We start from the raw sequence: 101889 nt of genomic DNA on the forward strand, positions 1-101889 counted from the left end.
ATTTTCTCTATAATATTGGTATTTTCAAAACCTCATATTTCTGTTGAATACAGGAGAACTGGCATGATAACTGAATCAAATATTTTCAATTGCAAATCAACTGGTAATGAAATATTTCTTAATTTTTTATAGACAGCAAAAAGTGATTTCTGTGCCTGTTCAACAAATTTTTCCTTGCTTTAAAAAAAACTACCATTAAAGAAAATACTAAGGTAGGTATACCCTTCATGTATTTCCAATTCTACGTTACATAGTTGTTCGGGGGTTGATTAGTTAACTTCCAAGTATTACAATATTGTTCAAATTCATTTAAAGCAAACTGTAAACCATCTGGTGATTCTGATAACAGGACGGTATCATCTGCATATAAGATAATGAAGAGTTTGAGATATAATCCAACATTGTCAATACAAAGTTTGTCAACTGTTTCGAGACAATGCACATTTCTCTCAGCAAGATAAGATTCTAGATCATTTAAATAGATTGAAAACAAAAGTGTTGTTGTTTATGTAAAAAAACAACTCAATGAGAGTTTTTCTAACCAACTATAATAGCATAAATCCATCGAAAGAGAAATAAATCTGGTAACCTTCGTAGTCTGTAAATTGTACGTGTATAATTGACTGTCCCAATTAAATACAGTTATAAACCAGATAACGCTCACACTATATATATATCACCGTTCGGTTTTGAATTGAGCTTCTGTTTATTGCTTCCGATTTAAACGTGTAAACTGTGTAGACAGAAGCTCAAACTGTTTTTGTGATATGTAGATTAAGATGCAAAAACTATGATTTACACTGGCGTGGTTGAGTAGATTTGTGTTTATGAAAGTGATTAGGCTAGTGAATCAAAACAGAATATCAGCTAGAGATTTATGTAGATTCTGGTATCGATAGGATTAATTCATACCTTCGAATCATAAACTTAAATACCTACAGAGGCAGTTATAAAGAACAAATAATAATAATGATAACAAATGAAATCGTATTTCCTAGTTTAGAGTAACAATGATCCCCATCCTCCTGGGAAAATGCTATTTTTGTCCTGCTCACATGACTTCCTATATAGAACGTTTTAAAAAATCTGCAGATATACTCATTTGAAATTTAAACTTAAAACTAAGCTAAAACTAATATAAAGTAATATATGGAAAGAGTAGAGGATATTACAAAATATCTTTCAAGACCAACACATAATAGAGATGTTGCACATAAACTTCCATACGGTGTTTTCTTTGTGATGATATAAAGCATAGAAAGTTGACAAAGCTTTAAGTAACGCGTAGACAGTCACAAGACAGAGCCAACTGGGTTGTGTGTATTCGGGTATAGTCACACGACTAGACACTGCAGGTGCACGTCACAAGGAAAAAGTACATTTGTCCCCGTCAAGCCAGACATCGCTTTTATTGGTAAGTGTTTGACTAAAACAAAGAGGAAAAGTATAACATAACTGAATTACCTTTTTATGAAAATTAATGTAGGAATTGTTATTATATCACTAATGTTATCTCAAGACGCCGAACAAACCTATTCGGGAAGTGACATATTTGTTTGACTTACCTGTCTCGGTTCTGAATCCCAACAGTGTTCATCACCAGCTTTGATAATACCAACCAAGTTAAGTTAATCACATAATCATCCATACGAGTAAGACCTCGTACTTATTTTCACTTTCCAGATACGATGTTGCTCTTTCTATGTTGTTTGTTGCCGATTGCCTCAGCCTTTCCAAACGTTCAGGGATGGTATCAATCATCACAGATCCTACAGGACGTACCTACTGATCTTTCACCGTATAGCGTCAGTTTTGTGGAGTTCCAGGGAAAATACGGTAATGAACTGAATGTATATGTTCTTTAGCAAGATAGTTTTAAATTCAGATAGTTTTATTGTATTTTATCACAAGTCAACCCCACTTACCTCGCTACGTAAGAATAGAGTAGACTGGAATTGGTTTGCATGTCCGTTTGTCCGTCCGAGTACTACACGTGTTCTAAAGATTAAACACGGAATCAGACTGCAGGTTGCTGTAAGCTTCACTCGGGAGTTCCAACCCTGTTCAGACGTTTCCCCCCTAAAGACTACCTGACGAGCTAAGACTCTATTTGGTGTTTTCTTTATTGTTTTGTTTACATGTTACTTCAAATGTTCGTCAAAATTTGGTTTGATGCATCATTCTCCTATATGAAAAAAATCTGAAGGATATCGTTAGATTTGTATTTATTGTAGTTTAAACATATTTTATTGCCGTTAAGCGAAAGGATTGGGCACAAGTTACAATAACATTATTAATGCCATTTCCTTTAGAAGAAAAGAAATATGCATACACATTTCAAGATGGCACAAAATAATTATATACATATTATCTTTAATTGAGAGAGAGAGAGAGAGAGAGAGAGAGAGAGAGAGAGAGAGAGAGAGATTTACTCAAATTTCATGGTTAGATAAATACATTCTTACAAAATACATCTTAAATATATCTTACGCTATATATTACATTTAACCGCACCAACCGAATCATGTTATCACACAACATAAGCATGCTCGCAAGCCATGGAAATTCGGAAACCAAATTAAACTAATTTGAAAGAAATAATTATGCGATTTTATAGAATGACACAAGAGCATGGAACATGACCTATCTAAACCGGCGCGTACTCAATATGTACTTGTTATCATCACTTGAGTAGTCTTCATTACCAAATAATAATTCATCTAAACTTAACGGTAAATATTTATGAAGGTTTCTGAACATGGCCAGACGTTGGTAATTAAATCTACTACATGCAAATAAGAAACGATGAACATATATGGCGGAGTTTGGTTAATAAAATATTTAGCTTACGATCTCCAACTAGCTAGACATTAGGAACATTAAATGTTTTATCTTGTTGAGAGAGACGGTTTTTGAAGATCTTTAAAGTGGTCGCAGTTTTAATATTAATGACTAGATCATTCCACAACCTTAACGTAAAAGGTATAGAAGAACTGAGTGTAGATTGTAAACGAAAATTAGGAATAGATAATTTTCAGAGTTTGTCAAATGATACTGAGTTAATGAAGATACTAATGGGGGAGAAGGTCTGTAAGGTATGAGGGGGAACATATTGTTGTGAATTTTATTGAAAAGTTGAAGTTTGCGGCGAATGTGTCGTTTAGATAAGACTTCCCAACCAGTTTCAAAATAAAGAGATACTCTGCTAGCAAATGATAGCAGACCAGTGACAATACGCGCCGCTTCAAGCTGTATTTTTCCTAGTTTATCAGCATCCGCAATCGTACATCCGTTCCAAACTTCACAACAATAGTCAAGTAGAGGCAGTATGAAAGTAAGGTAAATTCTATCTAAAGTCTTACGATTCAAAGTATATTCTAACTTTCGAAGTAACCCAATATGCAACGTGACATTTTTACAAATGTTATCAATATGATGAGTCCATTTACAACCAGCATCTAGGAAAATACCTAAATATTTATAACGCTCAATAAAATCGATATCTATTAAAAACTTATTTTTGTCAAGTTCCGGATTGGTATTTCAAATAAGAAGTGCTTCCGTTTTATTGGCATTAAACTTTACAAGCCAATTTTTCTGCCCAGTATTGAATTGTTTCAATATCTCTGTTAGTGGTGGTTTCCATTTCGATTGGGGAGTGGGAAGAGACAGAAAGGGAAGTATCATCAGCAAATAGGCGGGAAAGACTGTCAACATGATCCGTTATATCATTCATATACAAAAGAAAACGAAGTGGACCTAAGACAAACCCCTGTGGTACATCAGCATTTGTTGTTTTGATACTAGAAGTAACATTATGAATAAAGACTTGTTGGGAACGATTATCAGCGTAATCGGATAGCCAGTTTGAGAGAGTTCCAGTGATTCCACAGGAGAGTTTACGGTTTTCTAAATTTTTACATACATTATGATAAATTTTAATTAGTTGATGAACTGTGGAATGACCTGGCTGGAATCCAGATTGGTATTTATATATTAAAGAATTGTCTATTAAATAATTGTGTAGAGATTTAGTGACTTTTTTTTATTAAGGCTATAGGTCTATAATTATAACTGGGACGCTGTTTATCGCCATTCTTGAAAATGGGCACGACCAGTGCTTTTTTCCAGGAATTATGATGTATTCCTTGACCAAAAGACTTTCTGAAAATAAGAAATAGCGGAAATGACACACACAGAAAGAACAGTATTTTTTAACATTTGGTGACTGTTTTTATCATATCCCATGGATTTACCTACATTTAAGGACTTAAGGATATCAACAATGTCAGATTTGATGAAAAATGTATTATCAAATTGAAATTCTAAATCAAAATGGCGTTAGGCAGAAAGAATATGAGAAATATAGACTACAACACCTCCACAACACAACGTAAAAAATAAACCGGTAACTCGAGGTCTTAATTGAGATAAGATTGAGTACAAATAGATATCCCACTTCACGAGAAATAAAATGCAGATTAATTTTAACATTTGAGAAGCTTCTCAAGTGGTTACAATGTGTACGTATGAAGAAGTTACCGATCGCTACCCGGTGGGTTACAATATCACTACCCAATATCAAATTCGGTCACAGTTGGGAAGGTTTCAGCAAACACTGCATCTGTCCAACAGTGCAGACAGTCTCAAGGTAAAGGTCACAAGGAAGTAAACAATAATGCGAGAAGGGAAGTGAGGATTTGTGTTTATGTAAGTCAATAGGCAGGTGAATCATAACAGAATATCAGCTAGAGATTTATGTAGATTCTGGTATCGATAGGATTAATTCATACCTTCGAATCATAAAATTAAATACCTACAGAGGCAGTTATAAAGAACAAATGATAATAATGATAACAAATGAAATCGTATTTCCTAGTTTAGAATAACAATGATCCCCATCCTCCTGGGAAAATGCCATTTTTGTCCTGCTCACATGACGTCCTATATAGAACTTTTTAAAAAATCTGCAGATATACTCAGTTGAATTTTAAACTAATATAAATTAATATATGGAAAGAGTAGAGGATATTACAAAATATCTAACAAAACCAACACTTAATAGAGATGTTGCACATAAACTTCCATACGGTGGTTTCTTTGTGATGATGTAAAGCATAGAAAGTTGACAAAGCTTTAAGTAACGCGTCGACAGTCACAAGACCGAACCAACTGTATCGGCTGACATCCGATTTCCCCCGATTTCGTGAATCAGTGTTATCATTATTAAGAGCATAGATATACATGATTTTACATTATGACATGGCTGAAACAATTGGCAATACCCTAAGATATGCGTGTTGATGATTCATTAACTGCTGTTAATACTCGATTTCTCGGTAAAGAAGACGGAAGAAGAAGTTAATGTTTTACAATAAACACAAAAGGGATTTGGGGATTTATGTGGAAGCTAATTTTCATTTTAGAATCAGCAGCTTTTTGTACGATTATCCATCGACAAAATGCTGAGGATTTATTCAAGATATATGTGAAATATTAACAAAACTTAGAAAACGATATCTATTCCGAAACCAATTGTTAGCACAGTACAGATACTGAAACATACATGTATTTAAAGTGTGTAAAATCTCTTGTGTTAGGTATTAAGAATGTCTATTGGTTTGAGTAAAGGAATGTAGTAAAATCTCATATTTCAGACAAGATATACCCAACCGTCCTAGAAGAGTTGAGGAGGTTCGAGATATTCAGGACAAACATTCAGATTATAGAAGAACATAACAAGCTGTATGTATCTGGACAGAAGAACTTCTTTCTTGGAGTCAACCAATTTACTGACATGGTTTGTTTTATTTGAAGCAAAGAAGTAATTTTGATATGGCCTAAGTAATCCATATACAGTAATATATAGGACCATATGACGTAGGTAAGTATAGAAGATTTAAGAAAGCAAATTTCTTTTCAGTAAATCATATTGACCAAGCTAATATAGCCAACCGCATGCTTTTTTGCATTATAGAGAGAAAGGATTGTTCAGAAGATGGGCATATATTACGTTTTCTCAGTATCAAAAATAAAGGCATATTTGTCCGTCGTCTGTTAACTTTTTCAGATTTTGATCTTCTTAAGATCAAAAGTTTTCATCAGAATTGCAAAATAACTAAAACGATAATATTATTAAATTGTTCTCTCTTGGGAGAAATGAAATGAAGTAAGTACTAGATTTGGTCGTAATTTCAATGTGTAGCTCTTGCAAAATTGCAAACTTCGTTTTCTCTGGACTTACCGTTTGACATCCAGTACTGGGGCAATTTTCGGTTATAGTTTAAGAACAGAAATATCAAAAGAATGCCAAATCGTTTGAAAATCGTCAATTTTATATAGAGGTATTTGCATTTAAAGTTTAAGGAAATGATTCAATGATTTTGTTTCCCAAGATTCAAGGTCACTGAGTCAAAGGTCATCGATACTTGGAAAAAGTATTTTTTTTTTTTTACAAAATCATATTTTGTTGTCTAAGCATATATAAAGTAGTAATTTGTTTCTGATGTGCACACCTTTATTTTCATCTCACTGAATTACAAGGACTCTGCAGAATATTCAAAATGGCTCAGCACGAGTATGATGCGGAAAAGCAACCAAAGTATGACTTCAACATTCCTAAGGCCGAACAACGTCATGGCTCCAGAAGAAGTCGACTGGAGAACGCTTGGTTACGTTACGGAAGTAAAAAACCAGGTGAGAGACTTGAATCAAGAAAATGCATCTTGGTTTTTCAGGAATCGGATTTTGATAAGACTAGATCATGATTAGGGAAACAACTACTTACGAAAAAAAGCTGAAAAATAACTGAGGAAAACCTCGTGTTTAAGGTATTTGTAAAAACGGAAATTAAAAAAAAAAAAAAAAAGCAAAAAAAAACACTTAGTTTCCTATATATCAATAGATTTGAATAAGTATTGTGTTGGACCTAACATACAGCAAAAGGTCAAAAGTCTTTCCCAAAAATGGCCGCCGTTATCTGTAAATTTTCCATTAGTCAACGATTAAGTATTATTTTTCAGGTTACATAGCCCCTTCAAAGTTTAATAGGTAAGAGTTTTGCCCTGCACCGTTTCTTATGTAACCTTGATTTGTTATGTGTCGTCTGTAAAATGGAGACGCCGAGACGAACAGAGATGAAACTAGTATCAAAAATGCGATTTTAGAATTAAGTGACGATGGTGACAGTGCCCACACCAGAGACATTCTTTACATGGATCTATCTTTAATTTCATAGTTTTTTAAAAACGTAATCGTGGATCGATTGAATCTGCCGTCGGACAGGGAGACCGAAAAAAATTATCGGAAATTAGTAGGTATTTCAAAGTTAAATAGACGGATGATTCTGAGAGATGTAACGAATAAGATTTATAATGAAACACAGGTAAAGTTGTCAGAGAGTACTGTGAAACGCCGCTTGAGACAGTATGATTATAAAAGTAGAGTTGTCAGAGGAAAAAATCATATCAGTCGTGAACAGGGCTTGGTGCAAATCTCGTCTTACATGGACAGTTGACTGGAGGAATTCATATTTTCAAATGAAACAAAAATTGTTTTAGGAACTGATTAAAAAAAAAAAAAAAAAAATAGGATTCGGAGGAAAGACGGTGGGCAGTGGCTGCCGAGGTGCCCTGGAGAGCATTCCAATCCAAAATGTCCTGTAAGACTTTTGTCACGTTATGGGGATGTACATGCTGTGATGCTGTGGGAACATTAGTACCAGTTAATTGATATATGAACTCAGAGAAGTATGTCAGAGAAGTTTGTCAGCATATAACAGGAAAATATATGGCCTGTAGTACTATAGCTTTAGTAACAACAATTTTCACTACATTACACCAGTATTCCATTATATTGCACTAATAATTAGTAGACCACCATGGTGTATCGAATGGAACACTTGACTATTTTCATTTATAATACTGTGATAGGAAGACGCAGATCTACATACCTGTATATATGTTTACTCTTATATCACATGATTTAATGTTTTGCTCTTTGGCCACCTTGCCTTGCGGTGTAGATTATGGTGATAGTCATCGATATACATGGCAAGTGTCGTCGGTGAAGCAAAAGACGCTTGCTATTCCGAAATACCTGGTCTTATTCTACCTGAACCTTTTCAGGAGTCTACGTTTTGGTGTTTTAGATATCACTTAAGCTGTATATAGATCAATGTTTGTAATTTTTATTTACAAATTTTTCTTGCTATTTAGGGTGTGTGCGGAGATTGCTGGGCATTTAGTGCAGTAAGTATTAACTGCCTACATAGTTAACAAGACGTGCATTCCAACATCATATAGTGTCAAAAAAGGAAACAAATTTCACCAGTGCTTAATTGAATATTGTATTCAACTTACACCAATTTTTATATGGATGATATTGTTTAATTTTGAATTCAGTTAGACGAGCATTCTATATAAGTAATGAAAAAAGCTGAAAATAGTGATGTTGAAACATATATGCAGAAATACGTGATATATCAGATTATGAAATATTTGGATTAAACCTGAAACTTTTGTAGGCTTGATGTGTTATATTGTTACGTTGTTTTTCAGACCGGTTCTCTCGAGGGACAGCATTTCAAGAAGACGGGGATTTTAGTATCTCTAAGTGAACAGCAGTTGAATGACTGTTCTACCAGTTTTGGTAACAACGGCTGTAATGGCGGTCTTATGGACAACGCCTTCAAGTACGTAGAGACCTACGGCATAGAATCGGAATTCGACTACCCCTACACCGCCCAGGTATAATCTACATTTACTAATGAAAAGAATAAAATAAAAAAAACTGGCTGTTCATTCAATAGTTGACATGTTGTTTTGTTGTATGCAATTACATTACACGATATTACATGAATAGGTTATCAAACAATTGATATCTCAGAATTCCTTCCTGCGATATACACATACATACATAGATATATTGCTATTCAATTTAAATAATGAGTGTTTTAAATCACTAATATTTAATACGCGAGGAAAAATCAATCACAAATTAAATCTCTCATGATTATTTGTACGAAAATAACTCTTGATGATAGTCGTGCTGATTCCGTAACCAATATCGGTGTCCATATATCTCATAAACCATCATTCGCAAATTTAAATTCATTTACAGTATTTCCTTTTTACTTTATTTGATATAGATTTGAAAATATTAATATATAATTTCGCACTAAATTATGTTTACAAAGAAATAGCTATAAATTAGAATTAAGTGATTTACTTAAATATTATTTCATTGACATGTTAAGAAGTTACTGTTATTGTCATGGTAACCTATAGAGGAATGTGTATCCATTATAACTTAAAACATACAGGACGGGGATTGTATGTACGACTCGTCTAAGACGGTAGCGACCTGCTCAGGTATCGTCGGAATACCAGCCGGATTTGAACTAGGATTGCTAGCGGCCGTGGCCACCGTTGGACCTATATCCGTTGCCATAGACGCAAGTCATACCTCATTTCAGCTATACGCGGGCGGTAAGTGGTGTGCCATACGTATTTCAATTGTTTTCCTAGATTGACTGTGAAACTATTTTTTGTACACAGGGAGTTGGCATGAATGCCTAAGCCTCGGTCAATATGTGTGTATTATAGATACAAGTGTTGTAACTCGTTAGAAGGGTAAACTGAAGATGTTATTTTAGATAATGTTCTCTTTGTCGCCATTGGCATGTGTACGTGGTACCCGGCTTCTCTCAGCAACGGTCCCGACACCTAGTTCATAATTATAATAAATAATTGATATATCAAGAACGCAAAATCAAATATTTTTTATTTCCTTTTGAAGAATCTAATTAAAATGATCAAAAGTCTGATACATTGAATAAATTCATAACATTGAGTGCTAAGGGTCTGGAATTATATCTATAAGGTTAGGAGAATATATCATATACTATATCTATTACTGTCAAAATTGTTCAAACATCAACCAAGGGAGGGATTCTTATCCACGGGACTGTTGAGGTAACCAATTTTTATCTTATTAGGAGTTTATGACGAGCCTCAGTGTAGTCCAACCAATCTTGACCATGGCGTACTGGTTGTAGGATACGGCACTCTCAACGGCAATGACATGTGGATAGTCAAAAATAGGTAAGGATTGATATCTTCAGTCATTTTAATTATTTTCTGTAAATTTTTCACCATATGATTATAATTGATGCAGACAAAGTTAAACGGGAAAATAATGCATTTTATTTTTAGTTGTATGTCCGGCATGTCTATGGAATATGGAAGCATTCCTTCTTTTCTGTATAAGATTGCAAAATGCATTGTCTTTATTAGATTCTATAAAAGGTCCTATTAAGTTCATCTGACAGACATGTAAAAGCCATAGAGCGTTTGAAAAGTTTAATGATTTGTTGCAAAAGCAAAAGAAAAAACAGTCACAGAAATAAATTAATATGAAGTTAACGAAATGTTTGTTTCGATATTGTAGTTGGGGGACGCAGTGGGGAGACGGTGGTTATGTGATGATGTCTCGGAACAAAAATAATCAGTGTGGAATTGCTACAATGGCCAGCTACCCACTTATGTGATCCGTTACTTATGTGTATCAATTAACCTCTGTTGTATTCATCTTTCATAGACAGCTCATCGATGATTAAGTTCCATTAATATACAAGTGCTAAATAAGAATTAATATACTATTCACCACATGTCAAAGAGACAATAAATAACATAGAAATTCGCTTGGAATTGATACTTTTATTATTTATATTTCAGATGATATTTTTTTCTTTTTCAACAAGGCTAAAACAAATTTAGCGAGGTTTAATGTTTTGAATTTTTATGAATACCTACTCAAATTGTCACGTCTCAGCTAAACCCCACCCGGAACAGATTCACAACACGAACTCGTGTTGACAATAAGGAAATCCTACTTCCAGTTCAGCCCGATTTTTGTAGGTAGACACAAATTCGAGACTGAACAAATGTTAATCTACAACACAGTTCCAAACCCAATTCCGAAAAAAATAACGAGACATCAAGTTGTCTACCTCATCAAGGTTATACCTTCTCAAAGATATAAACTAATACACTAAAACAACACCAATGACCACATAAAAAAAAACTGTATACTGCCAACATCATCAAAACTGGTCTTTAAATATACCACCAATAAGAATATAGTAACATTCCTATACGACATAAGCGTAATTATCGCTTTTCTCTGTTGTGAATTTATTTTGCTATTCTCGATGGTAACATTCATATTTTCTCGACCTACGGTCATTCTCACAGAAACGTTGACGAATTTTCTTTTCCAGTATCACAATTTCCATGAGAGGTGTCTACTTCTGACAATAAGATAAACATCACGGAGATATACGAGATGCATAATAATGAGGACTATAAACGGTTTTATGGTCGGGGCCCCGAAGACTCCTCAATTTGAAAACGATTAAAACAACATCAGGTAAAAACAAAATAATAATAAAATGATATGAAATCAATCTCACAATTCCATTGATCCTGCAATAGAGAAATTGATGCATCGATGAATTTCCATAAATAATTGATATTTCCTTTTTATAGTATTACAAGATTTTTGGTTGCAATATTGTAATAGAGAAGTTGATGCTTTCATCAATTTCTATAACTGTTTGTTTGCTTTGTCAATTTCCATGAAATCTTTAGGCTATTTCTGCGATATTTACCCTGGTTTAAAGTGACTAATCCTTGTGGTTTAAATACAGATGTGAATGGGTAGTTCAGTAACAGAATTATCACTGATGAAGGGTAATATTTAGTTGATATGGTTGATAACTAATGCTTAAGATTGTTTCCTAATGCATATGGAACATGGTGTTATCAGGAAATATCTTCTAAACTAATTTACCATGTTATAAACGTGTATTATTGCAAATTGTTATTGTTGTTACAGGACCAATGATCTAGTTACGATAAAAGTTGTTTTAAATATTTATTTATGAAACAAGATATATTTAGGTATAGCAATACGGAAATACTGTCTCGACTGTCTTTTCATTGTAGGTTTATCATTTTACGCCACCAATCAGATAAATAGATAAAGAATTAAATATATATATGCTGGTAAACATCTCTGTGTCTGTGTATTGAAAGTATTATAATGATAAGAATCGACATGACATGTATTGAACTTGAACTGCGGCGTTGGGTTTTTCTTTCACCCAATCGGCTAATAAGACGATCTGGGATTCCAAATAGTGTCATTTGCAAAAATACTGAGAGGTTCTGGCGAGGTTCGAACTCGCGGCCTTCTGCGTGTAAAGCAGACGTGATAACCACTACACCACAGAACCGCACATACTCTTTCGATCGATCCAAATAGTTGATAGTCAAGTTGATTTAATTCGCTATATTTACTGAAAAGTTAGGTCGATTATTCCTAGTTGACTTTAATGTTTGCGATGAAGTTGAATGGTGATCTAGGATAATGCAAGATATGTCGGTAATAAGAATAAAAAAGTAATATTTAGGTTTCGGCGAGGTTCGAACACACGACCTTCTGCGTGTGAAGCAGACGTGATAACCACTACACCACGAAACTCTTATGGAAATGATTTTCCGAAATTGCGTTGATGCAAACATACAATGTTTACTAATACTGATGAACATATAACTTGACATAGTCATATAGATAAGACGTAGGAAGCTAAATTTACATTACTAAGAGAAAAGTCGACTTCCTTTAATAATTTATTGTCAGCAACAATATATTTCTTGAACAAACTGCATTGTTTTTTCATCTGGTAGTAATGTTTGATATAATCGAAATACTTTCTGAAAGTATACTTAAAAAAGCCATTCAGATTTAATTTAGACATCCCATTAACAACCAGATTACGCCTTCTAAGAATGCTAAAGCTTACTGTACCTAAAAGGAAGTTGATGAAAAAATGATTTGTTTGTTTAACCTTGCTAGTGTAAACCAGAAGTATAAGTTTACCAAGAGAAACATCTGAAAGATAGGTCTGATCAGCATCGGAGAAAAGCTTCTTACTTAATTTGTCAATGTAGGCCAAAAATTCTGCAAGGTCTGAACACTCAACAAACAGATGCTGTAGGGTTTCCTTCTCGGAATTGCACAATAGACAAGTGTCACTGTCAACTTTCCCTATTTTCTTTAACTTTTCCATTGTAAAAATAGTATTATGCACAATACGAAAATGAACATCAATGATGTCACAAGGTAGAAATTGCAAATACATAATGGAAAAAAACGCGAGGAAGACAAACATTCTGAAAAATTTCTGACCAGTACCCCGAAGATTTGGGACATTTGAAGAAATAACGGATAAACAAGCATAAATATCACGAGTAGTTTTGGGGCGTAGCTGAATAGTAGTCCCATTTCCATCTTTGTAAGTAACACACAGCCCTGGCTCTGTTCTTCTATTTGTATGTACATTAGTTAAAATCACATCTTTATATTTGACTGGAATAGATTTCATAATGGGATAACAAGATATCATTAGAAATATCGGGGTTAGCTTCTTTACTACCTTAGGTAATGTGCTTGAGGAGAGGAACTTTGACACAACTTCAAGCGTTAGATGCTTAACCTTTACAATACCCGCCTTAGCAAAACACTCAATAAAAACAGGTTTCTCATTGTCCATAATGTTAGAGTTAAAAAACAAAGGCTGTTCATAAATGAAAAAGCTATCCATATTAAAACAAACCTTATTTACTGCCTGAAAGGCATACCATGCTTTCAACATTTCGCGGTAAACAATAGGCACTGTTCTTAAATATTTATCAGGAAATTTACAATAAATTACTTCAGCATCAAGATTTAAACCAAGTATTTTGTTGAAAAAATAGCTGCACATATTCTTCCAGACAGCAGTACAAGACGTGTCCAACCATCTAAATAAAAATTTTAATCTGAAAGATCTCAATTTTAATTCAATGTCAGGTACATTTAAACCACCTTCTTTTCTTTTACCAATTATAGTGTCATAGGCTACTAAATGTGATCTACCATGCCATAAAAAATCAATACATAATTTCTTGATATTACTAATAACTGACAGAGGAATAGTCTGTGAAGTTAGACAATACCAACACCTGGACATCAATAAGGAACTGATTACAGTAGCTCTTCCTTGTATAGTCAATTGCCTCTGCGACCACATTCTAAGAATATTTTTAATAGACACAACTTTACTATCCCAGTTCTTTTCGTTACACATGTGTATATCTATACCGACAAATACACCCAACACACATATAACCTTATCACATAATTTGATACGTAGTTTTTCAAGTTCATCCATTGTGATATTACCTTTACCAATACATAACATTTCGGACTTATCTTTATTTATCTTGGCACCAGAGCCCTTACTGTAGACTTCTAACAGGTTAAAAACATGTTTAAAAGTTTCCTTATTTCCAAGTGTCAACGTCGTGTCGTCTGCGTGTTGATACACCTTAGACTCAAATTCATTATGAGGAACTTTGATACCAGAAATATCTGGAGACTTTAAAAACATATTCCCCAGAGGTTCCGCGGCCAAAACGTAAAGCATCGCCGAAATGGGACACCCTTGTCTCACTGAATTTCCAATAGAGATAAAATTTGTCAAATTACCATTATATTTGACAGAACTGGAGATTTTAGTGTAAAAAATCTTGATCCAATCAACGAAATTCTCACCAAAACCAAATTTTTTTAAAAGTTTAAATAAATACGGATGACTAACACGATCAAAAGCCTTTTCTTGATCAATTTTGAGGATGTACCCTTCAAGATCCTCTTGATTTGTTAAATCAATGATATCACGAACGCTAAAAATGGTGTCCGAAATATCCCGCCCTATAACACAGCACGACTGAAATTCTGAAATGATTGAGGGTAAAACAGACTTAAGGCGATCTGACATTACCCGAGCAAGGATCTTGTAGTCTACATTAAGGAGACTAATTGGTCTCCAATTTTTCAGAAGAGATTTATCCCCCCTTTTCTTGTATACAAGGTTAATAACACCTCGTCTCATAGTTCTTGTCAATTCTTTTTCAGCCCAGATACTTTCTACTACCCGTGGAAAAACATATTTCAATTCATCAAAAAAGTTACAATAAAACTCAACAGTCAGGCCGTCCAAGCCAGGACTCTTACATTTGGACGTAGTAGACAAAGCTTTTTGTATCTCATCAACAGTAATAGCAGAGTCACACTTATCTCTATCCTCCACAGAGATAGTTTTGTCAATAAAAGATAAAAGAGCATCAATATCATCATCATTTGTCTCAATACAATTATATAAATCATTATAAAAAATGAATATTTCATTAGATATTTCATCACCAGTTGTCAATATATTCCCATCAACATCACGTGAACATTTTATAGAATTGCAGTTCTGTCTATATTTCTCCAGCTTTAAAAAATAACTGGTATTTTTATCACCATCAACGGCCCTTTTACACTTAGACCTTAACACAGCACCATTACATCTCTCTTTTTCAAACTTTTCCAAACTTTGTCGGAGCTCTTCATATTTAGTACAATCAAAACGTTTACCATTGGCTATATCACAGGAAAATTCCTGTAGCTTATTTTGAATTTTATAATGTTCAGACATCCGTTTTTTACTTCGATCCTTTCCATATATCTGAGAAAATCTCTTTATTTTAAATTTCAGATTATCCCACCACACTGAAGGTTCATCGATAAACAATGAACATTTCCGTTCCTCAGAAATTAAATTTCTTATTTTAACATTATAATCATATTCAAGTAAAAACCAATTGTTCAAAATCCATATACAAGGGCCTCTTTCCTCAATACAAGTATCCAATTTCATTGTAACTAATGAATGATCACTAAACGTTGTATCATTATAATAGATATTCTGCACATAGGTACTTAAATGTCTGGAAACCAAGAAGTAGTCGATTCTACTCTGTGACAAATTTCCATTACGTACCTGTTTACGGGAAAAGACCGAACAATTTCTATTTCTACTGCGCCACAAATCAGAAACATTGTAAGTAAACATAAGGCTTTTTAATGAAGCCAGACTTGGGGTTGTATGATGTGCAATAAATCCAGTCCTATCAAAACTGGAGAATGTGGAGTTAAAATCCCCACCAAAAATAATTTTATCTGCATCATCCGACAACCACTTTTTCAAATTATCAAAAAATATTTTTCTCTCACCATCAACATTTGGTGCATAAACATTAACTAAATCCCACTCTAAATTCTCAATGGATATTTTCAAACGTAAAACTCTCCCGTCATAACCCTCATACTGGATAACATTATTTTTCCATTTATTAGAAATAAGGAACGCAACTCCCTTTCTGTGGTCAGTACTGTTATCATAAATAATTTTACCATTCCAAAAATGTTTTATTTGATTTACAAAATCATCATCCCAAAAGGTCTCTTGCAGGAAAGCAATATCACAAAAATTACTATTTACCAGTGCAAAAACACTTTTAACTTTATCCACATCTCTGAGGCCATTCACATTAAATGATACAAAACTAAGCATAATAATAGCAAAAAACATTCAAGTGCTTTTAAGTTTTTTAGTTTTCTTTTTTCCTTTGAGGTTTGTGGACCTTTCCAGAATCAACACGTGACTTTAAAAATTCCCGCGAACGCAAAATGGAATCAGTCACTAGAGCACCCTCTACCTCGTCCTCCTCACTTACATCAGAACCCTTGCTATCTGGCCACATCGACCCAGAAATAGGTACAGGAGTACATGAGCCATCAAAATCTATGATGTCACCAAAGCAAACATCCCCACTAGCGGCGAGATTACCATCTGCCTTATCTGTGTCCTTCTCTAACTTTTCAGGTACAGTAATGTTGGGATTAACCTGCGAGACCGTGACAACCTCTGAAACCGTGTTATTACTTTCAATATGCTCAACCGGAACATTCACCTGTATACACTCTGCATTAACTTCCTCATCTCCATCCAAATCCTGTAATTCCTCACTGACGACATTTATCTGTGTGTTATCGCTACCTGTGTTATCACCGCAGTCAAACATGTCACACTTGCACGAATCCAACGTTTCCTTGCATTTGTTACATTATTCACGGCTACCAAAACAAATACAGTCATACCGATTACACCCCGTGCACAATCGTATGGCATTGTCCCGCCTCGGCGCGCGCGAACAATCACACTCAAACCTCACCTGACCACATCGGGTACATGGCTCAGTCGTACATGCACGTTTGAAATGCCCCTGGGCATTGCATCGGAAGCACTTAAACTGTGGACACTGACGAAACAGGTGTTGGTCACTATAACACAGAGTGCAAACTTTCACCTGGTTGTCGTGTATGACACGAAAGTAATCATTCCCAAATTTCATACTGTAGGGTAACGATTTCAGAGATGGTGGAAGCTTTACCCTAACATATCGTGTACCATCCGCTATCTGAATTCCTTGGTAAAATCGTCGCTTAATAGGCGAAACAATTTCAATGTCCAAACTTTCAAGCTTTTCAAGGATATCGTCATCAGATATATATGCTGGTAGATATAAAAAGCTCACCATCAGAAACTTCTGTGTTAAATCATAACACTCATATGTCCTACCTTCAATATCAATTCCCTGCAACAACATGTTCGTCATTGCACGGCAATCGAGAGTGACCTCGTATAGGTTCCAAGATTTAGGAACACACGCCAAAACGGTTCCATCTCCACACAACTGAGTAATGGTATCAATAACCTTGCCAGCCTTCACAACTTTATTATCCAAAATGTCAACACAAACAGTATTTTCTTTTAAATAGTGTCTTTTTTCAATTTGTTTATTACGACAGGCGTCCTGGGACGCCATCTCGCCCCGGTAAACACCAGTAACAAAAATGTCAAAAAAACTGACGAAATACAATCAATTGTCACATCATCAATATTTTGTTGTAAACACGAATATCCAATGAGTATATAAGTCAGAAAAGTAGGGTTAAAAACCCCGTCTTACCACCGATGTTTGACGATTATACAACAGGTAAACAAACGACGTCCATTGACCTTGAAATCATCACCGGAACCCCTGTAAAGCAGACGTGATAACCACTACACCACAGAACCGCACATACTCTTACGATCGATCCAAATAGTTGATAGTCAAGTTGATTTAATTCGCTATATTTACTGAAAAAGTTAGGTTGATTATTCCTAGTTGACTTTAATGTTTGCGATGAAGTTGAATGGTGATCTAGGATAATGCAAGATATGTCGGTAATAAGAATAAAAATGTAATTTTTAGGTTTCGGCGAGGTTCGAACTCGCGACCTTCTGCGTGTGAAGCAGACGTGATAACCACTACACCACGAAACCCTTATGAAAATGATTTTCCGAAATGTACAATTTGCACAAGTGTCAATCGAAATCATTCAATAAAAGATAACAATAGAAGAAAAATAAGGATCAGGTTCCGACGAGTTTCGAACTCGTGACCTTCTGCGTGTAAAGCAGACGTGATTTTTTTTTTTTTTTTTGTTTTTAAATTAATTTTAATGTACCAGCAAATAGGGCCTACGGGGTTGGTGCCCCGGAGGTTCCTCACAGTGCATATATAGATCGATGACAATATCATAGCTTACATAATATGATAATCAAATAATCATTAAAAAACAATACATGTCGGTCTCTTCGAATGTGAAATAGTGAGTATTTTATCATTCCATCAGATTGAATAAAAATAGAATGTGTCTTTAATCTAATAAAGGCTTTATAATACACACCCTCAAATATTGCGTTAACATAATTCACAATGACAGTACTAAATTCCTTTCTGAAGAATTATTCTTCTCTAACAAGTGATTATTCTGTACCATGTATTTGGCAAAAAGAAACGGTTTATTGTTCACCTTGTAGTAAATTTGTACGTAGTCAAAATATTTACGAAGAGTATACATAAAAAAATTCCTCAAATCAACCTTTGACATTTTATTCACTACAAGATTTCTTCTTTTAAAAATACAAAAACGGACTACACCTAACAAGAAGTTGAGGAAAAAATGATTTGTTCCTTTGATTTTTCTAGTGTAACCAAAAAGAACCAGCTTCCTAAGAGACACATCAACAATATAAGTGGGGTTAGCATCCTTAAGCAACTTCCTTGTTAACATATCAATATAATCTAAGAAGTCTGACAGTTCCGAACATTCAAAGTACATATGTTGTAATGTTTCCTTTTTTATATTACACACAAGACAAACATCACTATCTACTTTACCAATTTTCATCAACTTGTCCATAGTAAAAATAGAATTGTGGACAGTGCGAAAATGAACATCAATGATATCTGAGGGCAAAAAGGGCATATACATTATAGAAAAAACGGGCTTCAAATCAGCATTTTCAAAAATGTCTGACCAGTAATCTACCGCCTTTGGCTTTTTAAAACAACGTCTGATAAAACACGCATAAATCTCCCGAGTAGACCTGGGAAAAATCTTTACCGTGGTGCCATTGTCATCCTTGTACACGACATAAGGTCGACACTCCGTACTAGTATTTGTGTGAACACTGGTTAAAACTGTTTTCTTGTATTCAGCTGGTATACAACTCATAATCAAGTTAAAATCGGATAAAATAATATCCACTGAAATGTCAGCATTATATTCTCTGACAATGTCTGCTACTGCATGAGCAGAAAGGAACTTAGGTACAAGTTCAAGTGTCAAATGTTTCACTTTTGTAATACCCGCCTTGGCAAAGGCATCAATAAATACAGGATTGTCATTCTTTAATATAGTAGAATTAAAAAACAATGGTTGTTCGTATACAAAGAAACTGTTTCTGTTTTCATAAAATACATCATTAACAGCCTGAAAGGCATACCATGCCTTTATCATCTCCCGATAAACGATCGGTAATACTCTAAGGTACTTATCAGAGAATTTACAATAAATTACTTCTGTACCCAACTGTAAATTCAGAATTTTGTTAAAGAAATATCGACACATACATTTCCAAGCAGCACTACAGGAATTATCCAACCACCTGAACAAAAATTTCAACCTAAACGATCTTAGTTTTAATTCCATGTCCGGAATATTTAGACCCCCGACTTCCCTTTTACCAATTATAGTATCATAGGCAACCAGGTGAGCACCATTATTCCATAAGAAATCTATACATGCTTTCTTAATATTATTTATAAAAACCAAAGGTATTGTCTGAGAGGTAATACAATACCAACACCTTGACATAAGTAAGGCACTAATTACAGTAGCTCTTCCATGTAGAGTCAGCTGTCTTTGAGACCATGACCTTAAAATAGATTTAATAGAATTAACTTTATTCTCCCAATTCTTCATATTACAATCATTAGTATCTGTACCAACATAAACACCAAGTACACATATACTCTTTTTACATACAGTAATGCTTAACTGATCCACTTCATCATTGGAAATACTTCCTTTACCTACACACAAGATCTCCGATTTATCTTTATTTATCTTGGCTCCTGAACCTTTACTATATACTTCTAATAAGTTAAAAACTTTACTAATAGACTGTTTGTCACTTAGTGTCAAGGTAGTATCATCAGCGTGTTGATATACCTTTGACTCGAAATTTGCACAAGGCACTTTGATACCAGAAATATCAGGAGATTTTGAAAACATACAGCCCAAAGGTTCAGCAGTCAAAACGTACAGCATAGCCGAAATCGGACAACCCTGTCTAACTGAATTGTGCACAGGAAAAAACTTTGTAAGATTCCCATTATACTTAACACAGCTAGAGATTTTAGAATAAAAAATCTTAACCCAATTAATAAAATTTTCCCCAAAACCAAATTTCTGTAAAACTTTGAACAAATATGAATGTGAAACACGATCAAAAGCTTTCTGTTGGTCTATTTTAAGTATGTAACCCTCAGAATTCTCCTGATCAATAACATCAATAATATCCCGGACACTAAAAATAGTGTCAGAGATGTCTCTACCAGGTACACAGCATGACTGAAATCTTGAAACAATAGAGGGTAAGACTGATTTAAGTCTATTGGACATAACTCTGGCTAGTATTTTATAGTCTACATTTAGGAGACTAATTGGGCGCCAATGTTTTAACAAAGATTTATCACCCTTCTTTTTATAGACAAGATTTATAACACCTTGTTTCATAGTTCTGGAAAGTTCTTTATCTTCCCAGATACTATGAACAACACGAGGAAATACAAAACGCAAATCCTCAAAAAAATGACAATAAAACTCAACAGTAAGTCCGTCTAAACCAGGACTTTTGTTTTTAGACATACCAAACAATGCTTCTTTAATTTCATCAACAGTGATAGATGCGTCACACTTATCACGATCTTCATCGGTCACTGTTGTATCAATATAGGACAAAAGATGATCAATATCATCATCAGATGTGTTGATACAATTATACAACTCACTATGGAAATTAAATATTTCATGAGATAACTCATCTTCACTACTTACAACTTTACCATTTATACTTTGTAGTTTTTTAATCGCATTACAGCCTTGTCTATATTTCTCTAACCTTAAAAAGTAACCAGTACATTTGTCTCCATCTACAGCCCATTTAGCCTTTGACCTTAAAACTGCCCCATTACATTTTTCGCCTTCAAACTTTTCTAAACTATGCCGTAACGCTTCATACTTATCACAATCAAACTTTTTTCCATTAGCAATATCACAAGAAAACGCTTGTAACTTATTTTGAATTCTATAAAATTCAGCATTACGTCGTTTACTCCGGTCTTTACCATAGACCTGAGAAAACTTTTTAATTTTGTATTTCAAATTGTCCCACCAGACTTTGGGTTCACTGATATACAAATCACAAGTTCTGGCCTCTGTAATAATATATCTGATTTTGTTATTAAAATCATCCTCTAATAGATATGAATTATTAAAAATCCAAATACCAGGACCTTTACTTCCTAAAGCACAGTCTACTTTCATGACTACAAAACAATGATCACTGAAAGATGTATCATTGTAGTAAATGTTCTGTACATAAGGACCTAGTCCTTTTGAAATTAAGAAGTAGTCTATACGGCTTTGTGATAATTTACCATTACTAATCATCTTACGAGAAAAAATAGCGCAATTTCTGTTTCTTTTTCGCCAAATATCGTAAACGTCACATGTAAACATTATACTGTTCAATGCAGTCACACTGGGATTTACCTGGTGTGTCGTAGCACCAGTACGGTCAAGTGTAGATAAGGTTGTATTGAAATCACCCCCTGTAATCAGGTTCTCTGTAAAAGGCACTAGCCAATCTTTTAACTGATCAAAAAATACTTTTCTGTCACTCACAATATTAGGCGCATAAATATTAACAATATTCCATTTCATATCTTCTATTTCAATTTTTATTCGCAAGACTCTCCCACCATAACCGTCAAATTCAATTAAACTATCTTTCAGATTGTTTGATATCAAAATAGCAACACCTTTTCTGTGGTCATTGCTATTGTTAAAAATAATCTTACCTGCCCACAAATGGTTAATTTGATTAACAAAATTATCATCCCAGAATGTTTCTTGTAGCAATATTACATCAAAATGGTTATATTTGCAATATTCAAAAACATTCCTTATCTTGACTACATCTCTCAAACCATTTATATTTAAAGACAAACACGTAAACATAAGAAAAACCAAGAAAACAAAATTCATTCTAAATTTTTCTTAACTTTTTTGTGTTTCTGCTTTTTCTTTTTCTTCACACCACAGTCTCCCACCCTTTGTTTTAGACAATCGCGCCCCTTTCCACCACTCTGCCTACCCGAATCAAGTCTCTCATCCCCCATCTTTTCACTCTCCATTTTTGGCTGGACTGTCATACCTTGGAGAGGAAAAACATCGCCGTATACAGGAGAACCACAAACGTTCGACCTCTCATCACTCAAAATGACGTCTGTCTGACTCCAAATACCTTCCGCGTAGTTTCCTTCTTCACTATCATCATCATCGCTAACATCATCCTCATCATCATCATCAGTTAATGACTCAGCAGTCAAACTAACTTCGAGATTCTCACAGGTGTGTTCCTCATCAACAGCGCTGCTAATCTCCACCACAGGAGCCATACCACCGTCTTCACTTCTGGAATCCATCACCATATCAGCATCTTCATTATCAGCCTCAGCAGCAACACTGACACAGTCATCAGAGGGTCCCTTCCCTTCCGTCTCAACCCAGTCGTCTGCCGACTCCTCCTCACCGACCAATTCACTGTCGTCACGATTGGCCTCCGTGTCAAAACACCTGCAGTTATACACACCGCATCGGTCACACAGTGTATCGATACACCTGGCTGCACGCACACAATCACATGCATACCTCACCTCGCCACAGCGAGTACACGGCTGCGTTTTACAGGTTTTTCGGAAGTGTCCTTGACCACCACATGTAAAACAAACAAACTGGGGACAGTCTTTGAAAAGGTGTTGATCAGAATAGCACAGTGAGCACACTTTTAACTGATTGTCATGTATTACACGATGATATTCCTTGCCAAACTTCATAGTGTATGGCAATGATTTCAAACTAGGGGGTAGCTTTACACGTACATATCTTGTTCCATCCGCTACACTTGTTCCTTTGTAGAAACGTCGTTTTATTGGGGATACTAAATCAACACCAAGAATTTCAAGTTTTTCTTTTATTTCATCATCACTGATATATGCTGGAAGATGTAGAAAACTAACCAGCGTGAACTTCTTAGTGATATCATGACATTCGTACCTTTTTCCGTCAATCAAAACACCGTCCAGTAATATGTTGATCCCCGCTCTACCCTCTAGGGTGACCTCGAACAAATTCCCGGACTTCGGGACGCATGCAAATACCGAACCTTCGCCGCACAGTTCAGTTATCACATCAATAACTTTGTAGGCTTTCAACGATTTGTTGTCTACAACATCAATTATTACAGTATTGTCTTTCGTATAGCGCCTATGTCCACTAGGTACGGCCTGAGAGAGCCCAGAGGACCCCATCCCCCCCCGGCACGTACCTGCCAAAAGAGATATGGCAAATACGGCGAAAATCGGGGAAATATCACATCACAATTATTTATGGGAATGAAAAATGTCAATATTCCACAAAAATCAAATCGACAGGGCCAGAGACCCTAGCTTACCACCGATGAATGTAGATTTCAACACTGCTAATAGACAAGCGTCCATTCGCTACGAAATCAAAACCGGAAGTCCAGAAGCAGACGTGATAACCACTACACCACGAAACCCTTATGAAAATGATTTTCCGAAATGTACAATTTGCACAAGTGTCAATCGAAATCATTCAATAAAAGATAACAATAGAAGAAAAATAAGGATCAGGTTCCGACGAGTTTCGAACTCGTGACCTTCTGCGTGTTAAGCAGACGTGTTTTTTTTTTTTTTTTTTTTTTGTTTTTAAATTAATTTTAACCACTACACCACAGTGCATATATAGACGATGACAATATCATAGCTTACATAATATGATAATCAAATAAATAAAAAACAATACATGTGCGAATGTGAAATAGTGAGTATTTTATCATTCCATCAGATTGAATAAAAATAGAATGTGTCTTTAATCTAATAAAGGCTTTATAAGCAGACGTGATAACCACTACACCACGGAACCTTCATACAGAATTCGTGCTAAAACATTCTCCACACAGCACGAATCAGCATTGTAACGATTATCAAGAAAATGCTTCTGCTATTTTTTTTATTTTCAATATTCGACAAACCCCGTGTATTTTCACATAATATATCTACCCACAACCCAAATACCAAAACTCTACATACATGTATATGAAACATACGATAACATTTAATATAATAAAATCGGACCTTCAATTGGAGACATAATACAAATATAGTATTGAGATATTACATATGCCAAATCAATGATTTAACTGCACTTCTCTCTTGTTTCGTCCCTTCTCTGGAACACTCACCATTGATGCTAGGGACCTTACGCGTGGGAATCTAGAAGTCAATGATTCGGGAGAATCCGAATTGATCGAAACAAAAGTTAAGTCTAGATAAACGGAATGGTACACTAAATTCATGATTTGTTTTTTATTATTATTTTGGATGGTTTTTTTCTTTTTCAACAAGGCTAAAATCGGTTGAGCGAAATTTCATGTTAATCCCAACCCGGAACAGGTTTACAAAACGAACACGTGTTGGCAGTAAGGAAATCCTACTACAAGTTCAGCCCGACTTTTGTTGGTAGACACAAATTCGAGACTGAACAAATGTTAATCTTCAACACTGTTCAAAACCCAATTCCGAAAAAAATAACGAGACATCAAGTTGTCTACCTCATCAAGGTTATACCTTCTCAAAGATATAAACTAATACACTAAAACAACACCAATGACCACATAAAAAAACTGTATACTGCCACCCATCAACAAAACTGGTCTTTAAATATACCATCAATAAGAATATAGTAACATTCCTATACGACATAAGCGTAATTATCGCTTTTCTCTGTTGTGAATTTATTTTGCGATTCTCGATGGTAACATTCATGTTTTATTGACCTACGGTCATTCTCACAGAAACGTTGACGAACTTTCTTTTCCAGTATCACAATTTCCATGAGAGATGTCTACTTCTGACAATAAGATAAACATCACGGAGATATACGAGATGCATAATAATGAGGACTATAAACGGTTTTATGGTCGGGGCCCCGAAGACTCCTCAATTTGAAAACGATTAAAACAACATCAGGTAAAAACAAAATAATAATAAAATGATATGAAATCAATCTCACAATTCCATTGATCCTGCAATAGAGAAATTGATGCATCGAGGAATTCCCATAAATAATTGATATTTCCTTTTTTTAGTATTACAAGATTTTTGGTTGTAATATTGTAATAGAGAAGTTGATGCTTTCATCAATTTCTATAACTGTTTGTTTGCTTTGTCAATTTCCATGAAATCTTTAGACTATTTCTGCGATATTTACCCAGGTTTAAAGTGACTAATCCTTGTGGTTTAAATACAGATGTGAATGGGTAGTTCAGTAACAGAATTATCACTGATGAAGGGTAATATTTAGTTGATATGGTTGATAACTAATGCTTAAGATTGTTTCCTAATGCATATGGAACATGGTGTTATCAGGAAATATCTTCTAAACTAATTGACCATGTCATAAACGTGTATTATTGCAAATTGTTATTGTTGTTACAGGACCAATGATCTATTTACGATAAAAGTGGTTTTAAATATTTATTTATGAAACAAGATATATTTAGGTATAGCAATACGGAAATACTGTCTCGACTGTCATTTCATTGTAGGTTTATCATTTTACGCTACCAATCAGATAAATAGATAAAGAACTAAATATATATATATCCTGGTAAACATCTTAAAATAATGCTAGACGCAGAGAGTGTCTGTGTATTGAAAGTATTCTAATGATACGCATCGACATGACATGTATTGAACTTGAACTGCGGTGTTGGGTTTTTTCTTTCACCCAATCGGCTAATAAGAGGATCTGGGATTCCAAATAGTGCCATTTGCAAAAAAATGCTGAGAGGTTCTGGCGAGGTTCGAACTCGCGGCCTTCTGCGTGTAAAGCAGACGTGATAACCACTACACCACAGAACCGCACATACTCTTACGATCGATCGAAATATTTGATAGTCGAGTTGATTTAATTCGCTATATTTACTGAAAAGTTAGGTTGATTATTCCTAGTTGACTTTAATGTTTGCGATGAAGTTGAATGGTGATCTAGGATAATGCAAGATATGTCGGTAATAAGAATAAAAATGTAATTTTTAGGTTTCGGCGAGGTTCGAACTCGCGACCTTCTGCGTGTGAAGCAGACGTGATAACCACTACACCACGAAACCCTTATGAAAATGATTTTCCGAAATGTACAATTTGCACAAGTGTCAATCGAAATCATTCAATAAAAGATAACAATAGAAGAAAAATAAGGATCAGGTTCCGACGAGTTTCGAACTCGTGACCTTCTGCGTGTTAAGCAGACGTGATAACCACTACACCACGGAACCTTCATACTGAATTCGTGCTAAAACATTCTCCACACAGCACGAATCAGCATTGTAACGATTATCAAGAAAATGCTTCTGCTATTTTTTTATTTTCAATATTCGACAAACCCCGTGTATTTTCACATAATATATCTACCCACAACCCAAATACCAAAACTCTACATACATGTATATGAAACATACGATAACATTTAATATAATAAAATCGGACCTTCAATTGGAGACATAATACAAATATAGTATTGAGATATTACATATGCCAAATCAATGATTTAACTGCACTTCTCTCTTGTTTCGTCCCTTCTCTGGAACACTCACCATTGATGCTAGGGACCTTACGCGTGGGAATCTAGAAGTCAATGATTCGGGAGAATCCGAATTGATCGAAACAAAAGTTAAGTCTAGATAAACGGAATGGTACACTAAATTCATGATTTGTTTTTTATTATTATTTTGGATGGTTTTTTTCTTTTTCAACAAGGCTAAAATCGGTTGAGCGAAATTTCATGTTAATCCCAACCCGGAACAGGTTTACAAAACGAACACGTGTTGGCAGTAAGGAAATCCTACTACAAGTTCAGCCCGACTTTTGTTGGTAGACACAAATTCGAGACTGAACAAATGTTAATCTTCAACACTGTTCAAAACCCAATTCCGAAAAAAATAACGAGACATCAAGTTGTCTACCTCATCAAGGTTATACCTTCTCAAAGATATAAACTAATACACTAAAACAACACCAATGACCACATAAAAAAACTGTATACTGCCACCCATCAACAAAACTGGTCTTTAAATATACCATCAATAAGAATATAGTAACATTCCTATACGACATAAGCGTAATTATCGCTTTTCTCTGTTGTGAATTTATTTTGCGATTCTCGATGGTAACATTCATGTTTTATTGACCTACGGTCATTCTCACAGAAACGTTGACGAACTTTCTTTTCCAGTATCACAATTTCCATGAGAGATGTCTACTTCTGACAATAAGATAAACATCACGGAGATATACGAGATGCATAATAATGAGGACTATAAACGGTTTTATGGTCGGGGCCCCGAAGACTCCTCAATTTGAAAACGATTAAAACAACATCAGGTAAAAACAAAATAATAATAAAATGATATGAAATCAATCTCACAATTCCATTGATCCTGCAATAGAGAAATTGATGCATCGAGGAATTCCCATAAATAATTGATATTTCCTTTTTTTAGTATTACAAGATTTTTGGTTGTAATATTGTAATAGAGAAGTTGATGCTTTCATCAATTTCTATAACTGTTTGTTTGCTTTGTCAATTTCCATGAAATCTTTAGACTATTTCTGCGATATTTACCCAGGTTTAAAGTGACTAATCCTTGTGGTTTAAATACAGATGTGAATGGGTAGTTCAGTAACAGAATTATCACTGATGAAGGGTAATATTTAGTTGATATGGTTGATAACTAATGCTTAAGATTGTTTCCTAATGCATATGGAACATGGTGTTATAAGGAAATATCTTCTAAACTAATTGACCATGTCATAAACGTGTATTATTGCAAATTGTTATTGTTGTTACAGGACCAATGATCTATTTACGATAAAAGTGGTTTTAAATATTCATTTATGAAACAAGATATATTTAGGTATAGCAATACGGAAATACTGTCTCGACTGTCATTTCATTGTAGGTTTATCATTTTACGCTACCAATCAGATAAATAGATAAAGAACTAAATATATATATATCCTGGTAAACATCTTAAAATAATGCTAGACGCAGAGAGTGTCTGTGTATTGAAAGTATTCTAATGATACGCATCGACATGACATGTATTGAACTTGAACTGCGGTGTTGGGTTTTTTCTTTCACCCAATCGGCTAATAAGAGGATCTGGGATTCCAAATAGTGCCATTTGCAAAAAAATGCTGAGAGGTTCTGGCGAGGTTCGAACTCGCGGCCTTCTGCGTGTAAAGCAGACGTGATAACCACTACACCACAGAACCGCACATACTCTTACGATCGATCGAAATATTTGATAGTCGAGTTGATTTAATTCGCTATATTTACTGAAAAGTTAGGTTGATTATTCCTAGTTGACTTTAATGTTTGCGATGAAGTTGAATGGTGATCTAGGATAATGCAAGATATGTCGGTAATAAGAATAAAAATGTAATTTTTAGGTTTCGGCGAGGTTCGAACTCGCGACCTTCTGCGTGTGAAGCAGACGTTTTTTTTTTCTTGAATAAATAGATTGGTGCCTCACAGTTCATATGCAATACATTAACATAACGGTTAAAACTAATACAAAAGTTAAAATATTACTTGTAATGTAAAACTGTTATCACATCTTTCCAAAATACTTCGCTGCCCATACACAACCAACATTGCAATGAAAGACATACATTTTATATAGATAATTCATAAAAAGTCATGTTCTCTGTAGAAAGAGAAACATCTTGAGTTTTTAAGAGGTAGTTGTCGGCAACAATGTACTTCTTAAAGAGAGCATACTTCTTTTTTATCTGGTAGTAGACTTTAACATAATCAAAATATTTCCTAAACGTATAAACGAACAGAGCTTTAATATTTACCTTGGGCATTTGATTTATCACTATATTTCGTCTTCGAAGAATACAAAAACGCACTACTCCCAGAAAAAAGTTGATAAAGTACTGATTGGTATTTTCAAGTTTCTTTGTAAAACCCATGAAGATTAGTTTTCCTAAAGAAATATCTACCAACTTGCTCTGATCAGCTTCTGAGAAAAGTTTCTGTAATAATGACTGAACATATGATAAAAATTCACCTAATTCTGAACAATCGATAAAAACATGTTGTAACGTTTCCGGCTCAGAATTACAAACAAGACAAGTGTCACTGTTTACTTTGCCAATTTTCGCTAGCTTCACCATTGTAAATATGGAATTATGAACTACTCGAAAATGAGAATCGATAATATCACAGGGAAAAAAAGGCACGTACATTATGGAAAAAACACGAGGAATGTCAACATTTGGAAATAGCGCTGACCAATATTCAGTCGACTTTGGCATTTTGAAACACTTGCGAATGAAACAGGCATAGATATCGCGGGTGGTTCTGAGAAATACCTGAATGGTAGTATCATTTCCATCTTTATAAGTAACATATGGCATAGAATCGGTTCTACGACCAGTATACACCTTAGACAAAACAATTTTCTTGTAACTGGCTGGAATACAACTCATGATAGTATTGAAGTCAGAAACAACAGTATCCAGAGAAATATCAGGTACAGTTTCCTTAACAATATCAACTATCGCACTAGGAGAAAGGAATTTAGAAACTACTTCAAGTGTCAAATGCTTAACTTTGGTTATTCCAGCCTTAGCAAAATAATGAATAAAAATAGGTTTTTCATTCTTCATAAAACTGGGGTTGCAAAAGAGGGGTTGCTCATACACAAAAGACGTGTCTATATTACTATGGCTAACCTCATTAACAGTTTGAAAAGCATACCAAGCTTTTAACATTTCACGATAAACAATAGGCAACACATTTAAATACTTGTCTGGAATTTTGCAATAAATGATCTCAGTATTAAGATTCAAATTGAGTATTTTGTTGAAAAAGTAAACACACATGTTTTTCCAGACTGCAGTACAAGACTTATCTAGCCACTTAACTAGAAACTTTATTCGAAACGACCTAAGCTTTAATTCAATGTCAGGTATATTTAGGCCTCCAGAATTTCTTTTACCGATGATGGTGTCATACGCAACCAGATGGGCCCCACTTTGCCATAAAAAGTCAATACATAAAGTTTTTAATTCATTGATAACAACTAGAGGTATAGTCTGAGAGGTAATACAATACCAACATCTTGACATAATCAGAGAACTAAGTACAGCAGCCCTTCCGTGAAGAGTTAACTTTCTCTGAGACCACAATCTTAAAATATTTCGTATAGAAGTAACTTTACTTTCCCAGTTCTTTTCATTACATAATTTTTGATCGACACCAATCCAAACACCTAGAACACAAATAACCCTATCACATAATTGTATACCTAACCGTTCCGCTTCTTCATTTGTAATCATGGCTTTTCCAACACATAAAATTTCAGATTTATCTTTATTAACTTTGGCACCAGAGCCCTTACTATAAACATCCAACAAATTAAAAACATTTACAACTGATTCTTTATCAGAAAGAGTCAACGTTGTGTCATCAGCATGTTGATACACTTTAGACTCGAAGCTTGAATTAGGAACAACAATACCTTTTATGACTGGAGACTTGGAAATCATTCGACCAAGAGGTTCTGCTGCTAAAACATAGAGCATCGCCGATATCGGACAACCTTGTCTGACTGAATTTTGTATGGGAAAAAACGGGGTCAAGTTACCGTTAAATTTAACAGAACTAGAAATTCCAGTATAAAATATTTTGATCCAGTCAATAAAATTTTGGCCGAAACCAAATTTCTCTAATACTCTAAATAAGTACTTATGACTAACACGATCAAATGCTTTTTCCTGGTCTATTTTAAGAATATAGGTTTCAAAATCCTCCTGAAATGAAATGTCAATAATGTCTCGAACACTAAAAATAGTGTCAGAAATATCTCTACCAATTACACAGCAAGACTGGAATTCAGAAATAATTGAAGGTAACACAGCTTTTAATCGATTGGACATTATTCTAGCTAATACCTTGTAGTCCACATTAAGAAGACTAATAGGTCTCCAGTTCTTTAATAAAGACTTTTCACCCCTTTTCTTATAAACAAGGTTGATGACACCAAGTCTCATAGATCTGGTCAATTCCCTGTCGTCCCAGATACTTTGTACAACACGGGTAAAACAACATTTTAATTCTTCATAAAAATGACAATAAAATTCAACAGTAAGCCCGTCCAGTCCGGGACTTTTACCTTTAGACATACCATTCAAAGCATCTCTAATTTCATCATTAGTAACAACCGTATCACATTTCAATCTGTCTTCATCATTAACAGTTTTGTCAACAAAAGATGATAAGTTATCAATATCACCATCATCTGTATCAATACAATTATACAAGTCGTTATAAAAATTATAAATTTCATTAGACATTTCATCAGAATCATTTAGTAGGTCACCATTCGAAGAACGCAAACATTTTATAGTGTTACAATTTTGTCTAAATTTCTCAAGCCTTCAAAAATAAGCCGTATTCTTATCCCCGTCTACAGCCCATTTAGCTTTTGACCTCAATACAGCACCTTTACATTTTTCTTTTTCTAAATTTTCCAAACTTGTCTTCAGTTCCTCATATTTGTTACAGTTGAAAGACTTTCCGTTGGCTATATCAGATGAAAAACTCTTTAATTTATTTTGGATCTTAAAATACTCAGCATTACGTTTCTTACTACGGTCTTTACCATAGACCTGTGAAAACTTTTTGATTTTATATTTTAAGTTATCCCACCATACCTTAGGCTCATCTTCATATAAAGGGCATTTCTTCGCATCATTGATAATAGCCCTGATTTTTGTATTGAAATCTTCCTCCAATAAAAAACAATTATTTAACACCCATATACCAGGACCTTTACTTCCCCGATCTAAATCAACTTTCATAACAACAAAACAATGATCACTAAAATATGTATCCCTATAATAAACATTCTGCACACAAGGAGACAGTTCTTTTGAAACTAAAAAATAATCAATGCGACTTTGAGATAGATTACCATCACTAACCATTTTACGAGAAAAAATAGCACAATTTTTATTCCTACTCCTCCAAATATCAAAAATATCACAAGTAAACATCAAGCTTTTTAACGCAGACACACTAGAATTTACCTGGTGTGTAGAGATACCTGTACGATCGAGTGTTGACAAGGTTGTATTATAATCACCCCCTGTAATCAGTTTGTCAGAAAATGGTACAAGCCATGTTTTTAAGCGATCAAAAAATAACTTTCTATCATTCACAATATTTGGTGCATAAATGTTAACAAAATTCCATACAGTATCTTCGATTTCTATTTTAACACGTAAAACTCTCCCATCATAACCATCATAATCTAGTACACCATCTTTTAAAGTATTAGATATCAGTATAGCAACACCTTTTCTATGCTCATTACTATTGTTAAATATAATTTTACCCTGCCACATATGGCTAATTTGATTAACAAAAACGTCATCCCAAAAGGTCTCTTGTAAAAATACGATCTGATAATAATTAGACTGACAATATTCAAATAGATTTCTTATTTTAACGACGTCCCTCAAGCCGTTTACATTTAATGACACACATGTAAACATTAAAGAAAACAATAACAACACCGGAAAGTTCATTATGAAACGTCTTTAACTTTTTTCGTTTTTCTTTTTCTTGTTTTCTTAATACCTCCATCTCCTACTTTAGACTTTAGGAAAGCCTTATGGTTTCCTGTTTCTTATCGGCAGCGTCCTCCTCACTCACCTCAGTCTCATCCTCATCATTCCAGAACCTCTTGCATGAGGCTTGGGTAACGGCATTCTCCAATGGAAATACATCTCCATAGACCAGAGGCACATCAAGCTGAAGGGGCGCTGAAACGTCATTACAGTCTGCCCGATCCACGCACTTATCATCAGCAGTATCACCATTCACGCAACTTATATCTCCATCCTCAGAAGCCTCAACCTTTGAGTTATTATCACCACCATCATTAGAATTTCCAATACGATCCTCTCGGACACGATTGGACGACTGGTCCTCTCGGACACGATCAGACGACAGGAATTCCTCCTCAGTCATGACGTCATCATCAGCCTCTGAGCCACCCTGGGAGTCAGCGATATCAACCGAGTTACCACGCGTGTCCTGTAAAACTCCGTCAACAGAATCGCTGTCATCAAGGTTTGTCCCCGTGTCAAAACATTCACAGCTATACAGTCCACATCGGTCACACAGAGTGTCAATACGCCTGACCGCGCGCGCACAATCACACGCGTACCTGATCTCACCGCAACGAGTGCATGGCTGTGTTTTACATGTTTTTCTGAAATGACCCTGGCCACCACAGGTGAAACAAACAAACTTTGGACAGTCTCTGAATAAGTGTTCATCAGAATAACATAAGGAACACACTTTCAACTGATTATCATGTATCACACGGTGATAGTCATTGCCGAATTTCATGGTATACGGTAGTGATTTCAGGTGCGGGGGTAACTTCACACGTACATAACGAGTGCCGTCAGCTACATTAGTTCCCTTTAAAAGCGACGTTTAATGGGGGAAACTAACTCAACACCAATGTTCGCAAGTTTATCTTTTATTTCGTCGTCATCTACATAGGCAGGGAGGTGCAAAAAGCTGACAAGTGTGAATTTCTTGGTGATATCATGGCAATCATATGTCCTACCATCAATAAAAACACCATCCAATAGCAGATTGATCCCCGCTCGGCCCTCTAGTGTGACCTCATATAAATTCCCGGACTTTGGGACACATGCAAAAACAGAACCTTCACCACACATTTCCGAAATTACCTCAATTATCCTGTCTGCTTTTAATGATTTGTTATCCAACACATCAATCACAACAGTATTATCTTTACTATAGCGTCTCTTACCGCTACGTGCAGCCTGGGGGTCGCCCGAAGCGGCCATATCCCCCGGAACAAATCGGAAATGGGATATTACAAATTACACCAATATCTTTAAAAATATCACATAATAAATGTTTCAGTGTAATGAACAATATAAATGTTTTAGTCAAATCACAAATATAGGGTCATAGACCCGAGATTACCTCCGATGTAGAACGATTTTTAACCAGCTCAAAGACATACGTCCATCCGCCTCTAAATCATAACCGGAAGTCTGGTGTTGGGTTTTTTCTTTCACCCAATCGGCTAATAAGACGATCTGGGATTCCAAATAGTGCCATTTGCAAAAAATGCTGAGAGGTTCTGGCGAGGTTCGAACTCGCGGCCTTCTGCGTGTAAAGCAGACGTGACAACCACTACACCACAGAACCGCACATACTCTTACGATCGATCGAAATATTTGATAGTCGAGTTGATTTAATTCGCTATATTTACTGAAAAGTTAGGTTGATTATTCCTAGTTGACTTTAATGTTTGCGATGAAGTTGAATGGTGATCTAGGATAATGCAAGATATGTCGGTAATAAGAATAAAAATGTAATTTTTAGGTTTCGGCGAGGTTCGAACTCGCGACCTTCTGCGTGTGAAGCAGACGTGATAACCACTACACCACGAAACCCTTATGAAAATGATTTTCCGAAATGTACAATTTGCACAAGTGTCAATCGAAATCATTCAATAAAAGATAACAATAGAAGAAAAATAAGGATCAGGTTCCGACGAGTTTCGAACTCGTGACCTTCTGCGTGTTAAGCAGACGTGATAACCACTACACCACGGAACCTTCATACTGAATTCGTGCTAAAACATTCTCCACACAGCACGAATCAGCATTGTAACGATTATCAAGAAAATGCTTCTGCTATTTTTTTATTTTCAATATTCGACAAACCCCGTGTATTTTCACATAATATATCTACCCACAACCCAAATACCAAAACTCTACATACATGTATATGAAACATACGATAACATTTAATATGATAAAATCGGACCTTCAATTGGAGACATAATACAAATATAGTATTGAGATATTATATATGCCAAATCAATGATTTAACTGCACTTCTCTCTTGTTTCGTCCCTTCCCTGGAACACTCACCATTGATGCTAGGGACCTTACGCGTGGGAATCTAGAAGTCAATGATTCGGGAGAATCCGAATTGATCGAAACAAAAGTTAAGTCTAGATAAACGGAATGGTACACTAAATTCATGATTTGTTTTTTATTATTATTTTGGATGGTTTTTTTCTTTTTCAACAAGGCTAAAATCGGTTGAGCGAAATTTCATGTTAATCCCAACCCGGAACAGATTTACAAAACGAACACGTGTTGGCAGTAAGGAAATCCTACTACAAGTTCAGCCCGACTTTTGTTGGTAGACACAAATTCGAGACTGAACAAATGTTAATCTTCAACACAGTTCAAAACCCAATTCCGAAAAAAATAACGAGACATCAAGTTGTCTACCTCATCAAGGTTATACCTTCTCAAAGATATAAACTAATACACTAAAACAACACCAATGACCACATAAAAAAACTGTATACTGCCACCCATCAACAAAACTGGTCTTTAAATATACCATCAATAAGAATATAGTAACATTCCTATACGACATAAGCGTAATTATCGCTTTTCTCTGTTGTGAATTTATTTTGAGATTCTCGATGGTAACATTCATGTTTTATTGACCTACGGTCATTCTCACAGAAACGTTGACGAACTTTCTTTTCCAGTATCACAATTTCCATGAGAGATGTCTACTTCTGACAATAAGATAAACATCACGGAGATATACGAGATGCATAATAATGAGGACTATAAACGGTTTTATGGTCGGGGCCCCGAAGACTCCTCAATTTGAAAACGATTAAAACAACATCAGGTAAAAACAAAATAATAATAAAATGATATGAAATCAATCTCACAATTCCATTGATCCTGCAATAGAGAAATTGATGCATCGAGGAGGAATTCCCATAAATAATTGATATTTCCTTTTTTTTAGTATTACAAGATTTTTGGTTGTAATATTGTAATAGAGAAGTTGATGCTTTCATCAATTTCTATAACTGTTTGTTTGCTTTGTCAATTTCCATGAAATCTTTAGGCTATTTCTGCGATATTTACCCAGGTTTAAAGTGACTAATCCTTGTGGTTTAAATACAGATGTGAATGGGTAGTTCAGTAACAGAATTATCACTGATGAAGGGTAATATTTAGTTGATATGGTTGATAACTAATGCTTAAGATTGTTTCCTAATGCATATGGAACATGGTGTTATCAGGAAATATCTTCTAAACTAATTGACCATGTCATAAACGTGTATTATTGCAAATTGTTATTGTTGTTACAGGACCAATGATCTATTTACGATAAAAGTGGTTTTAAATATTTATTTATGAAACAAGATATATTTAGGTATAGCAATACGGAAATACTGTCTCGACTGTCATTTCATTGTAGGTTTATCATTTTACGCTACCAATCAGATAAATAGATAAAGAACTAAATATATATATATCCTGGTAAACATCTTAAAATAATGCTAGACGCAGAGAGTGTCTGTGTATTGAAAGTATTCTAATGATACGCATCGACATGACATGTATTGAACTTGAACTGCGGTGTTGGGTTTTTTCTTTCACCCAATCGGCTAATAAGAGGATCTGGGATTCCAAATAGTGCCATTTGCAAAAAATGCTGAGAGGTTCTGGCGAGGTTCGAACTCGCGGCCTTCTGCGTGTAAAGCAGACGTGATAACCACTACACCACAGAACCGCACATACTCTTACGATCGATCGAAATATTTGATAGTCGAGTTGATTTAATTCGCTATATTTACTGAAAAGTTAGGTTGATTATTCCTAGTTGACTTTAATGTTTGCGATGAAGTTGAATGGTGATCTAGGATAATGCAAGATATGTCGGTAATAAGAATAAAAATGTAATTTTTAGGTTTCGGCGAGGTTCGAACTCGCGACCTTCTGCGTGTGAAGCAGACGTGATAACCACTACACCACGAAACCCTTATGAAAATGATTTTCCGAAATGTACAATTTGCACAAGTGTCAATCGAAATCATTCAATAAAAGATAACAATAGAAGAAAAATAAGGATCAGGTTCCGACGAGTTTCGAACTCGTGACCTTCTGCGTGTTAAGCAGACGTGATAACCACTACACCACGGAACCTTCATACTGAATTCGTGCTAAAACATTCTCCACACAGCACGAATCAGCATTGTAACGATTATCAAGAAAATGCTTCTGCTATTTTTTTATTTTCAATATTCGACAAACCCCGTGTATTTTCACATAATATATCTACCCACAACCCAAATACCAAAACTCTACATACATGTATATGAAACATACGATAACATTTAATATGATAAAATCGGACCTTCAATTGGAGACATAATACAAATATAGTATTGAGATATTACATATGCCAAATCAATGATTTAACTGCACTTCTCTCTTGTTTCGTCCCTTCCCTGGAACACTCACCATTGATGCTAGGGACCTTACGCGTGGGAATCTAGAAGTCAATGATTCGGGAGAATCCGAATTGATCGAAACAAAAGTTAAGTCTAGATAAACGGAATGGTACACTAAATTCATGATTTGTTTTTTATTATTATTTTGGATGGTTTTTTTCTTTTTCAACAAGGCTAAAATCGGTTGAGCGAAATTTCATGTTAATCCCAACCCGGAACAGATTTACAAAACGAACACGTGTTGGCAGTAAGGAAATCCTACTACAAGTTCAGCCCGACTTTTGTTGGTAGACACAAATTCGAGACTGAACAAATGTTAATCTTCAACACAGTTCAAAACCCAATTCCGAAAAAAATAACGAGACATCAAGTTGTCTACCTCATCAAGGTTATACCTTCTCAAAGATATAAACTAATACACTAAAACAACACCAATGACCACATAAAAAAACTGTATACTGCCACCCATCAACAAAACTGGTCTTTAAATATACCATCAATAAGAATATAGTAACATTCCTATACGACATAAGCGTAATTATCGCTTTTCTCTGTTGTGAATTTATTTTGAGATTCTCGATGGTAACATTCATGTTTTATTGACCTACGGTCATTCTCACAGAAACGTTGACGAACTTTCTTTTCCAGTATCACAATTTCCATGAGAGATGTCTACTTCTGACAATAAGATAAACATCACGGAGATATACGAGATGCATAATAATGAGGACTATAAACGGTTTTATGGTCGGGGCCCCGAAGACTCCTCAATTTGAAAACGATTAAAACAACATCAGGTAAAAACAAAATAATAATAAAATGATATGAAATCAATCTCACAATTCCATTGATCCTGCAATAGAGAAATTGATGCATCGAGGAATTCCCATAAATAATTGATATTTCCTTTTTTTTAGTATTACAAGATTTTTGGTTGTAATATTGTAATAGAGAAGTTGATGCTTTCATCAATTTCTATAACTGTTTGTTTGCTTTGTCAATTTCCATGAAATCTTTAGGCTATTTCTGCGATATTTACCCAGGTTTAAAGTGACTAATCCTTGTGGTTTAAATACAGATGTGAATGGGTAGTTCAGTAACAGAATTATCACTGATGAAGGGTAATATTTAGTTGATATGGTTGATAACTAATGCTTAAGATTGTTTCCTAATGCATATGGAACATGGTGTTATCAGGAAATATCTTCTTAACTAATTGACCATGTCATAAACGTGTATTATTGCAAACTGTTATTGTTGTTACAGGACCAATGATCTATTTACGATAAAAGTGGTTTTAAATATTCATTTATGAAACAAGATATATTTAGGTATAGCAATACGGAAATACTGTCTCGACTGTCATTTCATTGTAGGTTTATCATTTTACGCTACCAATCAGATAAATAGATAAAGAACTAAATATATATATATCCTGGTAAACATCTTAAAATAATGCTAGACGCAGAGAGTGTCTGTGTATTGAAAGTATTCTAATGATACGCATCGACATGACATGTATTGAACTTGAACTGCGGTGTTGGGTTTTTTCTTTCACCCAATCGGCTAATAAGAGGATCTGGGATTCCAAATAGTGCCATTTGCAAAAAATGCTGAGAGGTTCTGGCGAGGTTCGAACTCGCGGCCTTCTGCGTGTAAAGCAGACGTGATAACCACTACACCACAGAACCGCACATACTCTTACGATCGATCGAAATATTTGATAGTCGAGTTGATTTAATTCGCTATATTTACTGAAAAGTTAGGTTGATTATTCCTAGTTGACTTTAATGTTTGCGATGAAGTTGAATGGTGATCTAGGATAATGCAAGATATGTCGGTAATAAGAATAAAAATGTAATTTTTAGGTTTCGGCGAGGTTCGAACTCGCGACCTTCTGCGTGTGAAGCAGACTGATAACCACTACACCACGAAACCCTTATGAAAATGATTTTCCGAAATGTACAATTTGCACAAGTGTCAATCGAAATCATTCAATAAAAGATAACAATAGAAGAAAAATAAGGATCAGGTTCCGACGAGTTTCGAACTCGTGACCTTCTGCGTGTTAAGCAGACGTGATTTTTTTTTTTTTTTTTTTAAATTAATTTTAATGTACCAGCAAATAGGGCCTACGGGGTTGGTGCCCCGGAGGTTCCTCACAGTGCATATATAGATCGATGACAATATCATAGCTTACATAATATGATAATCAAATAATCATTAAAAAACAATACATGTCGGTCTCTTCGAATGTGAAATAGTGAGTATTTTATCATTCCATCAGATTGAATAAAAATAGAATGTGTCTTTAATCTAATAAAGGCTTTATAATACACACCCTCAAATATTGCGTTAACATAATTCACAATGACAGTACTAAATTTCTTTCTGAAGAATTATTCTTCTCTAACAAGTGATTATTCTGTACCATGTATTTGGCAAAAAGAAACGGTTTATTGTTCACCTTGTAGTAAATTTGTACGTAGTCAAAATATTTACGAAGAGTATACATAAAAAAATTCCTCAAATCAACCTTTGACATTTTATTCACTACAAGATTTCTTCTTTTAAAAATACAAAAACGGACTACACCTAACAAGAAGTTGAGGAAAAAATGATTTGTTCCTTTAATTTTTCTAGTGTAACCAAAAAGAACCAGCTTCCTAAGAGACACATCAACAATATAAGTGGGGTTAGCATCCTTAAGCAACTTCCTTGTTAACATATCAATATAATCTAAGAAGTCTGACAGTTCCGAACATTCAAAGTACATATGTTGTAATGTTTCCTTTTTTATATTACACACAAGACAAACATCACTATCTACTTTACCAATTTTCATCAACTTGTCCATAGTAAAAATAGAATTGTGGACAGTGCGAAAATGGACATCAATGATATCTGAGGGCAAAAAGGGCATATACATTATAGAAAAAACGGGCTTCAAATCAGCATTTTCAAAAATGTCTGACCAGTAATCTACCGCCTTTGGCTTTTTAAAACAACGTCTGATAAAACACGCATAAATCTCCCGAGTAGACCTGGGAAAAATCTTTACCGTGGTGCCATTGTCATCCTTGTACACGACATAAGGTTGACACTCCGTACTAGTATTTGTGTGAACACTGGTTAAAACTGTTTTCTTGTATTCAGCTGGTATACAACTCATAATCAAGTTAAAATCGGATAAAATAATATCCACTGAAATGTCAGCATTATATTCTCTGACAATGTCTGCTACTGCATGAGCAGAAAGGAACTTAGGTACAAGTTCAAGTGTCAAATGTTTCACTTTTGTAATACCCGCCTTGGCAAAGGCATCAATAAATACAGGATTGTCATTCTTTAATATAGTAGAATTAAAAAACAATGGTTGTTCGTATACAAAGAAACTGTTTCTGTTTTCATAAAATACATCATTAACAGCCTGAAAGGCATACCATGCCTTTATCATCTCCCGATAAACGATCGGTAATACTCTAAGGTACTTATCAGAGAATTTACAATAAATTACTTCTGTACCCAACTGTAAATTCAGAATTTTGTTAAAGAAATATCGACACATACATTTCCAAGCAGCACTACAGGAATTATCCAACCACCTGAACAAAAATTTCAACCTAAACGATCTTAGTTTTAATTCCATGTCCGGAATATTTAGACCCCCGACTTCCCTTTTACCAATTATAGTATCATAGGCAACCAGGTGAGCACCATTATTCCATAAGAAATCTATACATGCTTTCTTAATATTATTTATAAAAACCAAAGGTATTGTCTGAGAGGTAATACAATACCAACACCTTGACATAAGTAAGGCACTAATTACAGTAGCTCTTCCATGTAGAGTCAGCTGTCTTTGAGACCATGACCTTAAAATAGATTTAATAGAATTAACTTTATTCTCCCAATTCTTCATATTACAATCATTAGTATCTGTACCAACATAAACACCAAGTACACATATACTCTTTTTACATACAGTAATGCTTAACTGATCCACTTCATCATTGGAAATACTTCCTTTACCTACACACAAGATCTCCGATTTATCTTTATTTATCTTGGCTCCTGAACCTTTACTATATACTTCTAATAAGTTAAAAACTTTACTAATAGACTGTTTGTCACTTAGTGTCAAGGTAGTATCATCAGCGTGTTGATATACCTTTGACTCGAAATTTGCACAAGGCACTTTGATACCAGAAATATCAGGAGATTTTGAAAACATACAGCCCAAAGGTTCAGCAGTCAAAACGTACAGCATAGCCGAAATCGGACAACCCTGTCTAACTGAATTGTGCACAGGAAAAAACTTTGTAAGATTCCCATTATACTTAACACAGCTAGAGATTTTAGAATAAAAAATCTTAACCCAATTAATAAAATTTTCCCCAAAACCAAATTTCTGTAAAACTTTGAACAAATATGAATGTGAAACACGATCAAAAGCTTTCTGTTGGTCTATTTTAAGTATGTAACCCTCAGAATTCTCCTGATCAATAACATCAATAATATCTCGGACACTAAAAATAGTGTCAGAGATGTCTCTACCAGGTACACAGCATGACTGAAATCTTGAAACAATAGAGGGTAAGACTGATTTAAGTCTATTGGACATAACTCTGGCTAGTATTTTATAGTCTACATTTAGGAGACTAATTGGGCGCCAATGTTTTAACAAAGATTTATCACCCTTCTTTTTATAGACAAGATTTATAACACCTTGTTTCATAGTTCTGGAAAGTTCTTTATCTTCCCAGATACTATGAACAAAACGAGGAAATACAAAACGCAAATCCTCAAAAAAATGACAATAAAACTCAACAGTAAGTCCGTCTAAACCAGGACTTTTGTTTTTAGACATACCAAACAATGCTTCTTTAATTTCATCAACAGTGATATATGTAACCACTACACCACGAAACCCTTATGCAAATGATTTTCCGAAATGTACAATTTGCACAAGTGTCAATTGAAATCATTCAAAAAAAGATAACAATAGAAGAAAAATAAGGATCAGGTTCCGACGAGTTTCGAACTCGTGACCTTCTGCGTGTTAAGCAGACGTGATAACCACTACACCACGGAACCTTCATACTGAATTCGTGCTAAAACATTCTCCACACAGCACGAATCAGCATTGTAACGATTATCAAGAAAATGCTTCTGCTATTTTTTTTATTTTCAATATTCGACAAACCCCGTGTATTTTCACATAATATATCTACCCACAACCCAAATACCAAAACTCTACATACATGTATATGAAACATACGATAACATTTAATATGATAAAATCGGACCTTCAATTGGAGACATAATACAAATATAGTATTGAGATATTATATATGCCAAATCAATGATTTAACTGCACTTCTCTCTTGTTTCGTCCCTTCCCTGGAACACTCACCATTGATGCTAGGGACCTTACGCGTGGGAATCTAGAAGTCAATGATTCGGGAGAATCCGAATTGATCGAAACAAAAGTTAAGTCTAGATAAACGGAATGGTACACTAAATTCATGATTTGTTTTTTATTATTATTTTGGATGGTTTTTTTCTTTTTCAACAAGGCTAAAATCGGTTGAGCGAAATTTCATGTTAATCCCAACCCGGAACAGATTTACAAAACGAACACGTGTTGGCAGTAAGGAAATCCTACTACAAGTTCAGCCCGACTTTTGTTGGTAGACACAAATTCGAGACTGAACAAATGTTAATCTTCAACACAGTTCAAAACCCAATGCCGAAAAAAATAACGAGACATCAAGTTGTCTACCTCATCAAGGTTATACCTTCTCAAAGATATAAACTAACACACTAAAACAACACCAATGACCACATAAAAAAACTGTATACTGCCACCCAGGAACAAAACTGGTCTTTAAATATACCATCAATAAGAATATAGTAACATTCCTATACGACATAAGCGTAATTATCGCTTTTCTCTGTTGTGGATTTATTTTGAGATTCTCGATGGTAACATTCATGTTTTATTGACCTACGGTCATTCTCACAGAAACGTTGACGAACTTTCTTTTCCAGTATCACAATTTCCATGAGAGATGTCTACTTCTGACAATAAGATAAACATCACGGAGATATACGAGATGCATAATAATGAGGACTATAAACGGTTTTATGGTCGGGGCCCCGAAGACTCCTCAATTTGAAAACGATTAAAACAACATCAGGTAAAAACAAAATAATAATAAAATGATATGAAATCAATCTCACAATTCCATTGATCCTGCAATAGAGAAATTGATGCATCGAGGAATTCCCATAAATAATTGATATTTCCTTTTTTTTAGTATTACAAGATTTTTGGTTGTAATATTGTAATAGAGAAGTTGATGCTTTCATCAATTTCTATAACTGTTTGTTTGCTTTGTCAATTTCCATGAAATCTTTAGGCTATTTCTGCGATATTTACCCAGGTTTAAAGTGACTAATTCTTGTGGTTTAAATACAGATGTGAATGGGTAGTTCAGTAACAGAATTATCACTGATGAAGGGTAATATTTAGTTGATATGGTTGATAACTAATGCTTAAGATTGTTTCCTAATGCATATGGAACATGGTGTTATCAGGAAATATCTTCTAAACTAATTGACCATGTCATAAACGTGTATTATTGCAAACTGTTATTGTTGTTACAGGACCAATGATCTATTTACGATAAAAGTGGTTTTAAATATTCATTTATGAAACAAGATATATTTAGGTATAGCAATACGGAAATACTGTCTCGACTGTCATTTCATTGTAGGTTTATCATTTTACGCTACCAATCAGATAAATAGATAAAGAACTAAATATATATATATCCTGGTAAACATCTTAAAATAATGCTAGACGCAGAGAGTGTCTGTGTATTGAAAGTATTCTAATGATACGCATCGACATGACATGTATTGAACTTGAACTGCGGTGTTGGGTTTTTTCTTTCACCCAATCGGCTAATAAGAGGATCTGGGATTCCAAATAGTGCCATTTGCAAAAAATGCTGAGAGGTTCTGGCGAGGTTCGAACTCGCGGCCTTCTGCGTGTAAAGCAGACGTGATAACCACTACACCACAGAACCGCACATACTCTTACGATCGATCGAAATATTTGATAGTCGAGTTGATTTAATTCGCTATATTTACTGAAAAGTTAGGTTGATTATTCCTAGTTGACTTTAATGTTTGCGATGAAGTTGAATGGTGATCTAGGATAATGCAAGATATGTCGGTAATAAGAATAAAAATGTAATTTTTAGGTTTCGGCGAGGTTCGAACTCGCGACCTTCTGCGTGTGAAGCAGACGTGATAACCACTACACCACGAAACCCTTATGAAAATGATTTTCCGAAATGTACAATTTGCACAAGTGTCAATCGAAATCATTCAATAAAAGATAACAATAGAAGAAAAATAAGGATCAGGTTCCGACGAGTTTCGAACTCGTGACCTTCTGCGTGTTAAGCAGACGTGATTTTTTTTTTTTTTTTTTTTTAAATTAATTTTAATGTACCAGCAAATAGGGCCTACGGGGTTGGTGCCCCGGAGGTTCCTCACAGTGCATATATAGATCGATGACAATATCATAGCTTACATAATATGATAATCAAATAATCATTAAAAAACAATACATGTCGGTCTCTTCGAATGTGAAATAGTGAGTATTTTATCATTCCATCAGATTGAATAAAAATAGAATGTGTCTTTAATCTAATAAAGGCTTTATAATACACACCCTCAAATATTGCGTTAACATAATTCACAATGACAGTACTAAATTTCTTTCTGAAGAATTATTCTTCTCTAACAAGTGATTATTCTGTACCATGTATTTGGCAAAAAGAAACGGTTTATTGTTCACCTTGTAGTAAATTTGTACGTAGTCAAAATATTTACGAAGAGTATACATAAAAAAATTCCTCAAATCAACCTTTGACATTTTATTCACTACAAGATTTCTTCTTTTAAAAATACAAAAACGGACTACACCTAACAAGAAGTTGAGGAAAAAATGATTTGTTCCTTTAATTTTTCTAGTGTAACCAAAAAGAACCAGCTTCCTAAGAGACACATCAACAATATAAGTGGGGTTAGCATCCTTAAGCAACTTCCTTGTTAACATATCAATATAATCTAAGAAGTCTGACAGTTCCGAACATTCAAAGTACATATGTTGTAATGTTTCCTTTTTTATATTACACACAAGACAAACATCACTATCTACTTTACCAATTTTCATCAACTTGTCCATAGTAAAAATAGAATTGTGGACAGTGCGAAAATGGACATCAATGATATCTGAGGGCAAAAAGGGCATATACATTATAGAAAAAACGGGCTTCAAATCAGCATTTTCAAAAATGTCTGACCAGTAATCTACCGCCTTTGGCTTTTTAAAACAACGTCTGATAAAACACGCATAAATCTCCCGAGTAGACCTGGGAAAAATCTTTACCGTGGTGCCATTGTCATCCTTGTACACGACATAAGGTTGACACTCCGTACTAGTATTTGTGTGAACACTGGTTAAAACTGTTTTCTTGTATTCAGCTGGTATACAACTCATAATCAAGTTAAAATCGGATAAAATAATATCCACTGAAATGTCAGCATTATATTCTCTGACAATGTCTGCTACTGCATGAGCAGAAAGGAACTTAGGTACAAGTTCAAGTGTCAAATGTTTCACTTTTGTAATACCCGCCTTGGCAAAGGCATCAATAAATACAGGATTGTCATTCTTTAATATAGTAGAATTAAAAAACAATGGTTGTTCGTATACAAAGAAACTGTTTCTGTTTTCATAAAATACATCATTAACAGCCTGAAAGGCATACCATGCCTTTATCATCTCCCGATAAACGATCGGTAATACTCTAAGGTACTTATCAGAGAATTTACAATAAATTACTTCTGTACCCAACTGTAAATTCAGAATTTTGTTAAAGAAATATCGACACATACATTTCCAAGCAGCACTACAGGAATTATCCAACCACCTGAACAAAAATTTCAACCTAAACGATCTTAGTTTTAATTCCATGTCCGGAATATTTAGACCCCCGACTTCCCTTTTACCAATTATAGTATCATAGGCAACCAGGTGAGCACCATTATTCCATAAGAAATCTATACATGCTTTCTTAATATTATTTATAAAAACCAAAGGTATTGTCTGAGAGGTAATACAATACCAACACCTTGACATAAGTAAGGCACTAATTACAGTAGCTCTTCCATGTAGAGTCAGCTGTCTTTGAGACCATGACCTTAAAATAGATTTAATAGAATTAACTTTATTCTCCCAATTCTTCATATTACAATCATTAGTATCTGTACCAACATAAACACCAAGTACACATATACTCTTTTTACATACAGTAATGCTTAACTGATCCACTTCATCATTGGAAATACTTCCTTTACCTACACACAAGATCTCCGATTTATCTTTATTTATCTTGGCTCCTGAACCTTTACTATATACTTCTAATAAGTTAAAAACTTTACTAATAGACTGTTTGTCACTTAGTGTCAAGGTAGTATCATCAGCGTGTTGATATACCTTTGACTCGAAATTTGCACAAGGCACTTTGATACCAGAAATATCAGGAGATTTTGAAAACATACAGCCCAAAGGTTCAGCAGTCAAAACGTACAGCATAGCCGAAATCGGACAACCCTGTCTAACTGAATTGTGCACAGGAAAAAACTTTGTAAGATTCCCATTATACTTAACACAGCTAGAGATTTTAGAATAAAAAATCTTAACCCAATTAATAAAATTTTCCCCAAAACCAAATTTCTGTAAAACTTTGAACAAATATGAATGTGAAACACGATCAAAAGCTTTCTGTTGGTCTATTTTAAGTATGTAACCCTCAGAATTCTCCTGATCAATAACATCAATAATATCTCGGACACTAAAAATAGTGTCAGAGATGTCTCTACCAGGTACACAGCATGACTGAAATCTTGAAACAATAGAGGGTAAGACTGATTTAAGTCTATTGGACATAACTCTGGCTAGTATTTTATAGTCTACATTTAGGAGACTAATTGGGCGCCAATGTTTTAACAAAGATTTATCACCCTTCTTTTTATAGACAAGATTTATAACACCTTGTTTCATAGTTCTGGAAAGTTCTTTATCTTCCCAGATACTATGAACAACACGAGGAAATACAAAACGCAAATCCTCAAAAAAATGACAATAAAACTCAACAGTAAGTCCGTCTAAACCAGGACTTTTGTTTTTAGACATACCAAACAATGCTTCTTTAATTTCATCAACAGTGATAGATGCGTCACACTTATCACGATCTTCATCGGTCACTGTTGTATCAATATAGGACAAAAGATGATCAATATCATCATCAGATGTGTTGGTACAATTATACAACTCACTATGGAAATTAAATATTTCATGAGATAACTCATCTTCACTACTTACAACTTTACCATTTATACTTTGTAGTTTTTTAATCGCATTACAGCCTTGTCTATATTTCTCTAACCTTAAAAAGTAACCAGTACATTTGTCTCCATCTACAGCCCATTTAGCCTTTGACCTTAAAACTGCCCCATTACATTTTTCGCCTTCAAACTTTTCTAAACTATGCCGTAACGCTTCATACTTATCACAATCAAACTTTTTTCCATTAGCAATATCACAAGAAAACGCTTGTAACTTATTTTGAATTCTATAAAATTCAGCATTACGTCGTTTACCGGTCTTTACCATAGACCTGAGAAAACTTTTTAATTTTGTATTTCAAATTGTCCCACCAGACTTTGGGTTCACTGATATACAAATCACAAGTTCTGGCCTCTGTAATAATATATCTGATTTTGTTATTAAAATCATCCTCTAATAGATATGAATTATTAAAAATCCAAATACCAGGACCTTTACTTCCTAAAGCACAGTCTACTTTCATGACTACAAAACAATGATCACTGAAAGATGTATCATTGTAGTAAATGTTCTGTACATAAGGACCTAGTCCTTTTGAAATTAAGAAGTAGTCTATACGGCTTTGTGATAATTTACCATTACTAATCATCTTACGAGAAAAAATAGCGCAATTTCTGTTTCTTTTTCGCCAAATATCGTAAACGTCACATGTAAACATTATACTGTTCAATGCAGTCACACTGGGATTTACCTGGTGTGTCGTAGCACCAGTACGGTCAAGTGTAGATAAGGTTGTATTGAAATCACCCCCTGTAATCAGGTTCTCTGTAAAAGGCACTAGCCAATCTTTTAACTGATCAAAAAATACTTTTCTGTCACTCACAATATTAGGCGCATAAATATTAACAATATTCCATTTCATATCTTCTATTTCAATTTTTATTCGCAAGACTCTCCCACCATAACCGTCAAATTCAATTAAACTATCTTTCAGATTGTTTGATATCAAAATAGCAACACCTTTTCTGTGGTCATTGCTATTGTTAAAAATAATCTTACCTGCCCACAAATGGTTAATTTGATTAACAAAATTATCATCCCAGAATGTTTCTTGTAGCAATATTACATCAAAATGGTTATATTTGCAATATTCAAAAACATTCCTTATCTTGACTACATCTCTCAAACCATTTATATTTAAAGACAAACACGTAAACATAAGAAAAACCAAGAAAACAAAATTCATTCTAAATTTTTCTTAACTTTTTTGTGTTTCTGCTTTTTCTTTTTCTTCACACCACAGTCTCCCACCCTTTGTTTTAGACAATCGCGCCCCTTTCCACCACTCTGCCTACCCGAATCAAGTCTCTCATCCCCCATCTTTTCACTCTCCATTTTTGGCTGGACTGTCATACCTTGGAGAGGAAAAACATCGCCGTATACAGGAGAACCACAAACGTTCGGCCTCTCATCACTCAAAATGACGTCTGTCTGACTCCAAATACCTTCCGCGTAGTTTCCTTCTTCACTATCATCATCATCGCTAACATCATCCTCATCATCATCATCAGTTAATGACTCAGCAGTCAAACTAACTTCGAGATTCTCACAGGTGTGTTCCTCATCAACAGCGCTGCTAATCTCCACCACAGGAGCCATACCACCGTCTTCACTTCTGGAATCCATCACCATATCAGCATCTTCATTATCAGCCTCAGCAGCAACACTGACACAGTCATCAGAGGGTCCCTTCCCTTCCGTCTCAACCCAGTCGTCTGCCGACTCCTCCTCACCGACCAATTCACTGTCGTCACGATTGGCCTCCGTGTCAAAACACCTGCAGTTATACACACCGCATCGGTCACACAGTGTATCGATACACCTGGCTGCACGCACACAATCACATGCATACCTCACCTCGCCACAGCGAGTACACGGCTGCGTTTTACAGGTTTTTCGGAAGTGTCCTTGACCACCACATGTAAAACAAACAAACTGGGGACAGTCTTTGAAAAGGTGTTGATCAGAATAGCACAGTGAGCACACTTTTAACTGATTGTCATGTATTACACGATGATATTCCTTGCCAAACTTCATAGTGTATGGCAATGATTTCAAACTAGGGGGTAGCTTTACACGTACATATCTTGTTCCATCCGCTACACTTGTTCCTTTGTAGAAACGTCGTTTTATTGGGGATACTAAATCAACACCAAGAATTTCAAGTTTTTCTTTTATTTCATCATCACTGATATATGCTGGAAGATGTAGAAAACTAACCAGCGTGAACTTCTTAGTGATATCATACATTCGTACCTTTTTCCGTCAATCAAAACACCGTCCAGTAATATGTTGATCCCCGCTCTACCCTCTAGGGTGACCTCGAACAAATTCCCGGACTTCGGGACGCATGCAAATACCGAACCTTCGCCGCACAGTTCAGTTATCACATCAATTACTTTGTAGGCTTTCAACGATTTGTTGTCTACAACATCAATTATTACAGTATTGTCTTTCGTATAGCGCCTATGTCCACTAGGTACGACCCCATCCCCCCGGCACGTACCTGCCAAAAGAGATATGGCAAATACGGCGAAAATCGGGGAAATATCACATCACAATTATTTATGGGAATGAAAAATGTCAATATTCCACAAAAATCAAATCGACAGGGCCAGAGACCCTAGCTTACCACCGATGAATGTAGATTTCAACACTGCTAATAGACAAGCGTCCATTCGCTACGAAATCAAAACCGGAAGTCTTTAAGCAGACGTGATAACCACTACACCACGGAACCTTCATACTGAATTCGTGCTAAAACATTCTCCACACAGCACGAATCAGCATTGTAACGATTATCAAGAAAATGCTTCTGCTATTTTTTTATTTTCAATATTCGACAAACCCCGTGTATTTTCACATAATATATCTACCCACAACCCAAATACCAAAAAAACATACGATAACATTTAATATAATAAAATCGGACCTTCAATTGGAGACATAATACAAATATAGTATTGAGATATTACATATGCCAAATCAATGATTTAACTGCACTTCTCTCTTGTTTCGTCCCTTCCCTGGAACACTCACCATTGATGCTAGGGACCTTACGCGTGGGAATCTAGAAGTCAATGATTCGGGAGAATCCGAATTGATCGAAACAAAAGTTAAGTCTAGATAAACGGAATGGTACACTAAATTCATGATTTGTTTTTTATTATTATTTTGGATGGTTTTTTTCTTTTTCAACAAGGCTAAAATCGGTTGAGCGAAATTTCATGTTAATCCCAACCCGGAACAGGTTTACAAAACGAACACGTGTTGGCAGTAAGGAAATCCTACTACAAGTTCAGCCCGACTTTTGTTGGTAGACACAAATTCGAGACTGAACAAATGTTAATCTTCAACACTGTTCAAAACCCAATTCCGAAAAAAATAACGAGACATCAAGTTGTCTACCTCATCAAGGTTATACCTTCTCAAAGATATAAACTAATACACTAAAACAACACCAATGACCACATAAAAAAACTGTATACTGCCACCCATCAACAAAACTGGTCTTTAAATAACCATCAATAAGAATATAGTAACATTCCTATACGACATAAGCGTAATTATCGCTTTTCTCTGTTGTGAATTTATTTTGCGATTCTCGATGGTAACATTCATGTTTTATTGACCTACGGTCATTCTCACAGAAACGTTGACGAACTTTCTTTTCCAGTATCACAATTTCCATGAGAGATGTCTACTTCTGACAATAAGATAAACATCACGGAGATATACGAGATGCATAATAATGAGGACTATAAACGGTTTTATGGTCGGGGCCCCGAAGACTCCTCAATTTGAAAACGATTAAAACAACATCAGGTAAAAACAAAATAATAATAAAATGATATGAAATCAATCTCACAATTCCACTGATCCTGCAATAGAGAAATTGATGCATCGAGGAATTCCCATAAATAATTGATATTTCCTTTTTTTAGTATTACAAGATTTTTGGTTGTAATATTGTAATAGAGAAGTTGATGCTTTCATCAATTTCTATAACTGTTTGTTTGCTTTGTCAATTTCCATGAAATCTTTAGACTATTTCTGCGATATTTACCCAGGTTTAAAGTGACTAATCCTTGTGGTTTAAATACAGATGTGAATGGGTAGTTCAGTAACAGAATTATCACTGATGAAGGGTAATATTTAGTTGATATGGTTGATAACTAATGCTTAAGATTGTTTCCTATTGCATATGGAACATGGTGTTATAAGGAAATATCTTCTAAACTAATTGACCATGTCATAAACGTGTATTATTGCAAATTGTTATTGTTGTTACAGGACCAATGATCTATTTACGATAAAAGTGGTTTTAAATATTTATTTATGAAACAAGATATATTTAGGTATAGCAATACGGAAATACTGTCTCGACTGTCATTTCATTGTAGGTTTATCATTTTACGCTACCAATCAGATAAATAGATAAAGAACTAAATATATATATATCCTGGTAAACATCTTAAAATAATGCTAGACGCAGAGAGTGTCTGTGTATTGAAAGTATTCTAATGATACGCATCGACATGACATGTATTGAACTTGAACTGCGGTGTTGGGTTTTTTCTTTCACCCAATCGGCTAATAAGAGGATCTGGGATTCCAAATAGTGCCATTTGCAAAAAAATGCTGAGAGGTTCTGGCGAGGTTCGAACTCGCGGCCTTCTGCGTGTAAAGCAGACGTGATAACCACTACACCACAGAACCGCACATACTCTTACGATCGATCGAAATATTTGATAGTCGAGTTGATTTAATTCGCTATATTTACTGAAAAGTTAGGTTGATTATTCCTAGTTGACTTTAATGTTTGCGATGAAGTTGAATGGTGATCTAGGATAATGCAAGATATGTCGGTAATAAGAATAAAAATGTAATTTTTAGGTTTCGGCGAGGTTCGAACTCGCGACCTTCTGCGTGTGAAGCAGACGTGATTTTTTTTTTCTTGTAAAAATAAAAATTTTATTATCCCAGCAATAGGGTCTCAAGGGTTGGGGCCCTTGAGATTCCTCACAGTGTAATCATTTCATAATCATGTATTAAAAATAGATAAAAGGTAAAAAGAAAAATCACATGTTTCATAACAAAGTAACCATAACTATCACAGACGAAAGTTTTACAAATTAACTGAGACACGATCGTCAATCACAGATACAATATTGTTATCACAAATAAAGTATTTTCGGAAAAGTGAAACATTGTTTTTCTTTCGATAGTGATTAAAAGCATAGTTGATAAATTTTTTGACTGTAAACTTAAAGAATCGCAATATTGGAACACTACCTTCATTGAACATGACCATATTTCTTCTTTTGTAAATACAAAATCGTGCCACACTCAAAACAAAGTTTATGAAGTACGAGTTAACATTTTTTGAATTTCTGCCACAGCCTAAAAGAACTAGCCAATCATAATTGAGTACATTCACAATTTCCGAAGGCACTCTAATAAACAAACTATCCAACATATCGGTTAAAAAGACGTTAAGGGTAGATAACTCTGGACATCCAATAAATAAATGAAAAAGATCCTCCGTCTGAGACTGGCATACCGGACATGTATCTGAATCTGACATACCACACTTCATCAATTTCTTTTTCGTAAAAATAGCGTTATGTGCAACTTTAAAATGGAGCTCGACACACTCAGCCGGATAATAAGGCACGTGTACTATTCTATAAATACTGTCGACCTCACAGGTAGGAAAACTATTGGACCAGAACGACCGCGCCGCCGGTTCAACGAAGTGCATTCGCACGAGAGCACGGTAAATGTCCCGTGTATGTCGTGGAACAGTGTACGATCCCGAGTCATTCAGAGTCAGATACATAACGGGTTGTGTCAGATCAGTGGATGTGTAACAATTGTTTATAACGGTGCCTAAAAATTCCAATGGTAACTTTCTGAGAAGACTTAAGTACTTTTTGGATATGACTTGACTTGTGATTTCTGGATTATTTTCCTGGACCAGTTCCACAATGGAATGGATTGGAAGGAATCCTTCAACAACCTCGTAAGTGAAATCTTTTAAGTATATCAGACCAGCATCTACAAAAACGTTTTCGTACACCGTTTTACCATTTTCGTCTAGAATCAAAGGATTACAAAACATTGGTTGACAAAATGTATGACTGACACTGTTTTGAAATGAAATACGTGAATAAATACTGGACCATGCCAACAACATTTCTTTGTAAAAAGGGGTAAGACAATGTAATTGGTTTACTTTAAAAGTACAATTAAAAATAGATAACCCAAGATTCATATTGGCTACCTTAGAGAGGAAATATTTACAACTTTCTTTCCAAATTGTCGTTACATCATTGAACAATCTAAAAACGAATTTAATTCTGAAGGACTTCATTTTCAGGTCTATATCAGGATACTGTAAACCTCCTTCAGACTCCAATCCTATAAGGGTTTTGTAGCCTACTAAATGGGCACCTCCGTCCCAGAGAAAGTTTAAACATAAATTTTTAAGTTGTATTTTGTAACAATCAGGGATGGAGGTCACAGCCAATGTATACCAGCATTTAGATAACATTAGCGAAGATATAACAGTGGCTCGCCCCAGAATGGTTAGTTTTCTCTGAGACCACAATCTTAAAGTATTTCTAATGGAAACAATCTTAGGGTCCCAATTTAGGGAATCACAACACTGGTGATTTGGACCTAAATACACACCTAAAACTAAAATTGCGTCCCGTAGTAATTTAACTTGTACCGCGTCAGATTCAGCAGCTGACATTTGTCCACAACCAATACACAATAACTCGGACTTATCTTTGTTTATTTTAGCCCCGGAAGCCCGACTATAATTTTCAAAAACAGTAAAAGCTTCGTCTATCGAAGATTTGTCTGACAAGGTCAATGTGGAATCATCGGCATGTTGAAAAATTTTTGTAGACATGTTACTCATAGGGATAGAAATTCCAACAATTTTATCATTTTTTAAAATTGCCTGACCAAGTGGTTCTGCCACGAGGACGTAAAGTAATGCTGACAGAGGGCAACCCTGCCTAACTGAATTTTTAATAGGGAAATATTTTGTTAGATGACCATTACATTTGACACTGCTATAAATACTATTGTAAAAGATTTTTATCCAGTCAATAAAAAAACCACAGAAGCCAAACTTTTCCAAGACTTTGAAAAGATAGGAATGACTGACGCGATCAAAGGCTTTTTCTTGGTCGATTTTCATAATATAACACTCTAAGTTTTCCATCATAGCCAGGTCAATAACATCTCGAATATTACTAATGTTATCCGCAATATCTCGCCCCATAATACAACAGCTTTGGTAAGGGGAGATAACAGAGGGTAATACCACTTTCAATCTATCAGCCATTACTCTAGCTAAAATTTTATAGTCGACATTAAGGAGACTTATCGGCCTCCAATTTTTCAAATTTGACTTCTCACCTCTTTTTTTGTAAATAAGACTGATAACACCAAGTTTCATAGATCGCGAAAGTTCACCCCTTTCTTGTATTTCAGAAATTACACGCATAAAACAATCTTTTAATTCTGGAAAGAATTTTCGATAAAATTCCACACTTAAACCATCCTGCCCGGGACTCTTGTTACTAGACATACCTTTTAAAGCAGACAGCACATCTTCGTCAGTAATTTCGGCCCCCAAATTCTTGTTATCACCTGGAGATATCTTGGTATCAATATCGCTCAAAAAGTTTTCAATATAGTTATCGTCAACAGATACACAAGAATACAACTTGTGGTAAAATTGATAAATTTCATCCAGTAAATCACTGGTTTGGTGCAACAAATCACCGTTGGCATTTGCAAGTAATTTAACATTATTAAAATTTTGTCTATATTTTTCTAAACGTAGAAAGTAAGCTGTATTACGATCACCATCTATTGCCCACTTGGCTTTTGATCGTAGAATAGACCCTTTACACTTCTCCTCTTCCAACACCTCTAATTCAGCCTTAATTTCTTGCATTTTTTGCACAAGTGCAGGGTTATTGGAGCCGGCTAACTTAGCGGATAGGTCAGTCAGCTTATTTTGGATTTTATAAAAATTTTCATTATCAACTTTTTTACGATTTTTACCGTATATTTGAGATATTCTCTTGAAACGGTATTTCAAGTTGTCCCACCACACCAATACATCCTGCTCCATTAACTCTTCTTGCTTTGCACTGGATATAACATTTCTTATTTTTAAAACATAATCATCTTCAGACAAAAATGAATTATTTATTATCCAAATACCCGGACCTCTCTCAACATTTTCCAAATCTAAAAACATAGTCACAAAACTGTGGTCACTAAAGGACGTGTCATTATATAAAATGTTCTGGACAAATCCTGTCAGCGCTTTAGATACTAAAAAATAATCAATCCGGCTTTGCGATAATTTACCATTTCGTATTTGTTTTCGCGAGAAAATAGAACAATTTTTATTTCTTTTTCTCCACAAGTCAGTAATATCATTATTTTCCATTATTTTAATCAAACTTCTAAACCCGGCGTCATTACAATGTTGCGTAGCACCAGACCTGTCTATATTTGCTAAGGTGGTGTTAAAATCACCGGCCATTATAATGTTTTCATACCTATCTTGCTCAAGATAATCACATACAGAGTGAAAAAAGTTGGTTTTGTCATTTAGAATATTAGGGGAATATATATTTATTAGATTAATTACTTTATCATCAACTTGCAGCTGCACATGCAAAAAACGACCATTTCGACCGGTACTAAAAGAAACGCAATCTTTTAGACTATTCCTTAGCAGAATAGCTACACCTTGGCGACCATTGACACCATTGGAGTATAGAACAACACCATTCCACTTGTCCTTTACCTGGCCAATGAAATTATCAGACCAGAAAGTTTTTCCTGTAGGAAAATGAAATCAATATTCTTTTCTTGGAAATCGGAAAAAACCTTCTGTAATTTACTAATATCACTCAACCCATTACAATTAAACGACAAGAATCTAAACATCCCAAAAACAATACTCAAAAATACAAATAGCGCTATTGTTGTTGTTTAGGCTTCTTGGAGGAATCGGTCTGACGTCTAAATTTAACAAAATCCTTCACCGTTTTTCTCTTTCTATTCCCAACGGAAATGAATGAGTCATCGACGTCAGAACCGTCCTCTTCCATAGAACCCTCAGACTTCTCCCAAAACACCCCGTGTAGCGGCGTCTCAGTGACTATCTGTGGGGAAGAGAGGCTTGCCACGTCCGGCAACCCCCCCTTCCCTGTTTCAAAAGAATTAATAGCAGAGCTATCATGGACTAAGATTGACCCTTCTACCAGATCTGAATGTCCGGAGACTTTCTTAACGCAACCGTCATCACCCGTCACAACATCATCCGTCATTTCCTGTGTACCAAAATCAGACTCCTGGGTGTCGCGAACCTCCACCTCCCCGTCCTCATCGTTTTCCACAACATCACCCTCCATCCCGACGTCCTCCTCTTGGTCACCGTCATCATCGTTATCATCATCTCGTCTAATCAGCTTACCGTCACAAACACAAATGAACTGTCCGCATTCACAGGTGAACTCATTACATTCACAGCTGAATTGCCCACAGGCGTCGCATAACTGATCAGTTGTACTAGCGTCCATACCGTTCTCACTATCGACCTCAATCTTAGACACCGTCGCTCTACACAAACAGTTTGCTCGTACAGCACCACACTTACCACAGGGAGGGGTAGTGCAGTTTCTTGCATAGTGTCCCTGCTCATTGCACTTAAAACATGTGAACTGGGGACAGTCTTTGAATACATGGTCTACTGAGTGACACATCGTACACATTCGTCTCTGATCATTGTGAACAACGCGATAATATGAGTTGTCAATGCGTACTGTGTAAGGTAGAGACGGCAAACCGGGGGGTAGTTTGACCTTGACAATACGAGTCCCGTCAGCTATGTCCGTACCCGGATAACACCTACGTTTAATAGGGGAATGGATAGTAACACCTAATTGTCTCAGTTTTCCCTCAATCTCCTCATCTGATATATAGGCAGGGATATGTAGAAATGATACAACCAAATAAGTCTTTACCACTTCTGACACCGTACACACTCGGCCCCTCACCTCGACACCATTGAGTAGGTGTTGCCCAGAGGTCAAGCCACTCATGGTCACTTCATAAGAGTCACCGCCCTTTGGAACACAAGCATATAGAGAGCCAACATCACAAATGTCTTCAATGGCTCGAATAAGCTCCATTGGAAGTACAGACTTGTTGTCCTGCACATTGACCAAATACGTACAGTCCTTTTTATAGGACTTTGTACGGCCATTACGGCCGTCGCCTACCGAGTCCATTATAAAAATGGCTCGAATTCAGTGTTCAGAAATTTCAGTTTACATAATTATTGTTGTAAACAGATCCTGACAAATGTTCAAAAAAGTTGATAAGCAAAATGGCATTCAATAATCTCACGGAAAAGGGATGACTTACGATAGAAAACCACGGAGTTGATTTACCCGTCCATCCATCTAACCATCCAAACCGGAAGTCTAACCACTACACCACGAAACCCTTATGAAAATGATTTTCCGAAATGTACAATTTGCACAAGTGTCAATCGAAATCATTCAATAAAAGATAACAATAGAAGAAAAATAAGGATCAGGTTCCGACGAGTTTCGAACTCGTGACCTTCTGCGTGTTAAGCAGACGTGATAACCACTACACCACGGAACCTTCATACTGAATTCGTGCTAAAACATTCTCCACACAGCACGAATCAGCATTGTAACGATTATCAAGAAAATGCTTCTGCTATTTTTTTATTTTCAATATTCGACAAACCCCGTGTATTTTCACATAATATATCTACCCACAACCCAAATACCAAAACTCTACATACATGTATATGAAACATACGATAACATTTAATATAATAAAATCGGACCTTCAATTGGAGACATAATACAAATATAGTATTGAGATATTACATATGCCAAATCAATGATTTAACTGCACTTCTCTCTTGTTTCGTCCCTTCCCTGGAACACTCACCATTGATGCTAGGGACCTTACGCGTGGGAATCTAGAAGTCAATGATTCGGGAGAATCCGAATTGATCGAAACAAAAGTTAAGTCTAGATAAACGGAATGGTACACTAAATTCATGATTTGTTTTTTATTATTATTTTGGATGGTTTTTTTCTTTTTCAACAAGGCTAAAATCGGTTGAGCGAAATTTCATGTTAATCCCAACCCGGAACAGATTTACAAAACGAACACGTGTTGGCAGTAAGGAAATCCTACTACAAGTTCAGCCCGACTTTTGTTGGTAGACACAAATTCGAGACTGAACAAATGTTAATCTTCAACACTGTTCAAAACCCAATTCCGAAAAAAATAACGAGACATCAAGTTGTCTACCTCATCAAGGTTATACCTTCTCAAAGATATAAACTAATACACTAAAACAACACCAATAACCACATAAAAAAACCGTATACTGCCACCCATCAACAAAACTGGTCTTTAAATATACCATCAATAAGAATATAGTAACATTCCTATACGACATAAGCGTAATTATCGCTTTTCTCTGTTGTGAATTTATTTTGCGATTCTCGATGGTAACATTCATGTTTTATTGACCTACGGTCATTCTCACAGAAACGTTGACGAACTTTCTTTTCCAGTATCACAATTTCCATGAGAGATGTCTACTTCTGACAATAAGATAAACATCACGGAGATATACGAGATGCATAATAATGAGGACTATAAACGGTTTTATGGTCGGGGCCCCGAAGACTCCTCAATTTGAAAACGATTAAAACAACATCAGGTAAAAACAAAATAATAATAAAATGATATGAAATCAATCTCACAATTCCACTGATCCTGCAATAGAGAAATTGATGCATCGAGGAATTCCCATAAATAATTGATATTTCCTTTTTTTAGTATTACAAGATTTTTGGTTGTAATATTGTAATAGAGAAGTTGATGCTTTCATCAATTTCTATAACTGTTTGTTTGCTTTGTCAATTTCCATGAAATCTTTAGACTATTTCTGCGATATTTACCCAGGTTTAAAGTGACTAATCCTTGTGGTTTAAATACAGATGTGAATGGGTAGTTCAGTAACAGAATTATCACTGATGAAGGGTAATATTTAGTTGATATGGTTGATAACTAATGCTTAAGATTGTTTCCTATTGCATATGGAACATGGTGTTATAAGGAAATATCTTCTAAACTAATTGACCATGTCATAAACGTGTATTATTGCAAATTGTTATTGTTGTTACAGGACCAATGATCTATTTACGATAAAAGTGGTTTTAAATATTTATTTATGAAACAAGATATATTTAGGTATAGCAATACGGAAATACTGTCTCGACTGTCATTTCATTGTAGGTTTATCATTTTACGCTACCAATCAGATAAATAGATAAAGAACTAAATATATATATATCCTGGTAAACATCTTAAAATAATGCTAGACGCAGAGAGTGACTGTGTATTGAAAGTATTCTAATGATACGCATCGACATGACATGTATTGAACTTGAACTGCGGTGTTGGGTTTTTTCTTTCACCCAATCGGCTAATAAGAGGATCTGGGATTCCAAATAGTGCCATTTGCAAAAAAATGCTGAGAGGTTCTGGCGAGGTTCGAACTCGCGGCCTTCTGCGTGTAAAGCAGACGTGATAACCACTACACCACAGAACCGCACATACTCTTACGATCGATCGAAATATTTGATAGTCGAGTTGATTTAATTCGCTATATTTACTGAAAAGTTAGGTTGATTATTCCTAGTTGACTTTAATGTTTGCGATGAAGTTGAATGGTGATCTAGGATAATGCAAGATATGTCGGTAATAAGAATAAAAATGTAATTTTTAGGTTTCGGCGAGGTTCGAACTCGCGACCTTCTGCGTGTGAAGCAGACGTTTTTTTTTCTTGAATAAATAGATTGGTGCCTCACAGTTCATATGCAATACATTAACATAACGGTTAAAACTAATACAAAAGTTAAAATATTACTTGTAATGTAAAACTGTTATCACATCTTTCCAAAATACTTCGCTGCCCATACACAACCAACATTGCAATGAAAGACATACATTTTATATAGATAATTCATAAAAAGTCATGTTCTCTGTAGAAAGAGAAACATCTTGAGTTTTTAAGAGGTAGTTGTCGGCAACAATGTACTTCTTAAAGAGAGCATACTTCTTTTTTATCTGGTAGTAGACTTTAACATAATCAAAATATTTCCTAAACGTATAAACGAACAGAGCTTTAATATTTACCTTGGGCATTTGATTTATCACTATATTTCGTCTTCGAAGAATACAAAAACGCACTACTCCCAGAAAAAAGTTGATAAAGTACTGATTGGTATTTTCAAGTTTCTTTGTAAAACCCATGAAGATTAGTTTTCCTAAAGAAATATCTACCAACTTGCTCTGATCAGCTTCTGAGAAAAGTTTCTGTAATAATGACTGAACATATGATAAAAATTCACCTAATTCTGAACAATCGATAAAAACATGTTGTAACGTTTCCGGCTCAGAATTACAAACAAGACAAGTGTCACTGTTTACTTTGCCAATTTTCGCTAGCTTCACCATTGTAAATATGGAATTATGAACTACTCGAAAATGAGAATCGATAATATCACAGGGAAAAAAAGGCACGTACATTATGGAAAAAACACGAGGAATGTCAACATTTGGAAATAGCGCTGACCAATATTCAGTCGACTTTGGCATTTTGAAACACTTGCGAATGAAACAGGCATAGATATCGCGGGTGGTTTTGAGAAATACCTGAATGGTAGTATCATTTCCATCTTTATAAGTAACATATGGCATAGAATCGGTTCTACGACCAGTATACACCTTAGACGAAACAATTTTCTTGTAACTGGCTGGAATACAACTCATGATAGTATTGAAGTCAGAAACAACAGTATCCAGAGAAATATCAGGTACAGTTTCCTTAACAATATCAACTATCGCACTAGGAGAAAGGAATTTAGAAACTACTTCAAGTGTCAAATGCTTAACTTTGGTTATTCCAGCCTTAGCAAAATAATGAATAAAAATAGGTTTTTCATTCTTCATAAAACTGGGGTTGCAAAAGAGGGGTTGCTCATACACAAAAGACGTGTCTATATTACTATGGCTAACCTCATTAACAGTTTGAAAAGCATACCAAGCTTTTAACATTTCACGATAAACAATAGGCAACACATTTAAATACTTGTCTGGAATTTTGCAATAAATGATCTCAGTATTAAGATTCAAATTGAGTATTTTGTTGAAAAAGTAAACACACATGTTTTTCCAGACTGCAGTACAAGACTTATCTAGCCACTTAACTAGAAACTTTATTCGAAACGACCTAAGCTTTAATTCAATGTCAGGTATATTTAGGCCTCCAGAATTTCTTTTACCGATGATGGTGTCATACGCAACCAGATGGGCCCCACTTTGCCATAAAAAGTCAATACATAAAGTTTTTAATTCATTGATAACAACTAGAGGTATAGTCTGAGAGGTAATACAATACCAACATCTTGACATAATCAGAGAACTAAGTACAGCAGCCCTTCCGTGAAGAGTTAACTTTCTCTGAGACCACAATCTTAAAATATTTCGTATAGAAGTAACTTTACTTTCCCAGTTCTTTTCATTACATAATTTTTGATCGACACCAATCCAAACACCTAGAACACAAATAACCCTATCACATAATTGTATACCTAACCGTTCCGCTTCTTCATTTGTAATCATGGCTTTTCCAACACATAAAATTTCAGATTTATCTTTATTAACTTTGGCACCAGAGCCCTTACTATAAACATCCAACAAATTAAAAACATTTACAACTGATTCTTTATCAGAAAGAGTCAACGTTGTGTCATCAGCATGTTGATACACTTTAGACTCGAAGCTTGAATTAGGAACAACAATACCTTTTATGACTGGAGACTTGGAAATCATTCGACCAAGAGGTTCTGCTGCTAAAACATAGAGCATCGCCGATATCGGACAACCTTGTCTGACTGAATTTTGTATGGGAAAAAACGGGGTCAAGTTACCGTTAAATTTAACAGAACTAGAAATTCCAGTATAAAATATTTTGATCCAGTCAATAAAATTTTGGCCGAAACCAAATTTCTCTAATACTCTAAATAAGTACTTATGACTAACACGATCAAATGCTTTTTCCTGGTCTATTTTAAGAATATAGGTTTCAAAATCCTCCTGAAATGAAATGTCAATAATGTCTCGAACACTAAAAATAGTGTCAGAAATATCTCTACCAATTACACAGCAAGACTGGAATTCAGAAATAATTGAAGGTAACACAGCTTTTAATCGATTGGACATTATTCTAGCTAATACCTTGTAGTCCACATTAAGAAGACTAATAGGTCTCCAGTTCTTTAATAAAGACTTTTCACCCCTTTTCTTATAAACAAGGTTGATGACACCAAGTCTCATAGATCTGGTCAATTCCCTGTCGTCCCAGATACTTTGTACAACACGGGTAAAACAACATTTTAATTCTTCATAAAAATGACAATAAAATTCAACAGTAAGCCCGTCCAGTCCGGGACTTTTACCTTTAGACATACCATTCAAAGCATCTCTAATTTCATCATTAGTAACAACCGTATCACATTTCAATCTGTCTTCATCATTAACAGTTTTGTCAACAAAAGATGATAAGTTATCAATATCACCATCATCTGTATCAATACAATTATACAAGTCGTTATAAAAATTATAAATTTCATTAGACATTTCATCAGAATCATTTAGTAGGTCACCATTCGAAGAACGCAAACATTTTATAGTGTTACAATTTTGTCTAAATTTCTCAAGCCTTCAAAAATAAGCCGTATTCTTATCCCCGTCTACAGCCCATTTAGCTTTTGACCTCAATACAGCACCTTTACATTTTTCTTTTTCTAAATTTTCCAAACTTGTCTTCAGTTCCTCATATTTGTTACAGTTGAAAGACTTTCCGTTGGCTATATCAGATGAAAAACTCTTTAATTTATTTTGGATCTTAAAATACTCAGCATTACGTTTCTTACTACGGTCTTTACCATAGACTTGTGAAAACTTTTTGATTTTATATTTCAAGTTATCCCACCATACCTTAGGCTCATCTTCATATAAAGGGCATTTCTTCGCATCATTGATAATAGCCCTGATTTTTGTATTGAAATCTTCCTCCAATAAAAAACAATTATTTAACACCCATATACCAGGACCTTTACTTCCCCGATCTAAATCAACTTTCATAACAACAAAACAATGATCACTAAAATATGTATCCCTATAATAAACATTCTGCACACAAGGAGACAGTTCTTTTGAAACTAAAAAATAATCAATGCGACTTTGAGATAGATTACCATCACTAACCATTTTACGAGAAAAAATAGCACAATTTTTATTCCTACTCCTCCAAATATCAAAAATATCACAAGTAAACATCAAGCTTTTTAACGCAGACACACTAGAATTTACCTGGTGTGTAGAGATACCTGTACGATCGAGTATTGACAAGGTTGTATTATAATCACCCCCTGTAATCAGTTTTCACCTTTCAGTGTAATCACCTTTTCTATGCTCATTACTATTGTTAAATATAATTTTACCCTGCCACATATGGCTAATTTGATTAACAAAAACGTCATCCCAAAAGGTCTCTTGTAAAAATACGATCTGATAATAATTAGACTGACAATATTCAAATAGATTTCTTATTTTAACGACGTCCCTCAAGCCGTTTACATTTAATGACACACATGTAAACATTAAAGAAAACAATAACAACACCGGAAAGTTCATTATGAAACGTCTTTAACTTTTTTCGTTTTTCTTTTTCTTGTTTTCTTAATACCTCCATCTCCTACTTTAGACTTTAGGAAAGCCTTATGGTTTCCTGTTTCTTATCGGCAGCGTCCTCCTCACTCACCTCAGTCTCATCCTCATCATTCCAGAACCTCTTGCATGAGGCTTGGGTAACGGCATTCTCCAATGGAAATACATCTCCATAGACCAGAGGCACATCAAGCTGAAGGGGCGCTGAAACGTCATTACAGTCTGCCCGATCCACGCACTTATCATCAGCAGTATCACCATTCACGCAACTTATATCTCCATCCTCAGAAGCCTCAACCTTTGAGTTATTATCACCACCATCATTAGAATTTCCAATACGATCCTCTCGGACACGATTGGACGACTGGTCCTCTCGGACACGATCAGACGACAGGAATTCCTCCTCAGTCATGACGTCATCATCAGCCTCTGAGCCACCCTGGGAGTCAGCGATATCAACCGAGTTACCACGCGTGTCCTGTAAAACTCCGTCAACAGAATCGCTGTCATCAAGGTTTGTCCCCGTGTCAAAACATTCACAGCTATACAGTCCACATCGGTCACACAGAGTGTCAATACGCCTGACCGCGCGCGCACAATCACACGCGTACCTGATCTCACCGCAACGAGTGCATGGCTGTGTTTTACATGTTTTTCTGAAATGACCCTGGCCACCACAGGTGAAACAAACAAACTTTGGACAGTCTCTGAATAAGTGTTCATCAGAATAACATAAGGAACACACTTTCAACTGATTATCATGTATCACACGGTGATAGTCATTGCCGAATTTCATGGTATACGGTAGTGATTTCAGGTGCGGGGGTAACTTCACACGTACATAACGAGTGCCGTCAGCTGCATTAGTTCCCTTATAAAAGCGACGTTTAATGGGGGAAACTAACTCAACACCAATGTTCGCAAGTTTATCTTATTTCGTCGTCATCTACATAGGCAGGGAGGTGCAAAAAGCTGACAAGTGTGAATTTCTTGGTGATATCATGGCAATCATATGTCCTACCATCAATAAAAACACCATCCAATAGCAGATTGATCCCCGCTCGGCCCTCTAGTGTGACCTCATATAAATTCCCGGACTTTGGGACACAAGCAAAAACAGAACCTTCACCACACATTTCCGAAATTACCTCAATTATCCTGTCTGCTTTTAATGATTTGTTATCCAACACATCAATCACAACAGTATTATCTTTACTATAGCGTCTCTTACCGCTACGTGCAGCCTGGGGTCGCCCGAAGCGGCCATATCCCCCGGAACAAACCGGAAATGGGATATTACAAATTACACCAATATCTTTAAAAATATCACATAATAAATGTTTCAGTGTAATGAACAATATAAATGTTTTAGTCAAATCACAAATATAGGGTCATAGACCCGAGATTACCTCCGATGTAGAACGATTTTTAACCAGCTCAAAGACATACGTCCATCCGCCTCTAAATCATAACCGGAAGTCTGGTGTTGGGTTTTTTCTTTCACCCAATCGGCTAATAAGACGATCTGGGATTCCAAATAGTGCCATTTGCAAAAAATGCTGAGATGTTCTGGCGAGGTTCGAACTCGCGGCCTTCTGCGTGTAAAGCAGACGTGACAACCACTACACCACAGAACCGCACATACTCTTACGATCGATCGAAATATTTGATAGTCGAGTTGATTTAATTCGCTATATTTACTGAAAAGTTAGGTTGATTATTCCTAGTTGACTTTAATGTTTGCGATGAAGTTGAATGGTGATCTAGGATAATGCAAGATATGTCGGTAATAAGAATAAAAATGTAATTTTTAGGTTTCGGCGAGGTTCGAACTCGCGACCTTCTGCGTGTGAAGCAGACGTGATAACCACTACACCACGGAACCTTCATACTGAATTCGTGCTAAAACATTCTCCACACAGCACGAATCAGCATTGTAACGATTATCAAGAAAATGCTTCTGCTATTTTTTTATTTTCAATATTCGACAAACCCCGTGTATTTTCACATAATATATCTACCCACAACCCAAATACCAAAACTCTACATACATGTATATGAAACATACGATAACATTTAATATGATAAAATCGGACCTTCAATTGGAGACATAATACAAATATAGTATTGAGATATTACATATGCCAAATCAATGATTTAACTGCACTTCTCTCTTGTTTCGTCCCTTCCCTGGAACACTCACCATTGATGCTAGGGACCTTACGCGTGGGAATCTAGAAGTCAATGATTCGGGAGAATCCGAATTGATCGAAACAAAAGTTAAGTCTAGATAAACGGAATGGTACACTAAATTCATGATTTGTTTTTTATTATTATTTTGGATGGTTTTTTTCTTTTTCAACAAGGCTAAAATCGGTTGAGCGAAATTTCATGTTAATCCCAACCCGGAACAGATTTACAAAACGAACACGTGTTGGCAGTAAGGAAATCCTACTACAAGTTCAGCCCGACTTTTGTTGGTAGACACAAATTCGAGACTGAACAAATGTTAATCTTCAACACAGTTCAAAACCCAATTCCGAAAAAAATAACGAGACATCAAGTTGTCTACCTCATCAAGGTTATACCTTCTCAAAGATATAAACTAATACACTAAAACAACACCAATGACCACATAAAAAAACTGTATACTGCCACCCATCAACAAAACTGGTCTTTAAATATACCATCAATAAGAATATAGTAACATTCCTATACGACATAAGCGTAATTATCGCTTTTCTCTGTTGTGAATTTATTTTGCGATTCTCGATGGTAACATTCATGTTTTATTGACCTACGGTCATTCTCACAGAAACGTTGACGAACTTTCTTTTCCAGTATCACAATTTCCATGAGAGATGTCTACTTCTGACAATAAGATAAACATCACGGAGATATACGAGATGCATAATAATGAGGACTATAAACGGTTTTATGGTCGGGGCCCCGAAGACTCCTCAATTTGAAAACGATTAAAACAACATCAGGTAAAAACAAAATAATAATAAAATGATATGAAATCAATCTCACAATTCCATTGATCCTGCAATAGAGAAATTGATGCATCGAGGAATTCCCATAAATAATTGATATTTCCTTTTTTTTAGTATTACAAGATTTTTGGTTGTAATATTGTAATAGAGAAGTTGATGCTTTCATCAATTTCTATAACTGTTTGTTTGCTTTGTCAATTTCCATGAAATCTTTAGGCTATTTCTGCGATATTTACCCAGGTTTAAAGTGACTAATCCTTGTGGTTTAAATACAGATGTGAATGGGTAGTTCAGTAACAGAATTATCACTGATGAAGGGTAATATTTAGTTGATATGGTTGATAACTAATGCTTAAGATTGTTTCCTAATGCATATGGAACATGGTGTTATAAGGAAATATCTTCTAAACTAATTGACCATGTCATAAACGTGTATTATTGCAAACTGTTATTGTTGTTACAGGACCAATGATCTATTTACGATAAAAGTGGTTTTAAATATTCATTTATGAAACAAGATATATTTAGGTATAGCAATACGGAAATACTGTCTCGACTGTCATTTCATTGTAGGTTTATCATTTTACGCTACCAATCAGATAAATAGATAAAGAACTAAATATATATATATCCTGGTAAACATCTTAAAATAATGCTAGACGCAGAGAGTGTCTGTGTATTGAAAGTATTCTAATGATACGCATCGACATGACATGTATTGAACTTGAACTGCGGTGTTGGGTTTTTTCTTTCACCCAATCGGCTAATAAGAGGATCTGGGATTCCAAATAGTGCCATTTGCAAAAAATGCTGAGAGGTTCTGGCGAGGTTCGAACTCGCGGCCTTCTGCGTGTAAAGCAGACGTGATAACCACTACACCACAGAACCGCACATACTCTTACGATCGATCGAAATATTTGATAGTCGAGTTGATTTAATTCGCTATATTTACTGAAAAGTTAGGTTGATTATTCCTAGTTGACTTTAATGTTTGCGATGAAGTTGAATGGTGATCTAGGATAATGCAAGATATGTCGGTAATAAGAATAAAAATGTAATTTTTAGGTTTCGGCGAGGTTCGAACTCGCGACCTTCTGCGTGTGAAGCAGACGTGATAACCACTACACCACGAAACCCTTATGCAAATGATTTTCCGAAATGTACAATTTGCACAAGTGTCAATTGAAATCATTCAAAAAAAGATAACAATAGAAGAAAAATAAGGATCAGGTTCCGACGAGTTTCGAACTCGTGACCTTCTGCGTGTTAAGCAGACGTGATAACCACTACTATATATCCTGGTCATTTCATTGTAGGTTTATTCTTTTACCTGTCACGATAAAAGATAATAGATGATAGTCACCAATAATAGAATGGTAGGTGTCATAAGAGGATCAATTGTTTATTTGGACGAAAATATGTCCAGGAATTCGTTTAAAGCTCTAGTACGACAGCACCTAGAGTACGCGGCAAGTGTTTGATCCCCACACAGAATTACGGACATCGAACGGATAGAAAACATCCAGAGGAGATCGACAAAACTACTACCAGGATTTAAAACTTTAAGCTACAATGAGAGGTTACGCCGTTTGAATCTCCCAACCTTGATATACAGGCGTCTACATGGAAATATGATAAACGTGTTTAAGTTCATGAATGGGATATTTGATCCAAAGCTGGTGGAGGGAATGTTCGACCCTGCAGCGCAAGGAAAAACTCGTGCACATAGTAAAAAATTATTTTAAAAATATTGTCATTTGAATGTCAGAAAACATTATTTTACTCAAAGAATAATTGATACTTGGAATAGTCTCCCGCAATGGGTAATTTCATCACTTATCGTTCATGATTTTGAAAAACACCTAGACGATTTCTGGAAAGATCTTGAACTGAAGTACGATCATACAGCGTCTTATATCTAGTCTAATATTATGTTTATATTAATAATACATTGTATTGGTGTGAATACAGAGGCAGAAATGCCTGCGTTCACTATTATCCTATTAAATCATATTAAATAAAAAGTGAACCGTTGTCTTTAACCGGATTTGATAATAGCAATGTGAACTACAAAAAGAAATAGGTATAATCTTGATGTATCATTATATACACGTGTCCCGATTTTTTTTTTATTTGGAATTGAAAGGAAGGGTATTCCAAATAGCGACATCTTCAAAAAAAGATATCTGAGAGGTTCTGGCGAGGTTCGAACTCGCGACCTTCTGCGTGTAAAGCAGACGTGATAACCACTACACCACAGAACCAGCTCATATTCGTCCGCTGGTAAAAATCGTTCTGTTAGTTCAATCAAAAATTCTCTTAACTGTATTAATTTACGCGCTTACTACTAACACCTTAAAATTCTGTTATTACGATCACGACAATATTAAGCGGTCCAAGATACACATAAACTGATGACGTTCTTCTCAAAAACACCTAGCTACAATGTCAACAACATGGCCGACGGACGGCAATGATTTCTGAATGATACCAACACAATGGGAGCAGGTTGCAGTTCGGATGCAGATAATCCATTCACCTATTCAGGTGATTCTATAACACATTTATCCCTGAAATGTTTAGTTCTCGCGCTAGATTGATACAATGTCGTTGACGAAAAAAAATGCTCACTTTGTGTTACACTGAAACTTTCAAGTGCATTGATATGTATTACTTACTTAGCATTACTTAGCGAGGTTTTCAGGTACAGGCCATAGTGGTCCTCTACACCAGACTCGTTGTCAATCCCCATAATTGTTGTGATCCTGTCACTTACAATTGAGGCTTTAAAGTAATAGAATATGCTCTGGTTTCCCCAATGTTTATCCCTGCTTTTGAAGGTATCTTTCGTTGGTACACTAACAATATTTTCTGGTAGGCTGTTCAATATATTGAGAGTTCTAATGGAAAAGTAGTTTTTCCGGAGTTCTGATCTGCTTAGCTGAGGGTAGATTTTTAGAGAGTTTCCCCAGGTTCCTTGTCTAATTGCTGAGTTCCTCCATAGTGCCTCAATACTGCTTGCCTCTGGATCATAATGCTTGTGTAATATTTGCTACAACTCAATCATATCCCCTCTTATTTGTCTGTAAGATAGTTTAGGTAACTTTAATCTCTTCAAATTCTCAGTGTAGCTCAACTCTTTAAACCCAGGTATCTGCTTTGTTGCCTGTCTTTGAAAACCTTGTAGCTTCTCAATATGCTTCATTTTGTATGGTGACGTCACAGGTTTAGCAAAATCAAGATGTGCTCTAACAAAACTCTTGTACACGGGGACATACAAATCTGCATTTAGGTATTGGAAAGTTCTACGTATAATTGCAAACATCGAGTTTGTCTTGTTGACGTTCTCACAAATATGTTTCTCAAAATTTAAGTCATTATCTATGATTACTCCAATGTCTTTTTCTGTCTCTTCTATCTGTAAGGATTTTCCCTTTAGTGAGTATATCCATTCTCAGGGTTTTCCATAAAAGCCGGTCGCCGGCCAATTTGACCGGCTACTTTGATCATTTGGCCTCCTACACCAATCCAGTTCTGTAATAATGTTCCGTACACGACTACACATACACAGCAGGCCAGCCTCCTACTTTCACTACACAGCCTACTACTAACAAAATTATGGAAAACCCTGCATTCTGTAGTTTTTGGTTTTTAGTTTCCTGCTAATTTGCGATGTGTATTACTAGGTTCTATAAAAATATGAGGTAATTAAAACCCTTAACACAGATAAGCCTAACCAATGCTGCCAAAGAACAAATATGTGTTATAGGGTGATCAGATGTTTTTTTTTATTTATTGATTTGTATATGGGTGACTACCTGTACATTTTTTTTACATTCTATATACAAAAAGGTTTGAGGGTTTGAGATTTTCATTCATGCATACAGCGTAGTCAAAATTTGATAAAATGAATGATTTGTAAAAACAAATTTAGGTCACCTGCTCTCATGATGACCATTTGTGGTCGTATATTGACCAGTGCCATCCATCATCCTTCCCTTGAACCAATTTCAAAGAAATTCCTCTGAAATCTTCCATGATCGAAAAAAAAAAAGTGAACCAGAATTGTAAATTACATGGTCACCACCATCAAGGGACCTGATTGACAGAGTCCAAAAATGGTCAAATTGACCCAAATTTTGAATTTCATGACCAAAGGATCTCAAATTTTACGTTGGGGAAGGGGCAAAATCTACTTTACACTGTAGTTTATTAGTTATTCCAAATTTTTTAGCATAATTTGTTTAAATTCCATCATTAGTATATAATGACAGTTTGATGGTATGCACATATTGATACTAGCTAATGGTAAGGAACCCCCAGGGGCTGATGGAAAGGGCCAAAAGGAATCACATTATACCAAATCTTAAAAATCTTTTTCTCATCACCTAGGTATTGTAAAATCAAATGCTCGTCATATACTGCCCACTAGGGTAGAATCTATATAGGAGATTGAGATGCTTCCTTGGAGCTTATGAAGCTGGGTTTTAGACCTTGTTAAGGAGGGAATAATACAAAAAATTAGAGTACAGGTCACCTTACAAGCCTCATCTAGTGGAATTTTCCCATTAGTCAAGCGATAGAGTGTCTGGCTAGACACCGAAGGGTCACTAGTTCAAACCCAAGTTAAGACAGGGAATCAAGGAATTTTTCATTACCTACTCCTTCCTATTACACCAGTAAGATTATGTAGAAGTTGAGAGTACAGGTCACCGTCATTTTTTTCAGAACTTTTATAAGTTTGGGCCCATGGTCTTGAATTTGGACGAAAAGGTGTGACAAAATTTTAAATTGTGAAAACAGCATAACAAAGAGAAGCAAATACACAAGCATCCGGCCAGGACTGACTCAACAAATTGTACAATGGACGGCACCATTAATTTTTTTTTGACAATTCTGTAAAACAACACTGATTTTATGTGTACATGTACAAATGCATGTCCTCTTGTCATAGTTGGTGTATAAAGCTCAAAATTTGTTATGTGACATTTTGGTCATGTTGATAATTATTTTTAAAAAGTACTGATGGTATTACCTTTCAGCATTAGGTATGGGAGGGTTGGAATATCCACCTTTTTTTAGCACTCCCTGTATGGTAATTCTTATACATGAAGTATTACTCCAGTTGATAATTGATTATTATAAGTTACACCCTAACTGTATAACCTGTTTATAAAGAGGTTTTGTATATCACATTGCTTCTGTTTTCATTTAGGCACAGGACACCGTGTTCCTCCACTGAAGATTGCTTTAGTAGGTAAGATACAGGCTTTAATATGGGTAAACACTATCATACCAATTATCCAAAGTTGAATACCATTTTTGTATAAATTCAGTCCATATCTAACAAGACATTTCTCCAATAATTGGGCAACTGCCTTTAAATAAATAAATAGATAGATAGAAAAACCTGTGCTTGTGTTTCAATTTGAAGATTTTGTGAAAAATATTAATGGTAACTATTTTAGTTTCACCAAACAATAAACACCATCAGAGAGTACATGTATTAGACATCAGTGATTGAGATAGGTTTCTTGTTTTTCCAGGTGACCCTGAAGTAGGTAAAACATGTGTAGCACTGAGATTCCTCAAGAATCAGTTCAGTCCCATGTATATTCCCACCAAGAAAGCAGTCATTGGTAAGTATATCGTAACAAATGAAACACTAGTATGTGATATGGCAAACAAGAATACTTTACAGAAATAATTTTCCATATAGCAGTAACTAAAATATTTTTTGTAAAAATATTTCTTATGAACAATGCAATGCATTGGTAAGAAGGCAAGGTGAGCTCATGTTGTAATATAGCATTTCTCCATATATCTGATGTCAACTTTCCATTTAAACAACTTCCTCTCAACAATCAAAGGCCCCTCGATCATGACGTTGGGAGTACATCATTTATTGGTATGAAGGGCTAGTTAGTTTGTTCAAACATGAAAGCTACCAGAATAACCTTATAACAAACTGATAAGGGATGCACACCTTTTTTGAGATAAGATCTAACATTTTACGAAGACTTCATCTCAATAGCTAAGTTTTAGAACTAATTAATCACTTTAGAAAACAGCTATTTTTCATAAATAAATCTGGTTTCAGAGAGCACAGTGCGGAAGTTGAATGTTCCAGGTCACACTGTTGTATCCCTGACTTTGTGGGATATTCCTGGACGAGAGGACATTGACCTCCATAAAGCTTACTTCAGGAATCTGGATGCTGCTATTGGTGAGTCAAGAGTATTAGTGTGATTGGGCTGTCAGTAGTGGTGTAGTTGGGCAGTCAGTTGTGATGTGGTTTGTTAGTCAGTAGTGGTGTGATTGGTCAGTCAGTAGGATTGTGATTGGTCAGTTAGTAAGGGTATGATTGGTCAGTCATTAGGGGTTTGATTGGTTAGTTAGTAGGGGTGTGATTAGAAAGTCAGTAGGCGTAGTGTTATCGTCAACAACTATATATATGATTTAATCAACTTAAAAGATGGAGCATAAAAAGAAAGAATTCATGTTGTGTTTAAAATTTTCATGAACACCATGTTGAAATTGAAGAAGAGAAAAACACTGATTCTACCAATTAACTTTTTTTTTTTGCCTTGTTGAACTGATGAGCTAAGACATATGTGTTAAAACCTTTAAATGACTTCTTCCAAAATACTGGAAGGCCTGGAATCATTATATATGGCAGGAAGGTTCCTTTGATGAAGCTTAACAAAGTTTGCAAAAAAAAAATAATCTTGACCCATATTCAAGGTCACAGAGGTCAAATTTGTTAAAACCTTTAAACAAAGAAACCTGCTGGCATATATACAGTATGTATCAACATTAGAGTTAAAACAGGCACATATGATATACACTTTACATATTGGTCAATAAAACGTACTGCAACAGCATAGGGAAAATGTTAAGAGTGCACCTGTAGGATGGCTTAAAACTTGAGATATATGAGGCAAGCTTAATGAAGATACACATTTTTATACAGCTATAATGATGTATTTATTTACCTGGCACTAGGGAACTAAGAAAAATGTGTGCGTAAATACCTTCAAAGTTTGATTCTAAATGAATACATGAATTAAAAAGCACGCTCTACAGAGAAATATCAGAGTTCAGTGATAGAACTGTAGAAGTAGTTGGCCATTGCTTATATTTGGAATAAAAACAGGAATGATGTGAATCACTTTTAGTTTCAACTCTGCAAAATAAAAGCAAACTGTCTGAAATAAGGGACATTAGTTGTATGGATAACATAAAAGTAAGTTTATAGTACACATAAAATGAAAGATTTTAAATTAACATACAGTGTACTTTTGTACAGTAATAAAACAACTTTGTTAAATCGACTGGTAGATTTATGTCTAGCTGTGTTACAGTGGTGGTGGACATGACAGAACAGACAAGTATTGAAATGGCACCAGTATGGCGTCAGACAGTCCTCAACAATACATTTCTGACCCATCCAGTTGAGGACAAGGCAGGACAGGTCCACACAACCACAATGGAAGAAACTCCGGTAGACAAGGAGACGTTTCCAATACTTTTGCTTGGCAACAAGTTTGATGTGGTGAGATTTTCTTCGTGAGAGTTCTGTTGTATGATATCAACTAAACTCGCTGTAATACTGTGTGTCAAAAAAAAAAAAAAAAAATGAAAACCTGTAAAGTCTGTATACCTGAAGTGTTCCTGTTTTGTAATCTAGGTCATATTTGTCACGTTTCAGAATGTCTATATGAGTTATACCTTATAAGTCTGTATACCTGAAGTGTTCCTGTTTTGTAATCTAGGTCATATTTGTCACGTTTCAGAATGTCTATATGAGTTATACCTTATAAGTCTGTATACCTGAAGTGTTCCTGTTTTGTAATCTAGGTTATATTTGTCACGTTTCAGAATGTCTATATGAGTTATACCTTATAAGTCTGTATACCTGAAGTGTTCCTGTTTTGTAATCTAGGTCATATTTGTCACGTTTCAGAATGTCTATATGAGTTATACCTTATAAGTCTGTATACCTGAAGTGTTCCTGTTTTGTAATCTAGGTTATATTTGTCACATTTCAGAATGTCTATATGAGTTATACCTTATAAGTCTGTATACCTGAAGTGTTCCTGTTTTGTAATCTAGGTCATATTTGTCACGTTTCAGAATGTCTATTTGAGTTATACCTGTAAAGAATGATATATATATAGGTACATACACAATATATTTGTCACGTTTCAGAATGTCTATATGAGTTATACCTTATAAGTCTGTATACCTGAAGTGTTCCTGTTTTGTAATCTAGGTCATATTTGTCACGTTTCAGAAATGTGCTATATAAAGTTATACCTTATAGAGATTGTATTGAGTGTTCCTGTTTTTATCTAGGTCATAATTTTCGTTTCACAATGTTTTATAAGTTATTTTTATAAGTCTGTATACCTGAAGTGTTCCTGTTTTGTAATCTAGGTCATATTTGTCACGTTTCAGAATGTCTATTTGAGTTATACCTGTAAAGAATGATATATATATAGGTACATACACAATATATCATAGAAGCATTACTTTTCAGATCGAACAGAGGATACAAGCTGAGCGTCTCAAGAAAATGATGGCAGAACGTGCAAAGTCAGAGAAGAAAAGTCCTGAGGATGAAGGTAGAGAAATGTGCTAGTGGATAAACTTAATCAGCCCAGAGATTGTTATGTTTGAGAAAATACTTGGTACTTTACTTCTAATTTTCGTTTCAACAATGTTTTATCAATATTTTAATAAATTAGTTAAACGATGAAATGTCAGTAAACCTGTCAATATTTTCTCCCTAACACAATTTTCTGGATTGTGAGTTTTATAAATGATATTGAAGTCTCTCATATACATGTATATCATTTATCATTGATCACAACCTGTTCTAATGAACCCTTAACTACAACTAAGGTAGATCATTATACAGGACTATTGTATTTTGTAGATAAGGAAAATCAAGAAATAGAAGAGAACTCTCGTAAGATATGGTCTATCAATGGTCCACTTACTGATGAGGAAAAACCTGAGTGTGTTAAGTTTTTGGAGAAGACTGCGGTAGACCACAACTTCCATGGAAGGTAAGAAATTTGAGTCACTTTTCACCTCAGTTTGATGAAAAATTGTATTTCTGTAAATGGAATGCTAGCTTTTGATCTCCAGCCAGGAAGGGTTAGGTTGATGATTTTGTTCAAGATAAAATTTTTATGTGCAGAAATGTGCACTGGTGTTAGGCAGATAGACAGAGGTATATAGAAACACAGATTCTAGTACCTCCACCATAGATGTTTTTTATATTAAATAGGATTTATTTTAAAATTAGATATGTGATATTCATGTTAACCAACAATATATATTTTCAATGTTCATCAGTTCAGTGATATTATATGGTTGATGAGTAATTAAAAGATGTGTATTTAGAGTTGGCTGGCAATTCAGAGATGTGTGTAGAGGGTTGATGAGTAATTCAGAGATGTGTGTATGGAGTTTGTGGGTATGTGTGTAGAGATTTAGTTAAAAATTCAGAGATATGTGTATGGAGTTTGTGGGTATTTTAAAAGATGTGTGTATAGAGTTGTTTGGCAATTCAGAGATGTGTGTATAGAGTTGGTTAAAAATTCAGAGATGTGTGTATAGGGTTGGTTAAAAATTCAGAGATGTGTGTATAGGGTTGGTTGGTAATTAAGAGATGTGTGTATAGATTTGGTGGGTAATTCAGAGATGTGTGTAAAGGATTGGTGGGTAATAAATAGATGTGTGTATAGAGTTGGTTGGTAATTCAGAGATGTGTGTATAGAGTTGGTGAGTAATTCAGAGATGTGTGTATAGAGTTGGTTGGTAATTCAGAGATGTGTGTATAGAGTTGGTTGGTAATTCAGAGATGTGTGTATAGGGTTGGTTGGTAATTCAGAGATGTGTGTAAAGGGTTGGTGAGTAATTCAGAGATGTGTGTGTAGAGTTGGTGGGTAATTCAGAGATGTGTGTATAGTGTTGGTTGGTAATTCAGAGATATGTGTAAAGGATTGGTGGGTAATAAATAGATGTGTGTGTAGGGTTGATGAGTAATTCAGAGATGTGTGTGTGTAGAGTTGGTGTGTATTCAGAGATGTGTGTTTAGGGTATGTTGGTAATTCAGAGATGTGTGTATAGAGTTGGTGAGTAATTCAGAGATGTGTGTATAGAGTTGGTGAGTAATTCAGAGATGTGTGTATAGAGTTGGTGAGTAATTCAGAGATGTGTGTATAGTGTTGGTTGGTAATTCAGAGATGTGTATATAGAGTTGGTTGGTAATTCAGAGATGTGTGTGTAGAGTTGGTTGGTAATTAAAAGATGTGTGTATAGGGTTGTTTGGCAATTCAGAGATGTATGTAAAGGGTTGGTGAGTAATTCAGAGATGTGTGTAAAGGGTTGGTGAGTAATTCAGAGATGTGTATAAAGGGTTGGTGAGTAATTCAGAGATGTGTATATAGAGTTGGTGAGTAATTCAGAGATGTGTGTGTAGAGTTGGTGAGTAATTCAGAGATGTGTGTATAGTGTTGGTTGGTAATTCAGAGATGTGTATATAGAGTTGGTTGGTAATTCAGAGATGTGTGTGTAGAGTTGGTGGGTAATTCAGAGATGTGTGTATAGAGTTGGTTGGTAATTTAGAGATTGGTGTATGAAGTTTGTGGGTAATTCAGAGATGTGTGAATGGGTTGGTTGGTAATTAAGAGATGTGTGAATAGGGTTGGTTGGTAATTCAGAGATATGTGTAAAGGGTTGGTTGGTAATTCAGAGATGTATGTGTAGAGTTGGTGGATAAATAAGAAATGTATGGACACATACCATCCATAAAGAAAGAGTCATGTGAAAAAAATAACATGTCCATATTTGAAGTTTGCCTCTTTCTATATTTCTGCTGTATAGATGTTTTGATTTATACACCTGTGTAATATTTAAATGCAAACTGATTTACTGTGTAGTCTGATGGCGTCCGCTCGTGATGGTGATGGGTCAGTTAGGGAGGCAATACAATACCTGGTACGTCACGTACTGGAAGCAAAGTTTGCTGTGAACAAGTGGAAACGCAAGGACAAGCCTACAGAGCAGAAAAAAGCAAAAGAACTGGAGTATGAAGGACTTCAGTTAACACATGTCAAGGAGGTGAGTACCTGATGGAAGAGAAACTTTTCAAACATGTTTCATCTTTATAGCAGTGCTGCGGGGAAGGTCAGTCATGACATTTGTATTGTATAACCATTTGAAGGTACTTTGATGACTTTGCTGGCAGGGTCAATTGGAAAGTTCATCTAGTGCTCTATGATTTTTTTTATTTTTTTTTTTTGTATAATTTGGTAGAAAAGGCAACATCTCAGCTTCTGTTGAATTCTTGTCTATGTAAATAATGTAATATCAGTTGGTATATGTATGTCAACAACCTGATGTCAGTTGGTATGTAAACAATATGATGTCAGTTGTTATGGTAACAATATGATGTCAGTTGTTATGGTAACAATATGATGTCAGCTGGTATGGTAACAATATGATATCAGTTATTACGGTAACAATATGATGTCAGTTGGTATGGTAACAATATGGTGTCAGTTGTTATGGTTAAAATATGATGTCAGTTGGTATAGTAACGGTATGATGTCAGTTGTTATGGTAACAATATGATGTCAGTTGGTATGGTAACAATATGATGTCAGTTGGTATGGTAACAATATGATGTCAGTTGGTATGGTAACAATATGATGTCAGTTGGTATGGTAACAATGTGATGTTAATCTGTATGGTAACAATATGATGTAGTAATTGATTTGATAAATCTCCATGTTTCGTTTGTTTAGTATATGATGTTTCTAACCATAATGATATTTTTGTTGGAAGTTGACAATAAATTCTTTTGTTTGCTGACGGTGTACTTACTACACTATTTCTGTTGTAGTTTGACCAGGTGTTTGAGATGGCAGATGTTGCTGTGAAGAAGGTAGCTATGTTACGTGACTATCATCATAAGTCTTTCACCAAGCTCAAGGAGATGTGCATGCAAGCTCAAATATTGGAATCAGGGGAGACAAGTCTGGAGGACTGTATCATTGCACTCAAACGCAACATAGGGGACGGGGCTGAACTTAAGGTAAATACTGTCACCCTCTAACACAACATAGGGGACAGGGCTGAACTGAAAGTAAATATGTCACCCTCTAACACAACATAGGGGACGTGGCTGAACTTAAGGTAAATACTGTCACCCTCTAACACAACATAGGGGACAGGGCTGAACTTAAAGTAAATATGTCACCCTCTAACACAACATAGGGGACAGGGCTGAACTTAAGGTAAATAGTGTCACCCTCTAACACAACATAGGGGACAGGGCTGAACATAAGGTAAATAGTGTCACCCTCTAACACAACATAGGGGACAGGGCTGAACATAAGGTAAATAGTGTCACCCTCTAACACAACATAGGGGACGGGGCTGAACATAAGGTAAATATGTCACCCTCTAACACAACATAGGGGACAGGGCTGAACATGAGGTAAATACTGTCACCCTCTAACACAACATAGGGGACAGGGCTGAACATGAGGTAAATATGTCACCCTCTAACGCAACATAGGGGACAGGGCTGAACATAAGGTAAATACTGTCACCCTCTAACATAACATAGGGGACGGGGCTGAACTTAAGGTAAATAGTGTCACCCTCTAACACAACATAGGGGACAGGGCTGAACTTAAAGTAAATATGTCACCCTCTAACACAACATAGGGGACGGGGCTGAACATAAGGTAAATAGTGTCACCCTCTAATGCAACATAGGGGACAGGGCTGAACATAAGGTAAATAGTGTCTTCCTCTAACACAACATAGGGGACGGGGCTGAACATAAGGTAAATATGTCACCCTCTAACACAACATAGGGGACAGGGCTGAACATAAGGTAAATAGTGTCTTCCTCTAACACAACATAGGGGACAGGGCTGAACATAAGGTAAATACTGTCACCCTCTAACATAACATAGGGGACGGGGCTGAACTTAAGGTAAATAGTGTCACCCTCTAACACAACATAGGGGACAGGGCTGAACATAAGGTAAATATGTCACCCTCTGACATAACATAGGGGACAGGGCTGAACATAAGGTAAATAGTTTCACCCTCTAATGCAACATAGGGGACAGGGCTGAACTTAAAGTAAATATGTCACCCTCTAACATAACTTAGGGGACAGGGCTGAACATAAGGTAAATAGTTTCACCCTCTAACACAACATAGGGGACAGGGGACATAAGGGTGTCACCCTCTAACACAACATAGGGGACGGGGCTGAACATAAGGTAAATATGTCACCCTCTAACACAACATAGGGAACAGGGCTGAACATAAGGTAAATAGTGTCTTCCTCTAACACAACATAGGGGACAGGGCTGAACTTAAAGTAAAAAGTGTCACCCTCTAACACAACATAGGGGACAGGGCTGAACATAAGGTAAATATGTCACCCTCTGACATAACATAGGGGACAGGGCTGAACATAAGGTAAATAGTTTCACCCTCTAATGCAACATAGGGGACAGGGCTGAACTTAAGGTAAATAGTGTCACCCTCTAACATAACTTAGGGGACAGGGCTGAACTTAAAAGTAAAAATTGTCACCCTCTAACACAACATAGAGGACAGGGCTGAACTTAAAGTAAATATGTCACCCTCTAACATAACATAGAGGACAGGGCTGAACATAAGGTAAATAGTGTCACCCTCTAACACAACATAGGGGACAGGGCTGAACATAAGGTAAATAGTGTCACCCTCTAACACAACATAGGGGACAGGGCTGAACATAAGGTAAATAGTGTCACCCTCTAATGCAACATAGGGGACGGGGCTGAACTTGAAGTAAATACTGTCACCCTCTAACACAACATAGGGGACAGGGCTGAACATAAGGTAAATAGTGTCACACTCTAACACATCATAGGGGACAGGGCTGAACATAAGGTAAATAGTGTCACCCTCTAACACAACATAGGGGACAGGGCTGAACATAAGGTAAATAGTGTCACCCTCTAACACAACATAGGGGACAGGGCTGAACATAAGGTAAATAGTGTCACCCTCTAACACAACATAGGGGACAGGGCTGAACATAAGGTAAATAGTTTCACCCTCTAACACAACATAGGGGACAGGGCTGAACTTAAAGTAAATATGTCACCCTCTAACATAACATAGGGGACGGGGCTGAACTTGAAGTAAATACTGTCACCCTCTAACACAACATAGGGGACAGGGCTGAACTTAAAGTAAATATGTCACCCTCTGACATAACATAAGGGAAAGGGCTGAACTTAAAGGAAAATATGTCACCCTCTAACATAACATAGAGGACAGGGCTGAACATAAGGTAAATAGTGTCACCCTCTAACACAACATAGGGGACGGGGCTGAACATAAGGTAAATAGTGTCACCCTCTAATGCAACATAGGGGACGGGGCTGAACATAAGGTAAATAGTGTCACCCTCTAATGCAACATAGGGGACGGGGCTGAACATAAGGTAAATAGTGTCACCCTCTAATGCAACATAGGAGACAGGGCTGAACTTAAAAAAAATATGTCACCCTTTATTACAGTAAAAGGGAAGGGATTGGAATGCAGACAGGATATGTATTTGTTCACATCTAAACTAGAGGGATGAAATCAATGTTAAAACACAACAGAGTTCAGTCAAGGGAAAGTAGAGAATATAGTATATTACCAATTTGACAGGAAGTGAAAACAAAACAATCTTTATGTATTTCATGAGAGGAGTATTCTTTCATTGAATTCATGAAAGATCAGAAGGATGAAGTTTGACTGTTAAATTTTTCTGTATCTTTATTGATCTTTAATTTCATTTTCTTGGTATGATTAAAATTTGGTGTTTCAGGTGAAAAAAGACGAAGATTTTTGTAAGCTAGAAATCATCTCAAAAGATGATGATTTTAAACCAGTGAAGAAAATGAGAGTTCTTATGAAACTCTTCCATAATGAGGTATGTTATCAGTTGACTAGTTAGCACTGTAATGTTAGGCATCTATCTACATCATGTTATTGTGATGCTGTAATCAGACACACAATACCTGTCATCAGTTGTCACTTTTCCTAAAATACTATGATCTACTTTTTACTGTAAAATCCAAAGAAATAAGATCTTAACCTCTTAGAGAGAGGATTACTGATGCATTGGGTTGGAGAGTTTTGTTAGTACATTACAACTGGTAAACTGACTGATCCATTTATAATTTGATGTCAATAACTCACTGATTATTTTGTATAATATCTGGTCAGTTATATAGCTATTTGTAATTTGATGTGGATGACATACTTTTAGAAATGTGTTGAGACTTAATATGGTTCTTTCCTCATACAGTTTGCTAATGTGTGTAAGGCCATACTGAAGGAATGTCCTGTGATAGATTCCAACCTGCAGACAATGGATGCTCGCCTCAATACCATGTGTGATGAATGCTGGGATGCTGTTGCCATGGTAGACAATGTTCCACGAGGTCGAGCAGACATCAAAGAAATATCAGCAATCATTGAACAAAATCGTGCAAAAATGCAGCACGCATGTTTGGAATCACGATCAGCTATTCAAATCGTTGAGGATTCCAAGAAGAAAATAAAAGCCGCATTTCTGTGGTAATGCTGTCTGTGGTTAGCCATGTTTATGAGACTTGCTGATCATAGTCTCTGCCATCATGGAGAGATAGTTTTGAAACTTGTTTCTCCATACTTATTCTATGCAAATTAACTACTGTTAAATTTCACTATATAAGTCAATATCCTAATGAGAAAGAGTTGGGCTCATTATATGTCAAATTTCCTTATGTTGTATCTGGTAATTTTGTTTTAATTAGAATATTCGGTTAAAATTGCTGAAGGGGTCAATTTGTAATACACAACAAGAGTATGATGATGCTCCTTAAGATAACAATGAAAATATCAACACTTGTATTGACTATAATTACAACTTCATGGCCCTGCTTACTTCTGAATGTATTCTAATGCTGAAAAAAAATTTATATAGTACATATTTATATATACCTCATGGTTAGATTTGAAATCAACTTGAGAAAATGTTGTGTTTTATTTACACTTACCATCTATTTTTAGACATTACAGAATTTCAAATTTGTCTATATCTTATGCATCTGAAACCCATCACAAACTTTTCATTAAAGTGTGATTACAAAATGTTATAAGCTGCGTAAACTTGACTTGAAAATGAAACAGATGTGATATCTTCTTTGTCATTTTGATTAAATGTCAGAATTTTATTTACACTGTACATGTTTATATGTAGGTAAGGAATGTCATTGTGATTAAATGTCAGAATTTTATTTACACTGTACATGTTTATATGTAGGTAAGGAATGTCATTGTGATTAAATGTCAGAATTTTATTTACACTGTACATGTTTATATGTAGGTAAGGAATGTCATTGTGATTAAATGTCAGAATTTTATTTACACTGTTCATGTTTATATGTAGGTAAGGAATGTCATTGTGATTAAATGTCAGAATTTTATTTACACTGTACATGTTTATAAGGAATGGATGTAATATTAGTTTTCTGTTTTTTGATACTTGTTGCGGATATATACAAATGTTAACCATATTGATTGCTATTTTCACTTTAACCTAAATAACACACAGGTTACTTAATATTACATGTAAAACAAATCCTTCATTTTGTCAGTATTGTTACTATGGTAACAGTATTATATCATGATAGAGACCTTTTTTGTTTTATATTTAGAAGCTGGCCTTCTCTCTCAAGGTTTGTGCAATAGAAAACTGTTTTAAAGGTCAGCTAGGAGAAATAAAGAAGAATTTAGATAAAAACATGCTGTTCCACGATACAAGGGGTCTTACATGTAGCTTTCTTTTGATATGTAATCTATTATATGAATCTTAAGAGATTGTAGTTTCATAAATCACATATCAAATCAAAGATTTTTTAATCACAACATGATTGATTATTTTGGTAAATATTGTAGAAAATGGACATTTCAATGTCAAATGGAAGTAATTATGGCTGTTTGATTTACACTGTTACATTTCCTTGCAGTCTATTATCTATAAATCTAAAGTCACAAAAGGATATATTACATAAAATATAGTATGTGAAAACATCACATTGTTCACTGAATAACAAATAGCTAATCAGTCATGTGATACCACACTTTGAGTTTAGCTATCTAGGCCTCCATTTCTACCATACAGGAGAAACCTTGATCACTTCAGTCAGTTGTTGTCTGGGGATGATGGTTTTAGCACCAGCTGCTAGATTAAGTCTGATATTCCCAGTGATTATTGATACATGTAACTTCTGTCTAAATTAAAATGCCAGATGTGATATTAGCTTAATGTGAAAGCTATTGATGAACAGAAAAAGTTATAGAATTAACTGGACTTTAGGGTTTAATCTGAAAATATTCCGCCATAGATTTTGCTTAATCTGACAATAAATGAAAATCTATCATGATTCTATTAATTTGAATTTAAAAAAATATGTTTTGATGTTTTTTCCACGTGTAAAAGCTGTATAGTACAATATATAATTTCACATATTATAAGATTGTTTAGGCAGAGAGCATCGTTTGGACAAAAGGTTTATTTTTATATTGAAGACTTGTAGGTTCAGAGTATATGATATCCTATCATTGATAACTAAAGACATGATATGAATATATATTCTCTATAACATCACCTGGCTGTACTTATCATAAATACTTACCTTGTTTGGTATTGTCTAAAATTACTTAGCGTGATACTCCTAGATAATCATCAGATCAAATACAGACACCAGTGGTGAAATGAGATAGATATTCCTATATTACTTTCACTTTACGTGTAGAAAATGGCAAAATTCTACTTTCACTTTTTGAAATATGGAAGACAGTATATGGATGGATTTTTAATACTTCTACACATTTCATTACTGGTATATTCAGTTTAGTTGAAGTTCAGGTAATCAAATTGTAATGAACACTGAGAACTAAATATTTTGATATACATATTTATATACCACTCTTTTCAACCTGCTATGTCTTCTTACCATTTCGTATGTTTTCTAACATTTCAAATATTTTTGTTGTTTCACATATTTTCGATAATTTCGTAGATTCATTAAATAATTTGTTTTTGTTTGTTTTCTATCATTTCGGTACTGTATCCTATTATCTAGTTTAATTTGTCTGTAAGTATAACAGCTTACACCATACACAGTTATTAACAAATGATATATCTAAGTTTAAGACACGTCCAAATAAACGAAGCTGGTCTTCATGGATTCACATCACTCTTAATTATTTGTTCTCTTGTATTCATAGGTCTTACACATATATCTGATATATTGATATACTTGTCTTTTGCTGGCATTGTTTAATGTGAAGATTCATCATTTCTCATTTAAAATGCTGGAATTGGTCTTCAGATACAAATATATTAGTCATGTTTTAACAAAAATACCTTTAAGGAAATAATTATTTAAAACTTTCCTAAATCGTGACATTTGGTTCTAGGTATGCAAAGATTTTGATCAGTATATAAATATACACCCAATTTGAAAAACACCATTCAGATAAGTATGGTCATGGACTCAGATGTGACTTTATGCCTGTGGTATGTTTTTTTTTCTACCATAAGATTCGTGTAAATTCTAAACATTCCAGAGTTCTTCCATTCCATTAGTTAAAATGTAATCATGGATAGTTTTATTATGGATGTCTTTATTTATAACCAGCAGTCACATGAACATCACATTTCAAGTTTAAACTTTTTGAGTTTGGATCAGAAAAAAACCCAGCCGACATGCGGCCATCTCGGACATTGACAAGAAAATGTTTCTTGAAAAGAACTGTAGGAATCTTTCTCAGATATAATATGAAGTTTTCCTATGGTCCCTAGTTGGATTCTTATGATGTAAATTTGTAATCACTATTTCTTAAGAATCACTGGGTACATCTTTCCCAATTTCATATTTATGTTTTGCTTGGTCCTTTGTGCCCATTTGATTTTAAGACTGAGCCTAAAAACAAATTGGTTGTCAAGCGACCATCTTGGATTTTTGTTGTTGAAGGTTTATTATCGCTTTTACCAAAAATGTAATGGATGGATCTTTCTCAAATTTCACATGTTGATTTCCTTTGGTCTTAGATGTACCCATTTGATTTTAATACTCATCAGAAAAAGAAAATGGCCGACCGGCGGCCATGTCGGATTTCAAGGGTGTAAAGGGTTTTTTTTTTTTTTTTTTGGCCCCTTCTTGTATCTATTTGATTTATGGACTAATCATAAAAACAAAATGTTGGACAGACGGCCATCTTGGATTTGGACAATAAGGGGTCGTTATCGCTATTTCTTGAGAAATGCTGGATTTATCTCTCCAAAATTTCATGTATAGGGTTTCCTTAGTCCCTTGTTCTGTCTGTCTGATTTTAGAACTTATCAGGAAAATAAAATGCCCGGCAAGCGACCATCTTGGATTTTGAACAATAAAAGAAATATACTCGTTATTTCTTGAAACGTTTTGGATAGATCTTTCTCAAATTTAATATGTAACTTCCTTTTTTGTTTTGCCAATTTGATTTTATGACTAATCATAAAAACATGATGTCCGACAGGCGATCATCTTAGATTTTGATAAATGAAAGTTTGTTATTGCCATTTCTCCGGGACTCCAAAGAAGCACAGAATATGCTTGAGCTGATGAATATAATTCGTAACACATGTGTGGGAAGGCAATGCGTTGGCTGTTCACACTTCCAGCAGTGGGAATTGACTAACACTCAGGAGCGGCGACCGATGGTTCAGAAGGACGTACGGACATTAGAAGAGAAGAGACGGAAGCAGAAATCTGTTGAACTGAGTAAGCAGGGTTCATGGACGAAATGGAACCTCCAAGACAGAAAGCTTACATGGATGGAATCGTGGATGACGGAACCCGTTAGGATATCAGCTATGCTAAAATCAGTGTATGACACTCTTCCATCGCCCGTCAATCTGCACTCGAATTGCAGACTATGCAACCAGAGAAGGTCAATGTCTCACACATCCTGTCTGGATGCAAGGAAGCACTTCGGCAAGGAAAATACCGATGGAGACATGACAATGGACTTAGAGTATTGGCTGATATCCTGGAGACGGAAAGACGGAAGAAGAGGACAAATCGGCCAGCAGCACAGTCTGCTATTCGGTTTGTCAGGCAAGGTGAAAGAGGGAAAAGAAGGAAGAGAAACAATTATGCTATCTTGGATAAGCCTCAATCATGGGAGATGAAGGTGGGCTGGGACAGGAAGCTTGTCTTCCCGAATGTCGTGGAGACAACGCTTAGGCTTGGCATCGTGGTGTCATCGCAGCAGTCTTCATCGCAATAGAGCTAACGGTGCTATGGGAAGTAGGTTGCGAAGAGGACCATGAAAAGTAGAAAACCAAGTATGAAGAGTTGATGGCGAAGTGTAGAGAGAAGGGATGGACTGTTTGGCTATTCCCAGTGGAGGTGGGCTGCACACACTAGGGACCACAGGAAAAGTTCGAAGTGCAGCCATCATATGTTTTTCACAAACTGCAGAGAAAGCATTGTGTTGGCTATGGCACTGACGAGACGAGCCGATTTGAAGCCAACATAGACGAGCAGTGGCTTGGTCACCACTGCTGACCCACCAGCCGGAGGATGTTGGGGTTTAGGGTCGAAAAATCTGAAGAGGTCTGAATACTTCCTGATGACGTCTACAGAGTCTTCACAGCGGAAAGACACCAGTGACATGCTACACACAAGGGATGATATGTAAGTTACCACGAGAAGTAATGTATATATCTTTCTCAATTTTCACATATGTATTTCCACTGGTCTCATGATATGCCCGTTTGACTTTTAGGACTGGTCAGAAGAACAAAATTGCTGACAGGCGACCATCGCGGATCTTGAAGTATGATATTATTATAGTTGTTTATTAAGAGTAATTTTCAAATTTTACCAAGAGCAAAAATCAGAAGAAAGAAAGAAAAGAATAGGAAGAAAACGACCGATTTTGGGTGCCATGATCCTTCTGGTATCTTCTGTTTAATATCTTAGATATATTTTGAATCTGTGATTTTTGTTTCGACATACACTTCGTCATTTTCCTATTTTTGCGATTCATTGAAGAAAACGAGAAAAAATATTGTCTGTATTGCGGTAGAATAAGTCTAGGAGAGATGTTTAAAGAATGTTTACACTTAAGTTCTGCTAATATGTATAAATTAATTGAAAGGACACCATATCAATCAACATAAGAAATATTTTTATTGTCAAAAGAAAAACACCTGTCCAGGTCAAAATTAATGGTTGTAGCATCCTTGAAGATCAACCCGCATACAAGGCCTGTGGGAGCGATTCCAGTTGGTAGGCACAAACCGGACATACCGTGCGTCGACAGGCTGGGCCAACGACGAAGTATACACACTGCCAGAATCACTGTATCCTGGGTAGATCTGTAAATTAATAATTAATTTGTCTTCTTGCTTGGGAGAGTATTATTAAGATTTTTATTTTGTTGCGAACACTTGCTTTATGAATAACACTAAAGTAATACTTACGACTGATGCAGATGTACTGTTGCAAACGTATATATTGTATATCGGAAGTGATGTGGCTTGACTACTGATGTTGGTATCTTATTTGACGAATATCTTCCTAAGAAGTAAAGCCGTTGGTGCATTATGAATTCCACACCTTTTTCATTTTACAATATGGCGTTGTATGTGTTCGATACTAGTAGAATACCTGGTAGTTTCATTGTCATTCACCCTGATGTTTACATTACTTCATTGGATTGACAAAGAAGACTGTTCTGGTACACGTGGTCTTATTCTCCTTGTACAGTTTGCATTCGTGTAAATCTTTCGTTTATTGCACCAACTGACTCGGTAAAAACATTTAAAATTTCATTCTTTGACCTCGCTTCGTTGATTTTGAATCATCATATTCTTTATCAACACACGCACCCTCACACACACGCACACATATGTATAAATAAATATATATATGAAAGCCCACATACTGGGAAAACTGCCATATGCCTTGCTAACTTGTGTTAAACCCCTTCTGAAACTGAGTCTGTCCTCCACCATATACACTTTATTTGGTATATGGCACAGAGCAGTTACTTTATTAAGAAATGGTATTAGCATCATGACTTATTAACGTGATATGTACATTTTTCTGAAGCAACAGTCATACTGCAGCAGTTGTTTTGATTACCTAGGACTTGGTGAGAATATTTACTAGAAAGGTGATCTTCAAAATGATGCTGGTGATGCATTACTTATAGATTTACCTTTGGACTGACGCCGGAAGTGGTGTAGTTGGTGAAAGAATTGCCATCTACGCTAAATTGTAAATAGAACGCTGTTGTGTAATAGTAGCTGGAACAACCTTGCATTTGCACGCCATTAATCTGTGTCACGTTTCCTGGTGGATCAGAATAGTTCACTTGTGAGTCTAATCGTTCCTTTAGATACGTTTCTAAGCTCAAGTTCCGTTTGGATAGGCAAGTAATAATGACCAATATTCAAAATATGATATAGGTAAAGTTAAGTGTTTATTACGGAAGGTTAAGGTCATCATGCCCTGACTTCTAATCTGCGGTAAAGGTGAAGGCCGCATTAATTTTATATAATTTTAAATATTCACTATATACCATTTTTACCAGCCTCATCCTGTAATGATCATGACTTACCTAGGTCGACCTGAAGCCATGACTCACTGTCCATTCCATACCATCCCGCTCCGTTCAACCGCCCATTGTATGCCAGGTAAGTACTGTAGGATTTGTATGCCGACATGTGCGCGTCAGGTACGACTTTTTGACGACTGTCCACTCCCAGACTGTTACTTCTGCAGTCTTAAAAGTAAAATATTGTTTTTGTTTACGCAATAAGCGTTAAGATACGTTAGTATTTGGGAAAATGAACCTTATTGTATCCTCAATACTTACAAAGATATTTGTTATTGCCGATGATACATAGAATATTTAACACGAATAATGAATCCTCAAGAAAACACTGCAAGAATCATTTCAGGTTAAAATGTTACGACATTATTTCCTACTTAATTGTATTTTCTTTAAGGACAAATACAACATGTTACAAGATATTAGACAAAACCTACCCACGTTGCATGTTTTCCCTCCGTATGGGTGTATACAGGTGCACTGAATGTCGCTTATAACATCCTGACATATCCCTTCGTGTCTGCATGTTGTTCTCGTACATGAATTGCTACCTACATATTAACATTTTAGTGAAACATTGCTGTTTTAACTTACAACTGCTTAGTTCACTGACATAAGTATTACATGTGGATGTAAATGGTTTGCAGCAAGTATTCACGTCTTCTGCATTAACAGTAAAACTATTTAACGTAAATTGGAAGGATTAACCAAGATACTATGACGTATTCAGGGACGTTAATTACTTAAAGCTTGTATCAATTTCATTTAGTTAAATTAATTTCGATACCCTACAAATGTAATGAAAACTTTATACTTGTACATTTTAATGTTTTGATACATAAGCATGTTGCCTTAAATAAGGGTTCAATCAAGCTATTGGTATAAGGAAAGGAATTTTAATTTGGAAACGTTAAAATGTTACTGCTGTTGAAGTTGTTTCGTTTTCACCGAATGACTGACAAAAATAAACAGATAAGGATGCTAAATATTGAAGATATTAGATATAAGGAAAATTATTGCAACGTTTGATACACAATGAGAAAAAGAAGGTTGTGTAGTATGTTACTCACCTCTAACTTTCATCTGCAGTACTTTGTCGGCGTATTTGCCTTGGTAATCAGTAGCCCGGATCGTGAAGGTGTACGTTGTGTCAGCATCAGGAGCAAGACCCTTTACCAGACCTAATGTGGAATCAAGTGCTACACCTGGGGGTAGAGCGCCTGCTACAACCGAATACGTTACCTGACCTCCTTCTGGGTCCTAAACACATCAAGTATATCAAAACAATGAACATTAACATGAAATGTTAATAAGAAGTGAGACTAAAAATACAAGCATTCGTCATGAAGGTACTTCATATAAAGTGTTATCGTGTACAGGTATATGGCATGTCAACATTAATTAAACTCTAATTTTAATTAAATAAGGGCGAAATACGAACAAAAGATTTACACGGAAACCATTGAAGAAGTAAGAGGTGAAGATATCACAAGATGTATTATCGTACATGTAAATGTTCGGTTTGGAAAGTCAGTCAACTTGCTTATAGAAATAAGAGGGTCATTACTCTAGTATACTAATTTTTAAGTACTTAAAGTAGCTATTAATTGATATTAGTATAATTATCATATCCTACACTTCACATTCGTTACTGATCATTTGTTTAATGACGGTAACACATTCTAATCACTATAACCAGGTAAGTAACATACGTCTCTGTTTAAACGTCTCGGATGACGATTTTAACTACAACGAAACTCTCCAACTTTAAACACTGTGTCATAAATACAGGATCTTGAACGACTTTCTATTCCATATGTTATTCATGAAATGCAGTTAACTTCTTTTTTAATTTAGCAAGCCAATGGCAAGCTTACAGGAAACAACATAACAAAATCATTGCGACAAGTGTCATAAATCGCATATCAAATAGAAACAAGTTTAAGATGCTTTTCATCACGAGATATATTATTTAAGTAAACTTGAAATCATTTCAGTTCTATATCTGTTGTCTTTACAGTTCAAATCCAACATGAGATGATGTGACAGGACTTCATTATATATATCTGACGTCACAATAGACTTTACAAACGGTTTATATTCAGTGAATATACCCAGGAAATATTTTTGTGTATAATGCGTGTGTCACAGCCTATTGTGCCGTCAGGTCTAGATAAAGCAACGACATCACAAATATATAAAATTGGATTGTGACGTAACAATAATGACCTTAAATAGTAGAAATGCCTTTTTACTATACTTGCATGAATAATCAACCATAAAAAATATCTTTAAGATGTGTTTTTACTTGATAATTATGTAGTTTATGAAGCAGGTCTTCATTTCTGAAAAATTTAGCTCGCCAAAGTTTCGCTTAAATTAAAAATTCTTATGCTGGTTTCATAAATGAGATATCAAATGGAAAGTTGTATATAAGCCTATAAATACAACATGGCTAAATTCACTGAATAACAAGGCAATCATGATAATTTTCAGATCGGAATTGTAAGTCCTAGTTCGATCTCAGTTTTACAAAATTATGTTGGACACGAAAGTTTGCCTGGAAAGTCTCCACAAGTACAAGGTGGTATAAAGTGTCACAGACAAAAACAAATATAGGTAAAATAATGAAAAGGTTGGCAATGAATTACTAGAGCTTCCAACTGGACGAAAACTTTCTCTCCTCCATGGAAATCCCCGATATGTCCAAAAGGTGAATGTTCTGACCATACCGGTGGCTCACTCAGGATGATCTGCAACATCCACGAATTATGATATTATTAAATAAGATTTGTTTTACTGGGAAATGGCAAATCCTGTCTAAAATTATTCTCTTTTGTTTAACAGATATTTACGCTGACCTCTACAAAGCAAGTCATATTTACATCACTGATAAAATCTCATCATATAGAAGAGGTTTTCGGTTTTCATATTTGGTATCCTGTTTTCAATAGTAGTAATAGTAGCTCTATTATTCCCGTATTGAAAGATTTCATGAGTTGAGAAACTCATCATACATCAAAACGAATTGATAATTTTTTTTATCGTAAACTTTTTACAATTAAGATAATTCCTATCTTGATTGCCTAAATTGATAAAAACGTCCTTACCTCGAACAGATAAAGCAAATCTTCTCCCTCAAAGTAAACTTTTCCGGTATTGTTGACGCCGGGCAAGATTTCAATGTCGCCATTGTAACCAGACTTTAGTAGAACATAAAAAACGATGGGAGTGGCGAGAAAGATGATGGTAAAATAGTCATACAAACACTAGAGTTTATACGGTAAAACAATGCAGTCAGAACTGTATGTAATGTTTAATGTATAGGTAATGTAATAATGTAGTCATAGTCACCAGAAAATAAGACTACAATATTACATATCGAGAGATGTAACTTAATAATGTCAACTTATGTAGGAACAAACATTGGACACGGGGTTTTGGGGAGATGTAACTTAATAATGTCAACTTATGTAGGAACAAACATTGGACATGGAGTTTATGGAGACTTAAAATAATAAATGTCGACTTATGTAGGAACAAACATTGGACATGGAGTTTATGGAGACTTAAAATAATAAATGTCGACTTATGCAGGAACAAACATTGGACATGGAGTTTATGGAGACTTAAAATAATAAAAATGTCGACTTATGTAGGAACAAACATTGGACATGGAGTTTATGGGGACTTGAAAATAATAAATGTCGACTTATGTAGGAACAAGCATTGGACATGGAGTTTATGGAGACTTGAAAATAATAAATGTCGACTTATGTGGGAACAAACATCGAACGCGAGGTTTTGGGGAGATGTAACTTCAAAATGTCGACTTATACAGTGACAAACATTGAATAAGGGGTTTTGGGGGATATGTAACTTTTAAAAAAAGTCGGGGATGAGACATAATGTATAATACAGAGCAGGGTTACAGCATCCAATATGTTTAGGGAGGGGGTTACTGTCACTTTCTCAGTTCCCATCCAAAGAATTTGATTATTCTACTCTTACAAGATCTTATTCTTCCAGCATGTATTGTGTGTATATTAATCAATTTTATGAAAATATTTGTTATTTTATGGCTATTTTTAGTTTTCTATTCTTTTTTCAAATACTTTTATCACATGTGTTGCTATCATATTAATTAGCATAATAATTTCTGCATGACATCATTCCACATATATTGGCCCACTTACACCCTTACTTACCGACATAGTAAAGTTTCCATTATCTTTAGCGTGGACAGTGACACTCGGATAATTCACTTGTAAAGGACTGTAAAACAAGTTCATTTCTTTAATAATATATTATCATATTGTGATGTGAATGCTGTTTCTTTAAGTATTACACCAAAATAGAATGTTACGATTAAAATACAACACAATATACAGTTTTATAAAACATGTCTCGTATATGAACTAAATTTAGCTTTCATTGTTTTCAAATATGTAAGGTATGATTTGATATATTAATTAATTAATGATCAAATTAAAAGCAAAATACATCTAGATACATTTTTACTAGTCATCCCAAATACGGTACTGTTTATTTGTTAACTTCATGTATCATTCTTTAACCAGATAAGTTTAAGGTCGTAATATTTTTTATGATAAAAAACTTACATACTCTTCAGAAGCAGCTAAAACAGCAAGGGACTTCAGAAGAACCACCAGCGACAAAGTCTTGAACAGGTTGTACACGATCGCCATCTTGAATTATAGTCACATTCAGCGTCGTTTTCCCCTGGAGACCCAAGATACCGTTATCTCTAAGTAGCTGTATATATACCGTCTCAGTACATAAAGAATTAAAGATCCACGTCCAGATTTTCCTTTCAAAATAGATTTAATTAGGAAATGTAAACAGTATGAATATCCTTAACTAATTATTTTTATCATACATAATTTTATCTATTGACAAATGGAAGTTAAATAGATAGAGGAGTTAACGAGAATCTACAAAGGCGATAAGTTTGCTTTTTAGAAACTACCGAATTTGCTATTTCAAACAACATATGACACGTGGTTTCGGATGAAAGATTTATGGAAAAATCGTTTTTCAGTATTTGCACTTTTTTGATGGGATTATTTTTACTCGTATAAGGAAGATGATATAACAATACAAATTATAAGAAGTAAAAAATGTACTTTATGTGTACTTTTTATGCTAATATGGTGCTCAAAGGTATACGTGTTGATGGTGTGGCCTTTTTATCTAAGGTTACAAATAAGCCTGTGTCATCATGCATGTTTCTGTTGCAGCATTATTGCACCAAATTTGCATGTTTTGGGTTGGTCCTGGGCAAGCTGACCCAATTCCAACCGAAGACCAGAAACAGGGGCATTTATACATTAAAGGATTTAATTTAAATCTATCTTTCTAGTGATTATCAGTACTGTTTGCCACATAATTCCTCTTTACACACAAAAAAACACGCACCTGTGGAATTCGACTTGAACAAATCTGAACATCCATGAAGGCGTCAAATAAATGTATTAATTCCAGTATCTCTAAAATGTGAAAGTCACCTTCACTGCACCCGTTATAGACAAAATTAATGTTTTGTTAAGTAAACATTTAATGCGATAAAAATAAACAAACGTTGCTTAACTGAACAAAAATCATCAGTTGAGCTTAAAGATAGAATTGCAAAATAAGAAGAAAACAAAATGGAAGAAAGAAAGAAAAACAAAAATATATAAATGATGCAACAAAATTATGATGCTGAGGCACTTAAGATTATTGTGTTATTTTGTTTTACATGTATTTTAAAGTGTAAAAAAAATCTATGTACTTTTATATTGATGTCCATTTTCGGCGATCACTTTGTATTTAGTAGCAACAGAAGTCACGTGATATATCAAGCCATGTATGTCAGCTAAACATTTCAGTAGATTGTACAAGGAAACTTATCGCTAGGTCCCAACACCACTCAACATCTCGAAACAAAATGGCGGCTATCAAAACAACGTGCCTCGTGCTGTGTTTCATTCCTTACACTATAGCAAGGTAATGTATATTGTTTTATTTTATTTATCGTTCAGAACATCTGGTTTACCTATATTGTCGTGCAACAAGTCAGGTGAATAAAAAAAGAAAGAAGAAAAAATACAACATAATGTCATTTTAGAGCGACTTAGTTGTTAAAGTTGATAAGAACCAATGAACAAACATGTATAACGTCGTCTTCGTTTCGAAGTAGCATACGATCGGCTAATTGTACTCAAAACCAAAGGCAATTCTCTAAACGGAACATCATTTGGAAGATATTTACTTTTAGTACTGAAAAGAATGAGTATAGTTTTCATGTACAGTTGTAAATGTACCATCTAAATCAAGTTTATCACTGTTTTCTAAATATTGCTGTAAAATAGATATTAGTAACTTACGATAATGTTTCGACAGGTATATCCATTGCTGATCTAGACTGTACATAAATAGATGTTGAATGTCACTTGTGGATTTGTTTTCTCTGTGTTCAGAACATATTGCAATATGATACTTTGCTTTGTTTAAAAGTTTTTTTGAGATACAATACCCGAATGTGTTGGTGACAGCCGAGACGGGTGGTAACCTGACTGTTGAGGTAGGTGTATAGACACAGGCGAAATATAACCTTATCATATATACTTATAATACAGCTGTTTTAAAATGACAATATGCAAGTGTCTCCATAGGAGTGATTTCTCTCGTTAATTCAAAATATATTTATCAGACTACATGCATCAGCATTTGGGTTTTTACCATTTCGAAAGTTCATACGATATCTATGCAATTTAATGATTATCATATGATATCTATGTAGTTTAATCATTCTAAAGAATGTTTTCACAACACGCAAATATATGAAGTGGTGAAACAGTTAAGCAGATGACTCCGTTATTTTAAGTCCATCAAACCATTATCGTTATAAGATATCATTATACAGGCAGGACCACAAGGTGGGAATATCATAATGAAACCCACTGGTAATGGAACAGTCTATATTGGTAAGACCGACATGCTGAAACTCTTTGAGGTAATTGTCTATATCATTTGAGTATACTTTATCATATCATGTATGTAGAAAATTTAAGATAAAGATAAATGCTTCAAAATAAATTCGTAAAAACAACGAAACAATTTTTAAGATTAAATGTTCAATTTCACTGATTGTTACACCATGCTGAACATAAAGCCTTGTAGAGGATCTTGTGACAATCTTTACATCATAACAATTAGGTGTATATAAAAGGTAGGTTATCACCTTTCATTTTATAATTGGTAAATTATCATCTTTTCAGTTTATAATTGGTAGGTTATCACCTTTCAGTTTATAATTGGTAGGTTATCATCTTTTCATTTTATAATTGGTAGGTTATCATCTTTTCAGTTTATAATTGGTATGTTATCACCTTTCATTTTATAATTGGTATGTTATCACCTTTCATTTTATAATTGGTAGGTTATCATCTTTTCAGTTTATAATTGGTAGGTTATCATCTTTTCAGTTTATAATTGGTAGGTTATCACATTTCAGTTAATAATTGGTAGGTTATCACTTTTTCATTTAATAATTGGTAGGTAATAACCTTTTCAGTTTATAATTGATAAGTTATCATCTTTCTGTATATAACAGACAGGTTATCACCTTTTTAGTTTATAATTGGTAGGTTATCATCTTTTCAGTTTATAATTGGTAGATTATCATCTTTCCCTATATAACAGACAGGTTATTGCCTTTCAGATCGTCAACAGCATGCCTCCAGTGTGGGAACTGAATGCTGTTCATGGTTCTCTGGGCACGTTTCTGGGAGGAGCTTCTATTTCACTGAATGTTGAAGCTGTGGTATGTTTGTCCTTCCCAAGATCGCCACTTCAGGAATAATTCATTGTTATGTTCTGTCTCTTTTTTCCGGTTTTATGTTCGACTTTGGTACAAAGTGTCACTGGTTTGGAACGGAAACATATACACACCTAACATTCTTTCTGACGGAGCCTATGTACAAAATTAATCACGATTGATTTAATCATGGTTAAAGTCAGTCTCGATATCATATCTGGATTCAAATAGAACAAATCAGTTATACAATCCAGTGTCGTTCCCTGTAGTATTTAATAATGAATTCTTATCAAAATGAATAATGTACATGCGATGTCTATGGAACACTACCCCTTTTAATGAATTGCTCATCTTAATTAATGATAATCTCCATATTACGGGTCGAGAACGCAAACGCCATCGGAATAGAAATCATAATTGAATTTTAAAACTTTTTTTTCTATTAAATCAGTATTTTTCAAGGAAAATTTATCAAGAGTTTAAGAGATGGGCTTAACATATTTTATTGTAGGATCCTGAAGGAGGTTCATTAAAATATGAGAAGGTCTCTGGTGCTTTGCCTCCTGGTGTTCATCTCAACAAAAACACTGGACAGATATCCGGTACAGCCCCGGATGTAGACGCTACCTATCAATTCGGTATCCGGGTAACAGACAAGCACGGAAAATATGCCGACAAAATTTTCTCTATAGACACTAGAGGTCTGTTTCTTGATTAAAACAAAAACAATTAAAATCAGAATGATTTATTGTACAACCACGTCTAACAGATCGTTTTTGTGTTATTTCTTACTTGTTAGGAAACATAGGCCTTTTGGTTGAAAATCGTTATTTTCTCTGTTATAATAGGTTTAAGATTTGTTTCTAGTGTAACATAATGTCTTTATTGATATTATTTCCATGTGATGTAATATTACTCAATGGATTCTATTTAAAAATATCCTTATCTATAACCTGATTTAATTTCACCTTTAACTTGTTGTTTGATAAATATATCTACACGTTCGTAATAGCTTGTGGTTTCTTTCAGATAACAACCAGTGCTTGAGTAACCCGTGTACTCATGGAGGAACATGTGTGGATGATATTGACCATTTCATTTGTACTTGTCAGCAACACTATGGCGGGAAGACATGTGCTACCAGTAAGTCTACAGCGTACCGTCTGTAAACTTGTTACAACCCACACTTCATGCTTGCTCGGAATTTAAGACTAGACGCACTGAGAAATTCAATTAAATTCAAATGATTTAACGATTGTTCCATATCACAACTCATTAATTCAAACAAAATACAATGGTGTGTAATTTTACTATCACTTGAGAAATTAAAGTCTGTTGTTCAAATATCGGAGTATGTATACGTGTAAATATAAGTCTTGTTTGGGAAATAAACGTTTGCGTTTTAACACAAAAGCATGAAATAACATTGTATTATCTATGTGTGACAGACTGTGCGAGTCATGCATTAGGTGTGGACCAGAGAAGTAAGACAATACCTGACGCACAGATGTCCGCTCACTACTCATACGGCGACCATCCAGCCTCCGACGGACGTCTAAACGCTCCTCAAGGCTGGATCGGACAGAACACAGCCTCTTGGCTACAGGTTAACTGATTTGTAACTTAGAAGATTGAACAAAGGACACAAAGAACAAGAGAAATATAGCATTAAAGAAACTACGTGCTGATATTTCTTCATTTTAGTACTCATTATTGTCAGTAGTGAATAATTTCAAAAGACCGGCAATCCTCGGAGACGTAGGTGTTTAAAAAGTAATTGGATTATCGCACATTTCATGTTGATTTCAATGTGTATGGTTAAACAATAAATGGTAGTTATGATTCAGGTGGATCTTGGTGATGTCATGGAAGTACACGCAGTCGCTACCCAAGGGTACACATCGACTTACTACACGTCAGAGTACCAACTACTGTACAGTTCCGACGGGAACAGCTTTGTGAACACTAAGAATGGAACGGACAATATGGTAGGCTGATCACACTAAAATATATTGAACATTTCTATGTTGGTATTCTTGCCTGATCAGTGTTAAAGCCTAGCGAGGCAGATAGTTTGTAACACATATATGCATATTGGCAATATGCCAAATATCTATTAAATAGAAAGAATAATATAAATGTTTCTTTCATCTATTTTTATGTTTTAAATTTTATCTCATTGTAGGTGTACAGCGGAAGTTCGAATGTCAACACCGTTACCAAACACGTGTTAACGTCTCCACTTCGGGCTCGCTTCATCAGATTCCAGCCTGTCACATTCAATAGTTATCCGGGCATGCGCGTTGAGGTTTACGGATGCGAGATTAATTCGTAGCCAATGTCGATTCATTCATACAAATGATCTGTTATTTGTTTTAGTTGTAATATCAGAATAAACGGAGTATGTTAAAATGATTGCATCCGCTGCATTTATTATGAATTTATAATAACATTGTATTAATATGAATTTACATTCATGAAAAAAAATACTTTCATTCTCAATACTTAAAGGCCCAGAGTGCTGTTGTTCAAATGAATGATATTAACAAACTGTCAAGTTCAGATGGGTCAAACACGTTAAAATGGAAATTCAAAAGACTTCCTCTCATTAGCTAAAAGACCAAGAGTGTTTATATTGGGCTTGTTGGATTGAACTGCCACCGAATTTCTTAAAATAAATGACCTTGTCCCGCTTTCAAAGTCACAGGGCTCAAATGTGTTATTTTTGAAAATGACTTCTTTCCCCAACGTCACATGG

The 101889-nt window shown here is 35.2% G+C and overlaps 5 protein-coding genes and 25 non-coding genes across 30 annotated transcripts; 3 read left to right on the top strand and 27 right to left on the bottom strand.

Annotated features, from left to right (window-relative positions):
- The first annotated feature begins 1688 nt into the window (after positions 1-1688).
- LOC132545752 (procathepsin L-like) lies at positions 1689-10549 on the top strand. Its single transcript, XM_060209441.1, has 8 exons — positions 1689-1836; positions 5658-5800; positions 6544-6696; positions 8217-8249; positions 8559-8747; positions 9323-9488; positions 9998-10103; positions 10450-10549. The coding sequence occupies exons 1-8, from the start codon at positions 1689-1691 to the stop codon at positions 10547-10549; spliced, it is 1038 nt and encodes a 345-aa protein (XP_060065424.1).
- Positions 10550-12225: 1676 nt separating this feature from the next.
- Positions 12226-12298, bottom strand: Trnav-uac (transfer RNA valine (anticodon UAC)). Its single transcript has one exon. It is a non-coding gene; the product is annotated as a tRNA-Val (tRNA).
- Positions 12299-12473: 175 nt separating this feature from the next.
- Trnav-cac (transfer RNA valine (anticodon CAC)) lies at positions 12474-12546 on the bottom strand. Its single transcript has one exon. It is a non-coding gene; the product is annotated as a tRNA-Val (tRNA).
- A 5706-nt stretch (positions 12547-18252) lies between these two features.
- Trnav-cac (transfer RNA valine (anticodon CAC)) lies at positions 18253-18325 on the bottom strand. The gene has a single exon. It is a non-coding gene; the product is annotated as a tRNA-Val (tRNA).
- An 8226-nt stretch (positions 18326-26551) lies between these two features.
- Trnav-uac (transfer RNA valine (anticodon UAC)) lies at positions 26552-26624 on the bottom strand. The gene has a single exon. It is a non-coding gene; the product is annotated as a tRNA-Val (tRNA).
- A 175-nt stretch (positions 26625-26799) lies between these two features.
- Trnav-cac (transfer RNA valine (anticodon CAC)) lies at positions 26800-26872 on the bottom strand. Its single transcript has one exon. It is a non-coding gene; the product is annotated as a tRNA-Val (tRNA).
- A 92-nt stretch (positions 26873-26964) lies between these two features.
- Positions 26965-27037, bottom strand: Trnav-aac (transfer RNA valine (anticodon AAC)). The gene has a single exon. It is a non-coding gene; the product is annotated as a tRNA-Val (tRNA).
- A 1926-nt stretch (positions 27038-28963) lies between these two features.
- Trnav-uac (transfer RNA valine (anticodon UAC)) lies at positions 28964-29036 on the bottom strand. The gene has a single exon. It is a non-coding gene; the product is annotated as a tRNA-Val (tRNA).
- A 5928-nt stretch (positions 29037-34964) lies between these two features.
- On the bottom strand, positions 34965-35037 carry Trnav-uac (transfer RNA valine (anticodon UAC)). Its single transcript has one exon. It is a non-coding gene; the product is annotated as a tRNA-Val (tRNA).
- A 175-nt stretch (positions 35038-35212) lies between these two features.
- Trnav-cac (transfer RNA valine (anticodon CAC)) lies at positions 35213-35285 on the bottom strand. Its single transcript has one exon. It is a non-coding gene; the product is annotated as a tRNA-Val (tRNA).
- Positions 35286-35377: 92 nt separating this feature from the next.
- Positions 35378-35450, bottom strand: Trnav-aac (transfer RNA valine (anticodon AAC)). The gene has a single exon. It is a non-coding gene; the product is annotated as a tRNA-Val (tRNA).
- Positions 35451-37379: 1929 nt separating this feature from the next.
- On the bottom strand, positions 37380-37452 carry Trnav-uac (transfer RNA valine (anticodon UAC)). Its single transcript has one exon. It is a non-coding gene; the product is annotated as a tRNA-Val (tRNA).
- Positions 37453-37627: 175 nt separating this feature from the next.
- Trnav-cac (transfer RNA valine (anticodon CAC)) lies at positions 37628-37700 on the bottom strand. Its single transcript has one exon. It is a non-coding gene; the product is annotated as a tRNA-Val (tRNA).
- Positions 37701-37792: 92 nt separating this feature from the next.
- Trnav-aac (transfer RNA valine (anticodon AAC)) lies at positions 37793-37865 on the bottom strand. Its single transcript has one exon. It is a non-coding gene; the product is annotated as a tRNA-Val (tRNA).
- A 1926-nt stretch (positions 37866-39791) lies between these two features.
- Trnav-uac (transfer RNA valine (anticodon UAC)) lies at positions 39792-39864 on the bottom strand. Its single transcript has one exon. It is a non-coding gene; the product is annotated as a tRNA-Val (tRNA).
- Positions 39865-40039: 175 nt separating this feature from the next.
- On the bottom strand, positions 40040-40111 carry Trnav-cac (transfer RNA valine (anticodon CAC)). Its single transcript has one exon. It is a non-coding gene; the product is annotated as a tRNA-Val (tRNA).
- A 3086-nt stretch (positions 40112-43197) lies between these two features.
- On the bottom strand, positions 43198-43270 carry Trnav-aac (transfer RNA valine (anticodon AAC)). The gene has a single exon. It is a non-coding gene; the product is annotated as a tRNA-Val (tRNA).
- A 1927-nt stretch (positions 43271-45197) lies between these two features.
- Trnav-uac (transfer RNA valine (anticodon UAC)) lies at positions 45198-45270 on the bottom strand. Its single transcript has one exon. It is a non-coding gene; the product is annotated as a tRNA-Val (tRNA).
- Positions 45271-45445: 175 nt separating this feature from the next.
- Positions 45446-45518, bottom strand: Trnav-cac (transfer RNA valine (anticodon CAC)). The gene has a single exon. It is a non-coding gene; the product is annotated as a tRNA-Val (tRNA).
- Positions 45519-47421: 1903 nt separating this feature from the next.
- LOC132545779 (uncharacterized) lies at positions 47422-50885 on the bottom strand. Its single transcript, XM_060209466.1, has 2 exons — positions 50021-50885; positions 47422-47457 (listed from the first exon to the last, which is right to left on the bottom strand). The coding sequence occupies exons 1-2, from the start codon at positions 50700-50702 to the stop codon at positions 47435-47437; spliced, it is 705 nt and encodes a 234-aa protein (XP_060065449.1). The 5' UTR covers positions 50703-50885; the 3' UTR covers positions 47422-47434.
- A 2426-nt stretch (positions 50886-53311) lies between these two features.
- Trnav-uac (transfer RNA valine (anticodon UAC)) lies at positions 53312-53384 on the bottom strand. The gene has a single exon. It is a non-coding gene; the product is annotated as a tRNA-Val (tRNA).
- Positions 53385-59311: 5927 nt separating this feature from the next.
- Positions 59312-59384, bottom strand: Trnav-aac (transfer RNA valine (anticodon AAC)). The gene has a single exon. It is a non-coding gene; the product is annotated as a tRNA-Val (tRNA).
- Positions 59385-61310: 1926 nt separating this feature from the next.
- Trnav-uac (transfer RNA valine (anticodon UAC)) lies at positions 61311-61383 on the bottom strand. Its single transcript has one exon. It is a non-coding gene; the product is annotated as a tRNA-Val (tRNA).
- Positions 61384-67379: 5996 nt separating this feature from the next.
- Trnav-cac (transfer RNA valine (anticodon CAC)) lies at positions 67380-67452 on the bottom strand. The gene has a single exon. It is a non-coding gene; the product is annotated as a tRNA-Val (tRNA).
- Positions 67453-69378: 1926 nt separating this feature from the next.
- Positions 69379-69451, bottom strand: Trnav-uac (transfer RNA valine (anticodon UAC)). Its single transcript has one exon. It is a non-coding gene; the product is annotated as a tRNA-Val (tRNA).
- A 175-nt stretch (positions 69452-69626) lies between these two features.
- Positions 69627-69699, bottom strand: Trnav-cac (transfer RNA valine (anticodon CAC)). The gene has a single exon. It is a non-coding gene; the product is annotated as a tRNA-Val (tRNA).
- Positions 69700-70754: 1055 nt separating this feature from the next.
- Trnav-uac (transfer RNA valine (anticodon UAC)) lies at positions 70755-70827 on the bottom strand. The gene has a single exon. It is a non-coding gene; the product is annotated as a tRNA-Val (tRNA).
- A 232-nt stretch (positions 70828-71059) lies between these two features.
- On the top strand, positions 71060-84233 carry LOC132545793 (uncharacterized). Its single transcript, XM_060209485.1, has 11 exons — positions 71060-71110; positions 73779-73820; positions 74110-74202; positions 74664-74789; positions 75928-76118; positions 77106-77190; positions 77487-77637; positions 79519-79699; positions 80484-80675; positions 83475-83579; positions 83958-84233. The coding sequence occupies exons 1-11, from the start codon at positions 71062-71064 to the stop codon at positions 84231-84233; spliced, it is 1491 nt and encodes a 496-aa protein (XP_060065468.1). The 5' UTR covers positions 71060-71061.
- A 5682-nt stretch (positions 84234-89915) lies between these two features.
- On the bottom strand, positions 89916-96018 carry LOC132545759 (uncharacterized). The gene is made up of 9 exons (XM_060209447.1): positions 95936-96018; positions 95518-95584; positions 94420-94512; positions 93961-94062; positions 92380-92569; positions 91747-91860; positions 91316-91480; positions 90914-91047; positions 89916-90068 (listed from the first exon to the last, which is right to left on the bottom strand). The coding sequence occupies exons 1-9, from the start codon at positions 96016-96018 to the stop codon at positions 89916-89918; spliced, it is 1101 nt and encodes a 366-aa protein (XP_060065430.1).
- Positions 96019-97259: 1241 nt separating this feature from the next.
- LOC132545760 (uncharacterized) lies at positions 97260-101466 on the top strand. Its single transcript, XM_060209449.1, has 9 exons — positions 97260-97318; positions 97829-97895; positions 98238-98327; positions 99036-99137; positions 99643-99832; positions 100161-100274; positions 100580-100737; positions 100979-101119; positions 101317-101466. Exons 1-9 carry the CDS (start codon positions 97260-97262, stop codon positions 101464-101466), a joined length of 1071 nt encoding a protein of 356 aa, XP_060065432.1.
- The last annotated feature ends 423 nt before the right edge of the window (positions 101467-101889 follow it).

The sequence above is a fragment of the Ylistrum balloti genome, unplaced genomic scaffold (assembly GCF_031769215.1).
Source record: "Ylistrum balloti isolate Yb309-2 unplaced genomic scaffold, AGI_CSIRO_Ybal_v1 Utg369856, whole genome shotgun sequence".
Classification (NCBI taxonomy): Eukaryota; Metazoa; Mollusca; class Bivalvia; order Pectinida; family Pectinidae; genus Ylistrum; species Ylistrum balloti.

Excerpts from the sequence above, each read along its gene's own strand:
- LOC132545752 (XM_060209441.1), top strand. The coding sequence starts at position 1,689 with ATGTTGCTCTTTCTATGTTGTTTGTTGCCGATTGCCTCAGCCTTTCCA. Across the intron at positions 5,801-6,543 it reads TCAACCAATTTACTGACATG|GACTCTGCAGAATATTCAAA; the intron begins GTTTGTTTTATT and ends CTGAATTACAAG. Across the intron at positions 8,748-9,322 it reads ACTACCCCTACACCGCCCAG|GACGGGGATTGTATGTACGA; the intron begins GTATAATCTACA and ends TAAAACATACAG.
- LOC132545779 (XM_060209466.1), bottom strand. The coding sequence starts at position 50,702 with ATGAAGTTTGGCAAGGAATATCATCGTGTAATACATGACAATCAGTTA. Across the intron at positions 47,458-50,020 it reads CGATGTTTTTCCTCTCCAAG|GTCATGGTCTCAAAGACAGC; the intron begins GTATGACAGTCC and ends ATCTATTTTAAG.
- LOC132545793 (XM_060209485.1), top strand. The coding sequence starts at position 71,062 with ATGGGAGCAGGTTGCAGTTCGGATGCAGATAATCCATTCACCTATTCA. Across the intron at positions 77,191-77,486 it reads GAAAAGTCCTGAGGATGAAG|GACTATTGTATTTTGTAGAT; the intron begins GTAGAGAAATGT and ends ATCATTATACAG. Across the intron at positions 79,700-80,483 it reads AGTTAACACATGTCAAGGAG|TTTGACCAGGTGTTTGAGAT; the intron begins GTGAGTACCTGA and ends TTTCTGTTGTAG.
- LOC132545759 (XM_060209447.1), bottom strand. The coding sequence starts at position 96,018 with ATGGCGATCGTGTACAACCTGTTCAAGACTTTGTCGCTGGTGGTTCTT. Across the intron at positions 94,513-95,517 it reads ATGGAAACTTTACTATGTCG|TCTGGTTACAATGGCGACAT; the intron begins GTAAGTAAGGGT and ends GTTCTACTAAAG. Across the intron at positions 94,063-94,419 it reads ATTTGCTTTATCTGTTCGAG|ATCATCCTGAGTGAGCCACC; the intron begins GTAAGGACGTTT and ends TGGATGTTGCAG.
- LOC132545760 (XM_060209449.1), top strand. The coding sequence starts at position 97,260 with ATGGCGGCTATCAAAACAACGTGCCTCGTGCTGTGTTTCATTCCTTAC. Across the intron at positions 99,138-99,642 it reads CACTGAATGTTGAAGCTGTG|GATCCTGAAGGAGGTTCATT; the intron begins GTATGTTTGTCC and ends ATTTTATTGTAG. Across the intron at positions 100,275-100,579 it reads CGGGAAGACATGTGCTACCA|ACTGTGCGAGTCATGCATTA; the intron begins GTAAGTCTACAG and ends TATGTGTGACAG.